Raw genomic sequence first — 144,179 nt, 5'->3', positions numbered from 1 at the left:
ATAAAAAACAAGGGTACAGACTTTCAGTGTGGATAGCCAAAGTTTATAAGAGAGTTAACTATGGTAGGATTGGCTTATGATCATCTCTCAATAAATATATATTTGTATAGAAATGCACTAATTACATGTTAAAATATAGTACTAAATAAAAGATATAATTGTATGACTGGAGGAGTCACTGGGCCAGTTTGAAAACGACATTTAATAAAATACACTAGATAATGAATATCTACTTCATACCAGCCAATGTATCAAATACTTTACATAAAGTCTCTAATTCTGAAATAGCAGTGAAATTAATTATATAATAGCATTATGAACTATGGTCAGTGTAACTTTGCTTGTTTTAATTTTGTAGTGAACTATTAAAATCCAAAACCAAAATTTTTTGCATAATACTGTAAGAGAAAATTATAGTACATGATTTTGGATAAGTATCAGTGGAAAATAAAAGGAAATCCATTACATTTTGATAGGAAAATGACCAACTCAACTAAGAAACTAATATCTAATATATTAATATGTGTTATATCTTGATAAAAGGAATAAATATCTAGACATTCTCAAGCCAGTCTTTAACCTTTTAGAGACATATTTCTAACAAATTAATTTCACACTTTTAATGTGGATATATAATAGAAGGAAAGAAAAGCAGAAAATGTAAGGTTTCTTAATGTGAGATACTATCAACTGAAAGGGTCACTAATGAACAGGAGAGAAAGGAAAGTAATGGGACATGAAGCTTGAATTTTAATTTTTTTCTCAGGTATTCAAAATAACTCCACTTTGTGAACTTACAGGTTTATATATTTTCATAAGTTAATATTATGAAATAATAGCAATTGAAAATGCTATTTTGAAATAGCTATAATTCAAAATAACATTTTCAATCACTCCCTTGAAAAATAAAAATCAAAACAAAATATTTGTATTTTTTAAAGTTGAGAGGGTCCAAGTACCAAAAACTGTATCTAAAGAAATGCTTTACTCTTATCACCATGCCACTCAGCTGATTTTTCTGCTACATTTTTGTTATTATTCCTACTTTATCAAACTGTGCCAGCCATTAATTTTTCTGTAATTAATTCCTCAATTTGTGCCACATATTCCAGCAACTGAAAGCAAGATAGGGAGAAAACTATTTTATATTAACTACAATTGACTCACCAAAAATTATTAGATGAAATAAAACTATGTGCTTATTTTTTAAATTAATTTATTTACTTTAATTGGAGCTATTTACATTACAATATTGTAGCAGTTTTTACCATACATTGACATGAATCAGCCATGGGTGTACATGTGTTCCCCATCCTGAACCCCCCACCCACCTCCCTCCTAATCTCATCCCTCAGGGTCATCCCAGTGCACCAGCCCTGAGCAGCCTGTCTCATGCATTGAACCTGGACTGGCAATCTGTTTCACATATGATAATAAACATGTTTCAATGCTATTCTCTCAAATCATCCCACCCTCACCTTCTCCCACAGAGTCCAAAAGACTGTTCTTAACATCTGTGTCTCTTTTGCTGTCTTGCATATAGGGTCATCGTTACCATCTTTCTAAATTCCATATATATACATTAGTATACTGTTTTGGTGTTTTCCTTTCTGACTTACTTCAGTCTGTATTGGAGAAGGCAATGACACCCCACTCCAGTACTCTTGCCTGGAAAATCCCATGGACCAGGAGCCTGTTGAGCTACAGTCCATGGGGTCACTAAGAGTTGGAGACAACTGAGCGACTTCACTTTGACTTCACTTTCATGCATTGGAGAAGGAAATGGCAACCCACTCCAGTATTCTTGCCTGGAGAATCCCAGGGATGGGGGAGCCTGGTGGGCTGCCATCTATGGGGTCGCACTGAGTCGGACATGACTGAAGTGACTTTAGTAGTAGTAGTAGTCAGTCTGTATAATAGGCTCCAGTTTCATCCACCTCACTAGAACTGATTCAAATGCATTCATTTTAATGGCTGAGTAATATACCATTGTGTATATGTACCATAGCTTTCTTATCCATTCATCTGCCAATGGACATCTAGGTTGCTTCCATGTCCTAGCTATTGTAAACAGTGCTGCGATGAACATTGGGGTACATGCGTCTCTTTCAATTCTGTTTTCCTCGGTGTGTATGCCCAGCAGTGGGATTGCTGGGACGTACGACAGTTCTATTTCCAGTTGTTTTTTTTTTTTTTTTTTTTAAGGAATCTCCACACTGTTCTCCATAGTGGCTGTACTAGTTAGCATTCCCACCAACAGTGTAAGAGGGTTCCATTTTCTCCACACCCTCTCCAGCATTTATTTTTTGTAGACTTTTTGATAGCAGCCATTCTGACTGGCGTGAAATGGTACCTCATTGTGGCTTTGATTTGCATTTCTCTGATAATGAGTGACGTTGAGCACCTTTTTATGTGTTTGTTAGCAATCTGTATGTCTTCTTTGGAGAAATGTCTGTTTAGTTCTTTAGCCCATTTTTTTGATTGGGTCATTTATTTTTCTGGAATTGAGCTACATGAGCTGCTTATATATTTTTGAGATTAATTCTTTGTCAGGTACTTTGTTTGCTATTATTTTCTCCCATTCTGAAGGCTGTCTTTTCACTTGCTTATAGTTTCCTTTGTTGTGCAAAAGCTTTTACGTTTAATTAGGTCCCATTTGTTTATTTGTGCTTTTATTTCCATTACTCTGAGAGGTGGGTCATAGAAGATCCTGTTGTGATTTATGTCAGAGTGTTTTGCTAATGTTTTCCTCTGGGAGTTTTATAGTGTCTGGTCTTACATTTAGATCTTTAATCCATTTTGAGTTTATTTTTGTATATGGTGTTAGAAAGGGTTCTAATTTCATTCTTTTACAAGTGGTTGACCAGTTTTCCCAGCATCACTTGTTAAAGAGATTGTCTTTTCTCCATTGTATATTCTTGCCTCCTTTGTCAAAGATAAGGTATCCATAGGTGCATGGATTTATTGCTGGGCTTTCTATTTTGTTCCATTAATCTATATTTCTGTGTTTGTGCCAGTACCATACTGTTGTGATGACTGTAGCTTTGTAGTATAGCCTGAAATCAGGCAGGTTGATTCCTCCAGTTCCATTCTTTTTTCTCAAGATCACTTTGGTTATTCGAGTTTTTTTTTTGTATTTCCATACAAATTGTGAAATTATTTGTTCTGGTTCTCTAAAAATACCACTGGTAGCTTTATAGGGATTGGATTGAATCTATAGATTGCTTTGGACAGTGTACTCATTTTCACTATATTGATTCTTCTTATCCATGAATTGGTGTATTTCTCCATCTATTTGTGTCATCTTTGATTTCTTTCATCAGTGTTTCATAGTTTTCTATATATAGTTATTTTGCTTCTTTAGGTAGATTTATTCCTAATATTTTATTCTTTTCGTTGCAATGGTAAATGGAATTGTTTTCTTAATTTCTCTGTTTTCTCATTGTTAGTATATAAGAATGCAAGAGATTTCTCTGTGTTAATTTTATATCCTGAAACTTTACTATATTCACTGATTAGCTCGAGTAATTTTCTAGCAGAATTATTAGGTTTTGCTATGTAGAGGATCATGTCATTTGCAAACAGTGAGAGTTTACTTCTTCTTATCAAATCTGGATTCCTTTTATTTCTTTTTCTTCTCTGATTGCTGTGGCTAAAACTTCCAAAACTATGTTGAATAGTAGTGGTGAGAGTGGGCACCCTTGTCTTGTTCCTGACTTTAGGGGAAATCCTTTCAATATTTCACCATTGAGGATAATATTTGCTGTGGGTTTATCGTATATAGTGTTTATTAAATTGAGATATATTCCTTCTATGCCTGCTTTCTGGAGGGTTTTTTATCATAAATAGATGTTGAATTTTGTCAAAGACTTTCTCTGCATCTTTTGAGATAATCATATGGTTTTCTTTCAATTTGTTAATTCAGTGTATCACATTGATTGATTTGGGAATTTTGAAGAATCCTTACATCCCTGGGATAAAGCCCATTTGGTCATGATATATGATCTTTTTAATTTGCTGTTGGATTCTGTTTGCTAAAATTTTGTTAAAGATTTTTGCATCTATGTTCATCAATGATATTGGCCTGTAGTTTTCTTTTTTTGTGGCATCTTTGTCTGGTTTTGGTATTAGGGTGATGGTGGCCTCATAGAATGACTTTGGAAGTTTACCTTCCTCTACAATTTTCTGGAAGAGTTTGAGTAGGATAGGTGTTAGCTCTTTTCTACATTTGGTAGAATTCAGCTGTCAAGCTGTCTGGTCCTGGGCTTTTGTTTGCTGGAAGATTTCTGATTACAGTTTCTATTTCTGTCCTTGTGATGAGTCTGTTAAGATCTATGTGCTAATTTTTAAAATGTAAATGAGGCATAAAAATTTGTATGTTCCATTCAGTGTCATCTCATTTTTCAACCATGCTAACAATTCATTCAAATTTCTTCCATGTAATGTTTTACTTATACATATAATAGGTATTTTATCTATGGGACAGTTATATATTTTTTATATCTATGAATTATAAGTATGTATAATTCTTTACCTTGCTTATATCAGTTAAAATATTGATACATTCCTACTCCTGGATCCATGAAGATGATGGCTTTGCAGGCAGAACTATCAAAACAACAGGCTACTAGATGACTCTGAATCCTGGCATAAAGGATAAGGAAAATAAACTAAAATAGTGTATTTTTATTTTAATACTCTGCAGTTTTGCTGGAGTAATGTCAAGGTGATAACTAAAGGATAACTAATGGGTTTATCACCTACAAGTGAAGCCAAAAGAGAAGCAAGAGTTTGTTCTTACCTGGGCACAATTTTTCCATCAGGGCAGCTCAATTTAACCCTTTTATACACGTGATAGATTTACCTTTTATGACATCACATTTGTGAAACTAATTCCCAGGTTATCCTAGACTATAAATTAACCTTCTCAGGGGTGAAATTTAAACTGTGTAAAAGTAGTTTCAATAAAATATGAGAAATGCAAAGTTTGTTATAAATTAAATGTCATAGGGATAAAATATATAGCATGAAGAATATAAACAAAAAGCAAATTTACTCCACAGAACTGTCCTATAGAATGGACACAGGCTAGATATTAGTTTCTAGTAACTGTCACATTTGCAAGTTTGTTTTTTTTTTTTTACCATTAGAATTTCATTATGGTAAAGTGAGAGACTTGTTATCAAAATATTTGGATGAAGAGTTTATGAAGAACAGCTTCAACCAAGACATTTAAGATTTTCTATTATCAACTTTTCTTTAAAATATAAAACATAGGCAATTCTTGTTCCCTATTTTATCTTCCTTATTCAAAAAAACAGGCTGAAATGAAATTTCTTATGAATTTGTTGTCAGCTGGGTCAATTTCTATAATTAAAATGAATTTATTTGATTTCTCCTAAATTCAGATTCCCTGTTATCAAAATTTCTTCTTGGTATCCCCCTAGGTTTTCTATATGTTTTCCTGGAGTTATAGTCCCATGTAAAATGAAGTACACTAAAAATATACCCAGTTTCTATATCTTATTTTACATATTTTCCCATCTTATTATTTTCCTACCAGAATATACCAAGAAAAGAATAACAAAAACTGTTATAATGAAAGTAAACATAGTAAAAAAATTAAAGTAATATTGTGCTGATCCTTCTTTTTTTTTTTTGTTTTTGTTTTTTGTTAATGATGTATTCTTTAAGGTATCTAACTGCTACATGTAGAGACAATGATTTTTTACTCTAATGAATATCTGAGTTACATTTTAGCCTTGTACTAAATAGAAATATATTGTTAGTGTCATTTCTCAAAAAAAATAATTAATACCTGTCTCCCTTCTCTAACTGAAATATTCTTGACAGTTTTGGTAGCTGGGAGCATAATTTCTCAATATGGGTGGACATCATCTAACCCATTGGAGGCCTGACTAAAACAAAAAGCTTGAAAGGATAAATTTGCCCCTTTTTCTCCTTATCTTTGATTGAGCTGAGACATCTCATTTTATCTTCTCATGTCCTGAGAAGGATTTATACCTTTGGCTTAGCAGTCTAACAGATTGTAGCAGCACTATTCACAATAGCCAAGATGTGTAAACAACTTAAACGTCAAGCAACAGAAAAATGAATAAAGAAAATGTGGTATATATTCATGATGGAATATTATTCAACCTTTCATAAAAAAGAACAGCCTTGAACCAATTTCTTGAAGCTACTGAAAGTTGGGAGGAAATGAGCCTTGGAATTATCAGAATTTAGTTAAATAACAATCATATTCATCTCTTCATTCTTTAGTACATTTTATAGAGAATGGCACAGTTTAAAACATTTTCAAAATATTTGACCACCCATAAATGTTTTTCATTTCTTCTTTTTATTTTAAAAAATCTATATATTCATTTATTTGGCTGCACCAGGTCTTAGTTGAGGCATGCAGGCTCTTCAATCTTCCATTTGTTATGCGGGATATTTAGTTGCGGTATGTGAACTCCTAGTTGTGCCATGTAGAATCTAGGTCCCTGAGGGATTGAACCTGGATCCCCTACACTGAGAGTGTTATGGACTATCACTGGACCACCAATGAAGTCCCCACATTTTTTTTTTTCCTATGCTTTGCTTTGACATTTATTTTTCAGTCTTCATGACAACTAATTTCAAAACCACTCTATCACCTACTTTTAAAGAATGTTGTATCTGCGCTTCTGTTCAGTTCAGTTCAGTTGCTCAGTCGTGTCCGACTCTTTGCAACCCCATGGACTGCAACACGTCAGGCTTCCCTGTCCATCACCAACTCCCGAAGTTTACTCAAACTTATGTCCTTTGACTCCGTGAAGCCATCCAACCATCTCATCCTCTATCGTCCCCTTCTCCTCCTGCCTTCAATCTTTCCCAGCATCAGGGTTTTTCCCCAGTCAGTTCTTCACATCAGGTGGCCAAAGTTTTAGAGTTTCAGCTTCAATATCAGTCTTTCCAATGAACATTCAGGACTAATTTCCTTTAGGATGGACTGGTTGGATCTCCTTGCAGTTCAAGGGACTCTTAAGTCTTCTGTGCTTAGTATATGTAAAATAAAGCATTTATTAGAAGTGGTTCCTGTTGCTCAGTGATGTTCCTAACATATTAGAGATGTTACTGACGTTAAATGATGGTGACAGATAACAGAAGAGTATTCATGCTGCTCCATATGATTCCGTTAGTCCACATGGTAGCCAGAATGATTTAATTAAGGCTTAATTCAAGGTCAAGCAAAGCAAAATAAAAGATATCTTCCTAAAAGTCTTCAATGTTTTTATTATAAAATTTCAATATGTATAAATGCCAATGATTTTATCTTTTAAAACTAGGTATACTTAATTTGAAGATTTAAGACATTAGTCTTAAAAATGGTTGTCTCAGTATATAAAGTTTACAGACTATTTAGTAGATATGTGCAAATGTTGTAGATCACTACTGTGGTTTATGTATTTAGATTAAAAACACTTTCAATATTATGAGATAATATAAAATAAAATTTTGAATCATTGTACTGATTTATATTCTTGAAAGTTCAACTTTTTTTACTTCTTGAGGAACAGATGACCTGGTTTCCATGGTGGTTGTATTTTAAATTTCTTCCATTTAATATTCCTAATAGCAATGAATTAATATTCATTTTTTTCCATATTTTTGCCAATACTCATTATTTTCTGTGTTTTTATCACCCTAACTGCTATCCACTACCTCAACCAGAAAAAAATGTTAAAAATAGTTGCTTTAATTAATTGTGAACAATATCCCTGAACTGGGGCGGCAGGGGCGGGGGCGGGGGGTTGGCTTTCACAGTGGATGAGCTTTCAGTTCAGTTCAGTTCAGTTCAGTCGCTCAGTCGTGTCCGACTCTTTGCGACCCCATGAATCGCAGCACGCCAGGCCTCCCTGTCCATCACCAACTCCTGGAGTTCACTCAGACTCACATCCATTGAGTCAGTGATGCCATCCTCAAATAAAACCAGTCTTCCTAGTGGAAGTTGGACCTTTCATGGAACCACCATACTAGTGTCAAATAATGACATTTGCAAGTAGTGAGTAAAGATAAAGCTCCAAACTAGTTTTGGCACCTTCAGTGGCTGCCAGGGTGCTGATTTTTACTTTAGTTCCAGCTGTTAGATTTAAGGCAACCATAAATACAGAGAAGGGTGGGTGGAAATAAGATAATTTAAAACATCAAAAAGCTATTTTTGTTGTTACAGAGATTCAGGCTTTTTTCCCCAAAACTGTTACTGGATTGCTGCAAAACTCTAGTTAATTTCCAGAGTTCTGAACAAGTTAATTCTGATAATTTTTGTTAAATTTCTCCTGATTCTCTTAGGTCTTTATCTTGTTTGAACTTTTGTACCCTAGCTACCCACTAGGAGAAACACAAAGAAGAATTTTGCCTGATAATGACAATGCTGTCAGGGTAAAAGTTACTTTTACTTCTTCCCTTTATATATTCACACACCTTTTGATCTACTGTGTCCGTCTGTCTTGAAAGATCTTTAATGTTTTGAAAAAGATATATTTACATGGACTTTTTACAGTGTGGTTATTTGAATTCAGTTTCATTTTTAACTCTAATGTATAGGGAGCAGTCTGACAAAAGTGAAAGTCTGAATGATTGCTCTATAATTTAAGATGAAAAAAAAATATAGCATGATTATGTTTAAGAGAGACTACCTGAGAAGAGAGAGTGATTGAAAGCACTTGAAATCAGGTATACATGATGAAACATTTTCATAGGGATGATTGCCTTAAAAGTGGAAGAATATTCTTGGATTGGGAAAGCTAGACTTTACCATTCTTGTTATTTGCAAAGTTGCTGTTGTTCAGTTGCTAAGTCGTGTCTGATTCTGTGAACCCAAAGACTGCAGCATGCCAGGCTTCCTTCCCTGTCTTTCACTATTTCCCATAGTTAAAACACCAGAGGGGAACCTAGTATAATACCTCCAAAAGCAAATTTCTGGTGGAGGCCTTAAGTACAGTTGATCCTTGAACAATGTGGGAATTAATCTGACTATAGTTGATCCTCCATATCCTGGTTCTTCCTCTTCCATGGATTTGTCAAGTCAGTTTATTTCTCTTCCCAGGTTCTTGTCTCATCAGAGCAAAAATTTGGAACGATGGACTAAACGGTTCAGCTCAAGCCAACAGATCTTTTATCAGACACTCTCAAGATGTGGGAGCCAACTAACTCCAAAGGAGTCGTCCTCCTCCCAGACCCTCTTGACTTTTCCATTTTTATATTTCCCATCTCTTCATTTGGTTGTGCTCTCTGCAAAACAGGGCTTGTACTCACCACTAATCAAGAAAGGGAATGCAAATGGACATACACTCAAGGCCGATTGACAATTGCAAGTTATATAATAACAGGTTCTGTTGTGTATGTCTCCCCATAATTCAGTCTGTTATAATCAGACAGAGGAGCCTGGACAGCTACAGTCCATAGGGTTGCGAAGATTCGAACATGACTGAAGCAACTTAGCTTGCATGCATATATGTATAGAATATTTATGATCCCTTAACAGGCTCCCAGCTGCATAAGGTTACTTGAAGCCCCTGTGGTTAGTTTATATCCACTGTGTGCTTAGGGGGCAAGTGCAGGAATTGTAAAAGTCTCTGTTGTTATTTTTGTAGCATATCTGTGAGCTCTCCTGGAGTATCTCAGAGTTTAACTATCAGCTTGCATCCTTTTTGGCTAGGCCACAACTCGTTGCTCATGCCTAATTTCCTACTTAACAGTTTTAACCAACCTCAGACTGTGTAATACTGTAGTATTTAACTCTTGAAAATTATTGAGTACAAGTAGACTCATGTAGTTCAAATCCATGTTGTTCAAGGGTCAACTTAACTGTGTCCTTTGTCTTGTGCATATAACAAGTATGAGTGCACCATAGTAACATACTCAATAATGAGAATTTTTTTCTTTCAACAACAGGAGACAAATGTTTGAGTATCTGAGAATGATCCTATCAATTTGATGATTGAATGTTCTTTCTCTTTAGAGATTTATTGACTAGATTCTTTAGAAGTTATCTTTCAATTTTAAGTGATGAAATGTTGCCAAATACAAGTTTGTGTGCCTTACATACAGTGAGATCAAACAAACTAAAACACTGAATTTAAAGCAGAGAAGTTTACTGCAGGGCCATGTAAGGATATGAGTGGCTTGGGGCTCGGGGCCAAAACCCCATAAACTCTCAGAAGGGTTTCAGCAAAGCACTTTTAAAGGCAAGCTGGGGGAGAAGTGTGGTCAGTTGTTGGAAATGTCTTTGTTCTTGCAACTGTCCACATAGGTCAGGTCATCATGTTCCTATAAAACTCCAATAAGACAAATTTTATTCGCTGTTCTTCAACTTTTTTATCTCTGTATGAATGGACTCTTAAAGGTCAGAGTCCTGAGAATAGGCTATCCTATATATTTCAGGCTTTAAGCAACATTCTTTCACAAAAGACGCAAGGCCAACATGACTAAGCACAAGCAACAAAGCACAAAGTTAAAGCAGAAGGAACAGATCTAATATGGAGTCAGAATTGTTCTTCCCTTTTACACACATTTTAAACTACTTCAAGGCAAAATATGGAGATGGTGAGGAATGATGGAAGAAAAATAAAGTGAAAGAAAGAAAAGAGTATGGGTTAATATAAATAAAAGAGAGACTTCCCTTGTGGCTTAGAGGGTAAAGTGTCTGCCTGCAATGTGGGAGACCTAGGTTTGATTTGGATTGGTAAGATCCCTTGGAGAAGGAAATGGCAACCCACTCCAGTACTCTTGCCTGGAAAATCCCATGGACAGAGGAGCCTGGTAGGCCACAGTCCATGGGGTCTCAAAGAGTCAGACACGACTGAGCAACTTCACTAGAGAGACTAATATAAATAAAAAGAAATAAAACATTCTGGCTTTAGACACAGGTAGATCTAGATATTCAAGTCACATTCTGACTTCTCTTTCTGTTATTTTTTTCCATTGCTTAGATCTTCTTTCAGTCTGAGCAATCTCTTTCTAAAACGTAGGAAATATATTCTGCCGATACTTCACTTGTAGATGGATTAAACCAGCAGTCCCAAACCCGTTTGGCACCAGTGATCGATTTCCTGGAAGACAATTTTTCCATGGAGTGGATGGGGGCATGGTTTGGGGATGACTTTATCTGCTTACCTCACTTCATGGCAAATAGATGGGGAAACGATGGAAACAGTAACAGACTTTTTTTAGGGGGGCTCCAAAATCACTGCAGATAGTGACTGCAGCCATGAAATTAAAAGATACTTGCTCCTTGGAAGGAAAGTTATGATCAACCTAGACATCATATTAAAAAGCAGAGACATTATTTTGCCAACAAATTCCATCTAGTAAAAGCTATGGTTTTTCCAGTAGTCATGTATGGATGTGAGAGTTGGACTATAAAGAAAGCTGAGTGCCAAAGAGTTGATGTTTTTGAACTGTGGTGTTGGAGAAGACTCTTGAGAGTCCCTTGGACTGCAATGAAATCTAGCCAGTCCATCCTAAAGGAAATCAGTCCTGAATATTCATTGGAAGGACTGACACTGAAGCTGAAACTCTAATACTTTGGCCACCTGATGTGAAGAACAGACTCATTTGAAAAGACCCTGATACTGGGAAAGATTGAGGGCAGGAGGAGAAGGGGATGACAGAGGATGAGATAGTTGGATGGCATCACCAACTGAATGGATATGAGTTTGAGTAAACTCTGGGAGTTGGTGATGGACAGGGAGGCCTGGCATGCTGCAGTCCATGAGGTTGCAAAGAGTCAGACAGGACTGAGTGACTGAAATCAGTGACTGTACTATACAATTTATTTCTAATCTAAGCTGCCACTGATCTGATACTAAATACTGGTCCACAGCCTGGAGGTTTGGGACCCCAAGTCTAAACTGCTCACAGTATCATAAAGAATGTCTTATTCTCTCTCTCTCTCTTGCTATCAAAATCTATTTTTAAAAATATTCATGGGTGTATATGTGCTTTCATATTTTGTTGGCACACATTTCCTAATTACTTCCTGAAAAAGAGAGAGCAACCCAGATACATTTGGAAGATCTTATATATTAGAAAATATATAATCATACTTGAATAATTATTTCTCTATATTAAAATACCAAGTTGAGAAGCATTTTATCTAAGAATGAGCATTGTTTTGCATTATGTTTTTTTAAGTTTTCAATTAAAAATGTACTGTTACACTTATTCTTGATCTTTTGTATATGATATATTATTTGCTTCACTTGATCCCTCTCTTAACTTGCAAGTTCTCCTTAAAGATTGCAATTGAACCTTCTACTTGTTTAAAATGTGACTCATTATATTTCCTCCTCTCATTGTGTCTCTTCTTTAAAATATCTTAGTCTTTATGGTGATGTTATAGTTGAAAGCATCTTACCTTCTGTCATTCTTACTGTTAAGCACTTAGGTCTTAGTTTATTACTCTGTTATTTCAGTTAAAGCACTTCTATAAATATTTATTTCCCCTAAATATATTTAAAACTCTCCAGTGCTGTTGTCTCCTGTCCTTTCTCTTTACCAATAGTTTTATATATGCAAGTGAATCTTGCAAGTGGAGGCAGTGACAGATTTTATTTTCTGGGCTCCAAAGTCATTGCTGTCGGTAAATTGCAGCTGTGAACCTAAAAGATACTTGCTTTTTAGAAGGAAAGCTATGATAAACCTAGACACCATGTTAAAAAGCAAGGACATCACTTTGCCAAAAGTGTTGTATAGTCAAAGCTATAGTTTTTCTAGTAGTCACGTACAGATGTGAGAATTAGTCCATAAAGAACACTGAGTGCCAAAGAATTGATGCTTTCAAATTGTGGTACTGGAGAAGACTCTTTAGACAGCAAGGAGATCAAACCAGGCAGTCCTAAAGGAAATCAACCCTGAATATTCATTGGAAGTATTGAAGCTGAAACTCCAATACTTTGGGTACCTGAGGCAAAGTGCTGACTCATTGGAAAAGACCCTGATGCTGGGAAAGATTGAAGGCAAAAGGAGAAGCGGGGGGCAGCAGAGGATTAGATGGTTAGATAGCACTACTGACTCAATGGACATGAATTTGAGCAACCTCCAAGAAATAGTGAAGGACAGGGCAGGCTGGTGTGCTGTAGTCCATGGGGTCATAAAGCATCAGATATGACTTAGCAACTAAACAACAAAAATAATATATGATCTTGTCATGTATTCTTAGGATGAAATGTACTAAATGCTATGTTTAAAATGCTAAGTTTGACCAGAAGTCATATGAAGTTAAGGCTTCCTAGGTGGCATTAGTGGTAAAGAACCCACCTACCAATTCAGAAGACATAAGAGACTTGGGTTCAATCCCTGCGTCGGGAAGATCCCTTAGGGGAGGACATGGCAACCCACTCCAGTATTCTTTCCTTGAGAATACCATGGACAGAGGATCTTGGCAGGCTAACAGTCAATGGGGTCACAAAGAGTCACACACAACTGAGCAATTAACACTTTCACTTTCATATATATGCACACACGTGTGTGTGTGTGTGTCTGTATGTGTGCATGCATGCATGTGTGCTCAGTCGCTTCCATCATGTCCGACTCTTTGCATCACTATGGATTGTAGCCTGCCAAACTTCTCTGTCCATGGGATTCTCCAGGCAAGAATACTAGAGTGGGTTGCCATGTCCTCCTCCAGAGGATCTTCCCACCCCAGTGATCAAATTCACATCTCCTGCATTGCAGGCAGATTCTGTACAACTTAGGCTCTGGGGAAGCCCAACTAAGTACATATTTATATAAATTTGAATAATTTTTAGTTCCTTCCAATTTTAGGTTTATGAATTTTTCCTAAGGACCTCTTCATGGTAACAGTTTTATGAATCAATTCCTACCAAATACAAAGTTGGAATCAAAGCCACAAGGCAAACATCATATCTGGTATAAGATGAAGAATCTTTAAGTACATGAAATATATGTATCTTTCATCTAAATCTGTAACTATATCTATGTATATATGCAGTATGAGAATATGACATAGTGTGGTTGCATGACAAAGCCAAGATCTCTTAATTGAAATAGTTAGACTTCTGATGCTGAGATGCCCCTAATACATCTCCATATAAAACTAATGGCCTACACACAGCACTGAGCTCCAGTTAGCTGAATAAATTTCTCATTCCACCTGAATTATACAATATGAAACATAAAAGCTCTAGTGTACTTTGTGTGGACCAATATAAGAAATTCAGATTAGTTATTATGCTCTTTTGTTCCTGGTCTTGTGTTAATTCTCTCATATGTCCTTTTCATTGCTTGTTGGCAATCCTTAAACTAAACCATCATTCTCATTAAATTTTTAATCCTATTCTGTTCTTTGTTATCTGGCTTATCTCAACTCTCCACTTTCAGTAATCAATAGAAAACAAGTACAATATTTCTGTAATCATAGTTCATAACCAGGGTTTCATATTAGGGTGTACAAAGTAAGTACTTTGTACTTACTTCACATATTCTAAAACATGCATTACCTCAGTGCTATATAGCATTTATCATTGTGCATGTCAAGATTTATGAGACTTGTTAGGCCTTTTCTGCTTTAGCTTACTGCTCTAGAACTAAATCACTATAGATCCTAACCCAAAGCTTACAGCTGAGTAGACCTGTCATCTCTTCCTGGAAACAAACCTTCCCCTCAATAATCTATGACACCTACCTGGCCAGCTTTCTCTTGTTCACATTTATTCCTTGGCATGATAACTCTTTGATTTGAAACTCTGAATTACTGCTGCACTGGGTGCAACCATGTTTTTATAGGCACATTGGGAGGAAAAAAATGTGTTGCTATGCTCAAAGAATAAATCAAGGTCATATGTCAGGAATTAGAGAGGACATCAAAAGCACTTTCAGGAGAAATAATTTTCAGCAGCTACCTAGAGAAACTGTAAAATCTGATCTCTCTCTATGTCTAGAATGCTGTGTTTATTAACTAGGTTGTAAAGCAGATTACATTTTTAAGCTGATTAAGGAAAAGTTGGAACTGCTAAATTAATAATGGTATATATGCCAAAGAAACAAAAATCAGAATAATACAACAGAGCTGAATTTACAATTTCTTTAGTCTTTCTTCATGCACTTAGGCATGAAGTGATGATCTGCATATGCATTTATCAATTTTGTTTTTAAGTGTATGGCATTTTAGAAATCATGTTGCTCATGAACTAAATCTCAGATGATGTATGTATGGTTCCACAAAAAGTTTTTTCTATTTGGCTCATAGATAATTTTTAACTGTACTCTCTTTATTCATACAGAACGCAATAGGTTTGTGATTACTTGATTACACATCTATGCGCTAAAATCATATTTTTAGAAATGTATATGTTTATCAATTCATCTATAAAAATTCAAATACTTTCAGTTCCGTTCAGTCACTCAGTCGTGTCCGACTCTTTGCGACCTCATGAATCGCAGCACGCCAGGCCTCCCTGTCCATCACCATCTCCTGGAGTTCACTCAGACTCTCGTCCATCGAGTCTGTGATGCCATCCAGCCATCTCATCCTCTGTCATCCCCTTCTCCTCCTGCCTCCAATCCCTCCCAGCATCAAATACTTTATTTCAATATAAATTTGAGCAGCATTTCTCTGTGCAGATTTTTACTTTTTGGTTTTTGGATGACTTCTGTATCGTCAAGAATATAGATTTAGAAAATATAGATTTAGTAATTTGACATTTGTTCAACAAAACGACTAACATGATAAAAAAGAGAAATGAAATAAGCATGGGGAAATATCTGTGATATTAAATTAAATATATTTTAAATATTGTTTAAACAAGAAAAAATGAAAGATAAAATCAGTTAGACTATTTTCTCTAAACATCAGTTCAGTTCAGTCGCTCAGTCGTATCTGACTCTTTGCGACCCCATGAATCACAGCATGCCTCCCTGTCCATCACCAACTCCTGGAGTTCTCTCAAACTCATGTCCATTGAGTCGGTGATGCCATCTAGCCATCTCATCCTCTGTCGTCCTCTTTTCTTCCTGCTCCCAATCCCTCCCAGCATCAGAGTCTTTTCCAATGAGTCAACTCTTCGCACGAGGTGGCCAAAGTATTGGAGTTTCCGCTTTAGCATCATTCCTTCCAAAGAACACCCAGGACTGATCTCCTTTAGGATGGACTGGTTGGATCTCCTTGCAGTCCAAGGGACTCTCAAGAGTCCTCTCCAACATTTCAGTTCAAAAGCATCAATTCTTTGGTGCTCAGCTTTCTTCACAGTCCAGCTCTCACATCCACACATGACCACTGGAAAAACCATAGCCTTGACTAGACAGACCTTTGTTGGCAAAGTAATGTCTCTGCTTTTGAATATGCTATCTAGGTTTGCCATATCTTTCCTTCTAAGCAGTAAATGTCTTTTAATTTCATGGCTGCAATCACCATCTACAGTGATTTTGGAGCCCCCCAAAATAGTCTGACACTGTTTCCACTGTTTCCCCATCTATTTCCCATGACATGATGGGACCAAATGCCATGATCTTTGTTTCCTGAATGTTGAGCTTTAAGCCAACTTTTTCATTCTCCTCTTTCACTTTCATCAAGAGGCTTTTCAGTTCCTCTTCACTTTCTGCCATAAGGGTGGTGTCATCTGCATATCTGAGGTTATTGATATTTCTCCCGGCAATTTTGATTCCAGCTTGTGCTTCATCCAGCCCAGTGTTTCTCATGATGTACGCTGCATAGAAGTTAAATAAGCAGGGTGACAATATACAGCCTTGACAGACTTCTTTTCCTATTTGGAACTAGTCTGTTGTTCCACATCCAGTTCTAACTGTTGCTTCCTGACTTGCATATAGATTTCTCAAGAGGCAGGTCAGGTGGTCTGGTATTCCCATCTCTTTCAGAATTTTCCACAGTTTATTGTGATCCACACAGTCAAAGGCTTTGGCATAGTCAATAAAGCAGAAATAGATGGGAAAGACTAGAGATCTCTTCAAGATAATTAGAGATACCAAGGGAACATTTTATGCAAAGATTCGCTCGATAAAGGACAGAAATGATCTGGACCTAACAGAAGCAGAAGATATTAAAAAGAGGTGGCAAGAATACACAGAAGAACTGTACAGAAAAGATCTTCACGACCAAGATAATCATGATGGTGTGATCATTCACCTAGAGCCAGACATCCTGGAATGTGAAGTGAAGTGAGCCTTCGGAAACATCACTATGAACAAAGCTAGTGGAGGTGATGGAAATCCAATTGAGCTATTTCAAATCCTGAAAGATGATGCTATGAAAGTGCTACACTCAATATGCCAGCAAATTTGGAAATCTCAGCAGTGGCCACAGGACTGGAAAAGGTCAGTTTTCATTCCAATCCTAAAGAAAGGCAATGCCAAAGAATGCTCAAACTACTGCACAATTTCTAAACATAAATTTTTATCAAATTATTTATATTTCAATTTTATATTTGTAAGGTTTCTTTTAATAAGAGATGTGAAGGGAGAGTCAAATATGCCTACTCCTAATTTCTAAACAAGATTTTGAATTCTAGGAACTCAGATTTAAGACACACAGAAGTAAGTTAATTACTAAGAATTCTAAGCAAAAACTATGTTAGGAAGAGTAACTTGGTATCAGTCAGTTGAGTTCTAATCTCAATATCTTTGCCTACTAAGGCCCTGTATCCTTCATGTAAAACAGGATAAAAATTATAAGAACCAGCTTGGATAATACACATACATCTTCTAGATAAGTTATAAATTCATGCTCTCTCTTTCGTTTCTAAAAATAAAGAAAACAAACAAACCAAAAATCCTATTTAAATTTTATTACGAATTTTCACTAAACTGTCAATGTCTTTGTTGCGTATACTTGGTATTCTACAAAGAATATGTTTTATTAAGGAAAGTTTATTTAAGAAAGCATATATTTACTTACATTAACTGTTTTTATGCTGATCAGAGTCTGTAACATGTAGGTTATTCCATGCCAGCAGTCAAAATACTACCAACAAATCTGGTTGAATCTTCTATTAAACAGTATCACTTGCTCATATTTCTCCTTCAAATTTATGCTGATCCATCATTGAACTTTCAAGAGAAATAGAATTATCCTCAGTGTTCTATTAATGGAAACACATTGACTTATTTTAAAGAAAATAGTCAGTAGCATGTACACATAGAATATACTCTTTTGAACAGAGTTGAATATTTAATCTAATTTAAATTCTAAGAGAGTTTAAAAAAAGCTTCTTTTCAATTCAAAACTCTGCTTTCTTGAACTAAAAATATACATCTTAGGAATCATTCCAAATATAAGTTGAAAGATAAACAATTTATTCTAGAGTTTAATTAAATAATTTGGGAAGTAAACATTAAATTAAAATTCTATCTTCAGATAAAAGTTAAATATATCAGAATGTTTCCAAATTATGATTAAATATTTTATTTTTATAGTTTTTATTTCCCAGCTTCTACTATAACTAAGAAATTGAAATCTTTGAGAGTTATATGCTGAAAGATAGCATAACAATCTATTAATAGTTACATGGATTTCAATTATTGTAATTAGCAGATACATTGACATATCACTTACAGAATGCAGTAAGCTCTGTGGTGAAAATTATTTCAGTAATAATATATAAAATATAATTACCTACAATGTACACAAACTTCCCCCAAATTATACTTTTTCTTATTGTCATTATAATAAAATAATTGACATTATAAGCATATAAGGCATGATCACATACATAATTAATACTGGATATATTCATATCAAAAAGTAATTCTCAATTAAATAAAAACTTATTTTTCAGGATTTCAGTTCTATTTCTGATTTTGCTTATAATTCTTAGGAAAATGAAATAATGATTCAGTTTATTAACAAATAATATTTTTAAGAAAATATAAATGAATACTAAATATAATCCATTGGAATTTCAAAATACTTAAAAATCTGTGAAATATTTAACATCTGTTCACTAATGGTAAAATTCATGTCATTCAAAAAAAATCTATTAATAAATTAAAACAAAATTAAAGCTTATCTCAGAACTCTGTTGCAAATCTTTTTATCAGCTATATTTTTTCAGTCAGAATTATTAGACTATTTTATATTAACAAGAGATAACAAGAAAGTAGAATTATCATTGATTAGGGGAAACAGTGGAAACAGTGGTCAGACTTTATTTTTGGGGGGCTCCAAAATCACTGCAGATGGTGATTTCAGCCATGAAATTAAAAGACACTTACTCCTTGGAAGGAAAGTTATGACCAACCTAGATAGCATATTCAAAAGCAAAGACATTACTTTGCCAACAAAGGTCCATCTAGTCAAGGCTATGGTTTTTCCAGTGGTCATGTATGGATGTGAGAGTTGGACTGTGAAGAAAGCTGAGTGCCAAAGAATTGATGCTTTTGAACTGTGGTGTTGGAGAAGCCTCTTGAGAGTCCCTTGGACTACAAGGAGATACAACCAGTCCATTCTAAAGGAGATCAGTCCTGGGTGTTCATTGGAAGGATTGATGCTGAAGCGGAAACTCCAATACTAGAGTTGACTCATTGGAAAAGACTCTGATGCTGGGAGGGATTGGGGGCAGGAGGAAAAGGGGACAACAGAGGATGAGATGGCTGGATGGCATCACCGACTTGACGGACATGAGTTTGAGTGAATTCCGGGAGTTGGTAAAGAGTGGGACACGACTGAGAGACTGAACTGAACTGAACTGAACCAAAAATTCAAAAACGTAACACCAGTTTCACAGTAAAAGAAAATCTTAAAGGCATGGGAAGTATGCAAAGTCAAAATCTGAGTTACGTGTACTCTACTTAACTAAAGAAAAGTTTACTGCGAATAAATATCAGGCACAAATTTTTTGACCCAAGTTTCTAAAAATTGCATAGGTTGCAAATATATGCATAAAACCAAACATCTACACATTTCTCATTGCTGCAATACTACTCAGAAACTATATGGCTTATGCAGTGGGTTCCTCATGGGATACTTAATAATTTAATAAGCCTGACCCTTTATATCACTACTGAACACTCTTGGGACAATGTTAGTCCAAAGAAAAATTTTATGTTGATGCTGAATATACTGAGCTAGTCTTAATTGTAAGTGAGTGAATCACATTTCACTGCTCTTGGTTTGTTTAAATTGGTTAATTTCCATGGAGAAATGTGGAGCTCAGCAATTTTTGCAGCATGATTTTTTTTTTTAATGTAGTGAAAAGAAGCCAAGTTTTCACACTCTAGATGAAACTTCTTGAACCATAGCACAACACATCAGTGTTTTGAGGTTTTAGCTCTGTTTTGCTGAAATGTATTCTCCAGGGAGCCTGTATATACTGATATTGTGGTTTAATTTTACTGTCACCAAATATCCATTTTTTGTTTCTACTATTGAAGTAGCAATTTTTTTTTGTGTGTGAATTTCCCTTGCTCTCACTGTCAGCCAGTACAGATGGCTTTTTCAAATTCATTGGTCCTACAATGATCTCACTTTTTCTCCAATGTTTTCTTCCTTGTTAAATTACTCTGGTCAGCTTCCAAATATGACACAATGATTACTAAAAGTAATAAAAAGAGAAAAAAAAATCTTCCCTTGCTCTCAAATCTTCCTGTAACTACAATTCTTCCTCTGATAAAAATATGTTCAAGAGATCTTCATTTTAGGATTTAAAGATTCTTTTATGGGAAGACACAGCAAAATGACACTGATTACATTTGGATAGATGGAAGAACTGTAACTTGCAGTTCTAAAGGAGAGAAGGCTGTCATGCAGGGCCACAAAGAAGAGAACCCCAGAGTAGAGACAGGGTACCAGTAACCAGGAGCTTAGGGGCCATTTATGTAAGGCAAGTGGGTGAGGTTAGCTACATTTCATGGGTTCCCTGTGAACTGGCTAATTTAAATAATTCTGTGGGTTTTGAGGAATAGAAGCTGTCCCTATATTTCTGACATCAGAATGATAAGAGTAGATGCATTGTGGTCTCAGAGAGTAGATGCAAGTTAAGGGAATTTGTTGGGTGAAATTTAATCTTACTCAAAGAAAATTGAAGAACCTCTAATTTGTGCCTCAAAACAAGGTCAAGGCATCATTTTTAAAAAGGAAAGCAATTGTATTACACTGGTGATACTTGGTATCACCAGTATTTCAGTGTTGTTTTTTTTTTTATTTTTTATTACCACTTCAATCAGAATTTTGTTCACCACTTACCACACCATGATTTATAATTGAGGTCAGTGACAACATCCACACTGACAAATTCAAAAGCTAATCTTCAGTCTTGATCTCTGAGTAGCTGGTCTATCCACATCTCTCTTTGAACACGTTCTTCACTTGATTCTCAGTACAACACTCCGCATCTTTAGCCATTGTCTCAGTTTCCCATGACTGTTTCCTCATTTAGCAACATTTAAGCATTGTATCAGTCTTCCATCCATTTTTCATGTCTATATGCATTCACTCCCACATCCTTTATTCATCCCAGGCTGTTCCACGTTTAAACTGAGAATTCACAAATGGGTCTCTCAAGCCCAGAACTTCATGGAGAATTGTGTTAGCTAGTGGCTGGGAGAAGGAAAGTGGAGAGTTGCTAATCAACAGGAATAAAACTTCTGTTATCCAAGGTAAGTTATAGAGATCTACTGTACAATAATGTGCCTGTAGAAAATTTACTGAATTATACACTTAAAACATTTAAAGAGGGTAGATCTCGTTAAGTTTTCACAAAAACTGAAAAAAAAATTAGGACAAATCACCATTTGATTGTGAATTTTTATACTAAATGGAAACATCCAATGAAATGTATATTGGATTGCCACAATGTTTTAAATGATGTGTTAGTCACTCAATCAGATGTGTCTGACTCTTTGTGACCCCATGGATTGTACCCTGCCAGGCTCCTCTGTCCATGAAATTCTCCAGGTAAGAATATTAGAGTGGGTTGCCCTTCCCTTCTTCAGGGGATCTTCCCAACCCAGGGATCAAACCAGAGTCCCCTGCATTGCAGGCAGCTTCTTTACCATCTGAGCCACCAGGGATGATAAATACAGGTGAATGGTCACAATCTTGGAATATAGTCTTTAAATGTTAGAGAGGTAAAATCTTTACAAAGGAGAACTCTTGATATGGAACAAAAACACAAAAATCATATTGATTCACTTTGTTATTTGCTAAAGGTCCATATAGTCAAAGCTATGGTTTTTCCAGTAGTCATGTATGAATGTGAGAGTTGGACTATAAAGAAAGCTGAGTGCTGAAGAGTTGATGATTTTGAACTGTGGTACAGGAGAAGACTCTTGAGAGTCCCTGGGAAAGCAAGAGGATCAAATCAGTCAATCCTAAAGTTAATAAACCCTGAATAATCATCTTAAGGACTGAAGCTAAAGTTGAAGCTCCAATAATTTGGCGACTTGATGCAATGACCCAACTCATTGGAAAAGCCTCTGATGCTAGGAAAGATTGAGAGCAGGAGGAGAAGGGGGCAGGAGAGAATGAGATGGGTGGATGACATCACTGACTCAATGGACATGAGTTTAAGGTAACTCTGGGAGATGGTGAAGGACAGGGAAACCTCCTGGTGTGCTACAGTCCATGGGATCGCATAGAGTCAGGCATGATTTTTTGACTGAATAACCACATTTGATTTACATAATTAATTCAACTTTCATAAATGGAAATTCCTGAGAATTCAACTTTTCTCTGTTTTGAATCCATTTTCATTTGGATAGATCTCCTTCTCAAATGTTAGTGTAGAGTATACCAGCAGCCCCAAGAAAACCGTGTTTCAAATTCTAGTGTCCAAAAATATATAAGTACACTGATGAGAATTTGGAGTTTCATCCTGAAAGAATAAAGCCTTAGTACCTTTTGAGAGGAATGTTGTGATAATGAGGGGAGAGGATAGCTGATTATGGAGTCAGTGCATAAACTCTAAAATAAGAAGAGTTGAAAACTTGAACTTTCTGTTACCAAAACCTACAATTCCTCTATTATCTCACTTTCATATATTTCCAATCCAACCTGTTATCAATCCAGTTTAGTCCCTGAATTCTCCAACTCCAAACTGCTTTCATCCTACTTAAGACTTAAAATCCTTTGTTGTTGCTACATTTTTAAAGCCCCTTATTTCTCATCCCTATGATGATATTTCTTTCCTGATTTGTAGTTAAGTTTTATGAACAATTATTTTAACCACTCCCTTGCATAAACCCTCAGCTTTTCATCTCTTCACTCTGTATCACTGCTTCCCCATTATGCAGAACAAGGTATGTACATGGTAGCTTTTCAAAAAGTATTCCTTGAGTGAATGGGCTCTTTATGTACTGGATAAATAGAAATGTGCCATATATATGTGTGCTTCTAATTGCTTCTTCTTTTTCACCATAGGAAACTAGAGAATTTTATGGGAAAATGATGTATCTCAATTTATACAACATATCCCCAGCAAGACTAGGCCTTATACTCAAGTTTCTTGGCTCCCAGTTCATCAATCTTTTCTTTCCAATCTCTGAGTTCTCTGAAAAACTAATTCAAGTTCTCACAGACCATTTTTGGCTATATTTAATGACCTACCTTTCACCACAATGGTTACAGAAAGACATATGTATGAATAAAGTATTTTCATTTTTAATTTATAAACAAAACTTCCAAAATTTGACAGTTATATACTATAAGACAGGCATAGAGTCATTCTAAGAATGATTTTATTTATTCTTAAAATAATGTAGTTTCCTTAACTGAACAAATTGAGGAAATTGATTTTGGTCATCTTTAATGCATTTGATCTGGTCCTGGAATAAAGATGTGGGGATGATAAGGCTCTTTCTGTGAGAAATCTGAGGATAAAACCAGGATTTCATTGTACATATTGATTTTAGTTAAACATTAGTAAACAAGAATATTGTATTGAAGTGTCCTTTCTGTGACTGTTCAGTAAGTTCAATTATTTCTCAATACACTGTTAAAACTGTTTCAATAAAGTATTTTAAAAAGTGAGTAAGATGAGTTAGTAACAACTATCCTTTTCACCTGGCAACCTAAATCTTTAAAATAAAGCACATGAGGGAGGGTTTATTGTTTGTACTTTTTGTTATTCTAAGCATTGGTGAAGCAGTTTTAAAGCTGAATCCCCAAACCTAATACAGAGCAGAATTATCACATTTTGAAAGGTGAGCCTGAAAGTAGAAAATACTGCTGAATTGAATCCCACTGTCAGCTAGACACTGTGACATGTGCAACTGTCCATGTACTTCAAACTAAACTAAGCAGGAAATGTGCATTCTCACTAGCAATTGTATGCTGGAATTTTAACTTCCTTAATCACTTATCATGTGGTTATGCTAGCTTTCCTGAACTATGGGACTGTTTTCTTTCTTTAACTAATGTGTACATAATTGAGTTAAAAATACATTTCAGTTAAGGTATACACTCTTCATCCATCAACTCTATTTTCTTTTACTCAATATTTATTATTCCATTCATTCCTTTTTCTTCCCCTTTCTCACTCTCAATCACATGTCTCACAGGTACTCTAATATAAGCATTTATCCTTGAATTTTATATGTATTTTATATGGGGAATACATACATTTTTAAAATACATAAATGACAGAAATCTAAAATGTTTCCTTCTGACATATTTTCTTACAGATGTATGTAAGAATTTTTCTGGGCCACATATGATGGGAGAAGATTTCTAGTTGTAGGTTGTATTTTGATTGTGTATATCAGACTACATGCCATACTTACTGCAACAGTCAAATTTCTACTAGCGGCAAAGAGTTCCTGTCATTTCAACTAGAAATCTTACCCAATATTTTATATTTGAATATGTCATGAATATAATATAGTACATTTTTATTTTCATTTACTGGCTAGCTGTGATTTTTTGTATCTTATATAGAATTTGAGTTTTGTCCTCTGTAAATTATATTTTTATATATTTTCTCCATATTTCTATTCTTTCCTGGTTTATTTCTTGGTGATTTGCAGAATTTCTTTATTATTTTTGATTTTTACCATTTGTAGGTTTTTCAGTTTGAATATGACTTTTCCTAAACTTCATGTAAGGTATATATGTAATTCAATTCATTACTTCTTCATATTATTTTATATACTTTAGACATACTATCTTAAAAATCCTTTCCTAAACCTAGCTTAATTTATATTTTCATGTATTTATTTCATGATTTATTTGCTGACATTTAAGTCAGGCAAATAAGAATTCCATGTTTATAGATGCTGTAGAGATGTTATTTTATTCTTTTACTGTAAAGTGAGCCCACTTTCTTGATATGGTAAATTAAATAGTTTGTCACTTACATATTGATTTATTCCCCCTATATTTATCCTAGAATAAATTTTGAAAAGAGTGAAAAGATAGACAGATAGATAGATATCATCGGTTTTTTATTGTTCTTGGAAACAAATCCAACTTATTTCTGTGAATCAATTTTCATACTCAGAACATTATTGACCTTCTTATTTCTAACTATTTTAGATTAGAGATTAAATCTTTTTTAGATTGCCTGCTCGGTTCAGTTCAATTCAGTCGCTCAGTCATGTCCGACTCTTTGCAACCCAATGGCCACAGAATGCCAGGCCTCCCTGTCCATCACCAACTCCTGGAGTTTACTCAAATTCATGTCCAGTTGAGTCGGTGATACAACCCAAACATCTTATCCTCTGTCGTCCCCTTCTCTTGCCTTCAATCTTTCCCAGCATCAAAGACCTTGAGTGGGTTCTTCCCATGAGGCAGCCAAAGTATTGGAGTTTCACCTTCATTATCAGTCCTTCCAATAAACACTCAGGACTGATCTCCTTTAGTATGGACTGGTTGGATCTCCTTGCAGTCCAAGGGACTCTCAAGAGTCTTCTCCAACACCACAGTTCAAAAGTATCAATTCTTTGGCTCTCAGCTTTCTTTATAGTCCAACTCTGACATCCATACATGACTACTGGAAAAACCAGAGCCTTGACTAGAAAGACGTTTGTTGGCAAAATCATGTCTCTGCTTTTAATATGCTGTCTAGTTTGATCATAGCTTTTCTTCCAAGGAACAAGCATCTTTTAATTTCATGGCTGCAGTCACCATCTGCAGTGATTTTGGAGACTGCCAAAAATAAAATCTGCCACTGTTTCCACTGTTTCCCCATCTATTTGCCATGAAGTGATGGGACTGAATGCCATGATCTTAGTTTTCTGAATGTTGAGATTTATGCCAACATTTTCACTCTCCTCTTTCATTTTCATCAAGAGGCTCTTTAGTTCTTCATGACTTTCTGCCATAAGGGTGGTGTCATCTGCATATGTGAGTTTATTATATTTCTCCTAGCAATATTGATCCCAGCTTGTGTTTCATCCTGTGCAGCATTTCTCATGATGTATTCTACATATAAGTTAAATAACAGGGTGACAATACAGCCTTCATGTATTCCTTTTCCTATTTGGAACCAGTCTGATTTTCCTTGTCTAGTTTTAACTGTTGCTTCCTGACCAGCATACACATTCTCAAGAGGCAGGTCAGGTGGTCTAGTATTCATACCTCTTTCAGAATTTTCCAGTTTATTGTGATCCACACAGTCAAAGGCTTTGGCATAGTTAATAAAACAGAATTAGATTTTTTTTTTTCTGGAACTCTCTCGCTTTTTTGATGATCCAATGGATGTTGGCCATTTGATCTCTGGTTCCTCTGCCTTTTCTACAAACAGCTTGAACATCTGGGAGTTCATGGTTCATATATTGTTGAAGCCTAGCTTGGAGAATTTTGAGCATTACTTTACTAGCTCTATACAGTCAACAAAAACAAGACCGGCAGCTGACTGTGGCTCAGATCATGAACTCCTTATTGCCAAATTCAGACTTAAATTGAAGAAAGTAGGGAAAACCGCTAGACCATTCAGGTATGACCTAAATCAAATCCCTTATGTTTATACAGTGGAAGTGAGAAATAGATTTAAGGGTCTAGATCTGATAGATAGAGTGCCTGATAAAGTATGGAATGAGGTTCGTGACATTGTACAGGAGACAGGGATCAAGACCATCCCCATGGAAAAGAAATGCAAAAAAGCAAAGTGGCTGTCTGGGGAGGCCTTACAAATAGCTGTGAAAAGAAGAGAAGCAAACAGCAAAGGAGAAAAGGAAAGATATAAGCATCTGAATTCAGAGTTCCAAAGAATAGCAAGAAGAGATAAGAAAGCCTTCTTCAGCAATCAATGCAAAGAAATAGAGGAAAACAACAGAATGGGGAAGACTAGAGATCTCTTCAAGAAAATTAGAGATACCAAGGGAACATTTCATGCAAAGATGAGCTCAATAAAGGACAGAAATGGTATGGACCTAACAGAAGCAGAAGATATTAAGAAGAGGTGGCAAGAATACATGGAAGAACTGTACAAAAAAGATCTTCATGACCCAGATAATCATGATGATGTGATCACTAATCTAGAGCCAGACATCTTGGAATTTGAAGTCAAGTGGGCCTTAGAAAGCATCACTACAAACAAAGCTAGTGGAGGTGATGGAATTCCAGTTGAGCTGTTTCAAATCCTGAAAGATGATGCTGTGAAAGTGCTGCACTCAATATGCCAGCAAATTTGGAAAACTCAGCAGTGGCCACAGGACTGGAAAAGGTCAGTTTTCATTCCAATTCCAAAGAAAGGCAATGCCAAAGAATGCTCAAACTACCACACAATTGCACTCATCTCACACGCTAGTAAAGTAATGCTCAAAATTCTCCAAGCCAGGCTTCAGCAATACGTGAACTGTGAACTCCCTCATGTTGAAGCTGGTTTTAGAAAAGGCAGAGGAACCAGAGATCAAATTGCCAAGATCCGCTGGATCATGGAAAAAGCAAGAGAGTTCCAGAAAAACAAGTATTTCAGCTTTAGTGACTATGCCAAAGCCTTTGACTGTGTGGATCACAATAAACTGTGGAAAATTCTGAAAGAGATGGGAATATCAGAACACCTAACCTGCCTCTTGAGAAATCTGTATGCAGGTCAGGAAGCAACAGTTAGAACTGGACATGGAACAACAGACTGGTTCCAAATAGGAAAAGTAGTGCATCAAGGCTGTATATTGTCACCCTGCTTATTTAACTTCTATGCAGAGTACATCATGAGAAACGCTGGACTGGAAGAAACACAAGCTGGAATCAAGATTGCCAGGAGAAATATCAATAACCTCAGATATGCAGATGACACCACCCTTATGGCAGAAAGTGAAGAGGAGCTAAAAAGCCTTTTGATGAAAGTGAAAGAGGAGAGCGAAAAAGTTGGCTTAAACCTCAACATTCAGAAAACAAAGATTATGGCATCTGGTCCCATCGCTTCATGGGAAATAGATGGGGAAACAGTAGAAACAGTGTCAGACTTTATTTTTTGGGGCTCCAAAATCACTGAAGATGGTGACTGCAGCCATGAAATTAAAAGATGCTTACTCCTTGGAAGAAAAGTTATGACCAACCTAGATAGTATATTCAAAAGCAGAGACATTACTTTGCTGGCTAAGGTCCGTCTAGTCAAGGCTATGGTTTTTCCTGTGGTCATGTATGGATGTGAGAATTGGACTGTGAAGAAGGCTGAGTGCCAAGGAATTGATGTGTTTGAACTGTGGTGTTGGAGAAGACTGTTGAGAATCCCTTGGACAGCAAGGAGATCCAACCAGTCTATTCTGAGGGAGATCAACCCTGGGATTTCTTTGGAAGGAATGATGCTAAAGCTGAAACTCCAGTACTTTGGCCACCTCATGCGAAGAGTTGACTCATTGGAAAAGATGGTGATGGACAGGGAGGCCTGGCATGCTGTGATTCATGGGGTCACAAAGTGTCGGACACAACTGAGCGACTGAACTGAACTGAACTGAACTGAACTGAACTTTACTAGCATGTGAGATGAGTGCAATTGTGTGCTAGTTTGAGGATTTGGGGCATTGCCTTTCTTTGAGATTGTAATGAAAACTGACATTTTCCAGTCCTGTGGCCACTGATGAATTTTCCAAAAATGCTGGCATATTGAGAGCAGCACTTTCACAGCATCATCTTTTGGGATTTGAAATAGCTCAACTGGAATTCCATCACCTCACTAGCTTTGTTTGTAGTGATGCTTTCTAAGGCCCACTTGACTTCACATTCCAGAATGTCTGGCTCTACGTGAGTGATCACTCCATCATGATTATCTGGGTCGTGAAGACCTTTTTTGTATAGTTTTCTGTGTATTCTTGCCATGTCTTCTTAATAACTTCTTCTTCTGTTAGGTCCATACCATTTCTGTCCTTTACTGAGCCCATCTTTGCATGAAATGTTCCCTTGGTATCCCTAATTCTCTTGAAGAGATCTTAGCTTTTCCCATTCTATTGTTTTCCTCTATTTCTTTGCACTGATCACTTAGGAAGGCTTCCTTATCTCACCTTGCTATTCTTTGGAACTGTGCATCCAAATGACTGTATCTTTCCTTTTCTCCCTTGCTTATTGCATTTCTTCTTTCCACAGCTATTTGTGAGGCCTCCTTAGACAGCCATTTCACTTTTTTGCATTTCTTTTTCTTGGGGATGATCTTGATCCCTGTCTCCTGTACAATGTTGCAAACCTCCATGCATACATAGTTCATCAGGCACTCTGTCTACCAAATCTAGTCCCTTAAGTCTATTGGTAACTTCCACTGTATAATCGTAAGGGATTTGATTTAGGTCATACCTGAACGGTGTAGTGGTTTTCCCTATTTTCTTCAATTTAAGTCTGAATTTTGGCAGTAAAGTGTTCATGATCTGAGTCAGCATCCAGTCTTGTTTTTGCTGACTGTATAGAGAGCTTCTCCACCTTTGTCTGCAAAGAATGTAATCATTCTGATTTCTATTTTGGCCATCTGGTGATGTGCATGTATCGAGTTTTCTCTTGTGTTTTTGGAAGACAGTCTTTGCTATGACCAGTGCATTCTCTTGGCAAAACTCTGTTAGCCTTTACCCTGCTTTATTCTGTACTCCAAGGTCAAATTTGCTTGTTACTCCAGGTGTTTCTTGATTGCCTGCTTTTGCATTCCAGTCCCCTATTTGGATGTTAGGTCTAGAAAGACTTGTAGGTCTTCATAACAATAATTCTGTTCCCTTTGTCTCCATCTCAACATCCTTCCTTTTTTTTATGTTACAGTTGTGGTTATAACACATCCTTCCATGTGAACAGTGAGAGATTTTAGTAGACATCATTGTCTTATCTCCATTTTTAGAATAAAGGTACCATTTCTCTATCACTTATATTAGTTGATGTAGGTGTGGTATTATTTCATGTTAAGAATTTCAAATTATATATCAGTTCAGTTTATTGATATTTACATAGATTTCTACTAGTTACTAGTATGTCAACATGATTCTTATTCCTTCAGATTTTGGGGTTTTGTTTTTGTCTACTTACCTATGTATTTGTTTGCCTTTTTTTTTTTCTTTACTCTTCAGTAGTCTCTCTGTTTTTTTGTGACTTACATGTGTTCCACGTATCATCTCCAAGTTTGCAATTTTCTTTATATACATTTCATGTCATCTTTTGAGCAATACATGTTTCTTATATTTAATATGGTTTAAGTTTTATTTTCAATATTTTATTACCATTTCAACGTTTTATGTTTTGTTAAGGTAGTAACCCCTCTAAAAAGGATATGGACATATTATGGATTAAAAAAAATATTTTATACACGTCTTGTACATTTTAACTTTTAAACTATCTAGAAGCGATTTTTTTTATGTGATGTGATGTTGAGATCAAATTTTATTTGTGATCCTATTAAGGTTTTTAACAGCATTATTTTTATTTTATGTCCCCGTATTAACTCCAATCAGGGGCTTTCCTGATAGCTCAGTTGTTAAAAAATTCGTTTGCAATGCAGGAGACCCTGGTTTGATTCCTGGGTCAGGAAAATACACTGGAGAAGGGATAGGCTACCCACTCCACTATTCTTTGGCTTCCCTTGTGGCTCAGCTGGTAAAGTATCTGCCTGTAATGTGGGAGACCTGGGTCTGATCCTTCTGTTGGGAAGCTCCCCTGGAGAATGGAAAGGCTACCCAGGAGAATTCCATGGACTGTATAGTCCATGGGATTGCAAAGAGTTGGACAGGATGAAGTGACTTTCACTTTCACATTAGCTCCAGTCAGGAAGTTGTCCCTACCCCCTACACACTCACTTAACATGCACTTAATGTTTGTTTTAGATGGTCCATTATGCAGCCACTCTAGAAATCAGATTGATTTTCAGCAGTGTGGAAAAACATGTCGTTGCAAAAAAAAAAAAAAAAAATCTTGTTTGAAACAAAGGCACTAGCTTTTGGGGCTAGTCAGCCTCAGGCAATGAAACTTCTGGTCTGAATCAAATTAAACAGAAAATCAGAGAGTAATAGGAAGATAAATCCTTTCTTCTGTCTCCAGGCAGTTTTGCCATGGAGCTAGTCCTTATGAGTCTATAGAAGTATTTGCACTGTTTTTTTAAGGCTTCACAAGGAGCAGTAGCCAGAAGAGCGATATTTCATCACACTTTTCTCTTTTCCTGTCTTATGTCACTATAATCTTACTCTTACTCCTCTAGTATTGTACATTTTGAATAAATTCTTGACATTTTGTCGTTGTGTGAAGTTTGCTTTTGTTAGGAATCTGAGGCTCAGAAAATTGCCAGTAGGGCCTGTTTTAAAAAGCAAGTCTTCAGGGTCAGACTCCTACCTGATTCAAGACAATGATAAACCCACTGATTATGATGTTTTAAATTACGGTAGTCATATCTCAATTGGCTAAGATGATATTTATTATTAATTGACATAAAATGTAGGAAGAGGAGGAAACTTTGGGGAATTAATTCAATGTATAGTCACTATGTGACAACAAAAACCATAATTATTGTGAAATTTATTGATGATTTGATGCATACTGAATACCTTGCAAAAAATGAAATAGGTTCAGAGAAGTTGTTTCCTACCCTAGTGAACAGTTTTAAACCAAAGGACCTCTATGGCAACTTTAAATTAGACTTACCTCTTATAGTCACAGGAGTGACAGTGCTGGAAAAATTGCCCCAAGTCTTGAAGAACTCCAAAGGGAATATTATATGTGCAATACTAAATAGACTTCTATTACTTAATAAGGGATTGGTAAGTTTGCATACCACCAAAGATATTTGAAGTATGAAAGCCATAGTGTACTGCCATGACCTCAGTGCCATTCTGAATTCTAGTGAATATAACACAAGAAAATCATACAACTGTACAGGAAAATTTCTATTAACTTATAAGTATAGAGTTATCTTGGTAAATAACACATATTTCTAGAAAATGTTAGGATGATGATATAACAGATGCTTGTATTATGATAATATAGTTCATTTTTTAAACATTTATTGATTTGGGTGTGTCAAGTGTAGTTGTGGCATATGGGATCTTCCATCTCTGTTGTGGTCTGAGAGATCTTTAGTTGCAGCATATGGAATCTGTAGTAGGTGGTATGTGGGATCAACATCCCTCACCAGGGATCAAACCCAGGCCACTTTCATTGATAGCTCAGAGTCTTAGCCAGTGGACCACCAGGGAAATGCCTTATAATATAGTTCTTGCTCAGGGACACTAGGGGTCCATGTTTGGTTTGAATTGGTTAAGACTAGAATTTAAGGCAAAGGTAGAGATTTTGTATTGTGGTGGTTCATATAGGGAACTGCTTTCCAGATCTATAAAATGCTATCTTTTTCAATTACATAATCCTAATATAATTATATAAGTTGTACCTCATTATATTTGTTGGAGGAACCAACAATTAATTAGTTGCTATCAACTAGTCTTTCTGATCATTCTATTCTGATTAGAGACAAGACCTAGTAGCTAAGAAGATTACCTGTGGTGGTTTAGTACTAGTACTAGAATTCTGCTGAATTAGCATCTTACCATCCACATTGAAACCAAGCAAAACATTTTACTGACAGCATTAAGACCTACATCTCTGTTCTTTAGAAAACAGCCAAAAAAATATTTTATAAGATACTTCCTCACCCAGACTAAAGAATTTCTAAATGCCTATTAAAATGATTGATTTTTTAAATCTTATCCAGAAACATATCTAAATGATAAATGTGTACATCAAGCCATATTAAGTCCACTCCAAAATCCCTATCTTTGTTAGACTTGTACTCTTCCCTCTTCAATTTGACAAGGAATTTCTGACATCATAACTTTTCTGTGCGGAAACCCACTGAATTAGTTTACTGTCTACACTTACTGAGAAATCAATCACCACCACTTTATAGGAGCACATTTAATTCAAAGTCTCTGGTAAGTGAACTCATATTTATAAGCTTACCACATAGAAAATTATATTCCCTTGTCTAGACTGCAGTCCTACATGTATTCTTTTGATTTGTAAGCCTTCTTAAATTAGATTTGCAGTTGGCCTTGTGGAGTATGATATACTTCTGAATTTGTAAAAAAAAGCATGATAGTTAGGGTAAGATGTAAAGAAAATACAGTTACTATCAGTAGGTAACTTTCTCAGGCACGCATAATGATTACATGGTCTTCAAGTTACAATGAGCAGAAGGGGAGTACTTTTGTTGGTGAGAAGATTTTCATGTGTTGGGCACTATAAAAAATTACCTCAACTTCCAGATCACCTTTAACTGCAGTTGATTACCAAAATCACACACAAGAGACTAGAAAACCTAAAAATTCAAAAATTTATCTATAATTCCAAAATTTGCAGATTTAGACCATAGATTTGATTTTTAGTATCATCGTCACTTTGGCTGGAGGAGATTAAAAAGTTGATCATAAGAATCTCCATTTTCTGTGTCTGTGTGTTGAGGTAAGAATTTAAAAACTGAGTGCTGTATTTTATCATTAAATAACTGGTGCAATCTAAAGTAGTCCTTGGTTTGTCAAAGTCTTGCTTTCCATAGTGTTATGATTCAGATGAGTAAATGTGAGAGTTTGAATAATATGTTCATCGCTGGATGCTCTTGACTTCCAAGTTTCTATCCTATAGTAGCAAATTCAGACAAAGTCAGATACTAAATCCAAATTTAGCATATTCTTGAATATTATTTAATTGCAACAATTTTGCAAACTTGTTATTTCTGCCTAGAACTCTTACATAAAATAGTAAAAGCCATCTCTTGATAGTTAAAAAATATTGATAAATGTTAAATTGTTCCAAGAATTTTCCATACAGCCAGGGAATCCATGAGAATACACAGAAAACCTATATAAGAAAAGGTCTTAATGACCCAGATAACAATGATGGTGTGATCACTCACCCAGAGCCAGACATCCTAGAGTGTGAGATCAAGTGGACCTTAGGAATCATCACTACAAACAAAGCTAGGGCAGGTGATGGCATGTCAGCTTAGCTATTTCAAATCCTAAAAGCTGATGCTGTGAAACAGTGGCACTCAGTATGCCAACAAACTTGGAAAACTCAGCAGTGGCCAGTGGACTGGAAAAGATCAGTTTTCATTCCAATCCCAAAGAAGGACAATGCCAAAGAATGTTTAAACTACTACCACACAATTGTACTAATTTCACAAACGAGCAAGGTAATACTCAAAATCCATCAGGCTAGGCTTCAACAGTACATGAACTGAGAACTTCCTTATGTGAAGTTGGATTTTAAAAAGACAGAAAAACAAGAGATCAAATTGCCAACATCCGCTGGATCATTGAAAAAACAAGATAATGCCAGAAAAACGTCTGCTTCATTGACTATGCTGAAGTCTTTGGCTGAGTGGATCACAACAAACTGAAAAATTTTCAGAGATGGGAATACTAGACCACCTTACTTGCTTCTTGAAAAACTAGGTTTGCAAGTCAAGAAAAAGCAGTTACAACCAGACATGGAACTATGGACTGGTTCAAAATTGGAAATAGAGTACATCAAGGCTGTATAGTGTCACCCTGCTTATTTAACTTATAAGCAGAGTACATCATGCAAAATGCCAGGCTAAATGAAGCTCAAGATGAAATCAAGGTTGCTGGGAGAAGTATCAATAACCTCAGATATGCAGATGACACTACCCTAATGGCAAAAAGTGAAGAGGAATTAAAGCCTCTTGATGAAAGTGAGAGAGTGAAAAGCCTGACTTAAAACTCAAGATTCAAAAAACTAAGATCATAGCATTCAGTCCCATTACTTCATGGCAAATAAATGGGGAAAAACTGGGAACAGTGACAAATTGTATTTTCTTGGGCTCCAAAATCACTGGGTAGTCACTGTAGCCATTACATTGAAAGACACTTGCTCCTTGGAAGGAAAGCTATGACACACCTAGACAGCATATTAAAAAGCAGAGGTATCAGTTTGCTGACTAAGGTCTGTCTAGTCAAAGCTATGGTTTTTCTAGTAGTCATGAATGGATATGAGACTTGGACCATAAAGAAGGCTGAGTGCTGAAGAGCTTATGCTTTTGACCTGTGATTTTGGAGAAGACTCTTGAGAGTCCCTTGGACAGCAAGGAGATCAAACCAGGCAGTCCTAAAGGAAATCAATCCTGAGTATTCTTTGGAAGGACTGATGTTGAACCTGAAGCTCCAATACTTTAGCTACCTCATGCAAAGAGCCAAGTCATTGGAAAAGGCCTTGATGCTGGGGAAATTTGAAGGCAGGAGGAAAAGGGGACGACAGAGGATGAGATGGTTGGATGGCATCACCAACTCAATGGACATAACTCCAGGAGATAGTGAAGGACAGGTAAGCCTGCCATCCTGCAGTCCCTAGGATTGAAAAGAGCTGGACACCACTTAGAGACTGGCCCAGAACAGGAACCACATAGTACAGTAACCAATGTACAGAAAGCATGATTCTCATGTTTGCCTCTAGTCACTGGGTAACAGAAAATAATACAACTACTTCAGAATAAATAGCAACTCTGCCTCCATGATTGCCAGAAAGTCATTTTCCCTGAAATCTGTGACATCATATTTCACACCTCAGAAAAGAAGCCTTAGTACATCCAGTTGGTGTAATGTAGATTACAAGTTTCCACTGCAGCATGGAAGCCTAGGAATAAGAATTTACAGATCATATACTAGTAAATAAGTCTTAACTGCTTTTGACATTTTAAAAACATAGGAATTATTTACAATTATTTTGAGTAGCCTCAATGATATTAACTCTAAGTTCCTTCATTGTTTAGTTCCATAACATGTTTATTTCTTTTTTTTAATCATTATTGATACCTTTGGTCAGAGAACAAATGAATAATTTTGGTCAGTCCAGTCTCTAAGCATTATCTTCCATTGCATACTATGAATATTTGAGTGTGGAAGTCAATATTTTACCCTTACCTGGATATTAATTTTCAGAGAAGCATAATTTTAATCATCTACCTGATTTTCTTTTTCAGTAGAATGCACAGAATCTGATTGGAATTAGCTAAAGAAATCACTTTTTATATTCTACTTTCAAAAGGGTTTTTGTTAATATTTATATAGTAATCTAGTAGATATATTTAGAAATATAATTATTTCCAAATGTTTGATTCTTAAATGATACTGCCACTTCATTAATGAAATTCAAATGTTTCCTTTACAATAAGAGTGTTCACTGATAATTTACAGGATAAATTTTGCTTTTAAAATGGATTAAATGAATATTATAAACCAATATTACCTCAATTTAAAATAGTCAATTAATTTAAAAAACTTCATATTCTATAATCTCTTCACAGTGATAGGTCAATATTTACACTAACCTAAAGTGATGTAGAAAATTTAAAAGACATTAAAATATTACAAGAATCCGACTAACAAGTTTCTAAATAGCTCTACAGTTTTTGTGCAATTATTAAAGTGAATTTCATGAGCCCTATGTCTTGCCTTGAAATATTGTTTTTATCACATCTAAACCCTCTTGATGCATATGCATTTCATGACTTCTCAAGTTTTAAATATATATTTTAAGTGTTCATCCTCACTATTCATAATTCATATAAACACATATATATGCACATATATATGTATATATACAAAACACATATATATGTATACATACATATGTGTTTGTGTCTGTGTGTGTGTAGATGGATAGAAGGATAAGTATGTATTCATATAGCCAACTAATAATACTGAGTGTTTAGACAATATACAGCAATATATTATAATCCAGAATAAGAGATATTAATAGTCAACAATATCAACTATCATACCATTATAAAAATTGAATAACAGCAACTGAAACAGAAGAGTTTGTCCCTGACAAAATTTATGTAATGCTCCTTAGAAAGGCACCAGTAGTGTCACGTAATCTTTACCTTGCCAAATATGATAGAAACAAATAAGAAATAATGACATAATATATACACATCATAAAATTTGGCTTTAGGAGAGAATATACAGTGGATAAACTTGGAAACTATGTTTGAAAGAAAAATGAGTTTAGTATTTGACATATTTTACTCATGCTATTATAAAATCCTGGTTAAAAGAATGTCCCAAAGCTAAAGTATGTATACACAATACATTCAGTGAAGTATTTTAGGGTATATATTAAAGAACATTATTAAAGTGACTGGCATCTTTCAGTTACAGAATCTAATTTAATTACATGATCTCTTACATATTACCCCACATTTAAAAAACAATCCTGATTGTAAATCATGTTTTTAATTTGAACTCAAAAACTGAATATTCATATAATTGGCCAGTAGAGCAAAAATTTCCTTCAATGAGCTCAGTATTTAAGTTTTAATTATCAGCTGGCATAACTTTCATTTTAGCATCTACTTTGTCTTGAAATGAACAAATCAACCTTGCCTTTCCTATGGTTCAAGCCCCATTGGTTTTGATGGAAAACTTCGTCTTTCAAAACATGTACTCTGAAGCAAACCTTATTTTTCTCTAGTTTTTAGAAAAAATAAGCAATCATAAATTAAGGGCAGAAACTGTGTCTTGGCAGTCTTTTTCCTCTCTGTTCTGTCCAATATTTTATAGATCCTTGATGAATATTAAATCGTGGTGATGACAAAATCCTAAGCTGTCTCATTCTTTAAATCAACAAACTATGAAATTTTATCATTTACACATGATATTAACATAGCTGGAAAAAAGAAAACCTTTTATATTTCCTTGGGTCATTTTGAAAAAGCAAAACAATTGGTGTACATGACAGCCTCCCATCTATCTGTGTGTTTAATAAAGCCAAATGTGATGAAGACTAATGTACCATACTGATGTTTGCAGAATTTCATTAATGTATTTCTAAGACTATCATAACTCACTCACCTCTGGTGAGTTTATGAGCCATAGGTTTTGTGCCAGCACATAAAATCAGCTTGCCTAACACAATGCAGACACTAATAATATCAAAGATGACACTTACTCACATTTTGAAACAAGGTGACTCATTTATTTCCCCCTCCCCAATATAGTAGGACAATGGAGTCATTTAAATTAGCACTGAAATTAAGAACTTATTCAAAGTCACTAAGCGATAGTAACTTGTCTTTCATAAGAAAAGTCTGGTATACTTTCATCACAAAATTCAGAATGCTGCAGCAAAGCAATAAAATTTATCAGTTTTATATACATAAAAACCTTTTTATTATATAAATTATCATTGTCCATTCTTAGTTCTATAGAATATTTTTAAAATCCTCAAACAGCTTATAATAAATAGATATAGTCACTCATATATTTTACCCCAAATGAGAATTTAAGGAAGATATTCATAAACTATACAGAATTCATGTTTTGATTACTGCTTTGAATCAAATAATAAGATCAGGTAAAGAATATTTTCATAAGCTGTCTATTCACTACCATCTTTGGTGATTTTATTAGCTTGGTTTGCTGTTCACGGAAGAAAATAAAATCACCAAGTGTGTTATTAGCTGTAAATCAGTTAAATAAAGAAGCAAACCAATCAACTAAAAATTCATGATCTGACTTCTGTATACTTCTCTGTTCTCTTATAATAGCTCTCTGCTCCCACCTGTTCCTAAACTCCTCATGCTCTTCTCCTGCCTCACTGGACTTTCTCTTTTGCTTCATTATGTCCAATTCATTCTCTCTCAGATATAATGCCCTTTCCTTCTGTTCTCTTTGGAAAGTGCAAACGCAGTTTTGCATGGCTGCTTCTCTGTGATCTTACAAGTCTCCAAGTTATTTTATTCTGATGTAGCTGGAGGAAATACTAGAATAAATATCCTTCAAATACTAGAATAAAGTCAGTGTATTTCATAGATTCTAACCCAAATAGCATAGAGCACTGGAAAAAATAATGTGGCAGCAGTTCAAATCTTATTTAACTGCCTAAAAACTGTATAACATTATAATCATATAAGTCACTAAATTGGTTAAAAATATTTTACAATGATTATCAAATGCAGTGCTTATACTTATACCACCAAATCAAATTTTTGGACAGTATCTAATATTAAATCTATGAATTTACATAGATGTTCAACTTAGGATTTTATCCCCTTCAATATCCATGATGTTCTCCAAAGATGCTTACATTGCCAGAAGATGTGGTAGAACAGAGGATACCACTCAACTCTGTTGGCAAGCATTCCAGATACTTACAAAATACAAAAGCAAGTAACCATTTTCCTGAACATTTTAATTTAATCCTGGATACATTTTAATTTAAATGTATCCAACGATATATAAAACTGATTTAGATTTGCTGATAACTGTATTAAATCTATAATATCCTAACACATGCACACATAAATAATGTATTTCTGTAATTATTTAACTCATATTCACACAATGGAAGGAACATAATGAAGACAACAGTATTAACAATGCAGTAAATTATTAGAAAACTAGTATTCAAGAAAATGGGGAAAAGAAAATTTAAAAGCAGAAAGGCTGACAGTTTCCTTAGACCTATATGTATGAGTCTCCCAAATTCTCCAGTGAAGAGACAATATAGTCAGTCTTTTACAAATTATTTGATTCCTATTTTCACCTCAATTGTGAAGCTGTGCTGGGGATGCTTCAGCACAGTCCATTTGTGTTTATGTTTAAATAAACATTTTCTCTTGCTGAATATTAAAATTTAAGGAATTGCTTCTACTTTTTAAGTGTGTCACACAACTCATAAACAAGGATCATAAGCAAGGAAAATTATAAATTAAAATACATGAAATTGACAGCACAATCATGGAAAGTAACACACAAAGAAAATGCATAAGTAAAAATGGAAAATTATAGGCAACCCAACTCACAACTAAAGTACCAATTTTCTAACTATATTTCAAATTCTTAAAAATCAATAATGGAAGGAAAAAGAGCTGGGTCTTAGTTGGCAAAATAAATGAACAGATACTAAAAGAGATAAAGTGGAAATAATTTTGGAATATGGAATATTCCAAAATGGAAAATACATAATTAAATGAAATATAATTTAATGTAATACTTTAAATACTTTAAATGCTTCTACTTGCTAATTTCCTAAAAACCCATTAAGATTCACATTGCAAAACATAGATGAAAATGATGTTTAAGCAGCAACCTTCATAAAGAGGGAGTTTGCATATCGAAGAAATTTTTGGAAGACAATTTGACAATATCTGAGAGTTTTAACCAAGAAATATTTTTGACTAACTTCTTTGTAAGAGACACTTTAGGCCAAGAAATTACCTGAAAAAAATAATAAACATTCCAAACCTCATGTGATTTATATGCCAGGCATGGGAGATAAGCAATAAAAAAAAATTAATGGGTCAAATGTATATTTCATCAGATGGTAATATACTCTAGATAAACATAAAGTAAGAAAAGGACTAGTAAAAGGGTTAAAGGGTTATCACAGGGAGGATGGCATTTGATTAAGAATTTGTAAGGAATAAGCAAGCCATGTGGATATCTGATGAAAAAGTCAGTGTTTGAAGGAAGGCCCTGGGTAAAGAACTTGAATGTAGAGGCATCCATATTTTTTAAAGGAAAAATAAAAATTCCAGTGTGTCTTAGAAGAGAAAATAAATGGGAGAGCAACAGGAAAGTACTAGAGAGGGGAAAATAAAAAAGCAAAAAACAGGGGAGGGACGATAGATTAGGTATGTCATTGTAAAAATGGACATTTTTCTGAGGTGAAAAGTCAGTTTAAGGATCTGAAGTGTTAAGCACCATAATATAGTTTAGGCCTGACCTAGTAGCTGACTCCTAGTGAGAAAAACTACATAGATATAAGTACTAAAGTGGTATAAGACTAGTTAAGAGGCTACTGAAATAACCCGGATCAGAAATGATGGCTGCTTGATATATATTTTTAATGAGTGTCAACAATATATACTGATGGACTCACTGTGGAATATAAGAGAAGGAGAGAGGTTGATGACAAAAAAGCTTTTGGTATGAGCAACCAATGAGAAACGCAATGCAAAAGAATGCTCAAACCACTGCACAATTGCACTCATCTCACATGCTAGTAAAGTAATGCTCAAAATTCTCCAAGCCAGGCTTCAACAATACGTGAACTGTGAACTCCCTCATGTTCAAGCTGGTTTTAGAAAAGGCAGAGGAATTAGAGATCAAATTGCCAACATCTGCTGGATCATGGAAAAAGCAAGAGAGTTCCAGAAAAACATCTATTTCTGCTTTATTGACTATGCCAAAGCCTTTGACTGTGTGGATCACAATAAACTGTGGAAAATTCTGAAAGATGAGAATACCAGAAAAATCTGTATGCAGGTCAGGAAGCAACAGTTAGAACTGGACATGGAACAACAGACGGGTTCCAAATAGGAAAAGGAGTACGTCAAGGCTGTATATTGTCACCCTGCTTATTTAACTTCTATGCAGAGTACATCATGAGAAACGCTGGACTGGAAGAAACACAAGCTGGAATCAAGATTGCCAGGAGAAATATCAATAACCTCAGATATGCAGATGACACCACCCTTATGGCAGAAAGTGAAGAGGAGCTAAAAAGCCTTTTGATGAAAGTGAAAGAGGAGAGCGAAAAAGTTGGCTTAAACCTCAACATTCCGAAAACAAAGATTATGGCATCTGGTCCCATCGCTTCATGGGAAATAGATGGGGAAACAGTAGAAACAGTGTCAGACTTTATTTTGGGGGGCTCCAAAATCACTGCAGATGGTGACTGCAGCCATGAAATTAAAAGACGCTTACTCCTTGGAAGAAAAGTTATGACCAACCTAGACAGTATATTCAAAAGCAGAGACATTACTTTGCCGACTAAGGTCCATCTAGTCAAGGCTATGGTTTTTCCTGTGGTCATGTATGGATGTGAGAGTTGGACTGTGAAGAAGGCTGAGTGCCGAAGAATTGGTGCTTTTCAACTATGGTGTTGGAGAAGACTCTTGAGAGTCCCTTGGACTGCAAGGAGATCCAACCAATCCATTCTGACGGAGGTCAACCCTGGGATTTCTTTGGAAGGAATGATGCTGAAGCTAAAGCTCCAGTAATTTGGCCACCTCATGCAAAGAGTTGACTCATTGGGAAAGACTCTGATGCTGGGAGGGATTGGAGGCAGGAGGAGAAGGGGACGACCGAGGATGAGATGCCTGGATGGCATCACAGATTGATGTGATGGACGTGAGTCTGAGTGAACTCCGGGAGATGGTGATTGACAGGGAGGCCTGGCGTGCTGCGATTCATGGGGTTGCAGAGTCGGACACGACTGAGCGACTGAACTGAACTGAACTGATGAACAACCAGGATAATGACACAATCAGGCACTGCAAATCAGACTTTTCAATGTGACAATGCAATAGGGAATGTGGAGTTCAGCGTGGAAGTTATGGCAAGCCTATTGTACATCAAGAAGTGATATTGATTACATAGTTTAACACAGAACTGAAGAGGAAAGGTTCTGACTGATTTAGGAGCCATTGCATTCTAAATAATGTTTAAGCCATGAGAATGTATAAAATGATTAAAAACAATTGATAATGAGAAGAGGTATCAGAACTAAGCCATGAGGCACTAAGTTATTAAATGTCAGAGATGAGAAGGAAAGATCAGACTGTGAAAGGTGGCATAAGAAATACATCAAGGGATGATGGTGACTTGGAGACAAAAATTGAAAAGTTAATAAATAATATCTCAAATATCTTTGACAAAGGAGTAAATGCAAAACAATGGAGCAGATATAATGTTTGTTTTTTTTTTTTTTAAAAATGATGCTGAAACAACTGGACATTCACATGGGAAAAAATGAATTTATAAATTTATACCTTTCACAAAAATTAACTCAAAATAGATCATGGACATAAATCTAATATTCACAACTATAAAAAACTTTAGAAGGTAATTTAGGAGAAAACTTAGATGACCTGAGATATGGTAATGAATTTTTAGAGATAATACCAAAGATGTGAACCATGAAAGAAATAATTGATAAGGTAGATTTCATTAAAATTAAAACACTACTACTCTGCAAAAGTCAATGTCAAGAGAATAAGATAAGCCACCTACTTATGTTAAGTGAAAGAAGCCACTCTGAAAAGGCTACATACTCTATGATGCTGACAATACAGCACTCTGGAAAAGGCAAAATTATGGAGATAGGAAAAGATCAGTGGTTGCAGAAGTTATAGATAGTTCATGCTCTGCAAAATATTATAATAGTTGATACATGTTGTTATACTTTTGTCCAAACCCAGAATGTAAAACACCAAGAGGGAAACATAATGCAAACTTATGATGTTATGCCAATGTAGGTTCATTAATTGTAGCAAATGACCATTCTGTCATTTGCCTGGTGGGGAATGTTGATAATGAGAGATGATATGTGTGTGTGGAGGCAGACGTATATAGGAAATTTCTGTCCTTTCCCTTCAGTTTTTCTGTGAAATTTAAACTACTCTAAAAATACAAATAAATAAAGTTTTAAAAAAATAAATAAAGTTAAATAAAAACACTTATTTTTCCAATTTTTTTCATAGGCAAGAACATAATTCTGTTCTGTAAATTCTCCTATTTTACTTCTGTCTTACATCATATATGTTTGCCTTATAAAACGTTAACACATCATCATTTTGCTTGAAATGTGCCAGGAAAATAGAATCACTGCATTTGTTAGGATGATCTGTAGTCAGGGGTCTTTATATTATTGCTATGGCTCCATAAAACCTTAGATGATGGTTAGCATTTTTTAGCAATAAAGTAGATTTTAATTAAGGTACACACATTGTTTTTAGACATAATGCTATTGAACATTTAGTAGACTACAATATGGTATAAGCATTAATTTTATATATACCAAGAAACCAAAAAAATGTGTTTACTCACTTTATTGTAATAGTCTCGAACTGAACCCTGATATCTTCAAGAAGGTATGCCTGTACTTCACATTGTTACAATGCAAATGGGGTAATTTTTAAAAAATAGTAGTAACAAGATGATTTTAGAAGAAACTTAGAAGAGCTCCAGATGATTAGATTGAAGTTGCAATGTTTGAGGATTCGACAGATGGAAAAATTGTTTTTTAATGTTAATATGATTTTAAAAGTTGAAAAGTCTTCTCTGTGTCACAGATATTGGAGCATGCTTACTGTACAATACTGTTGTTCAGTTGCGTAGTTGTGGCTGACTCTTTGTGACCCCATGGACAACAGCATAAGAATTACCAAAATGTGATATAGAGATGTGAATTGAACAAGTGCTGTTGAAAATATGACCCCAATTGCTCAATAGACTTGCTCAATGCAACATTGCCACAAACCTTCAATTTGTAAAAAACATGATACCTGTGAAGTGTAATAAATAAAGTGAATAAAATGATGAAGCACAGTCAGACAAATAAGTGGAGGTTTAATATACAATTAGGTGATATTTTAGAATTTTCAGGATAATAGTGAAGTAATGTAGACAAAATGAATTACAGAATAAGCTAAAACTTGATATATGCTATGTTGTCAGATACATTTATGAGCAAAAGAACATATTTTATTATACCCATTATGTCAAAATATTTAGTTAATCTAATTAAATGAATAGCTCTATTATATTCTGTTGGCTGACTGAAATGTTTTTTAAAAAAGTGACCAGTTTCAATGTATCTTTAATAATTCACAAAATGTCTGAGGTTTAATTTCACTGAATTTTAATTATAAACATTTTATTCATTTTTCTTTGTAGATAGGGTCACAGTAACAAATAATCTCAACACTTCAGTGTTTATGATTATGTGGTATTAATGTACTGTGGATTGGCAGTGACTATGCATTTGCCTTAAATGTGTCCTTGTTTGGAAAGCCTTCCTGGAGGTCAGTCTTTGATTGGGAGTTAACTCCGGGAGTTGGTGATGGACAGGGAGGCCTGGCGTGCTGTGATTCACAGGGTCGCAAAGAGTCGGACACGACTGAGTGACTGAACTGAACTGAACTGAATATTCTGGAATAGAGAAAAGAGCAAAAATAATGCTGGAAATACTAGTATGTTCTTAAGCATCTTCTCAGAATAAAGAGTATATCATTTAATACCCACTATATTGGCCAAAGCAAGTCACATGTAGAATATACTCCACTGATAAGAAGAAACTATATATCCTATGGGATAAGTAGGTATAGCATATTCTTGAGGGGGAAAAGCAAATGAGCAGCTAACATGAAATGATTTGCTCCTACATTTAATTAGCTTATACATAGGATCATAGTGGTCTTACTCAGACTTCTCATATTGTGATAACAAATATAAAGCCTATGTTATTGAGGGAGGCACTGAACTGTCTAACAAATTCTCCAACTAAATACCATTGTATAACTTGTTGTGCGTATCTATTGTGCCATTCAAAGTTGGGTATCTTGTAACTTGTGGCCTATAGTAGTTCTCAAAGAAAGTAAGCAATAATGACAAGATAAATATTTCCATTTGACAAATAATTTGGCTCATAATATTTAAAAAAATATTTATTCAATTGTAAGAACTTATCAAATGGCCATCACGATAGATATACTTCTGTATACTGGGAGTATAGCAGATAACAAAAAGAAAATAGTTACCTTCTAGAGGTTGCATATTTCCATTGAATACTAAATTTGGAACAATTTATATTGACATGAGTGATTGACAATATTAATGATTTCCCTATTTTTATATAAAGAAAACACATTCTGCAATATGTATTCCATCTGGAAAGTTCGTCTTCTATGTAGCAGATGGCCAATTGGATTACTTCTGCCTTTTTCAGATCTTTGCTCCAAAATGATCTGTGAGCCTTTCCCTTATAACTCTAGTTAAAACTGTATTCCCACAAACTTGTCCTTTTGTTGTTGTTCCTTTTGCTGTGTTTTTCTCTATAATAACACTATTTGATATTTGATTTATTTTAGTTTTCATTTATCATCTGCCTTCCCTGCTAAAATAGAAACTCTACAGTGGAAAGATACTTGCTTACTGCTGTACGACCAGAGAATAGAAAATGGCAGAACAAAAGTTCATGTACTTTCTTGTACACTTTTGTTAGAAATGAAATTGATGCTGTTATTATGGAAAACTATAGGAAGTCTTTGCAAAAATATAAAAAACCAAAGAAAGAATGAATGTTATGATCCAGCAATCCTATTTCTGGATGTATATCCAAAAAAAAAAAATGAAATCACTATCTTAAAGAGATATATGCCACCACTTTTTTGTATCATTCACAATAGCATGACGTGGAAACAACCTAAATATCTATCAGTGGAAGAATGGATAAAGAGGATGTGATGCATAGATACAATGGAATATTGTTCAGATTTTTATAGAAAAGAATATCCTGCAAATATGTGACAACCTTGATTTCCCTCGAGCTAATTTCTTGAAGTTACTGAAAGCTGAAAATAAAAACTACATAAATGACTTGGGAAAGTAATGTTAAGAAGTGAAGTTTTAGAGATAAGAAAAAAAAGGTCACAAATATTATTTAGTAGTTGTAATTCTTTCAGTAGAATGCTTTACATGAATGTGATTTTAATTAATTTATTTTAAAATATTATAATTATTAAACATGGTACCTTTATAGATGAACTTTTTAGATAAAATGTTTTCAGTTCATTGTATCATCAATATACTATAAAAATCATTGCTAGAACATTTGGTCCTCAATCAACAGAGGGTAGGAAAACTTTCTGTCATATTTCAGTTTAAATTAGGAAATAAATCAAATAATTTCCTTGTTATTGACCTTCCATGCAAACTTACTAAGCTTTATTGGGTCCTTGATGGGTAGCCATTAAAACAGAATATAATTAATAGCATCTTAATTATATTTCACTTATTTTCAGTATATAATCTTGTTCCTTCTATCCCACTGAGAGAAACTGAAATGACATATTTTTATTTAGCAATTTAAAAAATTATGAAAGAATGAAAAAGAATAATTCCTGTGGATTAATTAAATGGTAGATATAACTTACTGTATTTCACAAAATACATTATCACTTTTATATTTGTACTTTTTAATTATGGAAAACAAAAACAATGAAAACTATATATAAACACATATATACATATATATGTAAATAAATTATATACATAAATGTATGTATAAATTGTTTATGGAACAGTTGCAATTTAGTTGATAAAACAGGCCTTTATTGCTCAAAGTGGCAATTTACATTAGTTTTAATCATTAAAATCAAATAAATTATCCTAATAAATGCTTCAGTAGCTTTGTAAACAGAGAAAGCACTTCTGACTAAGGAGATGGGGAAATTGTTCTCTTTCTAATTTTGATTTGAGACAGACTTTACAGACTTAATTATTTGAATAAGATACATTTAAATTTTAGAAGGAATAAAGCTTTATGTAGAGGAGTGGGGCAAAGTGCAACACAAGGGTGAGAATATATAAAGATTATTTGAAAAGCAGTGATTATATTTCCTTGAAGGATGCTGAGGAAAGTTGTTTTTTTTTTTTTTCCCAAAGCACCAGTTCAGTTCATTTCAGTCTACTCAGTCATGTCCAACTCTTTGCAACCCCATGGACTGCAGCACACCAGGCTTCCCTGTCCAGCTATAACACCCGGAGCTTGTTCAAACTCATGTCCATCGAGTGAGTGATGCCATCCAACCATCTCATCCTATGTCATCCCCTTCTCCTCCTGCCTTCAGTCATTCCCAGCTTCAGAGTCTTATCCAATGAGCCAGTTCTTCACATTAGCTGGCCAAAGTTTTGGAGTTTCAGGTTCAACATCTGTCCTTCCAATGTATATTCAGAACTGATTTCCTTTAGGATTGACTGGTTTGATCTCCTTGCAGTCCAAGAGACTCTCAAGAGTCTTCTCCAACACCACAGTTCAAAAGCATCAATTCTTTGGTGCTCAGCTTTCTTTATGGTCCAACTCTCACATCCATACATGATTACTGGAAAAACTATAGTTTTGACTATATAGACCTTTGTAGCTAAAGTAATGTCTCTGCTTTTTAATATGCTGTCTAAGTTTGTCATAGCTTTTCTTCCAAGGAGCAAGTGTCTTAATTACATGGCTGCAATCACCAATGCAGTGCTTGTGGAGTCCAAGAAAACTAATTCTGTCACTGTTTCCATTGTTTCCCCATCTGTCTTAAGTGATGAGTAGTTTTAAGCCAGCTTTTTCACTCTCCTCTTTCACTTTCATCAAGAGTCTCTTTAGTTCCTCCTCATTTTGTGCCATAAGGATGGTGTCACCTGCATTTCTGAGGTTACTGATGTTTCTCCTGGCAATCTTGATTCAAGCTTGTGCTTCATCCAGTCTGGCATTCTGTGTAATGTACTCTGCATATAAGTTAAATAAGCAAGATGGTAATATACAGCCTGGAGTACTCCTTTCCCAATTTGGAAGAAGTCCGTTCATTGTTCCATGTCCAATTGTAACTGTTGCTTCTTGACCTGCATACAGATTTCTCAGGAGGCAGTTAAGATGGTCTGGTATGAAAGAATGAAGAGCCTGAGACAAAGAGAAAACATGGCTCAGTTGTATATGTGACTGGTGATGAAAGTAAAGTCTGATGCTGTAAAGAACAATATTACATAGGAACCTGGAATGCTAGGTCTGTGAATCAAGGTAAATTAGAAGTGATCAAACAGGAGGTGGAAAGTGTGAACACTGACATTTTCATTTTTAAATTTTAGGAATCAGTGAACTAAAATGGACTGGAATGGGCAAATTTAACGCAGATGACCATTATATCTACTACTGTGCACAAAATCCCTTGGAAGAAATTAAGTAGCTCTCATAGCCAACAAAAAAGTCTGAAATGCTGTACTTGGGTGCAATCTCAAAAACAACAGTATGATCTTTGTTCATTTCCAAAGCAAACCATTCAATATCATAGTAATTCCAAGTCTATGCCCCAACCACTAATGCTGAAGAAGCTGAAGTTGAACGGTTCTATGAAGACCTACTAGAACTAACACCAAAAATGATGTCCTTTCAAGAGGAACAGGAAAGTTTGGCCTTGGAGTACAAAATGAAGCAGGGCAAAGGCTACCAGCTTTTAGCCAAAAGAGCACACTGACATAGCAAACACCTTCTTCCAACAACAAAAGAGAGCACTCTAACATGGACATCACCAGATAGTCAATACTGAAATCAGATTGCATTTATTCTTTGTAGCAAAGATGGAGAAGTTCTACACAGTCAGCAAAAACAAGACTGGGAGCTAATTGTGGCTCAGATCATGAATTCCTTATTGCAAAATTCAGATTTATAATGAAGAAAAACCTACTTTAGGTTTGACCTAAATCAAATCCCTTACGATTATACAGTGGAAGTGACAAGTAAATTAGATCTGATAGATAGAGTGCCTGAAAAACTATGGACAGATATTCCTAACATTGTACAGAAGGCAGTGATCAAAACCATCCCCAAGAAGAATAAATGCAAAAAGGCAAAATGGTTGTTTGAGGAAGCCAACTATTTTCTCAACAAATAGTTGAGAAAAGAAGAGAAGCAACAGTCAAAGAAGAAAAGGAAAGACATATCTATTTGAATGGAGGAATAGATATGTAAATATGTGGAACCAGAGGGAAGCAGATTACAAATGTAAAACTACAGCATATGACTAGTCCTTCCTAAAGGAAATCAGTCCTGAATATTCATTGGAAGGATTGATGTTGAAGCTGAAACTCCAATACTTTGGCTACCTGATGCAAAGAACTGACTCATTTGAAAAGACCCTGATGCTGGGAAATTTGAAGGCAGGAGAAGGGGATGACAGAGGATGAGACGGTTGGATGGCATCATCGACTCAATGGACATGAGTTTGAGTATATTCTGGGAGTTGGTGATGGACAGGGAAGCCTGATGTGCTGCAGTCCATGGGGTTACAAAGCGTAGGACATGACTGAGTGACTTAACTGAAATGCACTGAACTGATGGGCAAAGCTGTGAACAAATGGAAGAATGCAAGAAATCTGGAGAAGTGAGAAGGATGAGATTGTGAATGGGACTTATTTGAAGGTTAATGGAGAGCCTTAAAAAATAGGAAAAATGGAAGAGCATTGAATTTTGTTCAGATTTATATTTTATAAATAACATTGTGATGACCAACCAGATAATCCTATTGTCAAAGTCAAGCCTGAAGAATCAAGTTAACCCTTTTTGGGGGGGGGGTAGAGGGAGTCTCTCTTGTTAATCTCTCTTTTTTTATAAAATCTTTATATTTTGTGAAAAATAATTAGTTTTTGAAAATAAAAAAATAGTGACAAGAGTGGCATTGTTTTACATTTTCATTTTTAAACTAATCTATATTGGATTATATTTGCTTTTACAGTGTTGTATTAATTTTTGCTGAATGAACCAGCAAAGTGAACCAGCCATATATACTCTTGAGAATCCCTTGGACAGCATAAAGATCAAACCAGTCAATCCTAAAGGAAATTAACCCTGTGTAGTCATTGGAAAAATGCTACAGCTTCCCTGGTGGCTCAGTCAGTAAGGACACTGCCTGAAATGCAGGAGACCTGGGTTCGATCCCTGAATTGGGAAGATCCCCTGGAGAAGGTATGGCAATCCACTCCAGTATTCTTGCCTGGGAGATCCCATGGACTGAGGAGCCTGGCTGGCTACATACAGTCCTTGGGGTTGCAAGAGCTGGACATGACTGAGCGACTACACCACATCACTGGAAGGACTGAGACTGAATCTGGAGCTTTGGCCACCTGATATGAAGAGGTGACTTATTGGAAAAGACACTCATGCTGGAAAGGTTAAGGGCAGGAGGAGGAGAGGGCAACAGAGGATTAGGTGGTTGGATGGCATTATCAATTCAGTGGACATGAGTTTGAGAAAACTCCCTGAGGTAGTGAAGGACAGGGAAGCTTGGTGTGCTATATAGTCTGTGGGGTTGCAGAGTCAGACACAACTTAGTGACAGAACACGTACACACACACACACACACACACACACACACACACACACACACATATATCCCCTCTTTTTAAGATTTCATTCCCTTTCAGGTCACCACAGAACATTGAGTAGAGTCACCTGTGCTATACAGTAGGTTCTCATTAATTATCTATTTTACACATAGCAGTAAATCTCAGTCTCTCATTCAATAAAAGAAGAAATAAAACTAAACTATTGTATGGAGAAGATGTAGTTGAATCCAGGAATATTTGTCAAGTAATAGGGATGCAGTATGGTGGATTGCTAAATGATGTGTATAAAAAATGATGACAGAAAGGTATTTACAGACTGGCTAAACTGAGGGCACCTTCACTAAAAGATACAGAGCAAGACTAGGAACGGGACTGCTTCCTGCATGTTTCAGAGCCCAGCCAGTCCCATTTGTTAGGACCAGTAGCCACTCCCCAATAACTATTGCTCTTCTATCTCAATTTAACTTTTCTTTTCTTTCTACTTCAGTGATTTAGTTCCTGTTTTGCTTTCAAGCTTGCTTAAATAAATATCTAAGACATGTTTATATCATATTTGATTCAGCCTCTCTGTGTGTGTATGTGTGTGTGTAAAGGCAGAGTGGTGGGTGGAGGTGGGAGTTCAGTTCAATGTATCGACTGGAATTGACATACAACAAAATAGTGCAAATTGTCTATGTAATTTTACTTAAAAATCATGAAATACAAAAATCAGGGAAAGGGAAATGATTCACCATTAGATCTAACATATCTCTGATCTGATCTGATAGTTGGAAGAAATATGGAAAGTATATGGTGGGAAATGTCATTTCATTACTGTATATTTTTATGAAATACCGGCAACTTTTAATTTAAAATGCCATCAAACTTGTAGTACTTGGAGCTTCTTCAAGTTAACACTAAAATCCCTATGGAAGCAAAGCAACATTCATGAAGTTAAAGACATTGTATATCTTGGATTAAGTTCTAACAATATACTCTATTAACTGTAATTTTAATAAGGTTAGTTAAATTACAGTTTTTCTTCAACTAATTTCATAACTGAGCTTTCAGTTTTGAAACTGGCCTTCTGATTTTTCTCCAAGGGGAAGTGACTGCTACCATATCTGTGCTGCTGTAGAGATGCTTTGTATTTCCCATACCATTTACTTAATTCTGCTTTCAATGGAGTAAGCTTGGTTAGTATCTTTCTCACTAATGAACACCTTGAAGTTGAAGAAGCATGCATTGTCTGTGTATTTTCTGCACTACTCCTTATGAGTACTGCACTTGAAAACTATTGTTCAATTATTGAATGAAGTTTTGTTATCAGAATGGCATTATAATAGAGAGCAATTAAATTATGTTTTGTTGCATGTTGCCTTAGTGATTTGGGAGCTACTTCATCAAACAGAATGAGATAAAATATGCATGATTTTAAACTGCATCATAGTTAACTTGACGGTTCATTATCCTGACATTTATAAGTCAGTGTTTATAAACGTTTTTACATAGTTATTTTAGCTTGTAGCTTATTACATGCTATTTCCCCATAGCTTTGAAGAAGAATGCATTTTTCTCTAAATTTAATGCAAAGAAATAAAATAAAATATTTTTTAAATTACTCTTCACCTAATTATGACAAGTCTAGAGTATAGCATTGTATACATAGCTAATTAACTAAACACATTATCTAGTATTCATTATTAGTTCTGGTGAAAAAAGACAGTTGGTGTGCCCAGGACTGAAGGCATTCACTGTCATGGAAAAATTTTTATCTCAAATCTCTATAAATATCTTGAATTATATACCATAAGATATATTCATACTTTGTAGAATTTTAAAATAAGTTTTAATCTGAAGTTTAATATAAATTTGTAGATAATATATTGATAAGTGAACCAGTGAAGTGGCTCAGTCATGTCCAACTTTTTGTGACCCTATGGACTGTAGCCTACCAGGCCCCTCCATTCATGGAATTTTCCAGGCATGAGTACTGGAGTGGGTTGACATTTTCTTCTCTAGGGGATCTTCCTGACCCAGGGATCGAACCCAGGTCTCCCGCATTGCAGGCAGACGCTTTACTGCCTGAGCTACCAGGGAAGCCCAATATACTGATAAATGTATCTATAAAATATTTGATACATACCACATAGCTCAGGAGTCCTATCTTAAAGGGAAATATATAAAAGTATAGATAAATATTTTTAACCAATAAATTTACTAGTCAATCATAAACCTAAATATACATTTTAACATTACAAATGTTTAAGAACTAAGCTGTGAATGTTTTTTCTATGAAGGATTATACCTACATTGATATTGTTTTCAATATTCATAGATATATTTATAAATATGCAAATAGTGATAGGTATATAATTATTCATCTAAAAGTATCAAAATCATAATTTTGTTATAAGTATGTGATTGTTATGTAATTAATAGTTATATGTATATAGTTGTTAAAGTTACCAAAATTATAATTTTAACAGTTATTTTGAATAATTATAAATGTAACACAATATTACATTTTAAGCTTTTTAAATTTAGTAAATAGTTAATGGAACCCCACTCCAGTACTCTTGCCTGGAAAATCCCATGGGCAGAGGAGCCTGGTGGGCTGCAGTCCATGGGGTCGTGAAGAGTCAGACACGACTGAGTGACTCCACTTTCACTTTTCACTTTCATGCATTGGAGAAGGAAATGGCAAGCCACTCCAGTGTTCTTGCCTGGAGAATCCCAGGGATGGGGGAGCCTGGTGGGCTGCTGCCTATGGGGTCGCACAGAGTCGGACACGACTGAAGTGACTTAGCGGTAGCAGTTCATGTGATTATATTATAATAGATATTTTACCTGAGTTAGTATGATGTCAAAATGTTATGATTATTCCATTGATCTATAATATAAATTCACTAAGAGACTGAGGAAGTAGAAGTAATAATTTCTATGACAATATTTAAATTTGCATGTTATTTCTTCACTTAAGAAACAAAAGCTTTTACAACTATACCTTTCTTCATAATCCCCATTTTATAATTCTTAGAAAAGGAAGGAAAACATATGACTGTCTACTCTGAGCAAAGGAATTTTACATATGTTATCTAATTTAATTAATTTCATAGCTTTTTATTAGAAAAATTTAAAGAATTTCTTTACTGGGCACATTTTGGATTTTACCATTGAAGTCAAACAATTGGATTATGTAACATAAAACTGTGCTAAACTCCACTAAGAATGTGGTAGAGATTTTGTTAATCTCTGTAGAGTTTATGCTTCACTAAATTATTTAAATAACACAAAATGTTAAAAAATGAACTCTTTCTACCTTTGACGAATGACTGATAAGTTTACTCCATGTCAGTGTCTGTCATTGATTTACTCAAAGTGATGAGCATCCACTTTTGCTAATACTAAATCCATGTATTAAATTATTTGTTAAAAGCTACTAGAAAAAGAGAGGGTGGGAAAGCACTTATTTGATCATTTTAATATTTCTTCAAATACTCTTCTTAAACCACATCCATGGATGTTGATCATGTGCCTTCCTAACCAAGCTTGCTTGATTTGGAATTATTCCTCTTATTTGTATTTTTTTTTCAGTAAGATTGAAATTTTTCTGCAAAAACATGGTTTATTTATCTGTGCCTCATTGCCCTTCATGTACTTTTTATGTCACTCATTAAAATGTGATTTGCCTTATAATATCCTGCCACTATGATCTTTGCCTGTAAGAAATGAGTTATTCAGAGATGTTTTCTTTTTATATGATAATAAGTATGTGGTAGAAAAACAATGAGTGAGTGAGTGAGTAAAGTTGCTCAGTCGTGTCCGACTCTTTGCGACCCCGTGGACTGCAGCCTACCAGGCTTCTCCATCCATGGGATTCACCAGGCAAGAATACTAGAGTGGGTTACCATTTCCTTCTCCAGGGGATCTTCCCGACCCAGGGATCGAACTCAGGTATCCCGCATTGGAGGCAGATGCTTTAAACTCTGAGCCACAGGGAAGCCCAGAAAAACAATAAATGACAGCATTTTGACTTTCCGGTACCAAGTACTTCTTCATATTTTCAGACCACTTGTTGGATGTTGTGTCATATTTGTGGATTTTAAATGCTGGGTCCCAGAAGCATAACCATCTTACAACTCCATCTTACAACTTATATCCAAGGCCTAAATGTATCTCAAACATCCCTGACAATGTTTTGATTCCATTGGTTTCTTTTTGGAAAAAGTAGTTACAAGACTAACTTCACTAGCTGAGATAATACATTTGTTCTGCAACCTGTAATGATTAGCTTGTCAAAGTACTCTACATAGTCTGTATGCATAAGCTACATTAATTTTTTAAATTTCAAATGACTATTAATTTGAATTAAAGTGAATTTATTTAAAAACAGCTGTTAGTCATAAAATAAACCAAAAGCAGCTCAAATATAGGAAGATAAGAAACTGAGTACTACAATAAGCTTATTTTTTTATTACTTCATGCTTTTAAATTTTACATTTTACTATTATATTACAGGGCTTCCCTCATAGCTCAGTTGGTAAAGAATCTTCCTGCAATGCAGGAAACCCCTGTTTGATTCCTGGGTCGGGAAGATCCACTGGGGAAGGGATAAATTACCCATTCCAGCATTCTTGGGCTTCTCATGTGGCTCAGCTGGTAAAGAATCTGCCATGCAATGTGGGAGACCTAGGTTCAATCCCTATGTTGGGAAGATCCACTGGAGAAGGAAAAGGCTATCCACTCCAGTATTCTGGCCTGCAGAATCCCAAAGACTATACAGTCCATGGGGTTGCAAAGAGTCAGACACGACTGAGTGACTTTCACTTTCATTATATTAACAATGTTTAAAATTTTATATTGATATCATTTTATTTTTAATCAATTAAGAGAATAATGTAAAATATGAAACCCTTTCATTTGAATTAGGTAAATAATAAAAGAGTATAGCTTTATTATTATAAATATTTTACTATGACTATAGTTACAAAATTTTAACAAATTTCTGAAATTGAAAAGATACTATGATCAGGGTATTTTTCACTCCTTTTACAAATGGTATTAAATTTCAATAAAAGTTTCCAAAATTGATAATAATTGAAAACAAATGAGTACCTTATTCATCCTGTACTAACATTTTTTTTTACTAATCCAGTTGTAACAATTCACATTATATGACAGATATCCTAAATTTTAAAGCAGTATGTCTTTAATAATGATTAGTAGCTAAATCAAACAATTTTAGTGCCAATGATTTGGTATTTTTGAAAAATCCTTACCAAACAAAGAGAGTTTATATTTTTTCAATAGCATAATAACAGTAAAATGACACATTTCAGTTTGAGAGTTTAGAACTGGACATGAAACAGACTGGTTCCAAATAGGAAAAGGAGTATGTCAAGGCTGTATATTGTCACCCTGTTTATTTAACTTCTATGCAGAGTACATCATGAGAAACGCTGGACTGGAAGAAGCACAAGCTGGAATCAAAATTGCCGGGAGAAATATCAATAACCTCAGATATGCAGATGACACCACCCTTATGGCAGAAAGTGAAGAGGAACTAAAGAGCCTCTTGATGAAAGTGAAAGTGGAGAGTGAAAAAGTTGGCTTAAAGCTCAACATTCAGGAAACTAAAATCATGGCATCTGGTCCCGTCACTTCATGGGAAATAGACGGGAAACAGTGGAAACAGTGTCAGACTTTATTTTGGGGGGCTCCAAAATCACTGCAGATGGTGACTGCAGCCATGAAATTAAAAGACGCTTACTCCTTGGAAGAAAAGTTATGACCAACCTAGACAGTATATTGAAAAGCAGAGATATTACTTTGCCAACAAAGGTCCATCTAGTCAAGGCTATGGTTTTTCCAGTGGTCATGTATGGATGTGAGAGTTGGACTGTGAAGAAAGCTGAGTGCCGAAGAATTGATGCTTTTGAACTGTGGTGTTGGAGACGACTCTTGAGAGTCCCCTGGACTGCAAGGAGATCCAACCATTCCATCCTAAAGGAGATCAGTCCTGGGTGTTATTGGAAGGACTGATGATGAAGCTGAAACTCCAGTACTTTGGCCACCTCATGTGAAGACTTGACTCATTGGAAAAGACCCTGATGTTGGGAGGGATTGGGGGCAGGAGGAGAAGGGGATGACAGAGGGTGAGATGGCTGGATGGCATCACCAACTCATGAGTTTGAGTGAACTCTGGGAGTTGGTGATGGACAGGGAGGCCTGGGGTGCTGTGATTCATGGGGTCGCAAAGCATCGGACACGATGGAGTGACTGAATTGAACTGAACTGAACTGATACTTTGAAGTGGTGTTTTGTCCTGTTTTATGTGTTTATATTAAATGGAAGAAAATATTTGTCAATCCATGTGTTCAATATTTTTCAAGAAAAATAAGGTATTTTAGTTAATTCATTTCTGCTTTGGTTCATACCTATTTTCCCATCATTTCCAAAGTTTCCAAGAAATGTCAAGTAATTTTGGAATACAATTATATTGAGAAATTTAAATCAAGAAAATATTACTCACACAGCATGTATATCAAAAATAAGGTGATTACACTTCAAAAAATCAATGTGAAACTTGAAAATCCAATTTACCTCAACACCCATTCTTGGCACCCAAAACTACTGCAAACATTTCTTTTATTTCAACAAAAAGTGTCCCTTGATTGTTCTTCTGTTGTCATGATTTTTGGCATCTGGAATGCCACAATATGGCTTCATGCTTTTTGAAAACCTCTGATTCTGAAGTAGAACTTAATAGAGATTCACCTAGAGCAGAAGCAGATGACACCACCCTTATGGCAGAAAGAGAAGAACTAAAGAGCCTCTTGATGAAAGTGAAAGAAGAGAGTGAAAAATTTGGCTTAAAACTCAAAGTTCAGAAAACTAAGATCATGGCATCTGGTCCTATCACTTCATGGCAAAGAGATGGGGAAACAGTGGAAACAGTGACAGACTTTATTATTTTTTTGGGGGGGGGGGGTTGGGGTCCAAAATCCCTGCAGAAGTGACTGCAGCCATGAAATTAAAAGACACTTGTTCCCTGGAAGAAAAATTATGGCCAACCTAGAGAGCATATAAACAGGCGGAGACATTACTTTACCAACAAAGGTCTATCTAGTCAAAGGTTTTTCCAGTAGTCGTGTATGGATATGAGAGTTGGACTACAAAGAAAGCTGAACACTGAAGAATTGATGCTTTTGAACTGTGGTGTTGGAGATGACTCTTGAGAGTTCCTTGGACTACAAGGAGATCCAACCAATCTATCCTAAAGGAAATCAGTCCTGAATATTCATTGGAAGGACTGATGCTGAAGCTGAAACTCCAATACTTTGGCCACCTTATGTGAAGAGTTGACTCATTGGAAAAGACCCTGATGCTGGGAAAAGTAGAAAGCGGGAGGAGAAGGGGACGACAGAGGGCGAGATGGTTGGATGGCATCACCAACTCAATGGACATGAGTTTGAATAAACTCCTGGAATTGGTGATGGACAGGGAGGCCTGGCATGCTGCAGTCCATGGAGTCACAAAGAGTCGGACATGACTGAGTGACTGAACTGAATTGAATTAAACTAGAGGAGAAGCAAGGTTGGCCAACATCTTCAGTCTTGACAGTGAGTAGTTTCTAGCTTGCACCTCTCTGTTCTCTGCTCCAGATTTTGAATTCTCTTCTCCAATCTGGTTTCTCTTTCTGCATGGTACTTCCCATATCGTAATATTGCATCTTATAGTCACTCTGGTATAGGAAAATACAACTACCTAATCAACAATTATAAACTAAATAACTGCCAAATGTGATGAACTGTTCCAAATTTGTAGGATACAGTAAAAAGAACAAATACAATTCCTACCCCATTGAGTACATTCTTGTCATAGATGAATTTAATTACACATTCAATTACAATGTATTGAAACACTTACTAAGATACATGGTTACAGATTATTTTAAAACATTTTTTTTAAATCTACCAATATGTAAGCAATAGAGCATGTACTGCAAACAGATATATTAGAAACATATTTAATTGCATTTAAATAGTTGATAATATACTGGTCAGATGATAAAATGTAATAAAGTACTAAGATATTGTTACATTTAAGTACTAAGATATTGTTACATTTGGAGACTCTAGACTAAAATGTTATGCTTGAATCCAAGCTCTGCTACTAATTGGTTCTTGAGACAATTTACTTAACCCTCATTAATGGTCATAATATTGAAAACAATAATGACAATGGTAAGAGTAATAGTGGTATTTAACTTATAGAATTACTGTGAAGATTAAATGGCATAAGTTTTGCATAATGTCTGGCACAGAACATATGCTCAATAAATACATAATAAATTTCTATCATAATGAGTTGAAAGAATAAATAAAATGAGTCATGTGAAAGTGAAATATCCATTCCCAAAATGGTGCAAATATAGAATTTTACTGTTATACTACATTTAAGTTTTATCAAATACCAAGAAAGTTTGAAGGTGAACTACCTGAAAGTTTAGTGTTTGACTTTCTCGTTCTATATCTAATGCTGCTGCTGCTGCTGCTGCTAAGTCGCTTCAGTCATGTCCAACTCTGTGCGACCCCACAGACGGCAGCCCACCAGGCTCCCCTGTCCCTGGGATTCTCCAGGCAAGAACACTGGAGTGGGTTGCCATTTCCTTCTCCAATGCATGAAAGCTAAATTATAGTATATTATGAATTTTATGAGATAACTGTGAAAAAGTTGGGGAATGAAAAATATTAGTGTCAGAAACTTAAAATAAGAAAAGGAATTTCTATATTGCCAAATATTGGACTTATTAAAATAGACTACATGTTCATACTATCATTTTTTTATTCCTCTCTGAACTTCAGACTCCACATGTAAATTGAAATAATGTCAACTCATTCAGTTGAGTTGATGACTGAGGCTTACAATGAGGTGAACTACTCAGAACAACAGGTAAAATGCCTGCCTCATAATAGACACTCTATAAACTTCATATCTACTCTCATTTATTTCTTTACTGCATCTTGTTGATGGCAGAGGTAGGAGGGATGAGAAAGAATGACTGGAATAAGAAATAGGCTTCTCAGAGTCACTTGAATTGCTTTCTCAATATATCACTCCATTGCCAATATTGAAAATGCTTTTTTTCTACAAGCAAAAAATTAGTTTCCCACTCACAGACAAAACTCATAAATTTTGTTATTTTATAAAGTTAAAAACAGGTAGAGGAGAGGCAGAAAAAGAAGATGTCAACTTTATGTCAGAAAATATAATCATTGATACAACCATTCACCAGCCAATATATTCCAAGGTAAATCCCATAATAAAATGCCTCATTTGTCTGGAGACACTGAGTTATTTGTAATTTTCTGACAAACAATGAAATTTCCTGAAACTGAGAAAGTATCATAAATTTATTATTACTGTAGATATATAAATGTTACTTATCTCAAAATATTGTCAGAACTTATAAATATGCTATTTTCTTTGAATTTCTCTGCCTTACAAATGATCAATTCATATAATGTACTACTGATATGTTAGGATATTGTTAGCATTTGACAAATACTATACAGCAGATAAAGATTGATTTAAGGGCTCATATTTTTAAAAATTTCTTTTCTAAAGATTTTTTTAAAGTCTTTAAATTTTAAAAGAAACAATCTTGTTTCACCCAGTAAAATTCATCACATTTACTGAAGGCCTAGAATATGTCCATGATTATTTTACACAGTCTTCATGACAACCCTTTGAGACATATGCCATCCCCATTTCATAGATGAGGACATACATTTAGAGCTAATATTATATATATTAATTATATATATATAATTAATTATATATATATAATTGAGGACTTCCCTGGCAGTCCAGTGGCTAAGATTCCTTGCTTCCAATGCAGGGAGTATGGGTTTGATCCTTGTTTGGAGAACTGAGATTCCACATGTTACATGGTGTGGCCAAAAAAAAAGTATATAATTATTTAAAAGTTATTTGCTTTTTTAATAATGAAAATGGGTTTCCCTTGTGTCTCAGCTGGTAAAGAATCTGCCTGCAATGTGAAAAATCTGGATTCAATCTCTGGATTGGGAAGATTCCTTGGAGAAGGGAAAGGCTACCCACTCCAGTATCCTGGCCTGGGGAATTCCAAGGACTATACAGTCCATGTTGCAAAGAGTCAGACATGACTGAGCGACTTTCACTTTCACTTTATATTGAAAATATACACTAATAAAAAATAAGAAAATCATAAGAGAAGAGAGGTGGAGAATGGGTCACTTCTAGTGCAGCAGACCACTATAGAAAAATAAGAGTTAATGCTTACTTTGTGAAATCCTTTGGCATAAAAGCAAAACAAAGACCAAAAAGTCAAATTAACTAAATGTATCAGAATGTGTTTACTTGCAATTAATATAAATACTAACCAAAATTGCTCATAAAACAGAATGGGAGATAGGTACTGCTAATTCTTAATAATTCATTCAGAACCTTTTGGCTTCCTATATTTCCTTTTTGCTAGTCCTAGAGTCTCTTCTCTCTTCCACAGGCTTGTTATATCATGATAAAAATGGCTACATCACCTGCAGGCCACCCTTGCTTACATGACTGCATCCAAAGGAAGGGGAATGTCTCTCTAGACATTTTTTCAGTTATAGTGGAAATCCTATATAGTGGAATTCCACAGGGCCTATATAGTGAATTCCATAGGTCCAACCAGCCTAACACCTCTAATATATCTTTGACCAGAACTGGGTCAACTTGCCCATTCCTTAAACCTATTCTTGGAAAAGGGGAATAAGATTGTCAGTTTAGTTCAACCATCAGTCATTTCCTGGGCATAGGAAGGAGCCCATCTTTCCCAGACACAGCACCTTCATATTTCTAAACTATATCTAAATTATTTAGCAAGAAATAAAGAGAAAATAATGGCTTCTGAATAGGCAATTAACTGTGTCTGCCACTTTAGGTATGATTGTCTTAGACATAGGATCTGACCTTGAGTGGAGAAGTTTCTGGTTTTACTCTGTTACAAGCTGACTACGTTCAGAGAGTAGTACATTTGCCCTACCTTAGGTTGTGCCAAATATATTTCAATCTACATGAATATGCTACTGGGCTTTCTTGTATCACCTAGGTGACTGTCATGCATCTAGTTACCATGCCTTATAATGATTTTACTAGAGATGTTGTATAAAATACCATTATATCCCCCCAAATTGATACTGTGTGTTGAATTTTGAGTGCCACAATTCAATAACCCTTTAATATTACAAAGTGTGTATTAAATGAAATGTGCCACAAAATGAGATAATCCTTTAATAAATTTTCCAATTTAATTCTTATAACTGCCTTATGAGAAAGGTAATTGAATTTTCCCCACTTACAGATGAGGAAATTGAGTGCTTTATACTTTAAGTACTTTTTTTCCAGTACTGCAGTTAGTAAGGAAGAGAAATAAGGCTGCACCTTGTAAATATCAGTCACACTATCAAATCATCACTGTCAAATCATTGCTGTTAAACGCCACTCTAGCGTATAAAAGAAATATAAGTAGGGAGAAACAGGAGTAATCAATAGGCCAGATGAATAAGAACTAGAATATAAAATAAGAATATTGGCCATAAAAATAAAAAATAACTAGAAAATAATGCAGAGCTGAAAATACAAGGCATGATCTTGTAAGCCATATTAGCACTGATTATGAGAATGTTGGTTTTTATAAATGCTGAGTCCAGAAGTAGGCAATGAGAAATGAGTCCAGAAGTAGGTGATGCTGTGTCTTCAATCCAAATGTAATCATAATTAATATAAGCAAAATATTTATGATCTCACTATCCTTTGTATTCTATGTGATTGCAGTAGAAGCAGGGATGGCAAGAGTGAAAGCACTTGCAAGGTTTTTCAAAAAATAATGAACACAATGTATTAGCAAGGAAAGATAAGGTAATGATAAACATATTATATCAGTGTGTGTTCAGATTCAGATTATTTGAAACCACTTTTGAAAAGTCTGCTGATGCAAACTCAGTCTTTTACAGAATGATATCTTTTAGAAGCATTGCTTTTGAGGCCTTGTAGTCTTAGAATCTTTTCTTTGTCATGTCCTAGCACATTACATTAGGACAAGTTAGCCCCTTGAAATTTCAACTATCAATTTATCTTTGTCATTTTGAGGATGAGGGTAGAGAATGTATGCCAGTCCTCTAGCCAGCTTGCTGCTTGGCACAGACCAGGGATAATTTCTCCGTAACTGGAAGAAGAAATATGGAAAAGATACTTAAATTTCCACTGGTGTTTACTTTCTTTTGTCTTTTATCTTCCTCCATGTGTAACTTGCATTCAAAAAATTTTGTGACCTATACCACCTAGGCAATTATTAATTCATTAACTTAAATAAACTTCTTTAAACAAAATGTCATTTCTTAATATAGAGAAATGCTTGTATATAATTTCTTCAGAAAAGTCACAGTCAACACATGCACAGGACACAGAGTTATGCATTATTAAGGAATAAGAAAATATAGAATAAACTCTTCTTTCAGACTGCTAATTGGTAGCAAGATGGCAGATAATGGCACTAGTCCTTCCAAGCATTAAAAAAATCTTATCCATATATTTACTAAATTACCTGTCTCATTCTATGTGATTGTGAGTTTACACTGCTGGCCACATTACTTGGTAAGAATTATTTTTAGTTTCAAGTATATTTTAAAGTTTAATATTAAAATATAAACATAAAGTAAATTCCAAGTGAGTTTACACAAACTTTCAATGTTGTATAGTATTAATAGAAAATTTAAAATTGGAAAAGAGAAAGCTCTAAAATATGAGCTCTGATTTTTATTTTTATTTTATGAAGCAAAAGTGTTAAATGGGGGCAAAACAAAGAGCTGCATCTCAACTAAATATACTGTACAATCTACTATGTAAACTTCCAACTAAAGAATATGAAAGCCATAATCTCAGTGTAAGAACCTTTTAAAACTTTTTAACCTTTAAGTACATGAAGAATTTACTATGTTATCATTAGTTTTCTCATATAAATGCATTTAAAACACACACACACACATCAGTAGCAGCTCTCGGGTCTTACTATTCCAAAAGACTAAGGTATATATTATAAACACACAGACACACACACACATATATACACTAAATGAATATGATTTATTAATTTAAATCTTAGCAGTTTTTCAAGCAAAATAATGTTGAGATTAAAAATATAAACTAGTTTTATGAAGTGCATTGTTAAATCTAAGAGATTCAATAATTTCTTATTGTACAATATCTGCTTCTGTAATCTGGAAACACCAGGAATATGATCATCACTATCAAATTAACAGTAGCCTCAGGTATTTCCCGGGGGTCCACTGATTAGGATTTGGTGTTTTCACTGCCATGGGCCTGAGATTCAATCCCTAGTTGGGGAACTAAGATTCCTCAAGCTGCAGGTATGGCCAAAAAAAAAAAAAAAGACAATAGTCTAGATTTAGAAGCAGTGGCTTTTCCACATTATGCTTTAAGAATGCAAAGAAAATAAACTCTGGAGTTCAACTGATCTGTATTTCAAGCATTGCAGTGTTGGGTAAAATCATGGGTACAAATGGGGAATTGACCCCATTGTACTTTGTACTGCATAACTGAAGGAGTTGGCATGACCATAATAAGAGTCAGACTCAAAGATCTATTTTATTTAAAAAGAAAGTGAATTAGGGTTATATTTATATGACTCACTATATGGAATTGGCTCTCATGATTATGGAACCCAGAAGATTCAAAATCTGTAGTGTGGGCTGCAGACTTGTGGTGCAGGAAAGCCAATGTTCCAGTTCCACACTGAAGGGAATCTGCTGGAGAATCCTCTCTTGCTCAGAAGAGCCAGTCATGTTCTTTTCTTCAGGCTAATTGGATGAGGCTCACTCACAAAAAAGCAATCTGCTTTACTAGAGTTCACTGTTTTAAATATGGATCTCATCCAAAGACATTCTCCAATTCGACACATGAGACTGACCATTATACAAGATAAAGATTTCAAGTGGAGGTCAATAAGATAGTCATGCCTTTTAAACATATGAACACTGGAATTAAATGGAGTTTAATTTCTTGTAATTATATATTTGCATAAAAATATATTTAGGTACTTTCCTTCAAATATATTTCATGATATGGCTCATGATTTAGCTTTATTTTTACACTCTCATTGCTAACAGGGAATGGAGTAATAAAGGCAAACAGGTAGAAATTTGAATTTACCAGCAGCTATTTTTGATTCAAAAATGGATTCAGGAAATGTTGGAGTTATTGGTTAAACTGAAATTTAGGTCTTATCGTAGATTTCATATTCATCTTGTTTAAATAACCTTGTGAATCATTTTAAAATAGCTATTTAATGCTTGTGTGTTTAGCATTAGATTAAATGTAGAGAAAAACACTACATACTTAAAAACTAGATTAAAAAAGTTTAGACAATATAAAACAATAGCATTTCAAGGCATTATAATAATGTGAGTTAGTTAAAATTATGAAAGAATGATCAGTCTGGAAAGAGAACAGTCAAGAAACAGTATCAAACCTATGAACAATGAAAGAACCTACACAATACACATGAAATTCATGGTACTGATGGGACTACTGAATTTTACATCCTTGCCAAGTCATAAATAATAGAAAATTAGACAGATTGATCTTTTCCATCCTTCACCACTGCAGCTCTATATTTCTGTTCTCCATAACAACTTCTGGTAGCATTCCAGTAGAAAAAAAAAAAAGGTACAAACAAACAAAAAGCTTTTAGAGTAAATACACTTGACAAACCAAGAGTGTAACAACAAAAATACAAGCATTTATTCTTGGAAAATATTTTCACCATGTTTTTAAATAAAATTTCTCATTGAACAAATCACATAGGTGTAAAGGCAATTCAGAATTTTGTTGTTGTTGCTGTTGTTGTTTTCTTCTTCTTACTTTCTTAATCCTGTGTTCTTGATTCTGGAAAGAATAATATTATACCAGAGGATACACAACACCTGCTAATGACCTTAAGTGGGGTTTGCAGATGGTCAGAAATAAAAGAATGATTCCCAGTGCCCATGGAAATGAGAGAAATGCAGCTGTGTAATGTCATAACAGCTTGTTATTTTGTGATGGTTGGTTGTCTGTGATTCCCCATTTTGGAAAATTTAAATTATAAAACAAACACCTGTTTAAGCAACTGACAGCACATCATTAATTCAAACGACTACAGGGAAAAAACTATGTTCATCCTTGAGATTGAGCTTTCTAGGTGATATGCATTTGAGTAGTAACAAAAGCAGATAAGAATTATTAAAATATTCTCAACTTCTAACCTGAAAATGTGCACTCTCTTCACAGTAAAACACAATTCTACGTGTGTGTGTGTGTTTGTATATATATAAGGAAAATCTAGATCTTTCTTGTAGTGGGTAGCAGTTATTAAAGTCTATATTAAAGGAATTGTGCTATTATTCACATATATAGGCCATTTTGAAGAATATAAACACTAATATGCTTGCCTTTTGTCTAACTCTTCGAACATGCATTATCATTAATTTATACACATAAAATGGCTTTTTAGGAGGTGAACAGCTGTCTTGTCCATAAATGTGATTAAATTACTGGATTAAATTTCACAGCAGACAACCTACTCAAGCACGGCACAGGAACGGCAGTTTTAGAAAAGGCAGAGGAACCAGAGATCAAATTGACAACACCCACTGGATCATCAAAAAAGCAAGAGAATTCCAGAAAAACATCTATTTCTGCTTTATTGACTATGCTAAAGCCTTTGGTTGTGTGGATCACAATAAACTGTGGAAAATTCTGAAAGAGATGGGAATACCAGACCACCTGACCTGCCTTTGAGAATCCTATATGCAGGTCAGGAAGCAACAGTTAGAATTGGATATGGAACAACAGACTGGTTCCAAATAGGAAAAGGAGTACGCCAAGGCTGTATATTGTCACCATGCTTATTTAACTTCTATGCAGAGTACATTATGAGAAACGCTGGACTGGAAGAAGCACAAGCTGGAATCAAGATTGCCGGGAGAAATATCAATAACCTCAGATATGCAGATGACACCACCCTTATGGCAGAAAGTGAAGAAGAACTAGAGAGCCTCTTGATGAAAGTGAAAGAGGAGAGCAAAAAAGTTGGCTTAAAGCTCAACATTCAGAAAACAAAGATCATGGCATCTGGTCCCATCACTTCATGGCAAATAGATGAAGAAACAGTAGAAACTATGGCTGACTTTATTTTCTGGGCTCCAAAATCACTGCAGATGGTGACTGCAGCCATGAAATTAAAAGACGCTTACTCCTTGGAAGGAAAGTTATGACCAACCAAGACAGTATATTAAAAAGCAGAGACATACTTTGTCAACAAAGGCCCATTTAGTTAAGGCTATGGTTTTTCCAGTAGTCATGTATGGATGTGAGAGTTGGACTATAAAGAAAGATGAATGCCAAAGAATTGATGCTTCTGAACTGTGGTGTTGGAGAAGACTCTTGAGAGTCCCTTGGACTGCGAGGAGATCCAAACAGTCCATCCTAAAGGAGATCAGTCCTGGGTGTTCTTTGGAAGGACTGATGTTGAAGCTGAAACTCCAATACTTTGGCCACCTCATGTGAAAAGCTGACTCATTTGAAAAGATCCTGATGCTGGGAAAGATTGAGGGCAGGAGGAGAAGGGGACAACAGAAGGCTTGATGGTTGGATGGCATCACCGACTCAATGGCCATGGGCTTGGGTAGACTCCCGGAGTTGGTGATGGACAGGGAGGCACGGCGTGCTGCGGTTCATAGAGTCACAGGGTCGGACACGACTGAGCGACTGAACTTGAACTGGAACCTACTCAATTCTGAAAGTTAACTAAATGAACATTTCTCAGTTTTTATAACCTTAATAATTTCTATAGCATCAGAATCTATTTGTTTGTCACTTCTTCAAAATGACAATCATTAACAGAATCAAAACATTTTTATGTAATTATATTTACGCAAGAATTGATAGGCTAATAAATATATTTAGGATTCAAAGTCTTTTATATTTAGTCATTATTTTGTTTGTCTATAACATGTAAAATGTACATTCACGTATCAGATTCTGAATGAGAATCCAAACACTTTGCTTCATGCATGTGCTTTTCTTCATTCGTGATTTGAAGTTGTGAGTGGTAAGTTTTGCATAAATAATATTTACAAATTTCACTTTCCATTTAAAAAATTTGAAATTATACATGGATCAGTTTTAAAGCAATCTGATCCTATAATCCTTTTATAGACTGGCACACTTTTCCAATTTTTTTAGTCAACTCAACCCACCCACATCTACCAAGATGCTTTAGCAGTTCCCCTTTATTATGTTTTCCATAGTTGTCCTAGACAAGATTATTTGTCTTACATATGGGTATGAAATTTATTTATGATAAATTTTAACTAATCTAAATGATTATAAAGCAAGTGCAACATAAACAGGGGAAAGTACGAACACCTAACCTTAAGCACTCTATTCAGCTTGGAGAAAAGGGAAAGCAGAAGTGCTCAGACTTTTAAAGGAAACTTCTGCCACCAGCTCACTTTTGTATAAAGATCAGTCAGCATGTTTTCAGAGGCAATGGCAAGTGGTCAAAGTTTGGTCAAGAGGCTTTCTAACGTGACTTGATCATTAATTGTTTTATCAATTTTTCAATTTTTTTATATTGGGAAATCTGAATAAAGCAAATGAATTCAGGTTACTTGCTCTTCTTCTTTGGTGCAGTGCCTACCAGGGATCTTCCATTGACTCAGGAAATGGATGTTTATGTTCTTAGGCAGTAAAACTTTGTGTAATGTGAATAAAGGAATATATTATTAGTAATCTGACATGGATGTTGTCCTACTCATGCTTCTAAAGTCAGCCCCATCACGTCTTTCCCAACACATTCAGATAGAGATCAGTGAACATTTCATCTGCTCTCATAGCATCTCATTCATAGATCATTTAGCAGAGATAAACCTTTGCTTAAATGTCCACTTTCCAAATCAGCGATGAGCAACTAATCCTTTGTGATTTTTATTATAGGAGGGCCCAGTCATTGAAAGTGTATATCACTATACAGAAAAGCAAAGATTATAATCTTCCCGTGGTGTTCTGTTATGATAACTAATGTATAATTACCCTTATGGCTCTATTAATTCTTCCAGTCAAAAGTGGCACAAACTAATATGATGCATCCACATGCCTGAAATGTATAGATATAATTGGCTTAATTAAATCAGATTAATTTATAAAAAGTTTTGATATATCAAATATATTGTGATTTAAAAACATGGTTTCTTGGGTTAAAGTTCTCCAGTAAAATACTGTATTTCAAATTAATACAGAAATTTAAAATGTATGAGGAAAGTTTCTTTTTTTAATTTCTGGTATAGCAATGGTCATAAATAGATTCAAGGTAAATTATAACATGGATGTTTAACATGAGAAACAATATAAAGACTGTGGCAATGATTCTATTGAGAAAAAGTACTAGACCACAGGAATAGAAATTGGGTTAAGATTTAGAAGTGACATGCACAGAAAATTTTGATGTATCAATTTAAAAATGTCCAGGTTGCTGTCTCTAGAGCAATGATTAAATACCAGGATTGATTTTCTATCCCCAGGTAACTTTTGGTAATATTTGGAGATGCATTCAGTTGTCACAACTGTTAGAGAGGAGAAGTTGTTACTAATACTATCTAGTCTATAAAGGGTAGAAATGCTGCTATATATCCTAAAATTCCCAGGATAGCCAGCCACACTGTTCCCTAAAAAGAATCATTCAGCCCAAGATGAAAATAGAGTCAAGGCTGAGAAATCTTGCTGTAGAGGTGATGATGATGAAAATGACAATGATGATGTTTATTTCATTATTAATTTTCCCTGAAAAGACAGGATATATGTCTATCAATTGTAATTATAGTATATGTCAATTATAATTATAGTATAGCATTTTAAAAGCTGTTAGATTGTGAAATTTATTTTTAAAACATGAATTTATTTGCTGTTATTCCATAAGAAAATGTTTTTGCACTTATTAATATTCTAATGTCATTTTCTGAGTATGAAGAAAATTTATGAAATTGTAACCAACTCACTAAAAATCATACATACTCCTAGATGTATCCTTCAATCATATAAATACCACTTGAATTGCAGATAATAATTTTTATCCTTTGGTACTGGCATTGTCACTTCCACTCTATGATAGTAATGGATTTGATTTAGGTCATACTTGAATGGTCTAATGGTTTCCCCTACTTTCTTCAATTTATCCTTCAATTCTTCTTCTGAATTTTGCAATAAGGAGTTCATGATATGAGCCACAGTCAGCTCCCAGTCTTGACTGTAAAGAGTTTCTCCATCATTGGCTGCAAAGAATATAAACAATCTGATTTCAGTATTGACTGAAATAGATTCAAGGGATTAGATCTGATACACAGAGTGCCTGAAGAACTATGGGTGGAGGTTTGTGACATTTTACAGAAGGCAGTGATCAAGATCATCCCCAAGGAAAAAGAAATACAAAAAGGCAAATGGTTGTCTGAGGAAGCCTTACAAATAGGTGAGAAAAGAAGAGAAGCTAAAGGCAAAGGAGAAAAGGAAAGATATACCCATATAAATGCAAAGTTCCAAAGAATAGCAAGGAGAGATAAAAGAACCTTCCTCAGTAATAAATGGAAAGAAAGAGAAAAATAATAGAATGGGAAAGACTAGAGATCTCCTTAGGAAGATTAGAGATACTAAGGGAACATTTCTTGCAAAGATGGGCTCAATAAAGGACAGAAATGGTATGGACCTAACAGAAGCAGAAGATATTAAGAGGTGGCAAGAATACACAGAAGAACTATACAAAAAGAATCTTCACAACCCAGATAATCACAATGGTGTGATCACTCACCTAGAGCCAGACATCCTGAAATGTGAAGTCAAGTGGGCCTTAGGAAGCATCACTACGAACAAAGCTAGTGGAGGTGATGGTATTCCAGTTGAGCTATTTCAAACCCTAAAAGATAATGCTGTGAAAGTGATGCTACACTCAATATGCCAGCAAATTTGGAAAACTCAGCAGTGGCCACAGTTTGAAAAAGGTCAGTTTTCATTCCAATCCCAAAGAAAGGCAATGCCAAAGAATGTTCAAGTGAAAGTGAAAGTCACTCAGTCATGTCTGACTCTTTGAGACCCCATGGACTGTACTGTCCATGGAATTCTCCAGGCCAGAACACTGGAGTGGGTAGCCTTTCCCTTCTCCCGGGAATCTTCCCAACCCAGAGATTGAACCCAGGTCTCCTGCATTGCAGGCAGATTCTTTACCAGCTGAGCCACAAGGGAAGCCCAAGAATACTGGAGTGGATAGCCTATTCCTTCTCCAGTGGATCTTCCCGACCCAGGAATCAAACTGGGGTCTCCTGCATTGCAGGCAGATTCTTCACCAACTGAGTTATCAAGGAAGCCCAAAGAATGTTCAGACTACTGCACAATTGCATTCATCTCACATACTAGCAAAGTAATTCTCAAAATTCTCCAAGCCAGGCTTCAAAAGTATGTGAACTGTGAACCTCCGGATGTTCAAGCTAGAATTAGAAAAGCCAGAGGAAACAGAGATCAAGTTGCTGAAATCCACTGGATCATTGAAAAAACGAGTTCCAGAAAAACATCTACTTCTGCTTTATTGATTACGCCAAAGCCTTTGACTATGTGGATCACAACAAACTGTGGAAAATTCTTCAAGAGATGGGTATACCAGACCACCTTACCTGCCTCCTGAGAAGTCTGTATGCAGTTCAAGAAGCCACAGTTAGAACTCGACATACAACAGGCTGCTTCCAAATAGGGAAAGGAGTATGTCAAGGTTGTATATTGTCACCCTGCTTATTTAACTTAAATGCAGAGTACATCATGCAATGTTTCCCAACACTAAGGGAATGGTTGTTCTCTGCATTAGTGCTTTTCACTTTATTTTTTAGAGTTCTCCACTATTTAACCAATTCTTCTAACAAATTTCCCTGCAGAAATCATATGTGTTCTATGTTTGCCTGACTGGACCCAGAAATAATAGAGACCACTAAGAGAAGATCTGGAGCCCTTCTAAGAATCAGCTTCCTCAGCAGCAGGGGAGCACACCAGGCAACTAATGTAAACATTTTGTATTCACAGATTTCCTGAAAAACATAAAATATATAAAACTTCTACATAATTTCATTATACAATATGCAGAAATTCTTCTTTTCCCACATAATGGTGTATATAACACATAATTTTTCCCAGCTTAACATCACTTTAATAGGCAGATTGGGGGAAAAAAAACAACTAGGTTATAAAATCAGACAGAACTAAGTTTCTCTGTGTTCCTGAGGCATTTACTATAGACTTTCATTATCTATAGTCTCATTGTATATCATTGTAACCATTTTAGGTTTTTGACTCACTGGTATGTGAGTAACTTGAAGACAATAGTGATTAATCTTTGTATTATTATATGTAAAAGAGCACAAAACGTAAGGTAGGTGCTCCAAAGATGTAAAGAAAATTCAACCGTGCATCCTGCAAATTGTAACATGGTTTGTAAACCCCATGAGCTGATATTTTTTCAACGTAAAAATTCATGTGATAAGAAATTTGAATCAGTTTATACTATGAAGTGATACACACATATTCTCTCTGGCAAATATGTCTTTCATGATTTTACAGGAGAAAATTGGAGGGATATAGATTGGCAGCATATTCTTTATCCATAAAGTCCCTAAAATGACTTGCGGGACAAAGACAATTCTCTCAAAGATCATTTCAGTTCAGTTCAGTTTCAGTTTAGTCGCACAGTTGTGTCTGACTCGTTGTGACCACATGGACTGTAGCATGCCAGGCCTCCCTGTCAATCACCAACCCTGGAGTGCACCCAAACACATTGACCCAGTGATGCCATCCAAACATCTCATCCTCTGTCGCCCCCTTCTCCTCCTCCCCTCAATCTTTTCCAGCATCAGGGTCTTTTCCAATGGGCCACTTCTTTGAATCAGGTGGCCGAAGTATTGGAGTTTCAGCTTCAGCATCAGTCCTTCCAATGAATATTCAGGACTGATCTCTTTTAGGATGGATGTGTTGGATCTCCTTGCAGTCCAAGGGAATCTCAAGAATCTTCTCCAAGACCACAGTTCAAAAGCATCAATTCTTAGTGCTCAGCTTTCTTTATAGTCCAACTCTCAAATCCATACATGACCACTGGAAAAACCATAGCCTCGACTAGATGGACCTTTGCTGGAAAAGTAATGTCTCTGCTTTTTAATATGCTTTCTAGGCTAGTCATAACTTTTCTTCCAAGGAGCAAGTGTCTTTTAATTTCATGCCTGCAATCACCATCTGCAGTGATTTTGGAGCCCCAAAAATAAAGTCAGCCATAGTTTCTACCATTTCCCCATCTATTTGCCATGAAGAGATGGGACCAGATGCCATGATCTTTGCTGAATGTTGAGCTTTAAGCCAACTTTTAACTATCTTCTTTCACTTTCATCAAGAGGCTCTTTAGTTCTTCTTCACTTTCTGCCATAGGGTGGTGTCATCTGCATATCTGAGGTTATTGATATTTCTCACAGCAATCTTGATTCCAGCTTGTGCTTCTTCCAACCTAGTGTTTCTCATGATGTACTCTGGATATAAGTTAAATTAGCATGGTGATAATATACAGCCTTGACATACTCCTTTCCAGATTTGGAATCAGTCTGTTATTCCATGTCCAGTTCTAACTGTTGCTTCCTGAACTGCATGTAGATTTCTCAAGACTCAGGTAAGGTGGGCTGGTATTCTCATCTTTTGAAGAATTTTCCACAGTTTATTGTGATCCATACAGTCAAAGGCATTGGCATAGTCAATAAGGCAGAAATAGATGATTTTTCTGGAACTCTCTTGCTTATTCAATGATCCAGTGGATGTTGGCAATTTGATCTCTGGGTCCTCTCTCTTTTCTACAACAACTTGAACATCTGGAAGTTCATGGTTCAGATATTGCTGAAGCCTGGCTTAGAAAATTTTGAGTACTACTTTGCTAGTGTGTGAAATGAGTGTAATTGTATGGTAGTTTGAGCATTCTTTGGCATTGCCTTTCTTAGGGATTGGAATGAAAACTGGCCTTTTCCAGTCCTATGGCCACTGCTGAGTTTTCCCAATTTGCTGCCATATTGAGAGCAGAACTTTCACAGCATCAACTTTTAGGATTTGAAATAGCTCAATGGGAATTCCATCACCTCCACTAGCTTTGTTCATAATGATGCTTCCTAAGGCCCACTAGACTTCACATTCCAGGATGTCTGGCTCTAGGTGAGTGATCACCCCATTGTGATTATCTGGGTCATCAAGATTCTTTTTGTATAGTTCTGTGTATTCTTGCCACCTCTTCTTAATATCTTCTGCTTCTGTTAGGTTCATACCATTTCTGTCCTTTATTAAGCCCATCTTTGCATGAAATAGTCCCTTGGTAATTTTAATTTTCTTGATGAGATCTCTAGTCTTTCCCATTCTATTATTTTCCTCTATTTCTTTGCACTGATTACTGAGGAAGGCTTTCTTATCTCTCCTTGCTATTCTTTGGAACTGTGCATTCAAATGGGTATATCTTTCCTTTTCTCCTTTGGTTTCCCCCTCCCTGCTTTTCAAAGCTATTAGGAAGGCCTCCTCATTAGGGTGTGCAATTATCTTAATGTACTATATAGCAAAAATATGATATGTAGCCATAGTGATTGCTTCTATGACTTTTTAATTGAAAATTAATAAAAAGACAGCCATTAAAATGGCTTTATTTTTCTTACTGGTAAATATAAAACTTTCAGTGCATTTTCAATGTTTTTCACCTGTTAATGCCCACAAAAATTAATAGATTTTAAAACAGGTAGAGAACTTTTATCTCCTTTCACTTAAATTTTTTGCCCTCTACTCTGCTTCTGCTAATCTCATTAATTGGATCATCAATCTCTAATATTTTCAATTTATCACTCAAATATTCAATGGCTTCACTGACACAATGAAGCATGGATGTCATACACACTGCAAAATTATATGAATTAATAGTCATCAGAGAATTAAACTTCACTGAACAAATTCCCTCTACAGTAGAAGAAACTGATTTATTTTGCTAGAGGTCTTCATCCTCTTATCTATCATGTTTTTTTCTTCTTGTCTTATCTGGAAAACTGCTTCTCAACTTTACTGCTACTGCTTCAAAAGTTCTATTTCACTACTAAACTTTCTGGTCCCACTAAGAAATCCTTTTCATGCAAATATAAGAAGGATGCCATGAAAAACTGCTTATCTTGCAAATGAAAAGTCAAATGATACTTCAATTACATCCCAGCACTTTGGGGACATTCTACAATTATCCTTTGTGGTATGCTTTAAATCAGCCATCTGGATTTCAATAATATTTAGGCTCAAAATTTTGAATGGGGAATTAAGCATTTCTATAACAGTTCTCCCAGTGCTCAAATCCTCATACTGATTCTGCTTTGCAGCATGAATTAAACTATGTTATGCTCCATGCTGAAAATGATATGTCTTTACTAAGCTGATGGGAAAATCACCGTAACATTTATCAGTATCACACCAGGCTATTATATCCACTGCTGGAACAGACATTACTTGTTCAAACATTTCTGTCATAAGCAAGCAGATTGTATTTCCTTGCTACTCATTTTTGGCCAGACGTCTGGTCTCTCCAGCAGGAAACTAGAGTTTTGGGTTATGCTAGTATTTCCCACTACTGTGAATTAGAGCCCTTATTGAATACATAGTAATCACGTGTCTTCTCCTGTTTGGAATTAAAGTCATTAACAAATGCTAGATATGAATTTCAATCCTGAACTTTAAAAAATGAAATTAAATCCCACATAAAATTTTGAGCATCAGTTTTGTTTCTCAACATAGGTTATAGAAACATATGAACTTAGGAAATCGTCTCTTCCCTTGATAAATATTTAATATTTCTTGGACTGAGGTGATATTGAGTTGAACAATTGATAGATACAGAAAACAGAATATCATTAGCCAATAATCACAAATTTGTTTAGTATACATTGTCTATGCTGCTGCTACTACTGCTGTTAAGTCACTTCAGTCGTGTCTGACTCTGTGTGACCTTAGATGGCAGCCCACCATTAAATTAGGACAAAATAGCTAGTTTTTATTTATTTTAGCTTAGAATTTTCATTTTGTTTATGTACACATTCACCTGCTCCCCAAGTTTTATCTTAGATTAAAATATATTTTGGAGGCCTGACATGATGATATTCTCCTTATATATTTCAGATTCATCTTCTACATTCTTTACTTTATTCATTTACCTCCATTGAAGTGCTTCACAGCCTTTTTTGATGCCAATGGTGTCCTTGCTTATATGCAATTCAATTTATTTCAGTTGTTCAGTAGTGTCCAACTCTTTGCAGCCCCATAGACTGCAGCATGCCAGGCTTCCCTGTCTATCACCAACTTCCAGAGTTTACTCAAACTCATGTCCACTGAGTCGGTGATGCCATCCAACCATCTCATCCTCTGTTGTCCCCTTCTCCTCCTGCCTTCAATCTCTCACAGCATCAGGGTCTTTTCCAATGAGTCAGCTCTTTGCATCAGGTGGCCAAAGTATTGGAGTTTCAGCTTCAACATTAGTCCTTCCAATGAATATTCAGGACCAATTTCCTTTAGGATGGACTAGTTGGATCTCCTTGCAGTCCAAGGGACTTTCAAGAGTCTTCTCCAACACCACAGTTCAAAAGCATTAATTCTTCTGTGCTCAACTTTCTTTATAGTCCAACTCTTAAATCCATACATGACTACTGGAAAAACCATAGCCTTGCCTAGATGGACCTTTGTTGGCAAAGTAATATCTCTGCTTTTTAATATGCTGTCTAGGTTGGTTATAATTTTTTCTTCCAAGGAGCAAGCATCTTTTAATTTCATGGCTGCAGTCACCATCTGCAGTGATTTTGGAGCCCACAAAAATAAAGTCTGCCACTGTTTCCATTGTTCTCCATCTATTTCCCATGAAGTGGTGGAACCAGATGCCAATATCTTTGTTTTCTGAATGTTGAGCTATAAGCCAACTTTTTCACTCTCCTCTTTCACTTTCATCAAGAGGCTCATTAGTTCTTCACTTTCTGCCATAAGGGTGGTGTCATCTGCATATCTGAGGTTGTTGATATTTCTCCTGGAAATCTTGATTCCAGCTTTTGCTTCCTCCAATCCAGTGTTTCTCATGATATAATCTGTATATAAGTTAAATAAGCATGGTGACAATATACAGCCTTGACATTCTCCTTTCCAGTTTGGAACCAGTCTGTTGTTCCATGTCCAGTTCTAACTGTTGTTTCCTGACTTGCATACAGATTCTCTAGAGGTAGATCAGGTGGTCTGGTATTCCCATCTCTTTCAGAATTTTCCACAGTTTTTTGTGATCCACACAGTCAAAGGATTTGGCATAGTCAATAAAGCAGAAATAGATGTTTTTCTGGAAATCTCTTGCATTTTTGATGATCCAGCAGATCTTGACAATTTGATCTCTGGTTCCTCTGCCTTTTCTACAAACAGCTTGAACATCTGGAAGTTCATGGTTCAGGTATTGCTGAAGCCTGGCTTAGAGAATTTTGAGCACTATTTTGCTAGCATGTGAGATGAGTGCAATTGTGTGGTAGTTTGAGCATTCTTTGGCATTACCTTTCTTTGGGACTGGAATGAAAACTGACCTTTTCCAGTCCTGTGGCCACTGCTGAATTATGCCCAAATTTGCTGGCATATTGAGAGCAGCACTTTCACAGCATCATCTTTTAAGATTTGAAAAAGCTCAACTGGAATTCAATGACCTCCACTAGCTTTGTTTGTAGTGATGCTTCCTAAGGCCCACTTCTCTTCACATTGCAGGATGTCTGGTTCTAGGTGAGTGATCACACCATCATGATTATCTCGATAGTGAAGATCTTTTTTGTACAGTTTTTCTGTGTATTCTTGCCACCTCTTCTTAAAATCTTCTGCTTCTGTTAGGTCCATACCATTCCTGTCCTTTATTGAACCCATCTTTGCATGAAATGTTCCCTTGGTATTTCTAATTTTCTTGAAGAGATCTCTAGTCTTTCCCATTCTGTTGTTTTCCTCTATTTCTTTGCACTGATTACTGAGGAAGGCTTTCTTATCTCTCCTTGCTATTCTTTGGAACTCTGCATTCAAATGGGTGTATCTTTCCTTTTATCTTTTGTTTTTTGCATTTCTTTTCACAGGTATTTCACAGCCCTCCTCAGACAGCCATTTTGCTTTTTTGCATTTCTTTTTCTTGGGAATGTTCTTGACCTCTGTTTCCTGTACAATGTCATGAACTTCCCTCCATAGTTCATCAAGCACTCTATCAGATCTAGTCCCTTAAATGTATTTCTCACTTCCACTGTATTGTTTTACACTTATTGCTCCCTCTTTGTGAGTTTCTTCTCCTGATCCTTTACTTCTGAATTACTTATGTTAGGTGTTAACTCAAATGTCCCGTTCCTGAAGTCGTTCGTCAGTCATGTGCTGTGGGTGTGCTAAGTTGCTTCAGTCATATTCCACTCTTTGTGACCCTATGAACTTTAGCCCACCAAGCTCATCTGACCACAGGATTCTCCAGCAAGAATACTGGTGGGGAATGCCATGCTCTCCTCCAGGGAATCTTCTCAAACTAGGAATCAAACTTGCATCTCTTACATCTCCTACCTTGGCAAGCAGGTTCCTTACCAGTATCACCACCTGGGAAACTCTTCCTCAAGCATACTGTATGAAGTTTCACTACTCACCTTAGTCAATTTCTATCCTATTGCTTTATTCCCTTCATAATTCTACTATATGAAATTCCTCCCTTCTTTTCCTTCTCTTCTTTCTCACCCTCCTCTCTTCCCTCCTTCTGATTTTCTTCTTGCCTTCTTTTTTTGTTTTCATCTCATTCTGATCCACTGTCTCTAACTTCATTTTTAACTATTATATTGCTTTATTTGTTTATTAACTCTTGACTACTTAAAAACAAACAAACAAAAAAAGACCAGAAACCATGCTGGATATTTCAGTATAGAATTAAATAGATGGAATTATTTTCACAAATATTGGAGAACTGGAAAAATAAAAGACAACACTCTAGTAACACAGACATTGCAACTTCAGGCATCAGCCTGCTACCACTATAGGCATCATAAAAAAATAAGAGGCAAAGACCCCAAGAATCTAAGAATTCAAAGAACTGGTTTGCAAAGACAGGCTCAAACTTCTTGGAAGACAATAAACTGTTGGTAATACTTTAAGAACTTGGAGAAATGGGCCCAGTGGAAATAAGACTTAGACTGCTAAGCATTGGCTATTATCTGGTTAGTGGTTAAGAAGCTGGGTAGCAAATGATGCAGCAGAGAGATAAATGTTTAATAACCAATATATCTCATCCTTTTTGTACACTATATCCACACTTCAGTTCAGTTCAGTCACTCAGTCGTGTCTGACTCTTTGCAACCCCATAAATTGTAGCATGCCAGGCCTCCCTGTCCATTACCATCTCCTGGAGTTCACGCCAATATACACACTTATATTCATTATAATGAACTTATATCCAATAACAAATACAACTTTATCCTTTTGCCTAACATGATGCAATTGCTTTTCATGCAGAGACAACAAGATGCTTTCCAAGAGACAGTACAAGATGCTAAGACTCATTTTATTCAACTCAGAAAATACCATATTATCCACCTCTTATTTATTTTAATTAGTCCTCTACTGGTGTTATAACAGCTCTCTCATATTTATACATTGCAATATAAAGGCTACGTGTAAAATTCACTACTAACAGACAACTTTCCTTTTACATAGTAATAAAAGAAAAATAAGAGGTGAGAAAAAAAAAAAACTGGATGGTATAGTCATTTGTGTGTGTGTTACAAGAAAAGTGAGTATATGCATACCTGCTACAATAAGGTTTTTTTTCCTCTAAACATAAGCCCATAGTTGATACAGCCAATATTTTTTAATCCCTTTTTTTTATTACAAATTTACATTCTCAATAGGCTGATGTTGTTTAGTTTATGGGATGATCTAAAATCTGAATTTAAAAAATTCATTTCTGAAAGATCTAACATTTTTGTCTTCCAGCTTTTATAGGTAGGTGTAGTTTATTAATGTATTATTAGTTTATTGATGTTAACTTTTAAACATGGAAGTACTAAGTTAAACCTGTAGGGTCTAAGTTAAACCTGTACTAAGATAACCTGTGGTACTGAGATAAATCTGTGGGGTCTAGCACACTTGTTCTTGTCCCCAGTGTGTATCAGCAACATATCTACCTTATGGGTATGACGGTCAGTCGCATCAGGCCATAACTATCCCAGTCTTTGTTCATTCGGTGGAACAAGAGGTTCAAAATGGCAAAGTGATAACTTCAACCTCCAGTTCAGTGAACCATTTTTCTATGCCCTTGTAGAAAGAAAAATACTAATGTTTTGGTACAGGGAAAGCTTTCTAAATGAATTGTTAGGTGTAACAGTATGATAGATAGGATTATAAAAATGTCTTCCCCCACCAAGATACCCAGCTCCTAGTTATTCAACAAACATTAATCTTGGTAATTCTGTGGAGACATTAGTAATGTCTAATCGGATGACCTCAATATGACATTATCTTGGATTATCTAGGCGGGTTCAATGTATTCATATGAATCTTTAAAAACAGAAGATGAAGGCAGAAGGGTCATTCAGGCAGGTGCAGAGGAGAAATGAAGCATAAGACTCCAGAGGTCAAAGAGATTGAAATTTAAGGTAAGAGAATACTCATTGTTACTTTTGAGATAGAAGACAAATACAATGAGATAGAGTACAAATACAATGAGATAGAGTATGTATATAAATTGAATGAGAAGATGAGAAGAAACCCTGGCTGACATCCAGAAAAGAAATGGGACCTTAGCCCTACAACCAAATTGAACTGGATCTGACCAAAAATTTCTACATGAGCTTTGAAGTGGGTTTGTCTCCAGACAATCTAGAAAAGATTGCATCTGCTGCCACAAGAGTTCAGTCTTCTTGGATGCTAAGCCAAGAAAGTAGCCAGGCCCACCAGACATCTGATTGACAGAATTCTGACATAATAAATTCATACTATTTTAAGTGAATGTTTGAGTTTGTGACAATTTGTTATGGCAGCAATAGAAAGCTAAAACAATAGTAATTTAAGCTTCTCTCATTTCACTCCTTGATTCTTGAATCTATACTTTCTGGCAATGGAAGAATATTGCCCATATTTTGATATCTATCTTAAAACATAGATCACACACCTGTAATATAGTATAGTAAAGCTTCATGGTATTACTTGTCAACTGGCAGTATAACTGAACCTTTACTGGGTCATTCTCTTTTCTGTCAAAGCAGCTGCTTGGGATGATTAAGTGTGTGAAAAAAAAGCCTGTGAATTTTATGGCACAAGCCCGTTTCCACATTAATTTGCTTCAAATATTTCCTTTGTTCAAAAGCAATAAATCTATAGATGCTGATGCTACCAAAACATTAGCTGAAAAGCCATATCAGAGCCTCAGTATCTTTTGTTCTGATGTTGCCAAGTTAGACATTTAGCTGTGGAGATAAGTGAAATGAGTATTATAGATGAAATTCCATATTGTTTGGCCCATGCAGAACTGCTATCCTTTCTACCACAGCCAATTTATAAATAAATATTAAGTATTAAGTTGGTTAGAAAAAAGAGATTGATATCCAAAAGAAGGGTCATTTATCCAGCTGATTATTGAAAGCCTCCTCTGAATTAGGTGAACTTTTGTCAGGCAAGCATTCAGTGGTAGACAAATGGCTTCATATTCTTCTCAGTCCAATAAGGTATTGATATAGCCCTCTGAAGCCTTTGTCACCAACTTTCCAATTCTATTTCTGACTCATTTTCCAAATTTCTGATCATACAGCCAAACCATTAGCCACTGTCCACAGATAAATGCGTATAAATCTATATATCTATTTACTTATTGATCCAGACAAAGAATCTACAAAAACATTGTGGATTGATGCTCTGCCCACTCAGATGATTTCCATTTACCATTGTCTTCTCAAGGACACACTTGTGATTGAAATTATATTACTGCAGCAGTCTCTTCGATGACTAGATACATTATGTGCAAAAAAGGCCTATGTTACTTCCCTTTCAGTCAATTTGTCATAAGGAACTCTGCAAGAGGCTGTGAGAAGAGGAGTGGCAATGTTTCAAGAGAAGATATTAAAGGAATCTGAGCCCCTTGCTCATTAAACTTCTTTGTACATTATTTACCTGCTTGAACCTGATCTCTAATGAATCATTTACATAGGATGATTGATGGCTTATGATTTGGTAGCCGGAAGATACACAACCAAATTGTTAGGATAAGCTGCATGATCTTATGTCTTGTGATAATTAAAATTCCCGGTTAGAAGCCAGAAAGTATTTCTCATAAGGAAAAATTTTAAATGTTATATGTAGAAGAGGGAAATATGTTGCTTCATAACAATCTTAGGAGTTCTCAGTGCCCTGTTGGGCTTTGCCAAGTATTTCACAAAATAGCCCTTTATTTCTCCACAGACATTTATATATTAATACTAATGGAACTGCAGTGCAAAAGTTCATATGACATCATAGCTATTATTACAGTGGCACTTCCTAAAGAGTTTTCTCTTGCCCTCGGCCTCACTCACTAAACCTTGCCAGTCTTATTAGTTACACAAAGTATGTATAACATATTATCTTTGAAGTAGATGATACCAAGTGCCTTTGGATAGGTTGTATTTATATGCTGTAGTTCAGTGGATATTCATAATCATTTAATGAGATGGCAAGACCCTCATTTTTATGAGATTTAACTCTAACCTTTGGTTCACACTTTTCTTACTTTTTACTTACATTTTATGGCCATTGCTACTTCCTGAACATTATATTTCATAAGCAAAGTTTCATAAATATAGGTGATCTGTGTGAACTGTTCTGTGGTTTGTTAATGCTATCATTAACAAAAGATTATGACAAAAGAAGACTAGAATATGACAAAAGAAGAAGCATTAATATAGCCTTGAAACAGACTGTGAAGGTATACAGTTGTACCTGTCAGGCAACAACAGTCTGCCTCTGGTGGATCTTCTATGCTGGAAAAAATAATAAAGCATCTCCTTGATCAACAGTTGTATAATTTCCTCCAACAAAAATAAATCTAAGCAATAACTCACATTCAATCTTTTTCTGAGATCTATCTGTTTCCATGCAAGCCAAACAACTGAACTAAACTTAATACGTTAGTAATTGCCAATCCAGAATTTTCAAGTATTTTATGCTGACAGTAATCTTTTAAATCCCCTCAGAGATGTGATTTTACCTCCCACTGTCAAATATCTTTTCCAATTTGTTGTAACTACTCATTAGGGAAATAATATCAACATTGCTTTTTGGTATTACCTTGGTGAAGGACTCACTCTTTTGATTAGAGAATAGAGTGAATGAATGGATAGGCATAACATATGTTAAACATAATTACAAAATTTCTAACACCTTAAGGCTTTGAATCCTGTTCTCCTGTACTATAGGAAGAAAGTATTGACCTCCCAGCTTCACTGAATGTAGCCAAAAATAAGTTGAAATCTCAGTCAAACAATCAAACAAACTCTTTGAGCCAATTTGTCAATGCAAAGTACCATCTTTATGCATATCTGAAATGTGCTTTTATATTCATTTGGCTTATTACAGAGTTTTATTCCACATCTCTTTTATAACTATTATTAGAAACTAAAACATAATAATATTAGTATTCTAACATATTAATTTAATAAAGTTTATTATCAAGACCATCTGTTAATATTCCATTTTTCAGTTTAAAAAAACTCAGTACTGCCTCCAAGACAAAATATAACCAAGCAAATCCATAATCACATGTTTACGGTTCTGTTTTCTTGGGATCACTTCTAATATCAAGTACTGAATTTAATACCAATTAGAACACAGTCAGGGAAAGTGAAACTAAACTACCAAACTAAGTATTTCAACAGAGAAAATTTAGTATAGGCTATTTAATTGATTGGTTACATAATTTGGGGGTGTAAGGAAAAATAAACTGAAAGTTCATGTAAAACAGATAATATTTGGATTATCCAAGGATAGACACTCAAAAGGAGAGTTTTTGTCAACCAGAGAAGGGATACTTCCTGGTGCTGATTACCATAGGAGTTATAAGCCTACAGAGCAGGGCTCGGAGCAGGGGGTCACTGTATGGATAGTAATGATAGTCCTGAGAGAATATAACAAGACTAGTTGTGAATGCTATACAAGGTTGGCAAATGGATCAAAGTGCTTCTTCCAAGGCAAATATTCAACGACATAGTGATATCAACTGGAACAGCAATCAAACAGAAAGAAACCCATCTTTTTCCTTTCCATCTTCCTGTAGTTTGTTCATTTGGCAAAAAATAAAAGAGGTCAGATGATGAGAAAAAAGAGTTTGGTTTAAAAAATCTTAGTCCAAATATTGCAAAGTACAATATCAAAATGTTGATTAGAAGCTGAATAAGAGCTCAATTCCACAGTTTATTGTGATCCACACAGTCAAAGGCTTTGGCATAGTCAATAAAGCTGAAATACTTGTTTTTCTGGAACTCTCTTGCTTTTTCCATGATCCAGCGGATGTTGGCAATTTGACCTCTGGTTCCTCTGCCTTTTCTAGAACTAGCTTGAACATCTGGAAGTTTATGGTTCACGTATTGCTGAAGCCTGGCTTGGAGAATTTTGAGCATTACTTTATTAGCATGTGAGATGAGTGCAATTGTGCGGTAGTTTGAGCATTCTTTGGCGTTGCCTTTCTTTGGGATTGGAATGAAAACTGACCTTTTCCAGTCCTGTGGCCACTGCTGAGTTTTCCAAATTTGCTGGCATATTGAGAGCAGCACTTTCACAGCATCATCTTTAAGGATTTGAAACACCTCAACTGGAATTCCATCACCTCCACTAGCTTTGTTCATAGTGATGCTTTCTAAGGCCCACTTGACTTCACATTGCAGGATGTCTGGCTCTAGGTGAGTGATCACATCATCATGATTATCTTGGTCATGAAGATATTTTTTGTACAGTTCTTCTGTGTATTCTTGCCACCTTTTCTTAATATCTTCTGCTTCTGTTAGGTCCAGACAATTTCTGTCCTTTATTGAGGCCATCTTTGCATGAAATGTTCCCTTGCTGTCTCTAATTTTCTTGAAGAGATCTCTAGTCTTTCCCATTCTGTTGTTTTTCTCTATTTCTTTGCATTGATCGCTGAGGAAGGCTTTCTTATCTCTTCTTGCTCTTCTTTGGAACTCTGCATTCAGATGCTTATATCTTCCTTTTCTCCTTTGCTTTTCACTTCTCTTCTTTTCACAGCTATTTGTAAGGCCTCCCCAGACAGCCATTTTGCCTTTTTGCGTTTCTTTTCCATGGGGATGGTCTTGATCCATGTCTCCTGTACAATGTTAAGAACCTCAGTCCATAGTTCATCAGGCACTCTATCTATCAGATCTAGTCCCTTAAATCTATTTCTCACTTCCACTATATAATCATAAGGGGTTTGATTTAGGTCATACATGAATGGTCTAGTGGTTTTCCCTGCTTTCTTCAATTTCAGTCTGAATTTGGTAATAAGGAGTTCACGATCTGAGCCATAGTCAGCTCCTGGACTTGTTTTTGTTGACTGTATAGAACTTCTCCATCTTTGGCTGCAAAGAAAATGATCAGTCTGATTTTGGTGTTGATCATCTGGTGATGTCCATGTGTAGAGCTTTCTCTTGTGTTGTTGGAAGAGGGTGTTCGCTATGACTAGAGCATTTTCTTGGCAAAACTCTATTAGCCTTTGCTCTGCTTCATTCCATATTCCAAGGCCAAATTTCCCTGTTACTCCAGGTGTTTCTTGAATTCCTACTTTTGCATTCCAGTCCCCTATAATGAAAAGGACATCTTTTTTAGGTGTTAGTTCTAAAAGGTCTTGTAGGTCTTCATAGAACCGTTCAACCTCAGCTTCTTCAGTGTTACTGGTTGGGGCATAGACTTGGATAACTGTGATATTGAATGGTTTGCTTTGGACAGGAACAGAGATCATTCTGCTGTTTTTGAGACTGCACCCAAGTACTGCATTTTGGACTCTTTTGTTCACCGTGATGGCTACTCCATTTCTTCTGAGGGATTCCTGCCCACAGCCGTAAATATAATGGTCATCTGAGTTAAATTCACCCATTCCAGTCCATTTTAGTTCGCTGATTCCTAGAATGTCGATGTTCAATCTTGCCATCTCTTGTTTGACCACTTCCAATTTGCCTGGATTCATGGACTTGACATTCCAGGTTCCTATGCAATATTGTTCTTTACAGCATTGGACCTTGCTTCTATTACCAGTCATATCCACAGCTGGGTATTGTTTTTGCTTTGGCTCCATCCTTTCATTCTTCCTGGATTTATTTCTCCACTGGTCTCCAGTAGCATATTGGGCACCTACCAACCTGGGGAATTCCTCTTTCAATATCCTATTATTTTGCCTTTTCATACTGTCCATGGGGTTCTCAAGGCAAGAATACTGAAGTGGTTTGCCATTCCCTTCTCCAGTGGACCGCATTCTGTCAGACCTCTCCACCATGACCCGCCCATCTTGGGTGGCCTCACGGGCATGGCTTAGTTTCACTGAGTTAGACAAGGCTGTGGTCCTAGTGTGATTAGATTGACTAGTTTTCTGTGAGTATGGTTTCAGTGTGTCTGCCCTCTGATGCCCTCTTGCAACACCTACTGTTTTACTTGGGTTTCTCTTACCTTGGATGTGGGGTATCTCTTCACGGCTGCTCCAGCAAAGTTCAGCCACTGCTCCTTACTTGGATGAGGGGTATCTCTTCACCACTGCCCCTCCTGACCTTGAATGTGGAATAGCTCCTCTAGGCCATCCCATGCAGTCACCGCTCCTTGGATGTGGGGTTGCTCCTCCTGGCCATCGCCCCTGACCTCAGACTGTGATAGCTCCTATCAGCCATTCCTGCACCATCACAGCCTGGCACTCTCGGCTGCTGCCCCTGACCTCGGACGTGGGGTAACTCCTCTTAGCTGCCGCCCCTCGGGCATGGGGTCCTCTCAGCTTTTGCCCCTGACCTGGGACATGGGGTGGCTCCTCTCAGCTGCACTAACTGCGCCAGTAGCAGCTGCCCATGCTAAGGTTAGACCACCTGACCTGGCTCTTGAGAAATCTGTATGCAGGTCAGGAAGCAACAGTTAGAACTGGACATGGAAAAACAGACTGGTTCCAAATAGGAAAAGGAATACGTCAAGGCTGTATATTGTCACTCTGGTTATTTAACTTATATGCAGAGTACATCATGAGAAATGCTGGGCTGGAAGAAGCACAAGCTGGAATCAAGATTGCCAGGAGAAGTATCAATAACCTCAGATATGCAGATGACACCACCCTTATGGCAGAAAGTGAAGAACTAGAGAGCCTCTTGATGAAAGTGAAAGTGGAGAGTGAAAAAGTTGGCTTAAAGCTCAACATTCAGAAAACGAAGATCATGGCATCTGGTCCCATCACGTCATGGGAAATAGATGGGGAAACAGTGGAAACAGTGTCAGACTTTATTTGGGGGGGCTCCAAAATCACTGCAGATTGTGACTGCAGCCATGAAATTAAAAGACGCTTACTCTTGGTAGAAAAGTTATTACCAACCTAGATAGCATATTCAAAAGAAGAGACATTGCTTTGCCAACAAAGGTCCATCTAGTCAAGGCTATGGTTTTTTTCTGTGGTCATGTATGGATGTGAGAGTTGGACTGTGAAGAAAGCTGAGTGCCAAAGAATTGATGCTTTTGAGCTGTGGTGTTGGAGAAGACTCTTGAGAGTCCCTTGGACTGCAAGGAGATCCAACCAGTCCATTCTGAAGGAGATCAGCCCTGGGATTTCTTTGGAAGGACTGATGCTGAAGCTGAAACTCCAGTACTTTGGCTACCTCATGTGAAGAGTTAACTCATTGGAAAAGACTCTGATGCTGAGAGAGATAGGGGACAGGAGGAGAAGGGGACGACAGAGGATGAAATGGCTGGATGGCATCACTGACTCGATGGACATTAGTTTGAGTCTGAGTGAACTCCGGGAGTTGGTGATGGACAGGGAGGCCTGGTGTGCTGTGATTCATGGGGTCACAAAGAGTCAGACACGACTTAGGGACTGAACTGAACTGAAGAGCTCAATTACTGATACAATTTTTGAACTAGAATATACATTTTCTATAGTGAAGCTTTGTCAGTTTAGTTTATATTCCTAAAATCTTGGGACTCTCAATCGAAGGACCTCAGTACTTATTTGTTGAGTAACTTGTTCTAGAAAAATGCCTTGATACATATGCAAAGCGATAATATAAACTAGAATCTGCCATCTTAGATAATTTTACTGGAATATGATAAAATATTAACAAAATAAAAATAACAGAAAATGTATTAGTATGTAATGTTTTAATATACTAAATTAATATCCATATGATTTCATGTATTATATAGCCCACCAGGCTCCTCTGTCCATGGAATTCACCAAGAAAGAATACTGGAGTGTGTAACTAGCTATTTCTTTTCCAGGGAATATTCCCTGGGAATATTCCAGGGATCAAACCCAGGTCTCCTGCTTTGCAGGCAGATTCTTGACTGTCTGAACTAACAGGAAAGCACATTATTATATTATACTTTATTTCAAATAGAAAAGCAAACACAGGAACTACAGGTGGTTATTATTTAATTTAAAAGTAAAATATTAAAAATGCTGGATGTCAGAGATGAAGTTTCACTAGCTTATTTTTCCTTCAAATATCTAATCAATAGTTATAAATACTGTATCTGAAATATTTTACTGAAAGCATTTCAGCTAGTTTTCTTCTTCTAAGTTAGTCATTCACAAAATAATAAAATATAAAAGCAAATTGTATATACATATGAACAGGATCCAAAAATATGTGCCTGATCTTTTGATCAGTTCATTAGTTAATAAATTAATTAATTAATGCATGTTTCATTGACATGGGTTTGAAATCTAGTGTATTAGAAAAAGAAATAAATGTGGAATATGTTGTAAAATTTAGTAAGAACTATAATCATTATTTGTACAGAATGTTACTGAAGCATAAAAAATTACTATTTTACTCTAGCTGGGCAAATTGAAGAAAGCTTTGTGAAAAGAGACCACACTAAGATTTTAGCAAGGTATTTTTCACAATATTATTTTACTTTACACTGGAACTTTTATTTTTAAGCCACATTCTATCTGCAACATGCCAACCACATGGTCTACCAGGTGCTATTATTTCCTTGAAATACAACCATATAAATTTTGATTTTATTCCTCTTTGTTTAGATAGGTATATGGTGCAATGAATATTTGTTACCATTCATTTCAGCCCCTTATTTTGTCATGGTTCCTTTTTAGTATCTCATTTGCACAGTCTTTCCTGTTTTTAAATATTTTTGAAATAAAGTATGGCAGTCTCTCCTGAATTTGTTGATGTGTTGTTGTTTCTTACAGAGCTCAAGTCTTATTAGAAATTGTAGATAATAAGAATTAGCAGTTGAAAGACCCAACTAGCAGTTCTACAACTTGATCCTATGTGCTATAAAATCTTCGTCTCACAAACAGGAAATTTTTGAGTGATGCACCATTTGGTTTAGAGAATGGTGTATAGTCTTTTTCTCCTCCATAATTCATACTTTTTCATTAATCTAGAATGTCACTTTAGTCAATTCTTACTCCTAAAATATACATGTTAGTGGCACTAGTGGTAAATAACTCACCTGCCAATGTAGGAGACACAAGAGACATGGGTTTGATCCCTGGTTCAGGAAAGATCCCCCACAGTAAGAAATGGCAATGTATTCCATTAACTTGTGGGGAAAATCCTATGGAGAGAGGAGCCTGGCTGGCTACAGTCCATGAAACTGCAAAGAGTTAGACACAACTGCTCGAATGAGCACAACACAACAGTTGTGTTTCAGTACTTTAGCATCTCTCTATATAGGAATATTTCCCTGGATCTTAGTAGACTTGGTTTGATTCTTCTTAACTCTCAGGCTTACTTCTACCAAATAATTATAGATAAATTATGGATAAATTTTAATTTTTCTGAATTCTATACATTGCACAGTCATGTCCGACTCTTTGTAACATCATGGACTATACAGTCCATGGAATTCTCCAGGCCAGAATACTGGTGTGGGTAGCTGTTCCTGTCTCCAGGGGATCTTCCCAACCCAGGGATTGAACCCAAGTCTCCTGCATTGCAGGAGGATTCTTTACCAACTGAGCCACCAGGGAAGCACAAGAATTACTGGAGTGGGTAGCCTATCCTTTCTCCAGCGGATCTTCCCTACCCAGGAATTGAACTGGGGTCTCTTGCATTGCAGGTGGATTCTTTACTAGCTAAGCTACCAGGGAAGCCCTAAATAGCATGCAAATTATAGATTTTTTTTTTTAATTTTCTGCATCCCACACAGTACTGCATACTCTGTGTTGGTAAGGATTACATCTTAATTTCTGTTTGCTATTCACTTAGGAAAGGTACTTGGTAGATACTATAAATTATCCACATTTGGGCTGAGTATATAAATGAATAATTAGTTAGTGTTATTGATCTTGAGGGTGTAGAAAAGAAGAGTTAGAAGAGGAAAAATCCAAATATTAAGTCTAGGAATGATTCTGTTGCAAGGTATTATGGCTACAATGTGGACTGAGGGAGTTGATGAATAATCACTTTTTTGTGTACTTGTTCATGGAGCATTTCTCTCTCTCTCTCTCTCTCTCTCTCTCTCTCTCTCTTTTCTATCTGTGGACCTCCTAAGCCAATTTAGAGTGTGACTAATTTAGTTAAGCTTTCACTATTCCCAGTTTTAAATAACATTCTTTCTTGTGTTCTTTTACTATTTTATTTTTATTTGATTTATCTTATAGTTTCTATTATGCTAGAATTACCTCTTGACAGAATATAGCATAGTTGTTCAGAGGCAGTAGAGTTATAATGTTAAGGGACTACTAACCTGCGCTCAGAATAACCACTTTGAACCTTATCAAGGTTGACAGTTACTTATGATACTGTGGACGATTTATTAAGAGTATTTTCATAAGGTTTCTCAAGAACGAATGTGGCCAATAATAACAGCTACCTCATTGGGCTGTTTTAAGGATTAAAAGATATAAAAGTTATAAAACACTTAGATCATTACCATATAATAATATTTGACAATATGTTAAATATTATCATATATTTATTCTCCCCTTTGAATAGTAAACATGTTGAGGACCTCAATAACTTTTTAATTAGTTTTTTACAGTAAAAAAATGTAAATTCTATCAGAATCTCTTGTTTTGTTGTTTTTATCATTTGATCTTTGAAATATTCTCTTCTACTTGCAAAGTTGTATTTATTTTCTTCCTCTTTCCTTATCTAAAATCACTTATTCTCCTCTTTAATAATACTCAGAAGCTTAAAAATAGAAACTCAGCATCACCACTTTTATTGTGTATTACTTCTTAATACACACTGACCACACTGAGCCTTAGTAATAATTGTGTTGCCTTATTATAAGTATGTCTACATTATACTTTTGTGACTAAGCTCTTGACTATTGTGTGCTGGTATTTCAATAATTTAAAAGGCAACAAAATAACATGTCATTAACTTTCAGGGAATTAACTTTCAGGACTCTTCTGAAATCTTTGAACCTCTGGGCTATTCACTAAACTCTGAGAATCAACTCACCCAGTCCCATTCATTCTTCATTTTTGTATTTGTTCTCACTCAGAAGAATGGTTCAAGTAGGGAAGTAGAGGACTCTAAAAGATAATGTACCAGATTAGATTCTGAAGACTGGACCAGTTCCTGGCTCTGACATTAATTAACTGTGTGAGCAAAAAAGGGATTTAAAGTCTCTGGACCCAAATAGCTTCAGCTACTAAATGAAATGGCTTAAGTCAGTGGTTTGCAGTTTTTGTAACATAAAAGTAATACAGAATTAGCGTTAGTATTTTTTAAGTTAGTGTTATTGAATGTTTACAGAAAAAAAAAAAAAACTTGTTCATCACAAACAGTACTTTTTATGACACTAGATCCTAGTTGGATTTTTGTCATTCTTGCTGTTTGAAGGATAAATGGAAGCAAATGTATTTGTACTAATTACTACATCAATTATTCCTAAGGTATTTTACATTGTATTCTAAAGAGTAATAAAATTTTAATTTTAGTCATTCATTCAATGTATTCATTTATTTATTCATTCAATGTATAATTAATGAAAATATATTTTCTAACATTCCGTTCAGTTCAGTTCAGTTGCTCAGTTGTGTCTGACTCTTTGCGATCCTGTGGACTGCAGCATGCCAAGCTTCCCTGTCCATTACCAATTCCTGGAGCTTGCTCAAACTCATGTCCATCGAGTTAGTGAGGCCATACAACCCTCTCATCCTCTGTTATCCCCTTCTTCTCCTGCCTTTGATCTTTCCCAGCAAAAAGGTGTTTTCCAATTAATCAATTCTTCACATCAGGTGGCTAAAGTATTAGAGGTTCAGCTTCAGCATCAGTCCTTCCAATGAATATTCAGGACTGATTTCCTTTAGGATTGACTGGTTTTATCTTCTTGCAGTACAATTTGCAATATGAGTGAAATAAAAAGGAATAAAGCGTGGATCCCAAATTCATAATACCCTGGAAATATTATCAGTGAAGATACTTTATAGTGCATAGAAGGAGAGAATGATGCACTTGAATAACTTCTCTGAAGATACAGGTAGAAATGAAATATATAATGTACTATATTAAATATACATGTAATTATATATATATATAATATACAAACTCTCTAAACAAGGAATATATTTATTTAACCCATAAGAATTTCTGTGACTCTCAGTTAGAACTGGACATGGAACAACAGACTGGTTCCAAATAGGAAAAGGAGTACATCAAGGCTGTATATTGTCACCCTGATTATTTAAATTATATGCAGCATACATCATAAGAAATGCTGGGCTGGAGGAAGCACAAGCTGGAATCAAGATTGCCGGGAGAAACATCAATAACCTCAGATACGCAGATGACACCACCCTTGTGGCAGAAAGTGAAGAAGAACTAAAGAGCCTCTTGATGAAAGTGAAAGAGGATAGTGAAATGTTGGCTTAAAGCTCAACATTCAGAAAATGAAGATCATGGCATCTGGTCCCATCACTTCATGGGAAATAGATGGGGAAACAGTGGAAACAGTGTCAGACTTTATTTTGGGGGGCTCCAAAATCACTGCAGATGGTGACTGCAGCCATGAAATTAAAAGACGCTTACTCCTTGGAAGGAAAGTTATGACCAACTTAGATAGCATATTCAAAAGCAAAGACATTACTTTGCCAACAAAGGTCCATCTAGTCAAGGCTATGGTTTTTCCAGTGGTCATGTATGGATGTGAGAGTTGGACTGTGAAGAAGGCTGAGCGCTGAAGAATTGATGCTTTTGAGCTGTGGTGTTGGACAAGACTCTTGAGAGTCCCTTGGACTGCAAGGAGATCCAACCTACCTATTCTAAAGGAGATCAGTTCTGGGTGTTCATTGGAAGGACTGATATTGAAGTTGAGATTCTAATACTTTGGCCACCTCATGCAAAGAGCTGACTCATTTGAAAATACCCTGATTCTGTGAAAGATTGAGGGCAAGAAGAGAAGGGGACAACAGAGGATGAAATGGTTGGCATCACCGACTTGATGGACATTGGTTTGGGTGATGGACAGGGAGGCCTAGCGTGCTGCAGTTCATGGGGTCGTGAAGAGTCGGACATGACTGAGTGACTGAACTGAACTGAACTGTGTTCAAGAAGCTGCTGAGTTTGAAATTTTTGCCAGACAATTCTGATCTGAAATTTCACCAATTTCTTAAATACATTTATGTGTTCCTGTAGATTGGAATTTACCCTCATGCTTTTAGCATTTTATTGAAATCTCATAAAGCCTAAAACAACTGATGAATTGGTTTTTTTTGTTTGTTTGTTTTCTAAACTCATTTTATTAGTTTTCTTAGAAATCAAAGTCAATTTTTGCATGAGGTATCTTGTTTTGTGGGTAATGGAATGAGTGATTTCATTGCTGATTCAGAAAATATTCAATCAAAGATTATTTTAAAATGGTACAATTATAAAGATATTATTATCTCTACCTTGTATTATAGATAATTATCAGTTATATAGACCATTTCATATTTTAACTTCTGTTTACCAAATGTGAAGCAAATTCATTATTTTATTTTATTTTATTTTTTATTTTTTTTTGTATTTATTTTTAATTTTTACTTTACAATTCTGTATTGGTTTTGGCATAGATTGACATGAATCCACCACAGGTGTATTAATCCCAATTGTCCATTCTAAATCCCAAGCCTCTCAGGGGCAAATAGACCCATAACATTTATATTTTGATCCATTTCTTACTGTCCAATCAGGGAGAAAAATACCCTATACAAATGTTTCTTTTCCTTTTAAATACATGCCAAAATTCCCCTTATTTCATTCATTGCAGTATGTGGAAATTTATCAAACAATGTGGCAAAGACAAATTCTTTCACAGCAAAAGAATGTCTCTAGGGCTTCCCTTAAAGTGAGAACAAAGTGCTTTGTAGCTCTATTTGAAGCTGGTTAATAAAACACAACTGTAATAGGCTTCATTGCATTTAACTTCAGAAAAAAAGCACTGACATCTTCAAAAATTAACTTCGGATTATTGCCTCTGCAGTTTGTTTAGGCTGCCAATGCACCACAACTCATTCCCAGCCTACAAATTGCTTTTGTTGGTGGAAGCATCATACAATAAAGCTAGATTTCCTGGTGCTTTATTGATTGATGATCAAGTAGATGGAATTTGTGTGTATGTGTCTTTTTTCAATGACTCATGTATTCTGTTTTCAAAATAATGGCATGTATAAGTACCTTAGGGTCTTTTTTAAAAAAAAAAAAAAAACACTTGTAATTCTTTGCCATTTTTGTTTCCTTGAAATGCTTTACTGTTCTATTTTCAAATTGCCTATGTTTGAAGGAATTTTAGAACTACTATAAAAATTATTTATTTATCTAAATGTGGAGAGTTGCCCTTTAATATCAATACATCAATGTTCCTAAACTTTGTGGTTATATTCTAATGGAAGTGAAAAATTATGATTTTTCATAAGTATTAACTGAAAGTGCCATTATAGCATGTTTTGTCAGTTGTGTTTTACATAACTTTTGAGAATTATAGCTTTATGAGCATATCTGGGATGCAATATATTACTACATGCCATCAACATAACTGATTTTCCTAGTGTATTTAGTTTCCATAAAATTTGTTCATTAAACATAATTTAACAAATAGATGTGTACCTTAATAATTTCTATTTGTTAGGCAAATAATGAAATACTTGAATGTCAAGCTTGCTCTGGAAGTTTAGGACAAGTATTTTTATATCAAACTTCAAATTACAGAAATGCTTAAAGGCATTTACTTTAATAATAATTTATAATTCTTTATAAACATATTAACCATTGCTTTAAAATATTTTTAATTTACCTGTGAAAATATTAAGATTAATGTTACTTGTACTGAATAAATTTCATATTAAGCTGATAATTGCATTTAGAAAATAAACATATGAAACACACACATTTTAAAGAGAACATTAGATTGCATCACTTTGTAATAACACTATCCCTGAGGATAACATAATAAATGGAGTTCAGCGGTTTTCTAGTACCTGTGTATCCGAATACTATAAATGTCCAGCGTTATTGACAACTTGTAGGCAGTATTCTGGCAAGGTATCAGGCTTAGTTATAAGATATTAAAACATCTGAACTTCAGGAAAATCTTTACTTGAGATATGAAGAATATATCCAAGAAGCAAAGATACAAGCAGATCTAATTTTCAGTATGTAATATGGGAATGGTAATCAGGTACACAAAAGTACCCCTTTCACCACATGAGCATCTTTCCACCACTAAGAGGTTTTTTTTTTTTTTTTTTGGATAAATGCACCTAAAGTATAAACAAATTAATGTGTTTATTTTGTTTTATTTCTGCTGTGTGTTCTGACTTCCACTTGAGATACACCCTAAAGGATCAGTATACAAGTGATAAAGTTGAAATCTTAGTTGCCAAATAAATTGCACAAAAATGCCAGCATTCTTAAGAATAAGCTACAAAATGCACTTCATACAATTATCCTAACAAAAAAGTGGAATTGATCAGTAATGTGGACGGCTAAACATTTCGAAGTCTTTTATTTCAAGGACACATAGTAGAAACTTAAAAATAAATCAGTTTCTTATTTTGATAAATGCAAAGCAAAACTGCTATTAGCCTTTGAATCAAATGTTGTGGTCAGTGAACTGAGGACCCTCAAATCAATATACATACCTTACATTAACATGTAACCCTAAAATCAATATAAATGCCTTAAATTAATATGGGACATAAAATTGAAGATTTAGGTGGATTTTTGAATAGATGCAGAGAGTAAGAGATTGATATGAATTTGCAAACGAATTCACGGCAAGTCCTTTCTGTTCCAAAGGGTGACTTTCCCTGAGAAATTGTCTGCAATTGAAAACACTCTCTTTCAATAATTTTTATCTGTATGTATTATATATATATATATATACATATATGTATATAAATTAATGGATAATGAATTATTGATATATGAATTAGTAAATAATAAACTGGCATTGAATATTAACTTTTTGTGTATATATATATATATATATATATATATATATATATATCTGCTGCTGCTGCTTAGTCACTTCAGTCGTGTCTGACTCTGTCCAACACTATGGATGATAGCCCGCCAGGCTCCTCCGTCAATGGAATTCTCCAGGCAAGAGTATTGGAGTGGATTGCCATGTCTTCCTCCAGTGGATCTTTGCAACCCAGAGATTGAACCCTGGTCTCCTGAATTGCAGGCAGATTCTTTACCACTGAGCCACCAAGTAAGCCTATATATATTATCTAATATGTATCAAATAAAGTATAAAATAAAATATGCATCTAATTACATATACATAATATATTATATAGGAGAAGGCAATGGCACCCCACTCCAGTACTCTTGTCTGGAAAATCCCATGGGCAGAGGAGCCTGGTGGGCTGCAGTCCATGGGGTCGCGAAGAGTCGGACACGACTGAGCGACTTCACTTTCGCTTTTAATTTTCATGCATTGGAGAAGGAAATGGCAACCCACTCCAGTGTTCTTGCCTGGAGAATCCCAGGGATAGGGAGCCTGGTGGGCTGCTGTCTGTGGGGTCGCACAGAGTCGGACATGACAGAAGCATCTTAGCAACAGCAATATATTATATATATATATATATGAATTTTATATATATATATATAATTATTTAGTACTTACTAATTGAACAGTGGTCATGTATGGATGTGAGAGTTGGACTGTGAAGAAGCCTGAGCACCGAAGAATTGATGCTTTTGAACTGTGGTGTTGGAGAAGACTCTTGAGAGTCCCTTGGACTGCAAGGAGATCCAACCAGTCCATTCTGAAGATCAACACTGGGATTTCTTTGGAAGGAATGATGCTAAAGCTGAAACTCCAGTACTTTGGCCACCTCATGCAAAGAGTTGACTCATTGGAAAAGACTCTGATGCTGGGAGGGATTGGGGGCTGAAGGAGAAGGGGACGGCAGAGGATGAGATGGCTGGATGGCATCACTGACTCTATGGACATGAGTCTGAGTGAACTGCGGGAGTTGGTGATGGAGAAGGAGGCCTGGCGTGCTGCAATTCATGGGGTCGCAAAGAGTTGGACACGACTGAGCGACTGAACTGAACTGAACTGAACAGTTACTACTCACTTGTAAACACACAATGGTGCACAAAATACAGACATATTACCTATACCATGGAATTTATAGTATAGAATGACACTAATTATAAAGCTAGTTCTAATATGGAGAGATTATAAAAACATGTATTATTAATAAAAAGTACTGGGTCTAAAAAGCCCAAATAATTGAAACAGAAAATATAAAGTTGAAAGACTTCTATTTCCTACATTCTCTTTCCTCAGCTCTGAACATCAACCTTTGACAGCATGGACTTTTGAACTGCAACAACAAAAAGAAAATCAGAGAGATTATCTAGAATAAATATGAACAGAATTTCATTATTTGATATGATTGTTAAAGGGTATATATTTTTGATTAAAATGCATATGGTAAAATACATATGATGTTAGAAGAAGCCATCTCCTAACTAACATTCCAAGTGTTAACATCATGAACTTACAAATTCATAAAGTCTAGCTTTAAAGGTTGTAGGCTTAAAAAAGTTAATTTCAAAGTACATTGAGAATGACTATAATCCTTATGCATAACTTCATACAAAAGCCTCAGAAGTAATTTACCTATAAACCAGAATTCAAGTTTAACCATTCACAATGAGAAATGTAATAACTATGATTATATGATACCCTTATCTATCAGACTTTATTATAGGGCTCTATGTGTGCAGATTAGCTATATGCACCCTTCTCCTCAATAGATACATACTTATTACCAAAAATTGTAAAAATCTTCAGTCATCTGATTTCTCTGAATAGGATATAGAACATAAAATGCAGGGCTTCTTTTGTGTTTTTCACACTAAATCATCCTTCAACAATTAACTCTCCTCACATTCTTTCTTGAATCATTGGTTCTGTGTTCTATGGGGAATTTGACATCTGTTGTGGTAATTCTCAAAACCTTCATTTTTTCATCAGAAGAGAATTTTATTACTAAGTTCTAAAAGGACAAACTTAAATTCTACAGAATAAAATTATTTTTCTGTGATTTTTTGGTAAAGAATATATTTTCTATGATTTATTTGTATGACTCACATTTTTAAATGTGCTCTTTGAATATTTAGAAAGTATATCAACTCCATTGTATGCATCTGTGTCATGTACTTTTAGTTGACACATTGCAATGCTATCACTTGTTGCCCTTTTACTATAACAAGTGAAGGATGTTGCAGATAAATTAAGAATTTTGAAACAGGGAGATTGTACTGAATAATCCAGATGAGTTCAGTGTAATTATATGAGCTTAACAAAGCGGAAGCAGGAGAGCCAAAGTCAGAGAAGATGGGGCAATGGAAGCACAGGAAGCAGAAATCCAAATGTCGTAATTGCTGGCTTGTAGACAGAAGTGACCACCAGTTAAGGATTACAGTCAGCCTCTAAAAGCTGTAAAAATCAAGGGAATAGACTCTCTCCTAAAGCCTTTCAAAGGAAGACTTAGATTTTAGCCCAGTGAAGACCATTTAAGATTTTTGTCCTACAGAACTATAAGATAAAGATGAAAGAAAATGTTAGTACATTTGCATTATTTTAAGCCACTAATTTTATGATAGTATTTCATAACAGCTACAGATAACCAATCTATATAGTTAATCAAAATAAATTCTTGTGAGTGAAATAAAGAATTTTAGAAATGCAATATCTATCTAGGAAAACATAAATGAAACAAATTAAAAGCACTATTCTGAGCAATAGCTATATCATATAAAACTATTCATGTAGTTATTCAATGCTAAATAGCTATGTATTGAGTAATATTTATCATGTTGATAGGTCATTTTTGAATCTCAGCCTCACTAAATCTAGTTATGTAACCTCAGACAAGCCTGAGATTTCTTTTCTACAAAATGAGTAAACTGCTTATGAAAAGACTATAGCAGTGCCTCACACATTATAGGCAATAAAGAAAAGCTACTCATCTATTTGTTTCTTAGTATTATTGCTGGTCATTATTACATTTTGTCACATACCTTGCAAATAAAAGCTATATTTGTAAAAGATAGCTCATAATAAACTGTAACACATTTGTAGATCAGGTTCAAACTTCAATCTGAAAATTTCAAAATTCTGTATGATAAACTTGACATCTAGTTATTTGTGGTATTATAGTAATAATTTAATCAACATGAGAACTATATAATTACATCAAATGAATAATAGAGAAAAACATAGTCCCCCCCAAATTAAAAACAAGACAGAAAAATGCAATAAACATTCTAAATAAATTGTCTTTCTTAATATGGTATTGTAATATATCAAGCCTGAATTAACAACAAATCTAAACTAAATGACTCTGAGAACATACAATCTCTTTTATCTCCCAGTGTAATAGAAAACAGATATAGGCATGGTGTTAGCCTATAAACTGAAAATTCAGAAACTTAAAATAGAGTAATAAATTTCTTTTTAACAGCATGCTACCATCAGAGTAGTTAATAATAATTGTAGGAAATTACTTACCCTTTCCTCAGCTCTGGCTTAGAAAGTAATTTCATCTAAATGTATTGTATTTTAGCTGACACTAAGGACCTGCCTTTGTGAGTTCTATTAAATTCTTATGTACTGTGGAATTGTACTTCAGGGTAATTTACAAACTATATGTGTGACTGGTGATTAAAATTATCTTCAAAGACTGAGTTCTATATTGATAACATTTTCCTGTCTATTTGAAGAGGAAATGAACAATCAGGAAGGCAATAAGCTATTCTTATGTGCTCCTGCACAAAGGTGCTCAGTAGATCTCCTCTCAAGATAATCAGAGATGATTCAATTAATTTCTTCAAAGAGAACCTGTTCAAAGTTTTTATCATTATTTTCATCATTACCATTGTCATTATTATTTTACCCTGTCTCAACAATAGACAGTAATAGTATCCCTCCATTGTATAGTATTCCTTACTTGTTCCTTTTTTATCAAACAAAAACTCAAATATATTGGATAGGGAAGTAATTTTGTATGCAATTTTAAAATGATCCCTGGAATTAATTTAGGCACAATAAAATAAAAAAACATTATAATATACATTATATCAAATGAATATCATTAGTTATTAGAGATAAATACAAAAGTAAATATGAAGCATTAAAATAAAATATATCAACATTCAAATACTATAGAGTAGTGTTCAGAGTATGACATCTCTATTGAAACTAAGTAGGTTGTTTTTTAACTTTCTTCTTTTATATTATAGATATATTTTATACATGAAATAAAATATATAATTATATAAACATACATGTGCCTGCCTATAAGCATATATTTATGTGATGTGTATGTTTTATATAGAACCATATATATACATATGTATTCATTCATACTTCGTTGCTTAGTTGTGCTTGACTCTTTGTGACCCTTTGGACACTAGTCCCTCAGACTTCTTTGAAAATGGAATTTCCTAGGCAAGAAGATCTAACCAGTCCATTCTGAAGGAGATCAGCCCTGGGATTTCTTTGGAAAGAATGATGCTAAAGCTGAAGCTTCAGTACTTTGGCCACCTCATGCAACGAGTTGACTCATTGGAAAAGACCCTGATTCTGGGAGGGATTGGGGGCAGGAGGAGAAGGGGACGACCCAGGATGAGATGGCTGGATGGCATCACTGACTCTATGGATGTGAGTCTGAGTGAACTCTGGGAGTTGGTGATGGACAGGGAGGCCTGGCATGCTGCAATTCATGGGGTCACAAAGAGTCGGACACTGAGTGACTGAACTGAACTGAGGCAAGAATAATAGACGGGGTTGCCATTTCCTTCTCTAGGGGATACTGAAAAACTATTTTAATGTGCACACATTCACATTTTTTATTTTCATTTTTTTAATTTGAAATATAGTTAATTTAGAATGTTTTGTTAGTTTCAAGTGCACAACAAAGTGATTCAGTTACACATACATACTATATATATATATGTATTATATATATGTATAGAGTAGGCAATATATATATTCTTTTATAAGCCTTAAAATAGATCCTGGCAAGTGGGAGATGGTCAGTACATTTCTCTATGTCTTTCTCTCTTTCCTTTTTTCTTGTGCTTTCTATGTATATATATATATATATATATATATATATATATATGTATATGTATATGTATATGTATATGTATATGTATATGTATATGTAAGGGTTTCTTCAATGGCTCAGTGGGTAAAGAATCTGCCTGTAATGCAAGAGACACAGGAGGTGTGGATTCAATCCCTGGATCAGGAAGATACCCTGGAGAAGGAAATGGCAACCCCCTCTATTATTCTTGCCTAGGAAATTCCATTTTCAGAGAAGTCTGAGAGACTAGTGTCCAAAGGGTCACAAAGAGTCAAGCACGACTAAGCAACAAAGTATGAATGAATACATATGTATATATATGTTTCTATATAAAACATACACATCACATAAATATATGCTTATAGGCAGACATATGTATGTTTATATAATTATATATTTTATTTCATGTATAAAATATATCTATAATATAATATATACATATATTTATTCAATAAATAAGTGAACATATCCCAACATTCTACAGTTCAGTTCAGTTCAGTTCAGTCACTCAGTCGTGTTCTGACTCTTTGTGACCTCATGAATCACAGCACTCCAGGCCTCCCTGTCCATTACCAACTCCCAGAGATCACTCAGATTCAGGTCCATCGAGTCAGTGATGCCTTCCAGCCATCTCATCCTCTCTCGTCCCCTTCTCCTCCTGCCCCCAATCCCTCCCAACATCAAAGCCTTTTCCAGTGAGTCAACTCTTCGCATGAGGTAGCCAAAGTATTGGAGTTTCAGCTTTATCATCATTCCTTCCAAAGAAATCCCAGGGCTGATCTCCTTCAGAATGGACTGGTTGGATCTCCTTGCAGTCCAAGGGACTCTCAAGAGTCTTCTCCAACACCACAGTTCAAAAGCATCAATTCTTCGGTGCTCAGCCTTCTTCACAGTCCAACTCTCACATCCATACATGACTACTGGAAAAACCATAGCCTTGACTAGATGGACCGTTGTTGGCAAAGTAATGTCTCTTCTTTTGAATATGCTATCTAGGTTGGTCATAACTTTTCTTCCAAGGAGTAAGCGTCTTTTAATTTCGTGGCTGCAATCACCATCTGCAGTGATTTTGGAGCCCCCCAAAATAAAGTCTGACACTGTTTCCACTCTTTCCCCATCTATTTCCCATGAAATGATGGGACCAGATGCCATGATCTTCGTTTTCTGAATGTTGAGCTTTAAGCCAACTTTTTCACTCTCCACTTTCACTTTCATCAAGAGGCTTTTTAGTTCCTCTTCACTTTCTGCCATAAGGGTGGTGTCATCTGCATATCTGAGGTTGTTGATATTTCTCCCAGCAATCTTGATTCCAGCTTGTGTTTCTTCCAGTCCAGTGTTTCTCATGATGTACTCTGCATATAAGTTAAATAACCAGGGTGACAATATACAGCCTTGACGTACTCCTTTTCCTATTTGGAACCAGTCTGTTGTTCCATGTCCAGTTCTAACTGTTGCTTCCTGATCTGCATACAGATTTCTCAAGAGGCAGGTCAGGTGGTCTGGTATTCAACAACATATACTAAATCTTGTTGATGATAGCAATTTCTTTCTCTGTTAGCAATTTATCTATCTCTACCTATAAAACTACTGCCATCACAGTAAAGATGAAGCAAAAATTAAGGACAAAGTAATAGCTACAGAAAAAGTGAAGCAAAAGTCATTATAGTACTGCCCATTTCACAATATCCCCTTCATAGAGCACAGCCTTGTCATCATGAAGGGGCTGCATAATCCAATGAAGTTATGAGCCATGTCATGCAGGGCCATGCAAAATGGATTGATCATAGTAGAAAGTTCTGGCAAAATGTGGTTCACAGGATAAGGGAATGACAACTCACTCCAATATTCTTGCTGAGAGAACCCCATGAACAGTATGAGAAGGCAAAAAGATATGACACTAGAAGATGACGCGCCCCCCCCCCCAAGGTTGGAAGGTGTCCAAATATGCTACCAGGGAAGAGCAGAAGACAATTGCTCATAGATCTAGAAAGAATGAAGCAACTGGGCCAAAGCAGAAGTGACACTCAGAAATGAATGTGTCCCAGTGGCTAAGATAGTAAAGAATCTGTCTGCAATGTGGGAAACCTGGGTTCAATCCCTGGGTCTGGAAGATTCCCTGGAGAAGGGAATGCAATCTGGTATTCTTACCTGGAGAATTCCATGGACAGAGAAGCCTGGCAAGTCTACAGCCCACCAGGTTGCAAAGAGTCAGACACAACTGAGTGACTAAGACTTCCACTTTTTGCACTGGTGGTAAAAATAAATTCTGATGTGACAAAGAACAATATTGTATAAGAACCTGAATTGTAGGTCCACGAATCAAGGTAAACAGGATGTGGTCTAGCAGGATAAGGCAGGAATGAACAATGATATCGTAGGAATCAGTGAACTAAAATGGACAAGAAAGTGCAAATTTAATTCAGATGAACATTATATGTAGTACTGTCAGCAAGAATCCCTTAGCAGAAATGGAGTAGCCCTCACAGTCAACAAAAGAGTCCAAAATGCAGTGCAACCTTGAAAAATGGCAGAATGATCTCCATTCATTTCCAAGGGAAACCATTCAACATCATCACAGTAATCCAAGTCTAAGCCCCAACCACTGATTATGAAGAAGCTGAAGTTGACCAGTTCTCTGAAGACCTATGATACATTACAATACTAACATAAAAAAAAAAAAAAGACTGTACACCATAGGGGATTGAAAGGCAAAAGTAGAAGTCAAGAGATACCCCAAATAATAGGCAAGTTTGGCCTTGGAGTGAAACATGAAGCAGGGCAAAAGCTAATAATGTTTTGTCAAGAAAGCTCACTGATCAGAGCAAACACCTTTTTCCAGCAACCCAAGAGACATCACCAGATGGTCAGCACCACAATCAGGCTGATTATATTCTTTGCAGCCAAAGGTGGAAAAGCTCTATGCAGTTAGTGAAAACAAGACCTGGGGGGTGATTATGGCTCAGATCCTGAGCTCCTTATTGCAAAATTCAAGCTTAAATTGAAGAAAGTAGGGAAAACTACTAGACCATCCAGGTATGACCTAAATCAAATTCCTTATGATTATATATTGGAGGTGAAAAATAGATTCAAGGCATTAGATCTTGTAGACAGGGTATCTGAAGTAATATGAACAGAGGTTTGTAACATTGCACATGAAGCAGTGACCAGAACCATGCCCAAAACAAAGAAATGTAAGAAGGCAAGGTCATTGTCTGAGGAGGCTTTACAAATAGCTGAGGAAAAAACAGATGCAAAAGACAAGGGAGAAGAAAACAATATACCCAACTAAATACAGAGTTCCAGAGAATAGCAAGGAGAGAGAAGAAGGCCTTCTTCAATGAACAATACAAAGAAACAGAGGAAAACAAAAGAATACGAAAGACTAGAGATCTCTTTAAGAAAATTTGAGATATCAAGGGAACAGTTCATGCAGGGAGGGACATAATAAAGGATAGAAAAGGTAAGGACTTAACAGAAGCAGAAGAGACAAAATGAGGTGGCAAGAATATACAGAACAGTACCAAAAAAGAACTTAATGACCCAGATAACCACAGTGGTGTGGTCACTCACATAGAGCCAGATATCCTGGAGTGTAAAGTCAAGTGGACCTTAGCAAGCGTTACTAGAAACAAAGCTAGTAGACATGATGAAATTCCACCTATGCTAATTAAAACCCTAAAAGATGATGCTATTAAAGTGGTGTACTTGATAGTTCAGCAGATCTGGAAGACCCAGCAGTGGGCACAAGACTGGATAAGGTCAGTTTTCACCCCAATTCCAAAGAAGGGCAGTGCTAAAGAATGTTCAAGCTACTGGACAATTGCACTTACTTCCAATTCTAGTAAGACTATGCTCAAAATCCTACAAGCTAGGCTTCAACAGTACTTGAATCGATGTAAAACCTGGGTTTAAAAAGGCAGAGGAACCAGAAATCATATTGACAATACTCACTGGATCATAAAGAAAGCAAGGGAATTCTAGAAAATACTTAACTTCTTTATCGCTGGCTATGAGAAAGCCTTTGACTATGTAGATCACAACGAACTGAGGAATATTCTTAAAGTGATGGGAATACCAGATCACTTGACCTACCTCCTGACAAACCTGTATGTGGGTCAAAAAACAACAGTTAGAACCGAATGTGGAACAATTGACTGATTCCAAATTGGGAAAGGTGTACAAAAAGGCTGTATATTGTCTCCCTGCTTATTTAACTCCTATACAGAGTATGTCAGGTGAAATGCTTGGCTGGATGAATCACAAATTGGAATCAAGATTGTGGGGAGAAATATCAAGAACCTCAGATATGCAAATAATTCCACTGTAATGGCAGAAAATGAAGAATAACTAAAGAGCCTTTTGATGAGGGTGAAAGAGGAGAGTAAAAATCTGGCTTGAAAATCAACATTAAAAAACTGAGATTATGACATCCAGTTCCATCACTGTGTGGCAAACAGAAGGGGAAAAAGTAGAAACAGGCTTTCTTTTGGGGGCTTCAAAAATCTGCAAACAGTGACTGAAGCTATGATATTAGAAGATGCTTGGTCCTTGGAAGGAATGCTATGACAAACCTAAACATCATATTAAAAAGCAGAGACATCACTTGGCCAACAAAGGTCCATTATAGTCAAAACTATGATTTTTCCAGTAGTTATGTACAGGTGTGATAGTTGCTTTCAAACTGTGTTGCTGGAGAAGACTCTTGAGAGTCCCTTGGACTGCAAGGAGATCATATCGGTTGATCCTAAAAGAAATAAACCCTGAATATTCATTGGAAAGACTGATGCTGACACTGAAGCTCCAATGCTTTGGCCACCTGATGTAAAGAGCCAAATTATTGGAAAAAGCCCTGATGCTGGGAAAGATTTCAAGCAAAAGGAGAAGAGGGTGGCAAAGAATGAGATGATCTAATAGCACCACTAACTCAATGGACATGAATTTGCGCTTACTTCAAGAGATAGTGGAAGACAGAGGAGCCTGGCATGCTGCAGTCCATGCAATCACAAAGAGTTGAATTTGACTTAGCAACTGAACAACAATGACAATTTCACAATATATTTTGAAGGTGGTCTTCTGATTCAAAGCTGTTATTGGAGCTTCAGCTTCAGCATCACTGCTTCCAATGAATATTCAGGTTTGATTTCCTTTGAGAGTGACTGGTTTGATCTCCTTGCAGTTCAGGGGACTCTCTGGAGTCTTCTCCAGCACCACAATTCAAAATAACCATTACTTCAATGCTCAGCTTTCTTTATGGTCCAATTCTCAGATCTGTACATGACCACTGGAAAAACCATAGCTTTGACTCTATGGACTTTTGTTGGCAAAGTGATGTCTCTTCTTTTGAATATGTTACCTAAGTTAGTCATAGCTTTCCTTGCAAGGAGCAAGAGCCTTCTAATTTCACCTATCAAGGCAGATGATTTGTTAATAGCTGGGATATCTGGGTTAAATATGTAATAGAATTATTTACTACTTTTGCACACCCACAAATAAGTAAATATTTTATTCAGGTCTTGGTATGATGAAATTTATTTTGTTTCTTAATTCTCAGCCAAAAAGTATTGTCTCTACCTTTTCTCCCTACTCCAGTCCTGGGTAATATTGATATTTTGTTCAGACACTCAAGGCAACAGGCTTTGGTAGTCTGTTTTATAGGACTGAGATATACATACTCATCTCTCTTTAATAATTTGTGAGATAGTCTTCTCAACTGTCACAAATCCCATTTTGAAAGCTAATCAAAATATCTATTAATAACTGAATGTTTCATCAAAATATAACTCTCTGGTTTTCTTCACTCATCTTTAATTCTGCTATTTCTTTTTTCATAATCTCAAAGCTTTTTTAGTCACATCTTGAAAGTATAAGGAAAATATTTTATATATTAATGTAAGGTTACATTAGGGTTTAGTTGTATTATTTTATTTACAAAATTTCTGCTTATATAGATTGACATATATTCTATCACTGAATAAGAACATTGTAGACTTTATCAGCATGATAAGAGAAAGAAGCCAATAATTATACTCAGTCATAATCAGTAAAAACAGTAAATTGTTATACTATACAAATCAGTGTACACCAATTAATATGTTAATTCTATCAGTCAACAGAATTAGAATATTTATTCATTCACCTCATCAATCTGAAAATCATTTCTTACAAAGAAAAATATACATAAAATAACACTTACCTCATACAAATCATCAGGTTAGCAGTGGCAAATGAATTAAAGCATATGCAAGTTCTTTATGAAGGGCAGAGAATTTTCACATGATAGAAATATTGAAGATGCTCTCTCAATAATCCAAAATTATGGTATGGGGCTTCCCAGGGGGCACTAGTGGTAAAGAACCTGCCTGCCAATGTGGGAAATGTAAGAGACACAGGTTAAATCCCTGGCTTGAGAAGATATTGGAGGAAAGCATAGAAACCCACTTCAGTATTCTTGCCTGGAGAATCCCAGTGAAAGAGGAACCTGGTGGGCTATAGTCCATAGGATCACAGTCGGACATGACTGAAGTCACTTAGCACACATATAGTCCACATACCTCTAAAGGTTGTGTGTGTGTGTGTGTGTGTGTGTGTTAGTCACTAAGTTATAGGATTCTCCAGGCAAGAATACTGGAGTGGGTTGGCCATTTCCTTCTCCAGGGGATCTTCCATACCCAGAGATTGAACTCCAGTCTCGTGTTGAAGACAGATCCTTTATCATCTGAGCCACCAAGGAAGCCCATAAATAGTGTATAGCTCTTACATTTTTTTGTTTTAATTTTTCATGATGCTTATATTTACACTTGGATTTACACTTAGTTGAAAAAATGCATGCACCTCTTATCTCAGTTAGAAAGTTTTTTCATATGAGCCTACCAGTCTCTTGGGCATAGTAGGCCACATAAAAAATTAAATGCCAATATTGGCAATCCATGGCTCAGGTGAAAACACCTCTGTACTTCAATTCACAATGGTATTTCATATCTAAAAGATATTTGATTTTCTGCACCCATATGAAGCCAGGGAGATAGCCAGAACATGTCTAGAGAGTCATAGAATTTTACAGCTGGAGGTAAATTTATTGTGAAACCCCAAATACATCAGATAAAGAAACAGACTTACGAAGTTTAAATAACAAGCAAAATTTAAGGTTGAGCTAACTGATCTCAGATTTGGGGAAAAAAATCTAGATTTTTTTTTTTTCTTTATTCCCAGTTCAACTACCCAAGTTTCTTTCAGACTCAAATAACATTTGATAGCCTATTTCCATTTCATTTGAGATGTACAAAACTATGTAAATACTTGATCTAAACTCTTGCTGGATAAAAATTATAACTAGATACTTTATAAAAAGGACTTTTTTCACTATCAAAAATATGTTAGAATTATTTTTGAAAGTAAATTAATGTATGTTGTTTTGTGCAATGACTAAGACACTAGTGTTTAAAGAAACCAAGAGAGGTAATGATTCTATGTCTGCTTTGCTAGGAGAAAGCAAAATTATTAGCACAAATATTTTGGGATGACATTAATAAAAATCCTGACCAACTGACTAACAACTATTTTCTTAACCTAATTGGTCTAAAATAATTATAATCATTTGGAGATTTTTCATGTAAGAAAAGTGTTAGCCAGTAAAAAATAAGAGGAGAGTGCAAAAGCTGGCTTAAAACTCAACATTCAAAAAACTAAGATCATGACATCTGGTCCCATCACTTCATGGCAAATAGAGGGGTAAACAATGGAAACAGTGAGAGACTTTATCTACTTGGGCTCCAAAATCACTGCAGATGGTGACTGCTGCCATGAAATTAAAAGACGCTTGCTCCTTGGAAGAAAAGTTATAACCAACCTAGACAGCATATTAAAAAGCAGAGAGATTACTTTGCTGACAAAGGTCCATAGTCATAGTCATAGTCAAAGCTATGGTTTTTTCCAGTAGTCATGTATGAATGTGAGAGTTGGACCATAAAGAAGACTGAGTGCTGAAGAATTGATGCTTTTGAACTGTGGTGTTGGAGAAGACTCTTGAGAGTCCCTTGGACTGCAACGAGATTCTAGTCCCTCCTAAAGGAAATCAGTCCTGAATATTCATCAGAAGGACTTAAAATTCCAATATTTTGGCCACCTGCAAAGAGCTGACTCATAGGAAAAGAGACTGATGTTGGGCAAGATATAAGGCAGAAGGGTAAGGGGACAACAGAGGATGAGATGGTTGGATGGCATCACCTACTCAATGGACATGAGTTTGAACAAGCTCTGGGAGATGGTGAAGGACAGGGAAGCCTGGTGTGCTGCTGTCCATGGGGCTGCAAAGCATCAGATGTGACTGAACAACAACAATGAAAACAGCGAAGTGTAACAAGAGCTTCTAAGAATACCGTTTTGTTAAATTTTAGTTCTTAAAGGAAATCCATAAGAACTCAACCTCTCAGTTTTGCTGAATAACAATGAATTATCATCTAGCTCCAAGTGCTAATGGCAGCCATCTTGCATGTAAATGAGAAGGCACCATGTGGATACATTCAGTATGCATAATGGTTGGCCAGACAGAGACTGAAAGGTGCTCAGTCTTTCAGCATCTGGGGGGGAGGGGTTGGTGACTTTGTGGACATTTTTGGGTTATTGAATCACCTCTCCTGAAATCTTTGCTCCTTGTGTCTTTCATGAGCCAACAATAATAAAGCAATACCCAAAATAATAAAACATGCTATTTATTTACCAATACCTAGAATATAGATTTACTTATAAGACAAAAGATACTATGGAGGTAGGAAAATCATAACTGAGTAGCTTATGTTTGAAACAAGATTACTCTTTACTGAAAATTATGGTTATATTAATACAGATGTATTTTGTATTGAGGGCTTCCTGGCAGCAGAGATTATGAAAACTCTGCCTGCAATTCAGGAGACCTGAGTTGATACCTGGGTACAAAATATCTCTTGGAGAAGTGAATGGCTACCCACTCCAGTATTCTTGCCTACAACTCACTTTGAATATGCATTCCCTTATAGTGCTTGATACAAAAATGCTGAAATCTTCCCTTTAATACAAGTTGAAATAGATTTTATCCTAGGACTAACAGAAATATTTCTTTAATCTATATGGAGTAGATCTGCTTAATCAGTCACACATAAGACTTACTACTAGTTTAAGTTAGAGTTGAAAGTTCATATATATATATATTTATACATACAAATATTTTATATATATATTAAATATATATTTATATAATAGATTTAAGGGTCTAGATCTGATAAACAGTGCCTGATGAACTATGGATGGATGTTCGTGGCATTGTACAAGAGACAGGGATCAAGACCATCCTCAAGAAAAAGAAATGGAAAAAAGCAAAATGGCTGTCTGAGGAGGCCTTACAAATAGCTGTGAAAAGAAGAGAAGCGAAAAGCAAAAGAGAAAAGGAAAGATAAAGCCATTTGAATGCAAAGTTCCAAAGAATAGCAAAGAGAGATAAGAAAGCCTTCCGCGGTGATCAATGTAAAGAAATAGAGGAAAACAATAGAATGAGAAAGGCTAGAGATCACTTCAAGAAAATTAGAGATACCAAGGGAACATTTTATGCAAAGATGGGCTCAATAAAGGACAGAAATGGTATGGACCTAACAGAAGCAGATATATTAAGAAGAGGTGGCAAAAGCACACAGAACTGTACAAAAAAGATCTTCAAGACCCAGTTAATCACAATGTTGTGATCACTCACGTAGAGCCAGATCCTGGAACGTGAAGTCAAGTGGGCCTTAGGAAGCATCACTACGATGAAAGCAAGTGGAGGTGATGGAATTCCAGTTGAGCTATTTCAAATTCTAAAAGATGATGCTGTGAAAGTGCTGCACTCAATATACTGGCAAATTTGGAAAACTCAGCAGTGGACACAGGACTAGAAAAGATCAGTTTTCATTCCAATCCCAAAGAAAGGCAATGCCAAAGAATGCTCAAACTACCATACAATCACACTCATCTCACATGCTCGTAAAGTAATGCTCAAAATTCTGCAAGCGAGGGTTCAGAAATACATGAACCGTGAACTTCCAGATGTTCAAGCTGTTTTTAGTAAAGGCAGAGGACCCAGAGATCAAATTGCCAATATCCACTGGATCATCAAAATAGCAAGAGAGCTCCAGAAAAACATCTATTTCTTCTTTAGAAAAATATCTATTTCTGCTTTATTAACTATGCCAAAGCCTTTGACTGTGTGGATCACAATAAACTGTGGAAAATTCTGAAAGAGATGGGAATACCAGACCACCTGACCAGCCCCTTGAGAAATCTATATGCAGTTCAGAATGCAACAGTTAAAACTGGACATGGAACAACAGACTGGTTCCAAATAGGAAAAGGAGTACATCAAGGCTATATATTGTCACTCTGCTTATTTAACTTCTATGCAGAGTACATCATGAGAAACGCTGGGATGGATGAAGCACAAGCTGGAATCAAGATTGCCACAAGAAATAACAACAACCTCAGATATGCAGATGACACCACTCTTATGGCAGAACGTAAGGAAGAACTAAACAGTCTCTTGATGAAAGTGAAAGAAGAGAGTGAAAAAGTTGATTTAAGCTCAACATTCAAAAAACTAAGATCATGTCATTCGGTCCCATCACTTCGTGGCAAAAAGATGGGGAAAAAGTGAAAACAGTGGAAGACTTTATTCTTTTGGGCTCCAAAATCTCTTCAGATGGTGATTGAAGCCATGATATTAAAAGACACTTACTCCTTGGAAGGAAAGGTATGACTATCCTAGAAAGCATATTAAAAAGCAGAGATATTACTTTGCCAACAAAGGTCTGTCTAGCCAAGGCTATGGTTTTTCCAGTGGTCATGTATGGATGTGAGTGTTGGACTATAAAGAAAGCTGAGCCCTGAAGAACTGATGCTTTTCAACTGTGGTGTTGGAGAAGACTCTTGAGAGTCCCTTGGACTGCAAGGTGATCCACCCAGTCCATCCTAAAAGATATCAGTCCTGGGTGTTCACTGGAAAGACTGATGTTGAAGATGAAACTCCAATACTTTGGCCATCTGATGAGAAGAGTTGACTCGTTTGAAAAGACACTGATGCTGGGAAAGATTGAAGGCAGGAAGAGAAGGGGATGACAGAGGATGAGATGGTTTGATGGCATCACCGACTCAACGGGCAGAAGTTTGGGTAGGTTCTGGGAGTTGATGATGGACAGGGAGACCTGGCATGCTGCAGTTCATAGGGTTGGAAATAGTCAGACATTTCTGAGTGACTGAACTGAACTGAATTTATATAATATATTATTTAATATATATGATATTATATACAAATTTATATTATATAATTAATATATATTATTAATTTATATATTATTTATTATATAAAATAAATACTAATTATATGTTATTTAATATATATTAGATTAATATAGTTATTATATTTTATATAATTTTATATATTATATATATACATGAAGCAATTGAGATTTGGAATATTATGCTCAATATCTTATTTCAAGTAGATGTTGAGAGGTAGTGTTAAGTCTTCTGGTAGTTGAGTTTAATATATTAAAATATACTGTCACTTTCATCAAAGCAGATGATACCTACAAAAATGTAGTATGGATTGGAAATGCCCATGAAAGAAATACTTCCCAGTAATGTGTATAGACAGAAGCATGTGTTAAAAAATATACTACTTAATATATAAATAATGCTACCTAAAATAGCCAAGTGCAATTGAATGCATGTCTGCAGAAACATAAAATGTGACTTGCTTTCCAGATTCACTGCTCAGAAATTTCAGGGTAATTTCAAATGTAATTTAGAAAAAAAGTTTTGGAGAAATGAACAATGTGTGGAAGCCTAATAAAGTCAATAGCCTGTGTTTGAACCAGATTAGACTATTCAAAAGACACAGGTTATTATTATCATTGGTCATTTAGAATATGTCTGCAAAACATAGATACTTGTGGGCTTTGACAAAAATATTAAGAGCCTTAAATGTTTCATGTGTTATATTCTTAGTAAAAACAGTAAATGTTGTTTCCTCTAGTTTGTAAAAGCTACAGCTAAGAGCCAGTTTATTTGGAAAAGCTATAAAACCTGTATAACCCTTGGCATTTCTAGAAACACTAGGATCTGTCCTACAGAGAAAAACAACGAAAATTCAGATGCACAAAGAGTTAGGTCCCTCTGATTTAGGAAATATATTAAGACTTTTCCAATAGATCTTCTATTCTTTGAAGATAAGTGATGCATTTGATAGTTATGAAAATATTCTCCAGATGCATAAAAATAAGGATTCATAAAATATTTTATACTGAAAAAAATTCACTCATGAAGTAATTTTTGATGGCAAGTAAAAAGATTTATAATGAAGTCTACCTTTTGAGTACTTGCTAAGGAAATTTTATCTTATTTTTATAATGACATGAAATTCATCCCACAAAAAAAAAGCCTTAACAATTTAGATTCCAATAGTCAAGAAAGTACTAGTACAGATTTTAAAGTTGATGTCAGCCTATCTGGCTTTCAAAGTGAATTATTCATTATCATTAATATAATTATTTCATTGTACTCTGCTAATTTAATATTATGGTATTAATGTAAGCATATGGTCTTGTGCTGGAGAAGGAAATGGCAACCCACTCCAGTACTCTTGCCTGGAAAATCCCATGGACAGACGAAGGAGCCTGGTAGGCTACAGTCCATGGGGTAACAAAGAGTCGGACACTACTGAGCCATTTCACTATGGTCTTGTGCTGACATTTACCCTTTGCTGTAACAAGAATTAATTTTAAATTTTTTTATTTATCACTTTTTAAAAATTCATAATGCCTCTTATTAAAAGAAAAATGGGTTTTGGTTATGAGGAGGCAGGGCCTTAGGGAGGTGACTAGATCATGAAGACAGAGTTCTCATAAATGAAATTGTTGTTACTGTTCAGTGACTGGGTCTTGTCTGACACTTTGCAACCCCATGAATTGCAGCATGCCAGGCTTCCCTGTCCTTCACCATCTCCCAGAGTTTGCTTGAACTCATGTCCATTGAGTCAGTGATGCCACCAAACCATCTCATCTGTTGTCCTCTTCTCTTCTTGCCCAATTAGTGTCCTTATAAAAGAGACCTCAGAGATCTGGCTTGCCCTTCTCACCGAGTGTTGTGCTGTGGTTAGTCACTCAGTTGTATCTGACTCTTTGCGACGCCATGGGCTATAGCCCTGCAGGTTCTTCTGTCCATGGGATTCTCCAGACAAGAGTACTGGAGTGGGTTGCCAAGACCTCTTTCCAAGTGAGGACACAGCAAAAAGTGGCTGAGAACCAGGAAGGGGGCTCTCACAACATACTAAATATGCCTGGCACTTTGTTTTTGAACTTTTCAGCCTCCAGAACTGTAAGAGGTAAACCTCTGTTATTTATAAGCTTCCCAGCCTATGGTATTTTATTTTAGTGTCAGAACTGAATATGAACCACAAGTAACTTGTGAAGATAAAATTTTATTTTCTTTGAAAATGTATATACAATTACTCTAATAATATTTACTTAAATTGTCCACATAAACTCCACTTGAAGTGCCCTTACAAAAAACCTAATTGCTTTTCATTTTATGTCTCTTCCATTTCCTTACTCTATTATAATTGTGTATAATCTTTATTCCTGCACTAATATCAAACTCATAGTTGTTTATATCCCTTAATAACTGATAAGCCAGGATTCTCTATTTTTCAACATACTCGAGTTTTCCTAACTGTATTTAATATTATTTAACAGAATTAAAAATCATCTTTTCCTGCTCCATAAAATTCCTGTTTAGAACTCATAATTGCTTTAAATTTTGCATTTTTTAGAAGAGAAAAGCCATTTTGTGATATTAATAACATGTAGGGGATTCAAGAGATTTGTTTATCCATTTGCTTACTGAAGAATATTTGGGCTACTTTCAACACTGGCTATTATTAATAAAATGTCTATGAAATTCTCAAGAAATCTTCTTATGGACAATGTTTGTATATATAATATATCAATAGCCACAAATGAAGTTTCTATGTGATAGAGTAGACAGGAATTTATTTTTATTAGAAATTTTGAGGGGTATTTTTCTAAATTGAGAGTAACATTTTTATCCCTGTTGTGAATATACTACGTATAATAATATACAGGCATTGCATTCTCTACGTTTTCAGCAACATTTGGATTTATCAATCTCTTTATCCATCTAGTGAGAGATACCTGGCATCTCGTTTTTAGTTTGTATGTAATTGAGGAATAATGTGTCTTGAGTACTTTTTTAAAAAATTATTTTTGTGCCTTCCTAGTATGCATTTTGCTATTCTTAGATATTCCTTTGTGAAGCTTCTGTTCTAATCTTTTGCTCATTTTTATTGAATTTCTTGTCATTTCATTATTGACTTGTAGAAATTTGTTGCATAATTCTGGGTTCAAGTCTCCTTCAAATTTATGTTTTGCAAATATTTTCTTGGACTTAATTTTAAAATTTAAATTTAAAATTCTTTTAAAATTTATTTGCTTAATGTTTTATTTTAGTGAACAGAATTTTTATGATTTACAATATATTCTTTAAGGCTATTGTTTCTCGATCTATCAAATTAAACTTTTCTTCTCCAAAACTGTGCAAATATTTTCTTCTGAAAAGTTATAGTTTTCAAATTTGTGATAATATATATAACCCATTTCATATTGATTTTTATAAATTTGTAATATGTGAAGAAAATATCAAGAATTGTTCTTTATAAAAAATGTTTCCAGTTATTCCAGCTCCGATGATTTGAAGATTTTTCTTTCCCCAATGATGACTTTGGCATCTTTTAGAAAATCAAAGTATTATTACATAAAAGTGGATGCATTTCTAACTATTTTCCACTGATCTATTTGTTAGGACTTCAACATACATATTTTGGGGAACATGATTCAGTTTATAACATAGGATCTCATGTTTTCTTGAGAAGGCATTATTCAGCTTTTAGATTTTCAAGCTGTTTTTTTTTTTTTCTCCCCTCTCTGTTCTACAGAAGGAATTATTTCCATTGGTCATAGCACTCCATTGAGTGCTATACTTATGTTAGGGCTTCCCTGTTGGCTCAGAGGGAAAGAATCCACCTGCAATGTGGGAGACTTGGCTTCTATCCCTGGGTTGCAAAGATCCCCTGGAGGAGGGAATTGTAACCTATTCCAGTATTCTTGCCTGGAGAATCCCCATGGACGGAGGAGTTTGGCAGGCTATAGTCCATGGGATCGCAAAGAGTTGGATACCACTGAGTGACTAAGCAGCAGCAGAGGCAGCAAGCTTAGCTCACTGGATCTCTATTTTGTTATTTTTGTTTCTTTGCTAGGCCCATACAATGAAGTTTTTCTTTTCTTTTCTTTTTTCTTTTAGATATTCTACTTTTCCATTCTAGAATTATAACTTTATTTTTTCTTATAATTTTTTTTTTCTCTGCTGTAATTTCCAGACTGGGTTATCTCATGTTAGTCTTTGTTGGTTGTCTTACTTTCTAGACAATCAGCCTTATATTTCTATGTATTTATTTGTTGAGTAATTTTGACTTCTATCTTTGACATTGTTGTTGTTCAGTCGCTCAGTTGTGTCTGACTCTGTGACCTTGAGTGGTGAGTATTTTATTTTATATATTTTTAGAATTTCTACTTTAAGTTCTTTCTGTTCCTCCTATGAATATTGATTTTGCTTTTTAAGCAAGCATTCAATTTTCCCAAACCACAATTTTGTGACTCTTGTGGGTACAGAAGTTCAAATCTCAATATTTTTTAGCCTTTTCTGCAGTTCTTATAATATACTTCAGTAATTCAGACTTCAAGGGTAAGTCAGAATCTGGCAAATTCTATATTTAGATGTGGGTCTCTTTCTGGTCCTCTAATTTCCCTCTCTAACTGAGAAATATTCCCTTTCAGTATTCTTTGACTCTGGTAGTACAAACTTTCTTCTAGTTCTCCAATTGTTTAAGTCTGTTTTATTTTTAAATAGAATTTGAATTATTCCTTTTGGATATGACTAAGGTTGAATAACAAGAAACTGTCTGTGAAAGAAGGAACTCTACTTAGTGCTATTTTTTATTCTCAGTTTAACTTTTAATAACTAGTATCTGAGTGCTTTTGATTATTTTGTGCCATCAGGTTTATTTTTGTTTACCAAAATTTATAGGTTTTATCTATGGGAAGAGTGGTCTGATAGAAGACATTCAGCCACGGCCCTAGTGAAGTATGTTTATGTACAAAGGAAAAGACTACTACTATTTTATCTCTCAAGTACATTTTACACTTGAACAAGACCGGGGTTGGACCATTGACCTCTTCCCCTGCCCAGTCAAAAATCCATGCACAATTTTGACTCCCCCAGATCTTAACTACTGATAGACTACTGTTGACTGGAAAATTTACTTATAAGCAGTTAACATATATTTTGTATTTTATCCTTACAATAATGTAAGCTAAAGAAAAGAAAAATTAAGAAAATTATATAGAAGAAAAATTGTTTATAGGCCTGTACTCTGTCAATATCATAAGTTTACATCATCTATTTATAAGATGAATTGTCTGTTGATACCTAAAATATTGTTTTTATGATATAAAACCCTGTAGATAATATACATATATTATGTGTGTTAGTCACTCAGTCATGTCTGACTCTTTGAGACCCCAAGGACTGTAGCCTGCCAAACTCCTCTGTCCATGGAATTTTCCAGGCAAGAATATTGGAGTGGGTAGCCATTCCCTTCTCCAGATACATACATTACCAATTTAAAATTTTTTAAAAAGAAATATCTTTTACAGGTATAACAATTCATACATTGTTGATGAAGAAGCAACAACAGGATTGCTTTATTGTAGCCTAGGATAATCTATATGATTTCTTTATGAGACCTAGCCCATACACTAATGAATGAATCACTATAACATTCATATGGTATAAAGTACGGCGGTCATTTTCATGAAACAGTATTTGGAACATTGTTATATAAAAAATTCTTGATTCCAGCTTGTGCTTCTTCCAGCCCAGCATATCTAATGATGTACTCTGCATATAAGTTAAATAAGAGGGTGACAATATACAGCCTTGACACACTCCTTTTCCTATTTGGAACCAGTCTGTTGCTCCATGTCCAGTTCTAACTGTTGCTTCCTGACCTACATATAGGTTTCTCAAGAGGCAGGTCAGGTGGTCTGGTATGCCCATCTCTTTGAGAATTTTCCACAGTTTTTTGTGATCCACACAGTCAAAGGCTTTGGCATAGTCAATAAAGCAGAAATAGCTGTTTTTCTGGAACTCTCTTGCTTTCTCCATGATCCAGTGGATGTTGGCAATTTGATCTCTGGTGTGGTTCCTCTGCCTTTTCTAAAACCAGCTTGAACATCCGGAAGTTCACAGTTCACATAATGCTGAAGCCTGGCTTGGAGAATTTTGAACATTACTTTACTAGCGTGTGAGATGGGTGCAATTGTGTGGTAGTTTGAGCATTCTTTGGCATTGCCTTTCTTTGGGATTGGAATGGAAACTGACCTTTCCATTCCTGTGGCCACTGCTGAGTTTTCCAAATTTGCTGGCATATTGAGTGCAGCACTTTCACAGCATCATCTTTCAGGATTTGAAATAGATCAGCTGTAATTCCATCACCTCCACTAGCTTTGTTCACAGTGATGCTTTCTAAGGCCCACTTGACTTCACATTCCAGGATGTCTGGCTCTAGGTGAGTGATCATACCATCATGATTATCTTGGTCATGAAGATATTTTTTGTACAGTTCATTTAAAAAAAATGTTTATCTGTGATAATAGGCTGACATGCAGTTTCTTCAATTATGAGAGAGAGAGGTATAACCTAAGGTTACGCAATTCTTTGTAAGCAAAGTAAAACAACAGTAAGAAAACAAAACATTGTTAATTTTATATGAAATATTACTCACTGAATGCCTATATAAGGATAGATGGTATAGACATATAATTTATACCTTTGTGACCTACCTGGTTTCATTTTTTAAATAGTTCTAAACTACGTGGTTCATGCTATATAATGTAAATATCTCTAAAGATATAATCTTAATTGAATGATCAGAGAATATATATTTATTGCATGATATTTTTGAGTTGTACCAAAACAATAGTTCAAGGTTTTTTTGTGTTCTTCTGTTAGAACATTGCTTCTTCAGTTTGCTTGACTTTCTGTTAGTTCTTATATATTAGATAAATGAGCCACCTCTCCTAGTCTTGAAGGAATGGCCTCATGCAAGAGATAATCTTTATCATTTAATCCTGGCCTAGCTCTAGGTTGTCCTTCAAACGTCTGTGATTGGCCAAGCAGCCTATTTTATTTTTAATGGCCCCCAGTAGTTGAGGGTGTGCCAAGATCTTTCAGTTTTCCAGAAGAGAGGATATCAGTCTGTATCTAGATTCAGCCTGATTGGGAACACATGTTCAGACAGCAGCTTTTCAAGTGTACAAACGTATACAGTCCTGTGGGACTACATGCTGACCTCCAAAACTGGGCAACTGTGTGGTCTGGAGGTGATCCCAGGTATCAGTTCCAGAAAATGTGACTCCAGATGACTGTGTAAGTTTCTTTCTGGGAGTTATTAATATAAGTATGTTGTAGTGAGGCAGAGGAACACTATGATGATGGTGCCTTCCAGCCTCTAATGTGTATTAAATTAGATATTAATACTGCCCAGGACTTCCCTAGTGGTCCAGTTCAGTTCAGTTCAGTTCAGTTCAGTCGCTCAGTCGTGTCCGACTCTTTGCGACCCCATGAATCGCAGCACACCAGGCCTCCCTATCCATCACCATCTCTCGGAGTTCACTCAGACTCATGTCCATCGAGTCAGTGATGCCATCCAGCCATCTCATCCTTGGTCGTCCCTTTCTCCTCCTGCCCCCAATCCCTCCCAGCATCAGAGTCTTTTCCAATGAGTCAACTCTTTGCATGAGGTGGCCAAAGTACTGGAGTTTCAGCTTTAGCATCATTCCTTCCAAAGAAATCCCAGGGTTGATCTCCTTCAGAATGGACTGGTTGGATCTCCTTGCAGTCCAAGGGACTCTCAAGAGTCTTCTCCAACACCACAGTTCAAAAGCATCAGTTCTTCAGTACTCAGCCTTCTTCACAGTCCAACTCTCACATTCATACAAGACCACAGGAAAAACCATAGCCTTGACTACCAGTGGTTAATAATTGATGCTTCCACTGCAGGGGAGCAGGTTTGACCCTGCTTGATCCCTTGGTCTGGGAACTAGATCCAATATGCCAGAAAATTAGATGCCTCCATCACAAGTTAATGCTTTAAGATTAGCAAATAAGCCTCTCCATCTATTGTTTCCCGGCTGTGACCTAAGGCTATGGAGACTGATCCTGCAAACCATTTAGGTCCTTTCTCACACTATTATAGCCTTGGGGTTTTGGAGATTTGAATCTGCCTCTTTGGATTTCAAAGCTATACATATCAGGGGTTCATCTTTTAGAAGCAGGTTTGAGAAGCTGAGGTGTTGTAGAGAAAGAGCAAATTAGTGAAGATGGCTTGGTCAGGCTCTCTCGCCCCATGGCCTCTCACTTTTGCCCCACATTTTGTAAATAATGATATGTAACAACTGAGATCACTTATAGCACTGTGCATGCATATCAAGAGGTTTATGCAACAACTGAGATCACCTCTAGGATTGCGCATGACCCTCAGGAGGTATTTATTTGGTCACAGGTTGTGTTGTTGTGAGGTGATGGAATTCCAGTTGAGCTGTTTCAAATCCTGAAGATGATGCTGTGAAAGTGCTGCACTCAATATGCCAGCAAATTTGGAAAACTCAGCAGTGGCCACAGGACTGGAAAAGGTCAGTTTTCATTCCAATCCCAAAGAAAGGCAATGCCAAAAAATGCTCAAACTACCACACAACTGCACTCATCTCGCACGCTAGTAAAGTAATGCTCAAAATTCTCCAAGCCAGGCTTCATCAATACGTGAACCAAGAACTTCCAGATGTTCAAGCTGGTTTTAGAAAAGGCAGAGGAATCAGAGATCAAATTGCCAACATCCACTGGATCATGGAAAAAGCAAGAGAGTTCCAGAAAAAAACATCTATTTCTGCTTTATTGACTATGCCAAAGCCTTTGACTGTGTGGATCACAATAAACTGTGGAAAACTTAAATTCTTCAAGAGATGGGAACAGGTCAGACCACCTGACCTGCCTCTTGAGAAACTTATATGCAGGTCAGGAAGCAACAGTTGGAACTGGACATGGAACAACAGACTGGTTCCAAATAGGAAAAGGAGTATGTCAAGGCTGTATATTGTCACCTTCCTTATTTAACTTATATGCAGAGTGTATAATAAGAAACGCTGGGCTGGAAGAAACACAGTCTGGAATCAAGATTGCTAGGAGAAATATCAACAACCTCAGATATGCAGATGACACCACCCTTATGACAGAAAGTAAAGAGGAACTAAAAGGCCTCTTGATGAAATTGAAAGTGGAGAGTGAAAAAGTTGGCTTAAAGCTCAACATTCAGAAAATGAAGATCATGGCATCTGGTCCCATCACTTCATGGGAAAACAGTGTCAGACTTTATTTTTGGGGGCTCCAAAATCATGGTGAAACAGTGTCAGACTTTATTTTTGGGGCCTCCAAAATCACGGGAGAAAGCAATGGCACCCCACTCCAGTACTCTTGCCTGGAAAATTCCATGGATGGAGGAGCCTGGTGCGCTGTAGTCCATGGGGTCGCTGAGAGTTGGACACGACTCAGTGACTTCACTTTCATTTTTCACTTTCATGCATTGGAGAAGGAAATGGCAACCCACTCCAGTGCTCTTGCATGGAGAATCCCAGGGACGGTGGAGCCTGGTGGGCTGCTGTCTATGGGGTTGCACAGAGTTGGACACGACTGAAGTGACTTAGCAGCTTAGCAGCCAAAATCACTGCAGATGGTGACTGCAGCCATGAAATTAAAATACACTTACTCCTTGGAAGAAAAGTTATGACCAACCTAGATAGCATATTCAAAAGCAGAGACATTACTTTGCCAACAAAGGTCCATCTAGTCAAGTCTATGGTTTCTTCAGTGGTCACGTATGGATGTGAGAGTTGGACTGTGAAGAAAGCTGAGCGCCGAAGCATTGATGCTTTTGAACTCTGGTGTTGGAGAAGACTCTTGAGAGTCCCTTGGACTGCAAGGAGATCCAGCCAGTCCATTCTGAAGGAGATCAGCCCTAGGATTTCTTTGGAAGGAATGATGCTAAAGCTGAAACTCCAGTACTTTGGCCACCTCATGCAAAGAGTTGACTCATTGGAAAAGACTCTGATGCTGGGAGGGGTTGGGGGCAGGAGGAGAAGGGGACAACAGAGGATGAGATGGCTGGATGGCATCACTGACTCAATGGACGTAAGTCTGAGTGAACTCCAGGAGTTGGTGATGGACAGGGAGGCGTGGCGTGCTGTGATTCATGGGGTCACAAAAAGTCAGACATGACTGAGTGACTGAAATGAACTGAACTGTGTTGTTGTAAAGCAGTGGACTGCTGTGTCACGACTGTGTCTGCAGGGTTAGCCATGAGAGGAGAGAATTGTGGTATGGCTACCATGCCGGCCAGAACAGAATAAGTGTGTCTGCGATTGCTAGGGCTCCTGGAGTCTCCTTCCAGCCTCTTAGCTGGCACCTTGCCTACCCTGGGTTCAGTGAACAGTGCGGGCAGTGGCTACAGCAAGACAATTGGCGTCACCAGCAGGATCAGCAATACAGGTGTCCAATGTACTGTTCAAAGCTTTCACTTTTCAGTGTGGAGTTCCCTCCTGATTATGGGTCTCAGTGCCAGGGATGGGGCTTATGGAGAGAATGTGTCTCAGCCTCTTCAATAGATATGAGCTTTCTCTCATTGGCTCCTCAACTAGAAGTTGCTCAGAATTTTTCTTTTTTTAGAGAGAGGGACTTTTTTTTTTTTAAGAGATATTTGTTGAGTCTCTGAAAAGAGGTGAGGCCAGGATCCTCCTAAGTAACCCCTGGAACTGAACTCCCTCCAAAAAAATATTTTAAAATGTCTAAATAAATGTACAGTAGGCATTTACTTATGTTCTCTTTCACTTTCCACATTTTAAAGCATATTTTAAAATTTGTGTTAGGTAATTTGGAAAGAACATTTAAATCAGCAAATTCACAATTGCAAACAGCACAAGACATATGTAAAAAAAGCCTTGAACATTTAGAAGGTTAATTAGCTATTTAATATTATAGAGTAAAAAGTGTAGAATCAGACTGGGAACTAGAACTGGATGTGCTAAGGAAAATGCACATTAGAGAGCCATTAGCATGGAAGGAACTGTTGTCCACCTCTGTGAGTCCATCCCCAGCAAGGGTCCTTCTGCCAGGTGTCTTTTGAGCCTATGGAATGAGATTGAGTTCAGTTAAGAGGCAAAGCAGATTTTTAATCAAACAATGGATAAATGCAAACACCTGCCTAGAGCAGTGCCAGGGACCAAGGGTTCCAGAGGATGGTTGGGAGATGATCAAGCATGTTATATTTATCGTGCACTTTATTTCTAATCTAATGCCACCACTGATCTGGTAGCATGAACCAGTCAGCCTGGAGGTTGGGGACTCCTGCTCCAGAAGACATGCTGTCTTCAAGAGGCTGTGGGTGGGACTGTTTGTAGGTTTCTGTCAGAGAGGAGGGGGCGGGGTTCTTGCCTATGAGGCGCAGGCGTGTTGCTTACCACCCCAGACCCAGGTGCCTGGCCCAGCTTCTCTGCACAGGGCCATCGCCATCTTGAATTGAGGCACTGTGCACAGCGCTTCTCCTTCGGGCACACCGCCCTGGTGTGTTATGTGCAGCAGTTCCTCTATGGAAACTCTAACTCGACTTGTTACTTGCAAGGCCTCTGCACGCAACCCACTATAGGTAAGAAAAAACAGTTGTTGTTACTGCTTAGTCATTAAGTCATGTCCAACTCTTTTGTGACCCCCATGGATTGCAGCCTGCCAGGCTCCTCTGTACATGGGATTTCCCAGACAGGAATATCAGAGTGAGTTGTTATTCCCTTCTCAAGGGAATATTCCAGATCCAGGAATCAAACCCACATCTCCTGCATTGGCGGGCAGATTCTTTACTGAGCCACCAGGGAAACCCAAATGAAACTAGACTACACCCAAAAGAAGAGGATAGACCTCATCACCCGGATTACATCTTATCTTTTCACCCGTGGATAACAGTCAGCTTTCCCAGCGACAGAACTATCCATAAATTAAATTGGCAGCTGGAAATGAGGTAAGTGACAAAGATGACTAAAGGTTTATTCATGATTTATGTGCATATTAGAGCCAAAATCTATACCATGGGAGTCTAGATTGAATAAGGCTCACCAGGACACTGTGGTAATAAAATGCACCATTTTCCTGTTAGTTTAGTGACATCTGTTAATGGAACAGTCATAGAGAATGTATAACTGTTAGCTGTATATTTAGGTCTAGATCGTAAATGAGTAATGATTTCATGGAAGTAATATCTGAAGCCATATCTCTGGTTAAACTCACCCAGGGGTAAAAATAAAAGAAAAAAAAGTGAAAAATCCATACCTATACATTCACTTATCATCTAAAGGAAGAGAAACTAACATATTGCTTAGTATAGAGGTAAGTATATATTATGTATCTTTAGAAAGTTCAGGTAAAGCATATGTAACATTCTGATTATGGGCTTAAAAGCCTGGATCAGCAGTTGGCTGCCATCAGTTCAGTTCAGTTCAGTCACTCAGTCATGTACAACTCTTTGTGACCCCATGAATCGCAGCTCGCCAGGCCTCCTTGTCCATCACCAACTCCCGGAGTTCACTCAAACTCATGTCCATCGAGTCAGTGATGCCATCCAGCCATCTCATCCTCTGTCGTCCCCTTCTCCTGGCCTCAATCCCTCCCAGCATCAGAGTCTTTTCCAATGAGTTAACACTTCGCATGAGGTGGCCAAAGTACTGGAGTTTCAGCTTTATCATCATTCCTTCCAAAGAACACCCAGGGCTGATATCCTTTAGAATAGACTGGTTGGATCTCCTTGCAGTCCAAGGACCCTCAAGAGTCTTCTGCAACACCACAGTTCAAAAGCATCAATTCTTCGGCACTCAGCTTTCTTCACAGTCCAACTCTCACATCCATACATGACCACTGGAAAAACCATAGACTTGACTAGATGGACCTTTGTTGGCAAAGTAATGTCTCTGCTTTTGAATATGCTATCTAGGTTGGTCATAACTTTTCTTCCAAGGAGTAAGCATCTTTTAATTTCATGGCTCCAGTCACCGTCTGCAGTGATTTTGGCTACCATAATAGGTCCTATTAGTCAAGGCAGGTAACATTTCTGAACTTCAGTTTTCACCCTCTGCAAAAGTATCTACTTTGTCACGTTAAAAGCTCCCTTTTTTTTTTTTTTAAGGCAGTGAAGAAAGTAAAGTATATGACAATGGGACAAAGATAATGATTATCAAATGAGTTAAAAAGAAGGGCTTCAGGTACCTTCAGCTTTTTCCCCAGGATATCCAGCTACCCCAGAGACAGTTCTGAAACCAGAGGGAGACTCATTTGCATATACTTACTTGGTCATGGCTTGTTAAAGGTACAAAATTGTCTACAAGCTTACCACCCTATGTGGCTTTGCTTTTCTCTATCCCATCAGGGATCAACATAGGAAACTGCTGTTTCCCAGAGAGAGCACACAACCTATTCCTAAGCCGCTCTTCTCCCAAATGGTAAAATGTGAATCAGTCACTTTATCTTTAATTGTAGTAGTGTATGGATATTCATATGTCTATTGAAAATGAAATATTCTAGCAGTGCCAAGTACTTCTGAAAGTGCCATTCAGACATATGGTACAATATGTTTATACCTTTTGCGGACCATCTGCTGTCTAGGCTCAACTGCACATTTATTTTACTTTTAATTCACAAAGAAAATGGAAAATAGAACTGGCCCGTGTACCACAATTTGGCTGAGCTTTAAGCAGGTGCAAATTCAATAAGAAAACGTATTTGGAACTATAAAAACCTCACTTGTCTGTCCCCTTGTGGGTATATATTCTTTCCAAACCAATGCAAATGTCTCAGTTTTTTATGCTTAGATCTGTTGCACTGTGTTTTAATGGGGTCAGATGGGATGAGACTGATTTAGAAACCAGAGAACTCTACATCCTTTTGCTAAAGAATAAGGAATGTGTATAATAATGCTTGCAATACAATTTTCTTGGTGTCACCCAGGTTTTATATTTATAAGAGAAGTAACAAGTATGAAAACTTTATTCTTTCTAAATAATTTCCCTTTTAATATAGTATATGCTGTACACAGAATGAAAATGCATAAGATTTCCATAGGCAAATCATCTTGCTTGTTAAAAATGTGAAAATTTATCAGAAACCAAATCACAGATACATACCACAAGAAAGAAAAAGAGAAACAAAGGAAGGGAATGAGGCAGTATACTCATGTAGCAATGAAGAGATACTTGCAATTTCTTTAACTATGATACAAAGTATTTTTCAATAATAAGTTCTTTCCTGGGACTTTCCTGGCCTTCCAGTGGTTAAGACTTCACCTTCCAATGGTGCTGGTTTGGTACCTGGTTAAGGAACTAGGATCCCACATACCTTGTGGACAAAAAATCAAAATATGAAATAGAAGCAATATTGTAACAAATTTAATAAAGACTAAAAATGACCGACATCTAAAAAAATCTTTAAAATAAATACTAGTTCTTTCCAAAACTGCTCAGATGTTTTAATTATTGACTCTGCTGCTGCTGTTTCTAAGTCGCTTCAGTCCTGTCTGACTCTGTGCAACACCATAGAGGGCAGCCTGCCAGGCTCCGTCATCCCTAGGATTCTCCAGGCAAGAACACTGGAATGGGTTGCCATTCCCTTCTCCAATAATTATTGACTCTAAGTAATCTTTTAGTAACTAATGTTTTGGGTTGAGTTTTAGTATAACTCTTTCAATTTTAATGTGAGATAACTTTTTCAAAATTTCAAAGCTATTTTTTTTTTTACAGAAAATGTTTGAATGTTTAAATTTGAAGTGTTTAACCTAAAATATTCTTCACTGTCTAGGTTCATTAGGTAGGAGTTGTTGGTGAATTTTTCAGATAGAGGCTAAATATATCATATGTCAATAGGAGACACTTCTTTCACTGATATGGTCACTTGATAAATGAAGGATATATATCAAGGGTCACTTGATAATATGTAAATTTTTTAAAATAAAATTTGTCCTCAAAATGTTTTGTCTGTGAGGTCATATGTATCATTTGTGGCAAATACATACATATATAGATGTATACATATATATAAATGATGCCTCAGAAAGAAAGTAGAGGTATACTGTGGGAACACACAGGTGTAGGTTACTTTTCACTTTCAACGGCTAGGCAATACTGTTGTAACAGAAAAGAGTAGGGATCCATAAAGATTTCCTAAGGAAATCCATTCTATCTATAAAAGTAAGTCTTGATTGAGTATTTGCCATATGACATGTTGAAATGAGGAATAATAATAGTATAATAATAAACAAGAGCTGAGACTAACTAGTATCAGGTGGAATATTTAAATAAATACTTGCATTACTTTCAAACCCTTACTACTTCTAAAATTTAAAGGCAAAGAAAAATGAAAACCAATGGCATTGATTTAAAATTTTTGCCAAATCAAGGAAGCATTAACACCTTTAATCAAGATGGTGAATATGTTTAATCTCATGGACAACTTCTGTCAATTGATATTGGTCTTCAAAAATGTTACCCTGAGAATCATTTGGGTTCTTCTCTTATGGTCATTGGAAGCAACTACATTGATTATTTCATATTGCCTTCCAAGATCCTTTAAAGCACACTTTTCAAACTATCTTTAATTAACAGCTCCAACCATTCCCTCATTAATATAAGACTGCTTTTTGGAGTAAAGCTGAATCCTTTTACTGCCATAATTTCTTTGTATTCAAATAAGTTAACATGGATTCAAAGTTATCCTACAAAAAAATTAAACCAGCTAATTAAGCATCCTGACTTTTTAAGAAATCCTGATGTTACTAGATTCCTCTGTCTTTCTCTAAAGTGGCTAAAAGGGGAAATGAGACTTTAATTCTAGATATGAGAATATAAAGATGGGGCTGAATTATATTTAGTGGCAATGTATTTGAATTGGAGCTATATGGGAATAAGTTTTAGCATTTGTTATTGAATTGCTAGCTCTCAGCTGAATCATACAAAGATTGGCTTTGTTTTCTGCCCTTTTTCTTCTGCATTGTTCTTACTATGTGGGACTTCCCAGGTGGAGTAGTGGTAAAGAACCTATCTGCCAGTGCAGGAGACATAAGGTACATGGGTTTGATCCCTGAGTTGGGAAGATCTTATGGAGGAGGAAATGGCAACCCAGTATCCTTGCCTGAAAATTCCATGGACAGAGGAGCCGATCAGGCTATAGTTCATAGAGTCACACTGAGGTGGACATGACTGAAGCAACTTAGCGTGCACGCACCCATACTTACTCTGTAATGTTTGCTTGTTGACATTATTCTTTGAAAATGAAACACCCAGTGGGAATAAGTTATTATTTGGGATGGTATTTGTTTACCTAATAATCTTGACATAGGTCTATATGGTGTACATATAGATGTATTTAACAGGAGTCTTCTAAATTTCAAGTGTAAAATATAAGTTTAGAGTAACTAAACTCTTACTGAGGAAGTAAAGTGTAAGTTGTTTAGTATAATTGAACATATATTTAAGATCTATATATACACACATATATTTAGATTAATCATTTATACATTGTATGCAAAATATACATATATATATATTTGTGTGTCTGTGGTAAAACTGACATGTGTGTACATACATAAAAATGTACCTTATAAAATTTACAAATAATATATGGCATGGATTTGGTCAATGCAATGTTTAGCTAGTTTTGGCTTACTAAAACATCTTTGTGAATTCACACAAAAACAACTTGAAATTGAATATTTGCAATCCAGACTCCTCAATTTCTACTGATACATCTCTTGTTGACCCTGATGGATGTTTGAACTTGATGTCATCAAAATCAATGCTGATATTAAAAGGAACTTTAGGAACCCTGTCAAAGTTAGCTAAAAGGTCATACATTCTCCATAGCAGTAGAGACCACTGCTCATAAAGCAAGAAAAAATATATTCTCCAGTCATCTGCTTTACCAGAAAATGATATCTCTCTTTCTGCCACAAAGAAACTTTCTGTTACAATTGCTTTTTTTTTTTTAATAGCTGTAATTTATCTGGCATCTTCTATGAGTCTATTGCTAGGTTAGAGAGTCTAGAATGCATTTACTTTCCAACTCTAACCCCTATTCATACCCTAACTCATGCTGTCATGGTGTTTAAGCCTTAATTTTAGGTCAATAAAAAGTTTTTTTTTTTAATGTTTCTCTATGTAGATAATGTCATTTGTATGTGTGGGTGTGTTTTCATTCATTAAAACAATGACCTACAGTCAGTGCTCATGGTTATTTCCTGCTCCAGGGAGGTTTTATCTTCTCCTTCTTAAAATGTCTGCTCTTCATGATCTTTGTGTGTCACAACATGCCAAAGACAATTCACAGATTAGACAAATGAGTAAATCTTGCATTTTTGTCAAGATTTTATTGTATCATTAAACATGAAAAATAATAACTTGAAAATCAGGTACCTTTAGCTTCAAAACACTGTTTCATTGATTTCCCTTTTCTCTGGTTACTAGTGTGAATTCTTAATAGAAAAGACTGATTTTCTTTCTGAACCAAGATTTTTAAAAACACAGGAGATGCTTTTTTTTTTTTCTCCTACTTTAACCTGTATATTTAGGAATTTTAAAGGAAATGAGTATGTATCTCTATTTTACTGTCATTAGTTTCACTAGAGACTTGGTTTATCCATTCAGTTACTGGACTTAAGCCTTTCTGTAGAGTATCACTCCAGTTATACCTGCCTGTCTTGTGAAATTCCTTTTATACATATGATTCATTTCTTGGGTCTACTTTTTACGTGATTTTTGTTTTTCTCATGATTTCCATTTCTTTGATCTCATGCTTCAGGATTGTGTGGTTGTTCTTACTGTTAATTTGTTTAATTATTTTGACAACTGTTTCTTTCTCTTGTTTTTTCTTGAGCACTAATTCATTTCACAGTAGGGACCATTCTTTTTCAAGTTGTCTATATATTTTTAATGAAATCATGTTTTTTTCAGTTGTACAAAGTGGTTTCGTGTTTGAATTTCATTCATTTGATGGTTATTGTAATTTCAGGACTTTTTCCATTAGTTTCATTTCAACAGAAGCTATCTGTTATGCTTGTTCATACAGGTCCCCCACCTTAAGTTTATGTAAATTATAATTTTTGCTGGTTTATGATTGACTCAGTATGAGTATCACAGTTTTTAAGAACTTTTTAGTAGTAGTAAGCCAATGGCAATCAGTTAAGAGAGTTCCCTAGCTGGCACCACTTCAGAAGGAGTCATTATAAGCCAAAACATTATCTGGAACAAATGAATCTGAACTCATTTGTATTTCATAAATAATAAAGTAACACTGTAACAATATTAATAACTAGATTTTTGACTATAGTATGGCAAAATCTCTTTTATATTGACATTTACCATATGAATATTTTATCTATATAATAATTCCTAAAACCAGTATTACAATTGGTGCAAAGTGGCTACACATAGGTTATGTAACTTGAATGAAGCTCCATAACTAAGTATTCAATTTAGTATGATGGGTCTCCTAATTACATGCTCTATCTGTATATTGCACTTTGCTGTTACTTATCGCCACTGTTATGTCAATATGTTTTAATATCTTTTTAATGTATTTTAATATCTTGAATGTTTTAATATCTTTCACTTGTTTTAATAGATAAAGTTTCAAATATTAGTTTTTCCAGACCAATGAAAGGACTCATCATAAGGGTATACCCTTTATAGTATTCTTTTATATATGAGGATATATATATATGGATATATATAGTTATGTATATCCATATATATATGGATATATGGATGTATATCCATATATATATGGGGATATATGGATATATATGCATACATATACACAAGAATAAACAGAAGAACTATACAAAGAAGATCTTCATGAACCAGATAACCACAAGAGTGTGATTACTCACCTAGAGCCAGACATCCTGGAATGTGAAGTCAAGAAAGTGGGCCTTAGGAAGCAACATTACAGACAAAGCTAGTGAAGGTGATGGAATTCCAGTTGAGCTATTTCAAATTCTAAAAGATGATGCTGTGAAAATGATGCTTCTCTCAATATGCCAGCAAATTTAGAAAACTCAGCAGTGGCCACAGGACTGGAAAAGGTCAGTTTTCATTCCAATCCTAAGGCAATGTCAAAGAATGTTCAAATAACTGCATATTTTAACTGCAAATAATTGCCCTCATTTCACACACTAGCAAAGTAAGGCTCAAAATTCTCCAATCCAGGCTTCGACAGAAAATGAACCATGAACTTTCAGATGTTCATGCTGGTTTTAGAAAAGGCAGAGGAACGAAAGATCAAACTGCCAACATCCACTGGATCATCCAAAAAGCAAGAGATTTCCAGAAAATCTTCTACTTCTGCTTTATTGACTATGCCAAAGCCTTTGACTGTGTAGGTCTCAAAACTGTGGACAATTCTTCAAGAGATGAGAATCCCAGACTACGTTACCTGCCTCCTGAGAAATCTGTATGCAGGTCAGGAAGCAACAGTTAGAACTGGACATGGAACAACAGACTGGTTACAAATCAGGAAAGAAATACACCAAGGCTGTGTATTGTCACCCTGCTTGTTTGCCTTATATTCAGAGTACATCATGAGAAACAGTGGGCTGGATGAAGCACAAGCAGGAATTAAGATTGCTGGGAGAAATATTAATAACCTCAGATATGCTGATGACACCACCCTTATGGCAGAATGTGCAGAGGAACTAAAGAGTTTCTCGATGAAAGTGAAAGAGGAGAATTAAAAAGTTGGCTTAAAACTCAACATTCAGAAAACTAAGATCATGGCATCCAGTTCCATCACTTCATGGCAACTAGATGGGCAAACAGTGGAAACAATGAGAAACTTTATTTTCTTGGGCTCCAAAATCATTGCAGATGGTAACTGCAGCCATGAAATTAAAAGACACTTGCTCCCTAGAAGAAAAGCAATGACAACCTAGACAGCATATTAAAAAACAGAGACATTACTTTGCCAACAACGGTCTGTCTAGTCAAAGCAATGGTTTCTCCAGTAGTAAGGTATGGATGTGAGAGTTGGACTATAAAGAAGACTGAGCACGGAAAAATTGATGCTTTTGAACTGTGGTGTTGGATAAGACTCTTGAGAGTCTCTTGGCCTGCAAGGAGATCAAACCCATCAATCCTAAATGAAATCAGTCCAGAATATTCATTGGAAAGACTGTTGCTCAAGCTGAAACTCCAGTACTTTGGCCACCTGATGTGAAGAACCTTCTCATTGGAAAAGACCCTGATGCTGGGAAAGATTGAAGGTGCGAGGAGAAAAGGACCTCAGAGGATGAGATGGTTGGATGGCATCACTGACTCAATGGACATGAGTTTGAGTAAGGTCTGTGTGTTGGTGATGGACAGGGAAGCCTGTCGAGCTGCAGTCCATGGGGTCGCAAAGAGTCTGACATGACTGAGTGACTGAATTGAATGTATGCATACATATGTATCCTTTTGATAACTGAGTAACTGAGAAATCTAAATAAAGCATGTTTCCATACTTTTTATGTGTTTTTTCCTTGTAGGTTTTTTTCTTTATGCATATACCGACATTGGGCAAAGGCTCTTTTTAAAATTTTATACTATAGAATTTTGCAATGATTAAGAACAGAAACCTGCTTTGCACATTGTCTGGTGTATGATAAGTACCCAGTTAAGGGTAAACTAAAACCAATAATCAAATATTAAGGTAAATCATTTTCTAGAAACTGTTCCTCTAGTGGCATTCAGCATTATTCAGACTAATTTATCCATTGAAAACAATTAAAGATGTTGGATTAAAATATCTTTACAAATCTTACTGATAAATCAAAGACGGATAAAATAATAAGAAATCATCAGGCAAAATGTAACAGAAAGCAAGAATTCACTGTTAAGTATACATAGAGCCTGAGCTCATATGCCAATCTTGCAGTAATTGAGCTTTTGAGAATCTAATAGGGCAAGGGAGATTGCAGTATAAGCATAAAGCCTTGTAAGGTTACTAAGCCAAGTGCAAATTCTCTAAATTAAGGTTGCACTCCTAGGGTAAACTTGAACCAGAAATAAATATACCCCATCCCAAGCCTCAGAAACTTCAAGACAAATACAGACTTCCATATGATTTAACACCTTAAGGACACATTCTGGGGGAAGCAAGGGAAATCAGATATTGAATCTGGTCAAGGAGGTGTCTAAGTCATTGTGCCTACTGGAAATATCAGACACAGATTGTTAAAAATTAATTTTTATGATATTAAAAAGACAAACCTTGGCCATATCTGCAGAGAACAAGAATTAGATGATTTGAAAACTATTCAGATAAAACTTGTAGAAGTATTTTTTTAAATATATGACCAAATCAAAACTCAGTGATTAATTTTGACAGCAGACTGGAATTTCCCTGGCTAGTAAGTGGTTAAGAATCTGTGCTTCTTCTGCAAGGTGCATGGGTTCAATCCCTGGTCAGGGAACTAAGATCCTACATTCTGTGCAGTGCAGCCAAAAAAAAAAAAAAAAGTATTTTAGCAGACTAAACAAATATTTGACATTAGGTTAAAATAAATCATCTAGGTAGAGTATTCAGACTCAAAACAATAAAATTATAGGATAGCAGTAATGAAAATGTGCAGGACAGAATGAAGTCTATATTGTTTAATGAGAGCTATAGGCAAAAAAGAAAGGGACAGAGACAATATTAGAAAAGATAATAACTAAGGATTTTCCAGAAATATTATATTAGAAAAAGGCGTAACAACTCACAGCCAGCTGAACGACCATAAATCATCAGCATCTACTTGGGAAATTCAGGTATCTTTTTCCTTAAAGTTCTGTATTGATCTTTCCACTTGGCCTGGGCCATTTCTCACAATACAGTAAAACACATTTGTAATGGTGCAAACTCTACTTTGGCTTCCGCAGAGGAAGTATAGCACAATTCTATCATTCATCAGAATCCTAGCCAATTATTTGAAGTTAACCTGAATGCCTGCAATGACCCAACTCTTGTCAAGCTATAGTAAGGGATAGATTTTATACCATCTTTTCTGATTGGATGACACTGCTGTAGAGAATTGGAGAAGGAAAAAAAACAACTCCAGTATTCTTGCCCTGAGAATCCTTTGGGCAGAGGAGCCTGGCAGGCTATACAGACCATGGGGTCGCAAGAGTCGGACGCGACTTAATAACTAAACCACCACCACTGTAAAGAATAATGGCCATAGTGGGTACACAAATTATGAATCTGTTATCCTTCTAGGAATTTTCCCCAAGTAAACAAACAAAATCATATTCTCTATAGATTTTCCCAGCCAACTGAGGGATAATTGATCTACATGGGGGAATTTCTTAGATATTTGAGGTCTCTTAAGGTCATCTCTTGGACTGCAAGGAGATCCAACCAGTCCATTCTGAAGGAGATCAGCCCTGGGATTTCTTTGGAAGGAATGATGCTAAAGCTGAAACTCCAGTACTTTGGCCACCTCATGCAAAGAGTTAACTCATTGGAAAAGACTCTGATGCCTGGAGGGATTGGGGACATGAGGAGAAGAGGACGACAGAAGATGAGATGGCTGGATGACATCACTGACTCGATGGACATGAGTCTGAGTGAACTCCAGGAGTTGGTGATGGACAGGGAGGCCTGGTGTGCTGCGATTCATGGGGTCACAAAGAGTCGGACACGACTGAGCGACTGAACTGAACTGAAGGTGGAAACAGTTGTGTTTAGGGAAGAAAGGTTATTAATGATTGGTTTTCCCAAAATATGATTCAAAAGGTGCATATGGTACTCTGTTAAGAACATGTTTATTTTGTTGGGATTTAATCAGCTGCAGGTTACAGGTTGATAGTGCGGTCAACATAGCCTCCCAGCCAAATGGTAAACTTTGTAATAACCAGTTACTCAGTTTGTGTAACTGAACCTAGTTCTTGTATTTGGAGGGACTGCCTGAGGGTGGAGGAGCCTGGTGGGCTACAGTCCATGGGGTCTCGAAGAGTCGAACATGACTGAGTGACTTCACTTTCAGTTTCATGCATTGGAGAAGGAAATGGCAACCCACTCCACTGTTCTTGCCTGGAGAATCCCAGGGACGGGGGAGCCTGGTGGGCTGCCATCTATGGGGTCGCACAGAGTCGGACACGACTGAAGCAACTTGGCAGCAGCAGCAGCAGCCTGAGGGCATTGAGTGCAATCTGTCTTTTATCTAAGACAGATACTAGGTATTATCCATGTGTCCCATTTCAGTATCTATAACTAATTTTTTCTGCAATAAATTGCTCACAGCTAAACTTTTAACAAAAAAGGGTGAGATGGAAGAAAACATCATTTTCATAAAGTATAACTGGAAATAATTTTGAGTCCATTTGCTTTCTTTTGACTATATTTTCATATGAAGAGTGTGTCAACCAGGCTGGTCTGAGGTTGGTGATAGTAGAAAGATGTATCATCTCCAGGAATGAAATCGGTGGGATAGAATCCACTCATGTATCTCTTATGGGACGGGATGGTCACTTTCTGAAAAGAGCTGGATTCAATGACCAAGTTACTCTAATGAGGTAAATTAAGAAGAGGTGAAGTAGAAATCTGTTTAAACTAATTGGTAAGGAAACTGTTCCAACACTTAACAGTAGCAGATGCCTACAGATAATGGGAAGCATGAAATTTCCATCATATAGGTTGACTATAAGCTCATTGTTGAATGACTTTTTGAATAAATTGCATACTATTTCCAGAGTGCAAGTGGTCTGAAAACTCCAAAAGAGAAAAGAAAATAAATCTTAAAGCCAAGGAATTAAAAAAAATTATTTAGAAGTACCAGCTACATTGACTTCTCTACAGTAAAAGAAGAAGAAAAGAGAATGGAATAATATATTTAGTATATTGAAAGAAAATCATTCCTAAATTGGACATTTATACTACACACAATTATCTTTTAAGAGGAGAGACATTTATCACTGGTTGATTAATACTATGGGGGAGAAAAGGAAAATGATCCAAGATGTGGCATTGGTGACTGAAAGTGAAGTGTAAGCATAATGAAGAGGCAGAGTTTTATACATGATTGAAGTTAAGCAGGTATAAATTCAAATTAGAATTTTACAGCTTTAGGATGTTAAATGTAATTCCTGTGATAAAAACTGTTAAGATCCTTTTCATATATGTTGATATGCTAATGATTTAAAAATACTGACAAGCCCAACATGTATGCACTAATAGTAGAAACTTAAATTGGAAATGTTTTGGCTTTATACAGGAATGGTGAACATGTGAATTCCCTCAAACCAAGCTATTCCACTCATAATAAAGAAATGGCAGCCCACTCCAGTATTATTGCCTGGAAATTCCCATGGACAGAGCAGTCTGATGGGCTACATTCCATGGAGTAGCAAGATGTTGGACATGATTTAATGACTAAACAGCAGCAGCAGCAGCATAATAAAGTTAGCAGAATTTAGAGTACCAGGATATATGTACAGGAATAATTAGAGGAAGATTCTCAAATAGGGAAAATTTTGTAAATAGAATGACTATATAAGTTGTTATTAATTCCTAAATATCAAGATAATTAAAAATAAAACAAGACTGCATTTCAGTGAAAATAAACTTGTTACATAAAACAATTGAAAGAGTTTTAAAAACATATTGTCAGTTGAAAGGACAAAGAAAAATGACTGCTTGGAGTATGGAATCTATATGTAAAATGTTCAGTAATAGGCAATATTGAACTCTAAAGTTTTAAGGATAATACACAGGAAAACCATAGAGACAAGTAAGAAAGTGAGTATCACAAGAATCAATGTAATAGTAACTTCTAAGAGTAGCTAAGTTTGTGCTTGGAAAAAGTTATGAGGTGAAGGAAGAGGACTGTGAGTTACTGTTGATATTTTATTTCTTGACTCAGGGTGGTGTTTATTATTTATTCATTAAACAGTATAATTTATTATTTTATTATGTATATCAAACATTATTAAATATGATCCAAGTAAATATTTTCTTTCCATTACTCTTCCTATTCTCTTTAATTACTGATACATTTCAAATAAGTAAATGTGTCATTACATTCAGGGTCTTTAATAATGTTTTACCTATAATTTTAAAAGATTATTACAACATGAAATTTTTACAGTACCTTTAGAGAGCACTGAAACCAAATTTTTTCAGTGAAAATTTTGTGTATAAAATAACACCCAATGGCAGAAAGAAGCAGCATGATCTAAATTCCCAAGTAGTCATGAAAATAGTGACTTTGAGACATATGTCTGTAATATTTTAAGAACTGAGAAAAATAGAGATTTGAATACATATGTACACAAGTAATCCTGTTAAAAATTGTGCATATAAAAGTAAAACATATTCTAAATTAGCAAAAAAAGCCTACAAACACAAATTCATTTTAGGTTTATATTTCAGGAGTAGTTTGAGCAAATATATATATATATATATAATTATTTTTTATAAATATGATCAACTGGTTATTCATAATTCTACTTGTAGTATATAATGGAATACCCTTAAAGCTGAACATATGGATTTTTCTCAGCTTAGAGACCATGGTGTTTTTCTATTTAGTTTGCAAAAGCTTATTGCAATTAAAAAAAAAGCATATGCAAAAAAATTTTTTTGGGTAAACCTTTTAAGTATTTCTTTAGCACCCATAACCACGATATTTTTTATAAACCACTTAAACATTCCTTAGCATTCATTACCAAAATAGTTTTATAAACAGCTATGTATATAAATATATAATACATGTGTGCTCATGTGATCAGTTGTATCCTATTCTTTTTGACCACAGGGTCGGTAGCCTGCCAGGCTCCTCTGTCCATTGAATATTCCAGGCAAGAATATTGGAGTCAGTTGCTATTTCCTACTCAGGGGGCTCTTTCCTATTCAAGGGGATCTTCCTGACTCAAAGGTTGAACTAGTGTCTCTTGAGTCTCCTGAATTGGCGGGCAGATTTTCTACCACTGAGCCATCTGGGAAGCCTGTATATATGCATACCTGCATATCAAATTATTCCTATATTATAAATGATGAAATTGATTTGATAAATTATCCAGTCACTGATTATGATCCTAAAACTAGTACATGCAATCTTACAATAAAGTCTCAGGTGGGTTGTTATATAATTTAGACATGATCAAGAAGTACTGCTTTGATATAAGGGCCGACTGTTTTCTAAAAGTGAGTATGTTAACAAGTCACCTTATTTTCCAAGATAAATGATATACTGCCTTAAATAATTTATGATGCCTTAAATAATAATATATGATAACTTATGAAATAAGTTAGCAGGCAGGATTTATTTTCAAGGGGGGAGAAAGGAATTGGAACAGCTCTACACAGCAGATATTGGCTAAAGAGGCATTGCCTAAGGCCATTGAACTTGAAAAAATGAAGCAAATGTGTAGAAGTTCCCCATACTCAGTATGGTATGAGGATGAAGGCTGGATTTGCAGCTTACGACAGGATGCCAACAAACACTTATCTGAAATAGGACTAGTTTGCCTTGATACAACTGTTGTTCCTCAAAAAAGTCTCAGCCCCTTTGCAAAGAGAACAGATCATGATTCTGGGTTATTTTTTCCCCCTGATCTTTGCTAGCTCTCAGACTTAGAGTATAGGAAGGTGTCAGTTCACTGAAACACTACCATGAGCATGTACATCATCTTCCCCTACACCGTCTTCTTCCAGTATATTTTCAGGCCATCATTCACGGTTTCCAAAATCATCTGTATAACACAAGTTAGTTAAATTTTATCTCTGTAAATAGCTCAGTGTTTTCAATTTCTTATAAGAATAGTCCTACAGAAATCTACAATAAAATTTTTATCCACCAGTACATTTTCTCCTTGTTTTGATCTACAACCCTGCATCAAGACAAAACCCAGTCCCAATATCTTAGCCTGTTAGCTATGATAAGCCCAAAACCACACAATGTACTCTGGATTTCTGTTTAAAATGTACTTTCTGAACTTTCTTTAGGCTATCTACTTTGGAGAATTGGTAATGGAATATTTTGCCTTGCTGTATAACTGAAATTCTTTGTTGCTTGTTCATTTTTCTGCTATTCTTCCTGGTGACAAACCCAAATGGCCATTATCTATAGTGAAAGGAGAAAAACAAGCCAAATCATTAGGTCAAGTTGAAAAGCAGAGACATTACTTTGCCAACAAAGGTCTGTCTAGTCAAGGCTATGGTTTTTCCAGTGGTCATGTATGCATGTGAGAGTTGGACTGTGAAGAAAGCTGAGCACCAAAGAATTGATGCTTTTGAACTGTGGTGTTGGAGAAGACTCTTGAGAGTCCCTTGGACTGCAAGGAGATCCAACCAGTCCATTCTAAAGGAGATCAGCCCTGGGTGTTCTTTGGAAGGAATGATGCTAAAGCTGAAACTCTAGTACTTTGGCCACCTCATGCAAAGAGTTGACTCATTGGAAAAGACTCTGATGCTGGGAGGGATTGAGGGCAGGAGGAAAAGGGGATGACAGAGGATGAGATGGCTGGATGGCATCACCGACTCGATGGACGTGGGTTTGAGTGAACTCCGGGAGCTGGTGGTGGACCGGGAGGCCTGGCGTGCTGCAATTCATGGGGTCGCAAAGAGTCGGACACGACTGAGTGACTGAACTGAACTGATACTAAATATTGCTAAATGAGATCAATTTTGTTATGAATGTGAGGGAGGTAAGCAAGATGCTTAAATATATTGTATGACAGAGAGAAGGAGATAAGTCAAAATTTAGTTTTGTTCTAAGTCCAATATGGAAATTCTCAATATTTGTGAAAATTAAAGTATCATTAACTATAGAACAGGAGGGCAGAGCAGCAAAGCTGTGGTTGCAATTTATCAGCTATTGAATTTAGGTCATCTTGAATTTAGCAAAATTTTGATGGGAAGGAATAGTTGGAGACAAGTTTTTCAGGGGTCATAGTGAAACCGTTTTAAGTCTTTTAGAGACTTTTACAGTCATTCTTTACCAGCATTTGCCTCAGAGGAAACATTTTTATGCTGAATATCAGAGTCCAGTTTCTTACCTCTAACTAGGTATCCAAGTCTGAAGAACAAGTGAAGTCCATGAGCATAAGAAATGTTAGAGTTTCAAGTGTAATTTTTTTTTTACCTAGTGAATTCACTCATCAGATGTGGCTAGTTCTCAGATAAAAGCACTCATGGTTCTGGGTAAGATACAATACAGAATTGCAGTGCTAAGGAATACAAGAAGTGGACCATCAATACAAATTGAAGTGCTTCCTTTAGAAATACTAACTTTTCTTAATGCTCACCAAGAAAAAAAAAAAATTCCTAAACCCCAAATTCCCCAGTTTAGAAAAGCCACAGTGGCCAGATTTCCAAGGTTTCTCTTTAGTTCTTTATTCTATCTGTCAAATGTCAAATCCCTAAGTTTTATAATAAAGGGAAAAAATCTTAAAAATTTTCATCCTTGATGTTTATTAAATTTTATAATTTTAAACCACAACAGATGGTTTAAAGATAGTTATTTTTTAAACTTTTTAAAAAATATGTTTATTTTTAATTGAAGGATAATAGCTTTACAGAATTTTGTTGTTTTCTGTCAAACCTCAACATGAATCAGCCATAGATATACATATATCCTCTCCCTTTTGAACCTCCCTCCTGTCTCCGTCATCACCCCACCCCTCTAGGTTGATACAGAGTCCCTGTTTGAGTTTCCTGAGCCATACAGCAAATTCCTGTTGGCTATCTATTTTACATATGGTAATGTAAGTTTCCATGTTACTCTTTCCACACATGTCACCCTCTCCTCCCCCCTCCCCATGTCCATAAGTCTATTCTCTATGTTTGTTTCTCGATTGCTGCTCTGTAAATAAATTCTTCAGTACCATTTTTTAAGATTCTGTACATATGTGTTAGAATACAATATTTATCTTTCTCTTTCTGACTTATTTTACTCTGTATAATAGGCTCTAGATTCATCCACCTCATTAGAAGTGATTAAAATATGATCCTTTTATGGCTGAATAATATTCCGTTGTATATATGTACCACAACTTCTTTATCCATTTGTTGATGGACATCTAGGTTGCTTCCATATTCTAGCTGTTGTAAATAGTGCTGCAGTGAACAATGGGATATATGTGTCTTTCTCAATTTTGGTTTCCTCGGCTTTTATGCCTATGAGTGGGATTGCTGGTCATATGGTGGTTTTATTCCTAGTTTCTTAAGGAATCACCATACCATGTTCCACAGTGGCTATATCAATTTACATTTTATGCTCTTGCCAACAGTGCAAGAGCATTCTCTTTTCTCCACATCCTCTAGAGCATTTATTGTTTGTAGACTTTTTGATGATGAAGGATAATTATTTTTTTAAAAAAATGGAGAAAGAGACAGCAATTAGGATTCCCTTGTATTCAGAATCAGTGTCTGAAAGTCTTAGGAGTCAGAAATGTGACTCAAAATTTTTGGAAAAACTGAATTCTTTATAATGCTATCTGCTTTTAGAGAATTCCTAAAGAGTGTCAGTTTTACATTTCCAATCATCGAGGACAGCTGGGTCATGGGTGTATGATGCCTTGTGACTTTGGAAATGTAAATCCAGGGCTTTCAAAGATAATTGCTGGGTTAGTAAGACCAGGTAGGATCTTTTCCAAAGAGGTTCAAGAGTGTTTTTACATTTTCTGAGGTTTTCCTTCAGTTCAGTTCAGTCGCTCAGTCATGTCAGACTCTTTGCAACATCATGAACCACAGCATGCTAGGTTTCTCTGTCCATCACCAGCTCCCGGAATTTACCCAAACTCATGTCCATTGAGTCAGTGATGCCATCAAACCATCTCATCCCCTGTCATCCCCTTCAACTCCTGCCTTCAATCTTTCCCAACATCAGGGTCTTTTCACATGAGTCAGCACTTCTCATCAGGTGGCCAAAATATTGAAGTTTCAGCTTCAAAATCAGTCCTTCCAATGAACACCCAGGACTGGTCTCCTTTAGAATGGACTGGTTGGATCTGCTTGCAGTCCAAGGAACTCTCAAGAGTCTTTGCCAACAACATAGTTCAAAAGCATCAATTCCTCAGCACTCAGCTTTCTTTATAATCCAACTCTCACATCCATACATGACCACTGGAAAAACCATAGCCTTGACTGGACGGATCTTTGTTGGCAAAGTTATGTCTGTGCTTTTTAATATGCTGTCTAGGTTAGTCATAACTTTTCTTCCAAGGAGTAAGCGTCTTTTAATTTCATGGCTGTAATCATCATCTGCAGTGATTTTTGGAGCTCAGAAAAATAAAGTCAGCCACTGTTTCCACTATTTCCCTATCTATTTGCCATGAAGTGATGGGACCGGATGCCATGATTTTCATTTTCTGAATGTAGGGCTTTAAGCCAACATTTTCACTCTCCTCTTTCACTTTCATCAAGAGGCTCTCTAGTTCTTCTTCACTTTCTGCCATAAGGTGGTGTCATCTGCATATCTGAGGTTATTGATATTTCTCCCAGCAATCTTGATTCCAGCTTGTGCTTCCTCCAGCCCAGCGTTTCTCATGATGTACTCTGTTAAATAAGTAGGGTGACAATATACAGTCTTGATGTACTCCTTTTCCTATTTGGAACCAGTCTGTTGTTCCATGTCCACTTCTAACCGTTAATTTCTGACCTGCATACAGGTTTCTCAAGAGGCAGGTCAGGTGGTCTGGTATTCCTATCTCTTTCAGAATTTCCCACAGTTTATTGTGATCCACACAGTCAAAGG

The sequence above is a fragment of the Oryx dammah genome, unplaced genomic scaffold (assembly GCF_014754425.2).
Source record: "Oryx dammah isolate SB20612 unplaced genomic scaffold, SCBI_Odam_1.1 HiC_scaffold_24, whole genome shotgun sequence".
Taxonomy (NCBI): domain Eukaryota; kingdom Metazoa; phylum Chordata; class Mammalia; order Artiodactyla; family Bovidae; genus Oryx; species Oryx dammah.
This window is presented reverse-complemented; position numbering follows the sequence as displayed.